Source organism: Glycine max, chromosome 14 (genome assembly GCF_000004515.6).
Source record: "Glycine max cultivar Williams 82 chromosome 14, Glycine_max_v4.0, whole genome shotgun sequence".
Taxonomy (NCBI): Eukaryota; Viridiplantae; Streptophyta; class Magnoliopsida; order Fabales; family Fabaceae; genus Glycine; species Glycine max.
The window spans coordinates 24863385-25007563 of NC_038250.2; the positions used below are offsets into that span (position 1 = coordinate 24863385).

Genomic DNA, 144179 nt, shown 5'->3' on the forward strand with positions numbered 1-144179 from the left:
CATCAGTAAAAAAGTGGTACACCCAAAAATACAGATCCGTAAGCATCTTCCGGATCAACTTGATCCGTATCATGCTTACGAATCAACTTGATCCGTAAGACTCACAACTTCATTTTAAAAATTGCCAAATATTTGATACATTGTGAGTTTTTTTTTTTTGAAATTAGGAATTTTGGTTATTAGGATCACCTCTGAATATATGCTAAATATTTGATAAATAGTGTCATTTTGGAGAATATCAATTGTTTCAATTTGATTTAATGCAAATATGTAATTGTCTTTTATGTAATTGCCACTTAGAACTGAATGTCGTATCAAAAAACTAATTCAAATGCCCAGACAACCTCAGCAAATTAAGTTCAAAAGTAACATGATTAGGACAAACATGTCTACATAAAACATTTTTAGTGAAATGTGGATAAATAGATATTTTATATATATATAAAAAAAAGCAAACAAAATATATATTATCATGGTACCATGGGTACCTAAAATCTATTACAAATCCCTATCCATGTGAAATGCATTCCTAGTTAGATTTATTCATACCTGAAAATAGTATAAAGAAGCTAATCAAAGCTATAGTCACATGTAAGTATCCCTTCGTATTAAAACATATAGGTTAAAATTAATTTTTATTAATTCTTATACATGGACGTAAAGGAATATAAAATAGAGTGAGTAGGTAAGAAGAAGGAAGTAGTAAAAATGATGATGGTGTGGGTAAGTTAATCAAGTGGGGGGAGTGTGCGTTTTGAGTGAGAAGGAGACAAAACTCTAATACGGTCGACATGCTTGAAAGAAATGTTTTTGTGCAACAAGAAACGGCACGTGGACTCAATCCAATCTATGACACATTAAAAAAAGTGCATAAGAAAGAAAGAGGACATTTGTCCTAACCATTCTCAACAGGTTTTCTTTCCTAGATCAAACTCTCAACCGCTTGGACTACTTGCCAACTTCACCTCCTTGTCTCATTTTCTCTGCTCTTCCTCTTTTGTTTCTCAATTCTTGAAAGTGAGAGATAATCATCATGGTAGAGTGATTCTTGGTCAGTTTGGAAGCTACAAAAAAGAAAGAACGAAAACATGGGTTCTGCTTCAAGAGTTGAAAGTAACAACTACGACTACTACTTTAAGGTTTTGTTGATTGGTGATTCTGGTGTTGGCAAGATGATGCAATCCTACACCCCAAGGGCATTGAATAGAAGACTCCAAGAAGATTGAACCAAAGATGCAAGAGAAGGCCCAAGGGTTCTCATGAACCTTAGGGTAGATTTCGGGCCCATGGGCTAAGTATGAGCCCACTTATCTTTGTACATATTAGATTAAGGTTTCACTAATTTTGGGCCTTGTATTTAGGGCTCCATAATGTAGGTAGGGTACCCTAGAAATGTAGGATTTCCCAGCCCCTGTATTTTAGGGCACCTAGATTAGTTTTGTATTAGGGGTAGTTTTGTAATTTCACATGCATTAAGTGAATATTTGATGTGTGTGTTGAGAAATAAATTTAATTGAATTGGGAGAAGCCCAATCCAATTAAATTTTAGAGGGGGAGGTGAGCATTTGCTTGCTACACCTCATTGCCACATCATATAGTTACACTTTGTGCATGTCCTTCATACTATACATGCCTCATGACACCTAAGCACACTTAGTGGAGAATCTTGGACCTGATCTTCGATTAGTGGGCTGAACCATATCTAAAATTCACTAATCATAATTAGTGAAATTTTGGCTCCACAAATTCAATTTCAATTTCAAGTGAAATTTGAATAGAAATTTAAATTTCCCTCCAATTTTGTGTGACACTTAGGCTATAAATAGGGGCTATGTGTATCCATTTTTCCAACTTTGATCATTTGAAAATTAAACTTCAGATTTCAGAGCTCTCTTAGAGCATAAAATTTCGTGCTCTTCTCTCCCTCTCCCTTCATTCATCTCCTTCTTCCTCCAAGCTCTTATCCATGGCCTCCTATGGTGGTGAGCTTCTTCTAGACTCCTCTTTTCCTTGAAGTGAAGTCTCCTCTCTCTCTTCCTTGTCCATTCCGCTGCCATTCATCTTCCAAGAAGCAAAGGAATCCATTGATGAAGAAGGTCCTAGGCCTACAAGCTCCAATGGAGCTTACATCATGTGGTATCAGAGCATCTTCATCTAGGTGATGTTCTTTTGCTTCCTCTATCTTTTTTTTCGATGAATTCTCTATCTTCATCTAGTTGTGGTGCTGAGTTGTGGCTGGATTTGTGAATCAAAATAAGTCTTAAGCTCTCTTGAATTGTGTTCTTCAAGATAATTGAGCATAAGCAAACACAAATTGTAACTATCCAAGCCTCAAGCAACATAAACACTACTCTTGATTTCTTGGTTGAAATCGCTGGTGCTGGCAGCTTGAACATACAAACTTGTATAAATTACTGGGAATTTCTCACTACGGTTTTTGAGCAGAAATTTTTACTGAATTTTCTAGTCATTTGGAAAAAAATTATAAAAAAAGAACCAAGCGATTTGGATAAAAGACAAAAATAAGAAAAATCACACAAATTGACAGAAAAATCAATGTCCAGCAAAAAAAAAAAGTGAAAGGGAAGTGTGCTTGTTGTTTTAGCTCAAAATTTGTTCTATAATTGGTGCCTATTTTATACCAATCCTAGTTCTGAAATTTCAATTTAAAATTATTGTGAAAATAAGTGTCAAAACTAGAGGTTTCTTGAGTCTTTTTTTTTTTTTTAGTTTTTCTAGTCTATTCTAGCCATTCTAGGTTTCTCTTTGAGTCCTAGCTTGCTTTTGTGTGCTTTTCATTGCTTTAATTGTTGAATAATCCTTGAAAATTTGTCTTGTTGAAAATCTATTGGTTTAGCTTTCATTTCATTTTTTTTGTCTTTGGTTATTGGTTGCCTCCTTGTTTCCTTGCTCGTGAGTTGCCATATAGGGAATTGGAAAGGAGGATTGGTGTCATACCTTGAAGAATTTGAGTCAAGAAGCAAGGGGCCAACCACCTTAAGAGCTATTGCACTAAGAAGCACTCCAAATTGAGTGAAACACCAAAGAGAGAATAGCCACCACAATTGAGGACTTTTTTTTGTAATTTTGTAATTGACAATTTGCTTTGCTTTCAAATTTTGTAACAAAAAGGCCTTTCATTGGAAGTAAGTTGGGAGCCTCCAATAGGTCACCCTACTTCCATTTGTGTGTAATAATTTTAGGCAATTTTCCCTTAGGACCCCTTTTATAAGATATTAGATGAGTTCAGATCCTTTAAGTTGTGGAAAGAAAAACAAGAGAGAAAAGAAAAAGGTAAAAAAAGAGTGGAAGAAATAAGTCAAGATGAAAGAGAGAAAATAAGAGAGGAAGAAAGAAGAAAAATAATGAAAGAAATGAAAAGGGAAAAACACGCCTCCTATAGTAGTCATGACTCTTGGAGGAGTTTAAGTGAAGAACTTAGCAACTATTATAGAGGGTGTCATAGTTCACATACTAAACATCACTCCCAAAGAAGAGAAAAGGAAAGAAGGCCTCAAGAGGCTAACATTAGCCTCCCATATTTCCATGGAAAAGATAATGTTGAGGCCTACTTAGATTGGGAAATGAAGGTTGAACAACTCTTTGCTTGCCATCATATTAGCGAAAAGAGAAAAGTTCCATTGGCTACCCTTAGCTTTCAAGGGTATGCCCTCTATTGGTGGACTTCCCTTGTTAGGGAACGAAGGATTCATGGGGATCCTCTAGTAGAGTAGTGGAATTATCTTAAGAGTGCCCTTAGGAAGAGGCAAAGTCCCTCCTACTATGAAAGGGAGCTTATGGAAAAGCTCCAAAGGCTTAGACAAGGGAGTATGAGTGTTGAAGAATATAGACAACAAATGGAACTACTCTTTTTAAGAGCTGGACATAGGGAGGAGGAAAGAAAAGGCATAGCTAGGTTCCTTAGTGGGCTTAATAGGGAAGTGAGGGACAAGGTTGAACTCCTTCCATATAGGGACCTAGATGAGCTAGTCCAACTTTGTATAAGTGTGGAGCAACAACTTAAAAGAATGCCTTCTTCAAAATCTTATGGCTCTCACTCTTATCCAAGGAAGGGCCAAGCCCATGGAATTTTAGGGGCTGCACCTTCAAAACCCAAGGAAGATAAGGGTAAGACCATAGAGAAATACACCCGTAAGACTAGTTCCCAAGAAAGGACTAACAACATTAAATGCTTCAAATGTCTTGAGAGAGGTCACATTGCCTCTCAATGCCCCACAAAGAAAACCATGATCATCAGGGGTCAAGACATTTATAGTAGTCAAGAGGAGACTACTTCTTGCCCTTCCTTTAGTGGAAGTGAAGATGATGTAAGGGGTGAAGAGTCTAGTGAGGAAGTCTACCCCCATGAAGAAGGTGACCTCTTAATGGTTAAAAGGCTCCTTGGAGGTCAATCTTGTGATCTATCTCAATCCCAAAGAGAAAACATCTTTCATACAAGATGAAAAATTTTAGATAAAACTTGTTCTCTCATTGTGCATAATGGATCTTGTTGCAATTGTTGTAGCACAAGATTAGTTTCCAAGTTGAATCTCACTATCATTCCCCACCCAAAAACTTATAAAATTCAATGGCTCAATGAGCATGGGGAAATGATAGTTAAACAACAAGTGAAGTTACCTTTCTCCATTAGGACATATAAGGATGAAGTTAATTGTGATATAGTTCCCATGGAGGTAGGACATATTCTTTTAGGAAGACCGTGGCAATTTGATAGGAAGATCATTTACAATGGCCTAACTAATGAGATTACCCTCACCCATCTTGGCACTAAATTTGTGTTGCATCCTCAAACACCTTCACAGGTGGCCAAAGATCAACTAACTATGAAAGATAAGAGGGATGAGGAAGAAAAACTAGAAAAACAAAAGAAAAAGAAGGATAGTAAGGCCTTGTCTTCAAAGTCCAAGGGGAAGGAAAAGGAGGAAAAGGATTCCTCCAAGAAGATTGTTAAGAAGGAAAATCATTTTGCAAGAAAAGGTGATATTAAAATAGCACTCCTTCTTAAACAATCTTTCTACCTTATCCTATCAAGGGAAACATCCCTTAGCACTGCCATACCTCTTAAGCTTGAGGTTATTCCTCAAGTAAAGGAGTTGTTGGATGAGGGTTTGGTTCGCAAGAGCTTAAATCCTTATGCTTTGTTTGTGCCAAAAATAGGTATTATTAGGCACCAAATCCCTATGATAGGTGGTATGATGAATGTGTTGAGTGGTGCAACACTCTTTTGTAAAATCACTCATGTACCCAACATCTTCATGATTTATGTACATAGGGACTCATTAGGAAGGTTTGTTCTTATTTTTTGTTTCAATGCAAACCTAGGTGCTCATGTGGGACACTTTAGGTTTGTTATAATTTTTTGTAGGAATAATCAACATGAAAATAAAGAAAAAGGTATGTTTTATTCCATTACTTTCCCTGACCTTTTAAATAGTGATCAAGGGCTTCCCATGGACCCTAAGAGAATAAAGGTCATTCCTGAGTGGCCTACTCCACCAAGTATAAGGGAAATTTGGGGCTTCAATATCTTAACAAACTGTTACAAAAGGTTTATCCCATATTTTTCTATACTTGTAACACCACTCATTGAGTTGGTGAGGAACTATATTCTCTCATGGGAAGATGGCCAGGAAAGAGGTTTACAATCCTTATCGTACTCTAACATACCCAACATCACTAATACATATGTTTTTTATTATTTTTACAGGTGTTGAGGAAAGAATCCATGAGTTTCAAGAACCTTTGGATTTGAGGTCAAATACTTTTCAAGGGGGAAGGAATGATGCAATCCTATCCCCCAAGGGCATTGGATATAAGACTCCAAGAAGATTGAGCCAAAGATGCAAGAGAAGGCCCTAGGGATCTCATGAGCTTTAAGGTAGATTTCGGGCCCATGGGCTAAGTATGAGCGCACATATCTCTGTACATATTAGATTAAGATTTCATTAATTTTGGGCCTTGTATTAAGGGCTCCATAATGTAGATAGGGTACCCTAGAAATGTAGGATTTTTCAACCCTTGTATTTTAAGGCACCTAGACTAGTTTTGTATTAGGGGTAGTTTTGTAATTTCACATGCATTAAGTGAATATTTGATGTGTGTGTTGAGAAATAAATTTAATTGAATTGGGAGAAGCCCAATCCAATTAAATTTTAGAGGGGGGGGTGAGCATTTGCTTGCTACACCCCATTGCCACATCATATATTCACACTTTGTGCATGTCCTTCATGCTTTACATGCCTCATGACACCTAAGCACACTTAGTGGAGAATCTTGGACTTGGTCTTGGATTAGTGGGCTGAACCATATTTGAAGTTCACTAATCATAATTAGTGAAATTTTGGCTCCACAAATTCAATTTCAAATTCAAGTGAAATTTGAATAGAAATTTAAATTTCCCTCCAATTTTGTGTGACACTTAGGCTATAAATAGGGGCTATGTGTGTGCATTTTTACAACTTTGATCATTTGAAAATTAAACTTCAAATTTCAGACCTCTCTTAGAGCACAAAATTTCGTGCTCTTCTCTCCCTCTCCCTTCATTCATCTCCTTCTTCCTCCAAGCTCTTATGCATGGCCTCCTATGTTGATGAGCTTCTTCTAGACTCATCTTCTCCTTGAAGTGGCATCTCCTCTCTCTCTTCCTTCTCCATTCCGCTGCCATTCATCTTTGAAGAAGCAAAGGAATCCATTGATGATGAAGATCCTAGGCCTACAAGCTCCAATGGAGCTTACATCACAAGAGTAATCTTCTTCTCAGCTTCATCTCCAACTCTAACTCCATTAATGACCTCTCCCCCACCATTGGTACTTTCTTTCTTTCTTGCTTAGGAAAATGGAACTAGGTGGCATAGGATCATATATACCACGTTCTTGAAAATTCAAGAACTGTTCTTCTCAAAGGAAACTCTAGGAACTGAGCCACTACCAATTGTACGAGGAATGGCATATATTCTGGTTGGTGAATATGGTGCATACCTCTAATACATGCAGTGTTATAAATGTACGAGGAATGGCATATATTCTGGTTGGTTTGATAGATTTTTAATTGTCTAAAATTTCTAAAAAATACACATTTAAACTCTACTTTTCAAATACATAAATGTAATGCTGACAACTTTGCAAATAAATAATTGACTGAATGACAGCCCTAAAGTCAATCAAATCCTTACAACATGCGTGACTTTGAGTCGATGAAATTTGCATTAGACCAATGAAATTTGAGTGAATGAAATCAGTGATGGAATTTGTGGTACTGATTTGTGTTAGGACCAGAGGATTAGGTCGTGTCGTAGGTCATGGTGTGGGCAGAGGAGATCGTTATGATTCCGATGATGCTCCACAATGTCGATGACCTATCGCATCCGCATGGAGGAAGCGATAAGCCAGTGCTCCCTACACCAGATGTAGAGGCTGATGTATTCTCAGATGACCCGATGGCACCAACTGATGTAGCGGACACTGGCGTAGACATTCCTGCAGACACAAGCACCCAGGCTGCTGAGGATGAGCATGAGGGATTTCTGGGGGGTCCGAGCGACCCATCCGTGCTGACCCAGTATGCGGATCACGTTGCTTGCAGCGTATGGACGGGAGAGGTATTTATAATATTTATTTTTAGTTACTTGTTAGTTATACTTTATGATTGAAATTAGTTTTCCTTTAAATGATGATTTTAACAAATTTTGCGTTCCTTTATACCTCAATTCAGGAGCGTCCCGAGTTGAAGTTATCCTCTCACGGGACGAAGGTCCATAGTTTAGGCAGGCCTGTCCCTGCCATTGAGGGACTAGTTGTTGGGACAGGACTAAGTCCTCTGATCGCGTGTTCGGTAGACACTAGCGATCGAGGACTTTTGTCCTCGTTTGTCGAGAGGTGACACAGGGAGATGTCTAGTTTCCATCTTGTCGCTTCTGCATCTGCTTGTGGTTGGTGACTTGCACGCCTTTCAGCCCTTGCACGTGGATGATGCGGTTTAGATGCTGGTGGACTTATTGATGGTCTCTGTAGAGGTTGCCAAGGCTGAGACAGGGCAGTTTCATGGACCATACGTACGCCTGCAATGGGAATGTGATATCTATGAGCATCGATGCCAGGCAGGTCATTGGATAGTTGCGGCTCGCGCATATCTTCTTCATCTTCTGGGTTGCACTCTGTTTGCTAACAAAAGTGCAACCAATGTTCATGTTGTGTATTTGGAGGCCCTTCGTGACCTTAGTCAGACCGGGAGGTATGCCTAGGGAGTAGCTGCGCTGATGCATATGTACAACCAGCTGAATGATGCTTCTATCAACAGCAGCCGACAGCTTGGCAATTGCATCACACTGCTATAGGTAACAAACATGTTTTTCATTCGTTGAGGTTCGATAATGTTTAACTTTAAATTTTGTTAGACTTATTAATGTTTATCATTTTGATGTTACCTCTATAGTGCTGGATATACGAGCATTTTCCCTCAGTCGTGGAGTCCACTGCTGATCAGGACTACGACGAGGATTCACTGCGTGCCTGTAGGTAGATTGCAACAAAGGAGATCGTGAAGAGCATACGTACACTGGAATACAGGGAGCGCCTAGACTGACTCCGGATTCCAGATGTCTGTTGGATCCCATATGGGGAGCATCGACCGATCTGGGACTTCCATTTGATTTCATGCTATTCCGGTCTCCTGCACTGGAGGCCCGTTGCTGTGTATTACCGACCAGAGAGGGTCACGCAGCAGTTTGGATACACATAGACCATTCCTGCTTCGCCTATCGATTCATGGGTGTCGTATGATGATATACACGACAGGTGGATGCACTACTCGGATCATATGGTTCCAGCAGGTGAGGTGTGCGTTGTGCCAGGTCAGTGTGTCAGCGACTACATGGACTGGTTCTTCCGCATCTTGCATCCTTTCATGATACCATCATGATACCAGGCCAGGCATCAGATCCTTTGCCAGATGGTAATGCTCCGCAGCCCCGGGTCGTCCCTCAGGCCCCACAGACAGATATCCCTCATGTGCCAGATCTAGGAGCACCGTCGACATCTGTAAGGCCCGCTGTGGAGGAGCCTAGACATGTAGTGGTAAGTAATACTAATAATTTACGTCATTTACGTCAATATTTTCATAATAATTTATGTGATCTATTTGTTTTCTATTTAACAGGAAGTTTTCCATGGGATTGTTGAGAGGTCGGAGCGCCATCTGAGCCTAGGGATGGTCACGCCAGGCTCATCGACACATGAGGTGATCGAAGAATGCCTCAGGATGGCCAAGAGTGTCACATAGGACCAGCTAGAATATGTTAGGTCTCGACGCAGGCGGCGCACGAATCAGGCGTAGTTTATCTACATATTTTATATTGATATTCGATGTATATACAGATATTGTACTTGAACCCATTTCATTAGTAATGTTGGTTTTATTTATTTCCTTTAGTAATGCTAGTTTTATTTATTTCCATTGATTGCGTATTCCCTTTGCCTAATCTAGCTTATAAAATTTTATAATTTTATTCTATCAAATTAAAAAAAATGTTTTTTTTAATTTCTCTCCTAAGATAAAAATCCGTATTTATATTTTATAATTTTATAATTTGGCGTAACATTTATATTTTATTTTAAGAGACTAAAAAACAAAACCTTCTAATTTGAGAGACTAAAAAATAAAAACTTCTCATTTGAAGCATTATACAACATATTAAATTGATGATTGACTCATATAATCTATTTATTTTCTTCATTTCCTTATTTTGCATCAAAGTTAAATGTACTTTGTTAAATATTTTTAATTAGTTCAACATTAAATTATTTTTAATTGATGACAAAATATATTTTAATTAAATTTTAATTTTGTAGTAGTTTCTATAAAAAAATGAACTACTCGACTATAAATAATTAATTGTTATTTTTCGTTGTTGTATTTGTTTTTTATATTTAAAATAAAATTGCAAGACTGACAAAAAAGTAAAAGTAGTAGAAATCAAATTTAACAGAGAACAACAAGTCATCTTCCATTTCCAGAAAAAAAAAATGATTATGCGATACATGAATTCAAACAGTACATTAACTTCAACATAGTCGAATGAAATTAAATTTGCATCAAATACTACAAACTCATGCTAATTTTGTGGCAAGGACAACTCGTCTTCCATTTTTGGTATAGGTTTACTAAAAACAGCTAAAATTTCTATTGGCCCAATCTTTTTTCAGTAGTTAGACTCAATCAACATCTTCATCACGTCATTGTTGGTTTTGAGTTCAATTATTTCGAATTTTATAACTTTTTCTGAATACTCATGGTGACTTGGTTTCCGAAAAAACAATCACCTTACCATTTGTGTTTCATCAATACCATAAGGGGGAATCCCAGGAGGCGCAACTTGCTTGATCAAATCCTTCAGTTCATCCATGGTACATCCGGTGGGAATGTCAATATTTTTGGGATTTTTTTCCTATGAACGAGTAACCAACAAACTCATTTTGGCATGACATGTTCCACCTCCCATTGTAATATAGCAGGGCATCATGAGTAGGGGTCATAGTAGCTTGAAGTAAGTTTAAAATACCATTTGGGGTTTTAGCAATGCTACATAATAACTCAATCGGACCAACAAATGAAAATTCATGATTACACATTAACATTGTGTTAACATCAGCATCATCTTTCAGTTGCATACATTGAAATCGAAATTGATTACCTGCATATGTGAAAGGCTGCCGGTAGTAAATTTCATCCAAAAATTGGTTGTCGGTTAGCTTTATGGTATTGTGTATTCTGGTTTTTAACGTTTCAAGATCACACCCATTAGGTACTCGAATCGGAAATGGACTGGAAGCTTGAAAGGAAATACCACTGTCGTTGTGAACAATGGATCCATTTGGAAAAATAAAACCTAATGTTGAGTTCACAACTGTCTGACTGCTTGTCTCTTCTAAGAATGCCATAGTTTTTTGTAAGAGTTAGGTTACTACTGAAACTTATGGTTTTTTACAGTGTTAGGTTGTGTCATATATATATATATATATATGAGTTTTAATATCAGTGCTGCATTTTTTAAAGATTTAAAATACGCATGCACATGCTTTCTGTATGTGTTGTCAACTACACCAATGACGTGACATGCTTTAGCTTGCATCAAATCTACATGTGTAGTAATGTTGTGCAAGGTCCTTTCACGAGCTTTATGTTAATGCAGACAACAATTTATCATACATGTTGTTTCACAATGTGTTGTCAACTCAGACAACGATATATCATACATGCTTTTTTAGAATTAAGTAATAATTTTGTTGTCGACGTAACAAATATACAAAGACACATAAATGTGAATATCCAATTCAAAACGATCAATCATTATAAATTACATGTTCAATCATCATTTATATCAACATAGTCTCTCTTGAACATCACGAAGCTCTTGTAATGCTGCATTCTGCTAATATATGGATTTGACCACGACTTCACCTGCGGATGACAATTGCTAGACCATAACAATGCTACAAGCGGTAAGGGACAACATTCTTTTAAATAAACCTGTTGTACATACGAAAAAAGTGTTAACTCAATCCTACAAAACTCATTGGATAAATATAAAAAAAACACTTCATATCTACAATGTACCTCAACAAAATGATTGCTATACACATGACCGATACAAATTATACGATGCAATGAAGAATTTTCCAACGGTTGACTTCTAAGAGGAAAAAATGTCGTGCTTTGTTATTTAGACAAGGATACAATGATTACGTTATACCTTGATGCAATGACATGTCCCATGTCCGTTATATCCATCCACTTATCTGTAGTCACCTGAATGAAACAAATATGCACGTCAAACTTAATTTCAAAGTTAAGTCTTAAAAATCAAATACATAAATTACATACCTTGGTTAACCCATCAACAAGTAGTGACATCCTTAATTCCTCAAATCTCTCCGTGCCACCAAAGAGGTTGATATAGTCTTCTGAGAATTTGGCAAGTTCTTTAAGCAGATGGTCGTGGACCACCGACCAAGAGTCTTGACCCATACCTAATAAACCGGCAACTAACCGATATCCACAGTTACCATCAGCTTTGACATCAACAATCTTATCAATGAAGTCGTGCATAAATGGCTAAAACTGGTCCAACATGGGTATCATCGTTCTTCGATTCGGTTGCTCAGAGGATGATGCAGTACGCCTAACTAACGAATTGCTATTTTTCATAGATTCAAAGGCATCTACATACTCCCAGTAAGATGGATCGTGCTTTGTTGACCTTAGGTTCCTGCTCATAGCTTTCTTCGGTGCCCCCTTTGTGTTAACCTTTGCTGGAGGAGGACACATCGAATTCTGATCAGGGTATGCAATTTCCCAAAGTTTAGTCTTCAGAGTAAACTTGCCACAAACATCAAGTTCTTTGAATCTTTTGGATATTGTTTCCATTAATTCCTTGATGCTCACCTCAGGCTCAGATAACCCTTGGTCTGAAAAACCGAGTCTCCTCCAGAACATATGGATTGAATCCAGTGGGATGCAACCACTAACATATTTGGATAACTCACAAGCACAAGGAAGACCAAGCGTGGTTCTCACCATGCAACCACAACTTGAGGGATTCTTGCCCGCATAGTCAACACGCTCTAATTCAACAGCAATCTGATTTAAAGCATACCTTGAAACCATTCCAAGAAGCCTCCTGCATAAGGTTTTTTTGAACACATGTCCAATGACATGTCTACTTGTTTCAAATGATGCTTTAATCTCCATGTGCTGCAACGTAATCATGTTGTTCATGGCATCCCATACATTTCATAAGTCTCCAATGCTTTTTTGTAACAGTCTTTTTAAAGACGAGTGAGCAAATTCAACCCTACATTTCAAATACACAAATAAAAATAAACATATACAATAATACAATTCCATCAACTCATCAACGTTAATAGAAATAGTTGAACAGTTTCATACCTATTTGTTGTTGTGTTTCCTAAGTGCATCACCTTATTAGTCCAAGCGGAAACAAATTTTTCCTTGTGTGGTATTATCCATATTTCCTTGACATAGTCAACAAACATTGGCCAAGGTGCGCAAGCCATTTCAAACTTCTTCAGGCATTCATCAAACTGCTATTTTGAAGGACAATCAGTCAGACATCCCTAGCAATCCATGACATAATCCCAAGCATTTTTTGTGCAATTAGTGATTTACATTTGGCCTTCACAATCTTGTTTATGTGAAAGCTACACAACAAATTTGTGCATTCAAGGAATACATCCTTCACTGCATTCGTCAATGCTTGGTCTCTGTCGGTGACAATAACTCCAGGGAGGGCATCACGCTTTAAAAAAAGGCCTTGAAAGCATTGTAAAGCCCAAACCAAATTATTAACGCGTTCACCCTCCACATATGCAAAATCGGTAGAAAATGTCATCCCAGTCGGTGTCACCCCAACAAAATCAAGCAGTGGGAGTCTGTACCGGTTTATTTTGTAGGTGTTGTCTATCAAAAATACCAAATTACATGCGTTGACTAACTTCACTGCATCAAGGTGACACCAAAAGATATCACGAACCACGTCTTCATCCTTTATTCTGTGCCAATGAATATACTGATCACGTTTAAGAAGTTTCATCAGATGTTGCATTTCAAGATCGCTTCCTCTTATGGAAGAACGGAATACACTTCTTGCATTGTATATCTTTTTAATGGTCGTACAACTATTGGCATTGTGTTCCTTCAGAGTTAGCAGAATGTTTCTTGGCTTCACTATGGACTTCGTCATATCAATAATAAGTTTTTTTTCAGCTTTAGTCAATCACCCCGCATATGGATGTCCAACTAATGACTTGGCCAATTCATGATTATGCACTCCACAAATCAACTTCACCATCTAGCCTTCTCCTCCAACCACTTGCTTGCAACGAAGCTTGAAGGGACACCCACATTTCCTAGTCTCTCTTTTGATAAATTCTTTTTTCCTACACCTATACTCGCCGCTCCTTTCACAGCCAGTTAACATAAACGTAGTCCTTCCTCTACTACCTGTGTTTGTGTCCAACCTTAAAATCACCGCCACAAATCCGTTTTCATGAGCAACGGATCAAGCCCACCGCAAAACATCCTCTCGGCACTCAAACACCTACAAAGCAATCCATATAATTTAAGTTTTCTACCAGTATTCATTTTATTAAATTTGTGACAAACATTAACATTATAACCTGAGAAGTAATGAACACATCGGAAAATCAACATGTGGTTCATTCGCACCACATGCTTCTTCATTTTCATAATCCATATTCGCTTGTTCAGACATTATTTCATACATTCACTCATCTTCGTCCATCTAACCAACTCAAACAAAAAAATGGCCATACAAACAAATTAATAATTTTAAAAAAATGGAAACTGAATTCAAAAAACATCACACTTTAAAAATAGTTACTCTTCTTATGGATCAACTTGATCTGTAAGTTACACACATTTACGGTACAAGTTGATCCGTAAGAGACTTACAAATCAAGTTGATCCATAAGACAAACGGATCAACTTGATCCGTAATTGTAACACACCAACTTACGGATCAAGTTGATCCATAAGTCTCTTACCCATCAACTTGATCCGTAACTAAGCTGTATGTTCGTGATACAGCCACCACCTTCTGCGTACCTCGTTTGCTGCCGCCGACCACCGCAACGCACCTTGACCTTCACTGCACCTAACCGTTCACAACGAACCCGAGACAATGTCGCACGAAAACCACAAAAATAGAGAAAATCAACAAACAAAAATGGCAGCTATGAAGCACAGGAAAAAAAAAAGCTTTTATAAGGAAAAAACAAGGCTAGGGGCATTTTTGCCATTTATAAATTTTGCTGGGTGCACCTAGCAACACTCTTTACTAGTCTGGTCTTTTTTAACTAGTTTGGGCTAAGTTTTATAATGTGAGCTTAGCTTAATTATTTCTGTAATATGATTGGATTTGTGAGATTTTGATATATTCAAAGGATTTATATACATGTGAGCAAAAATGTTTAAATTAAGTTTCTCTTATGTGACAATTAATAAAAACATACTAGGTTATCAAAATAATAAAATAAGATTGGACTCAAATAAATAAAAATAAAAAAAGCATATTTTATATTTTAAGATGTCATGATAAAAATTTTATAATTTAATAAAAAATTAATAATGATTCATAGTTATAAAAACTCACAAGACAGTACCTCCATTTCATTGAGTATTCTATCTTCTTCATCCACCACTTAGGCTTAATTTAAAACAGTTTTGTAGTGGTAGAATTAGGCTTCTGAGTTGGTGAAAGAGCTTTTCTAACTTGAATCCTCCACCTACACATGACCAAATGAAATTTGCTGCTGAAGACACCTTCCTCAAAGTTATTGTCACAAAGTAGTTAGCAACAACAAGTAACATATGTTTGGAAGACAAAACCACAATAAAAGGGTAAGCAATTAAGGGGGTGGGAATGGGGAACAATAAGTCTGCTATTTAGAGCAATAAATCAGCTCAAGCAGTTGAACTGCCAACTATTTTGCATTCTTAATGTTTTCAGTTTTTCAGGATACCTTACTAATCATTGTAATTAGTTTGTTATGCAATATTACTTATAATGAATATAGCAGATAAAAAATTAACATCATTTATTCCATTGCAAGAAGATAACCAGAATAATTTGAGAAAGTATGCAACAAAAAATCTAATACAAATTAAAAAGTCAAACCAAGTCTTTTAAAGAAGCACTAATTACCCATCAGGGTGCCTTTTTTGCTTAGTATCTCTAAGTACATCCACCACCTGCATCACCAATACACCAATCACCACCCAAGAAAACCAAACCAAATAAACCAAAAAACGAACAAAACCAAAAATGCCAACCCAGCATCCCCGAAAACAAACTGAATTATTACCTTAGGTTGTGGTTCCACAGATCCCTAAAAGAGATGCTTCACATCAAGAAGTCGTGGATCAATCTTAGCAGGGGCGTTACCCATGCCTTCAAGCCATCAGAAACAGCAATTACTGCTCAAAGCAGATGAACAAAGTTATTTTGAAGTTCTAATATTGTGAAAATTAGTTTCAACTACTTAATTTTCTCACATTAAAAGTTTCAAACAAGAACAAAGGTCAATAATAGGAATTTTTTATGGCAAATAGACAACTGAAAATAATCAAATAATGTAAGAAAATAATTGTATCACTATCATGTAAGCCTGTAGTTTCCAGACTACCAAGACTCTTAAAGCAAGTGGAAAGGAGCCATTAGATCCTTAGATTTTCATTGAACCCAGATCCCCATCACATAACCTGTAAGAAAATAGATAATTTCTTTAAAAAAGAAAATTTACTAAAACTATATAAAATAAACAAAAGGCCAATGTTTTGTGCACACAATTTTTCACTTCTTTCCCAATTTTTTTTCTTTTCAATATTAAATCCTTATAGGCTTTTAGACTACTGGAACCCTTTATAATATCAAAGATCATATATGTCAGTCCTTTCTCAAATTGGGACTCAGAAATCTTGGATTTACGAATAGCTTCTTTAGTTCCTACTTTTGTAGTAGAACTTGTGTGTGCATCTTTAAAAACAAAAAATTTACAAACTAGAAGGCTAAACGTCTCACTTACTTCAAACTATGCAGTAGCTTTTTCTTCTTTTGGTTGTTGGTTCTCGTCCCACCATAGAGATAATCTCTCAAAAGCACTCATGGACTTCGATCAGCTCTAAAATCAAACTCATAGCTCCCCATGTTAAACCACTTGCCCATGACCACCGTTGCCCAAAAGAGTTGTAAGCAGGACCAACCAAGGCAACATATTTCAGCCCAACTTCTCTTCAATTTGCTTCACTTTCCCAAAATCAACAAAACCACTCACAACAACAACAACCAAAGGGGCATTAGCAATTGAGGAAAAAGAGAAAAAAAAGGATTCGACAAAATAGAAAAAAGAAGGACGTTGAGGCCTACGGTGAGGACGCGGTGGTGGTGGTCACAGAGGACGGTGTTGTTGAAGGTGATGTCATAGAGGTTGTGCTTCTCGTAGGGGAGGTAGTGGTCCACCACACTGATCGGCGCTACCACCAGGGTGGTGGTGGAGGGTGGTGCAGTTGGGGATGAACTTAGTGGCACGCTGCTTTGGTCCTGCCATGAGGCAAAGTCGCTACAGAGTCAATGGCACGAGCGTAGTGAGGCGGCAGTGAGGCCATGATGCAAGATTGAGTGAGACTGAATCTATGGTTTTATCAAAAAATATATTAAAACTTAAAGACGGGTTTACCATAAACCTGTCTTAAATTAACTTTCATTTAATTTCAAAAATTCCACTAAAAAATGTGGGTTGTGCTTTCTAAGATGGTCTTAAACATAACCGTTGTCGTAGAGTTTGTTCCACACACTTATATTTATGATAATGCCATCACCTTATTAACTAAGACAGTTTTCTCGCGATTGTCGTAGAAGGAACGTCGTAAAAAATCTTATTTTTAGTAGTGCCTTCTCATAATTTCAATCTACTAACTGCTAATGAATTTAACCTTTGGTCTCAATATTATAGTAGTAATTATTATATGATATTTTGGCTATATATCTATGAAGTTACCCTAATTGGTTAATTTGTATAAATGTTTTGGGCATTTCAATTCATTTATTTTAGGTTAATTAAACTTTTAATTCCTTAACCTTTTTAGTACGTAAACTAACTTTCACGTTACCTAGTTATTGGCTTAGCAAAAATAGATATCCAAATTAGAGTATAGCATGCTCTTAAGTTGATATTTAACCATGTTGTTGATTTAAGCTAAGTGTTTTTTATTCATGTGTTGATAAACTTTGTTTTCTTTGCAGTCTAATAAAGGACATTTTTTTTGGGATTTTTATGTCTTGAGTAGTAGCTTTATAAAGGTTTGTTGTGGCTTTTTTTTTTTTTTGTTATAGCCAGGTCTTGTCCTATGATTTTAAAACTTTTTAATTTCTTTGTGTTCATGTGGTATCATATCCCTATCATTTGATGCATCCTTAGCTATAGGTCACAATTTATTTACTCCCTCAGACTTTTTATGGATCACAAGTAACTAATTATTTAATACATACAAGTTTACTCAACAGCTTCTATACTATATCATTTGAGTCCCTCAAGATGGAAACCTTACTAGGATTGTTGCATGTTACTAGAATGATTCCAAAACTTAACATAGACAAAAAGTGATGTGAAAGTAACTTCTATTTCACTTTGATTGAGAAGATACTGATAAAAATGTTTAAAATACCATTATTTTGATCTATCATGGAAGATTGTCTCAATTGAGGCCTAGAGATACAATGAATGTTAATGAAGATGAAATTATGCTTGACTTAACCGATCAACAAAAATTGGAGAAAGAAAAGAATGATCTTCAATTGTGCAATGTTGGGCTTGCAGAAAAGCTTGACATGTCACTTCAGGAAATCAGAAACCTTGAAGAATGACTTCAGTCATTGGCTTCACATTTGTCAAATTTAGACAAAGAAAGCCTGAATTTTTTGACCAAGTTTGATGAAACGAATTTCCTTTATGGTTCTTGTTTCTAGTTGGTTCAACAGGTCAAGAAACTTTCTCAAAGCAAGCTCAATACTAGTACAGTGAGCTTAATAATAAAATTGATGTCTTGAAACTAGAAAAGAATGCAACTCAAATGAAAAATCATGAGTTAAGCAAAACTATGGATGAACTTCAGAAAGTTCATGAATCTACTCTAGCCCAGCTAACAGAGGTATTAACTTTCAAATTAGTAGAGAAAGCTGAATTTCTATTAGAAAGTTCTACATGATCAGAGAACTAAGTTATATGACGGTTAATTTGCTTAACTTAATTTCCTATTGACATACATTGTCGTGTTTTCTATTGAGGTATCTTATGTTTTGCAGTGAGGAAGGTTTCAGCCTTAGAGACTCAAAGCAAAGAAAATACACAAAGACTGCACGCAGAAATATCGAAGAAATCAGAGGAAACAGATACTTTGCAAAACAAGAGAATCAAACTAGGGCAGCATCTGGATTCTCTTGATAAAGAAGTTATCCAGCTTTAGAATGCCTTGGAGAAAAAAGAAAAGTGTATTTTACATTATAAGGAACTGGAAAAGAATCTAAAAAATCAAATCCCACAGGTTTTGGAGCAAACATATAATGCAAAGTGCCTGTTGCTAACTTATTTTTGTCTATTATTTAATTGTTTTGGATGACACTACAGAATCTATCATTATTGACTGCTGCTGAAAGCAAACTTTCAAAGGCTAAAAAACAATATGATCAAATGGTACAAAATAAACAGTTACAACTATCAAGGCATTTGAAGGAAATATCCCAGAGAACTTAGAAAGGTGCCAATTTGACAAAAACTGGATGTGAGACTTTCACTAAATATTGTTGTTGCAAAGATCCATAATGCCTTAAGGGAGAAACATTTAGCTTGTACTGTATGGAATAGTTGTTTAGGGAGACATATATCAAATATTATTCTAGATTTTCCTTTAATAAAAAATATTTCAGCACAACACAAACAGTATTATAGTATAGAGAGAAGGGAGGTTGGCCTTACCAAATTGCCTACAGCATTATATGACAAGTATCATCTGCATGATCAAGATAGCAAATGCCATCCTCATCCTCTTTAATGAACCCTACATTCAACCCAAAAAAAAAACTGAACTATAAATTTCAATTTTTTGAGTGATATTATGCTAAGGTTTCTAATAATCCACGAAGATAGATCATTTTTGAACTTTTTGTTATTGTTGAAGATCAGTAAGGATGAAATACTATAACAAATACTCTTGACGTTAATGTTGGTCCCAAAGCAACATAAAAATGAAAGGCTGAGAAATGAACAAATTTGGTTCAATGCCATAAAAAAAAAAATTTATATAATTTCACACTAATTTTTTTAACATACACACTTTTGAGTTTTGTTAGCCATTGAAGCCTTCAACCTTGAATACATAGGTCATGATTATCATAACTAAAATGGCTTTATGGGTGGAGGATCTTACTTTGCACAACTAACTTGGGCTGATAGATTCTAACATGTGAACACAATAGGTTCTTTAATGTGAATATCTCCATGGTCGAGTAGGTCATTTAAGTCGTTTGTCCCTAACATTGATCCTTCTATTGTCTCCCTCGCCTACCACCAAACATTCAGGATCTATTTGTGTTTACCCAAAATTATCCTACAAGACCTCTTCAACATGCAAATGGAAAATTCCCAAATGTACAATGTCAAAAATAATAAAAATATAGACTATAGAGTCCTAAAGCAAAAGCATTCTATTTCACGAAAAACTTGGGTTTAGACCTTCAGCGTCGCAGCGTGGCATAACATGCCATCTATGGTTCATGACTTGCTCATTGACGGTGACACAACTTAGCAGCTAGCTAAATAGCCCACCAAAAATGAATTTTCAAATGAAATGAATGGGGAAATGAGATACTAACCTTCGACAATGATGATGGTATTTGAACGGCGGGCCGACGCAGTTCTGTGACTGACAGAGAGGGTGAACGACTAGAGTGAGAGCAGCGCGTAGGGGGTGAGGGGTGTATACAAATATTTCTGATCAGGTCACAAGGTTGTTCACGCGCATCATTCTATGATGGTGGCAATTATCACTGTCTTTGTTTTGAAATGTTGTAATTATGAAGGTGCCACTGCGTATTATACTACTACAGCAAACCACGACATTTAAAAAAAAAACATGGTCGATCTGGTCATATGCATCATTCTACGACGGTGCAAAACATCACCATCTTTGTAAGCTAACTTTGAAATTACGAAAGTGCCACCACCTATTATGCTACAACGGGTTAGAAGGAGCGATGTCATACAGGTGTTGTAAAAAGACCTTTTGTTAGTAGTGCATCGTAACTCAGTTACCTATAGATCCTTGGTCAAAGGAGTAGTATACATTCCACCGACCAAAATTGTAATGATAGGTGCATCAGGGGAAGCTTTTTCTAGTAATGGTACCATCAATTATGTCATGGTGTAAGTGCCTAATTTATAGGAAAGCTCAACTCAAACTTGGATTGTGACACTTTACATTAAAAGACACAAATCAACTCAAGTTGTAGGTAGACTTTGCAAATGTTCTATTTCCATATGAAACAAAAATGACTCACCCTTTTGATGTGGTAACTTGATTTTTCTCAAGTGTGCCAACATTGCTAACCTAAATGTAAGAATTATGTTCACATTAGATTTACTTGAGCATAAATTGGCTTACAAATATATTTATCATGTCAGTAGTTATATTTTTTTATTGAACAAGACATAATAGAAGTTGTATATTTTAATTTCTTGAAATGAAAAAGTATTCATCAACAATCCACACTTCACACGTACTCGTGAAGTTCACAAGATAAAATACAATTGATAATTTACTAACACATATGAACTAGTACATTCTTTTGGAAAACTTGGAAGCGAATGACTTGATCTCATTGACAGAAGCCAAAAGTAAGGTGAAAACTAAAAGTAAAGGTGTTTTTTAATGTTTATGGACCCAAATTAAATATATACATATATATATATATATACATATATATACATATATATATATATATGTTTGCTTCTTACAAAACAATAACAATAGATATATGAATTAGTGGGTTGTGCCATAACATAGAAACATATCAATTTGTGCTTACAGGTAATATTAGAGGAGTATTTCTTATAAACAAATACTACCAAATGCAATTTAGGGATTTGTTTGAAAGGTTTTACAAACTAGAGATTGGAGCTACCTTAGAAGATTTCTTAAGACTAGAGTGGTGAAAGTCGGGGATAAAGAGTAGTTAGAAGATGCTTAAACTGAAAAGTGAAGCAACCCCGAATTATGTGAAGTAAGGCTCAGGCTGTGACGACAATGCACTATTAGAAAATATGTTTTTTACATCGTTTATTAACCGATGTTGAAAGTATTATCATTAATATAAAAACTAATGTTCAAAGTATTATCATTAACATCGGTTTTGTAGAAAACTGATGTTAACCTTTTGGAAGTTAACATCGGTTTTCTAAAAAAACCAATGTTAATGTAAAATTTACAACATTGGTTATTTACATAACCAATGTTGTATAATAAGAATTACACCAAAAAAGTTATTAATGTTCATAATAGCGTTGGCAGTTTGTTAACTTCCAAACATTAACATCAGTTTTACTCAAAAACCAATGTTAACATATACCTTAACATCGGTTTTTGTAGAAAACCGATGTTAACATTTTTGAAAGTTAACATCGGTTTTTGTAGAAAATTGATGTTAACCTTTTGGAAGTTAACATCGATTTTTTTTAAAAAAACCGATGTTAATATAAACAAACAACCTTGGTTTATTCAAAAACCGATGTTGTATGTGTATATTAACATCGGTTTTTAAAAAACCGATGTTGTTATTAGGAATTTTTTTTAATACATTGTCTATTTTTTCAGTAAACCCAAAATTTAACCTGCAAATTTGAAATCAGACCACACAATACAACATATATAATTTCCATTCTGCTTTAAAATAGTTTTTAGCAAAAAGCTAGCTGGTAAACTATGAATTGTAAAAAATCAATTGATAACTATCAATAAATAATTTATTAATAACTATCAATAAATGATATTCAATGTTAAAAGAAAACATCAATTGTAAAAAATGTAAAGCAAGCTACTAAACTAAAATTACAAAGTTCCCTAACATCCTAAGTTTGATTTCTAACTTTGAGATAATACTTTCCACTGTATGTGAAGCGCCTTCAATCTCTCTGCTTCCAATGGTCGAGCATCATTAAAATAATGCATGATAAAATAAAACATAAGTTAATAATGTAATGCTATTAATCATAACAAAATCAAATTTGTTTGAAATAAACAATTACCATTTCCCAATTAATCCTGAAATTTGTTTGAAGGATAACATCAACTTCCAAGTCACTTTTTCTGTGATTGACTCCTCCAGTTGGTCCCTGATTTGTTGAGTCAGTGTTAGTTGATGAATACGACTAACTTTTATGTATGAAACCTGTGTAAATTGTATCAAACTCCTCCAATTTATGGTCTTTTTGTAGTGTTGTAATTACTTTTTGGTTAAATATTGGTAATAAATACTTAGTACTGCTATTTTGTGTAATTAATAATCATTCTCTTTCAATTTCAAGTTAATTAGGCAAGTTTGTGAAGCCTAATTTTCATATGCTCGCTAAGCCAATTTGCTGGCTTAGCGAGCCATCCGCTGAGCGCAGCACTCCTTTGGCTGAGCGCGAGGAAGAATCTGGAAGAAGGATGAGTTGTGCATGTTCACTGAGCGAGGTGTCATCCTGCTAAGTGCACCGCTTGAGTCCATCCGCTGAGCGAGAAGACGCGCACTAAGTCGAAATTCACTAATGCGCGCTAAGCGGTCCAGATTCGCGCTAAGCGTGCAAGCACCAACAAGGCCACCTATTTAAGTCTAAAATCAGAAATGGAAAGGGGAGTTTGGGCAATTCTCGAAGCTTTTGCATGTTTAGAGATTTCTAAAGAGACAAAGGTCCAAGTTCCAAAGAGTTTTGAGAGTTTTTTTGTGTGAAGACTGGCAGAGAACTGAGCTTGAAGAGGAAATCATCCTGAGAGCATGAGATGAGCCTGTGAGTGATTGTGAGCTCCATAGAAGTAGTCTAAGTATCCACACGGGAGTGACTAAGATGTACCAGGACCTTAGGCAGATGTTTTGGTGGCCGGGTATGAAGAGAGAAGTTGATGATTTTTTCCTTGCATGCCTAGTGTTTCAGAAAACTAAGATAGAACACCAGAAGCCTTTAAGGGAAGTTGCAACCTTTAGAGATACCTGAGTGGAAGTGGGATAGCATCTCCATGGATTTCATGGTGGGGTTACCTAGGACCCCCAAAGGTTTAGATTCCATTTGGGTTATTGTAGATAGGTTGACAAAATCTGCTCACTTCATCCCAATTAACATCAGATATTCCTTAGAGAGGTTGACTAGCTTGTACGTTAGTGAGATAGTTAGACTACACGGTGTTCCGTCTAGCATAGTCTCTGATAGAGATCCAAGATTTACCTCTAGATTTTGGGAGAGTCTTCATAAAGCCTTGGGGACCAAGCTTAGGTTGAGTTCTGCTTGCCACCCAAAGACTGACGGTCAAACCGATCACACCATTCAATCCTTAAAGGACCTCTTGAAAGCCTGTGTGTTAGAGCATAGGGGTAGCTAGGATAGTTTCTTACCCTTAATAGAATTTACATACAACAATAGTTTTCACTCTAGTATAGGTATGGCACCTTATGAGGCATTGTATGGTAGAAGATGTAGGACACCTCTATGTGGGTAGATTCCAGTGAGAGCATTGCCTTAGGACCTGAGGTAGTTTAGCAGACCACTAAAAAGGTTAAGTTTATCCAAGAAAGAATGAGAGCAACCTAATGTAGGCAGAAGAGCTACTATGATAGGAGAAGAAAGAAAGGACCTTGAATTTGCTGTAGGTGATCATGAATTCCTGAGAGTCACTCCGTGGACTGGGGTTGGTAGGGTGTTGAAGTCCCGTAAGCTCACACCTAGATTCATTGGTCCCTTTGAATCCTAAAGTGTGTCAGCCCAGTTGCGTATCAGGTGGCCTTGCCACCATCTCTCTCAAATCTCTATAGTGTCTTCCATGTCTCTCAACTCAGAAAATATGTTCATGATCCATTACACGTGATCGAGTTGGATAACATCCAAGTGAAAGAGAACTTGACATATGAAACATTACCACTGAGAATCGATGATCGTATGGTTAAGCAACTAAGGGGGAAGGAGATTCCCTTGGTCAAAGTAGTATGGGGAAGTGCTTCGGGTGAGGATGCTACCTAGAAACTACAAGGTCAGATGCGTGATGCATATCCTACCTTATTCAACATCGATAAGTTTCGGGGGCAAAACTTCTCTTAAGGGGGATGGAATTGTAACAGTCGTGCCTTTTAAGTTTTCCTATAAATAAATAAATAAAATTAATTAGGTCATAATTTCCTCCACTATATAAACTAACTTTTAGGCCAGAGCAACTTTTACAAAACACCTTCTGTTCCTTTTTCTTCTTCTGATGCATAAAACCCTAACAAAACAACCGAAGGAGGAGTTCTAGAGAGCACCAGAAAGGCCACAACTGCTAACAGAGAATGCTTGAGCGACTACATCGAGGTAAGGGATGAGTTACTCGCACTTGGAGATTAGAATGAACATGTATAGGGATCCCTAGAGGATCAATTCTGGGTTATTTTGGGTTGTTTCTTTTTTTAATTAAACTCTGTTTTTCCTAAACTTTTGTTTGTCATTGTAATTGAAATTCACTTGTGCAAAAATTGATTTATTTACATATGCAGCAAGTTTTAATTTCACGTGAATTGTTTGCCTATTTCAATGTTTGATTTCAATCTGAATTATATAATAATAATAATCATATGTATATAACTGGAAGTGGGATTCCAATTTGACTTGTGCGGAGTGAATTAATTATAACAATAAACCTATGGTTTGTTGATGTTATCTTTTATGTTTTTCATGAGCAAAAACAAAATATTCTATTGATGTTAATGGTTTCTCTAGGAGTGAATTTGTAAAAATGTTGATACTTAGATGCTTCCCTTGAAGGTTTAATAGTATATGTTTATATAATATGTTAATTATTGAAGATATTATATTTGTAAGTGCAGCACGAGCAATATTCATACACGTGGTTCTTACTTTTATTTGTATATATTTATACTAGATTCTAAAAGTTGATTCCCTGTACGTATATGCTTGTGAATTACAAAGAAAAAGTATCAATCCAATTTAATTGATTCACTGTACGTGCTTGTGGTCCACGTTCTTGTTTATATATATATATATATATATATATATATATATATATATAATAAATTAAATACTATTGTGAAATTATTATTTTATTGCTTTTCAGAAATAAATTAAATACTGTTGTGAAATTATTATTTTATTTCTTTTCAGTTATATATGTATAATAATAAATTAAATACTATTTTAAAATTATTACTTAATAATAATTATTTTTGTTACATCTCAAATTAATTGTTGTAGAGGTTCTTTTTAATTGAAAATAATATATTTGATTTAATTTACACGTATTTTATACCATGTAAATATTACTACTAATGATATGAGTATGATTCATGAGATATGATAAATTATTTTATTGGGATTATCAAATTGTGATTGAGATTGTGTGTAAGTGATAATCATTTACTATGTAATGAATTTTGAATTACATGGGTATATAGTTGTAGTATGTATTGAGTTGTGAGCTATGTATTATGTAATCACACAACTATAAGACCCTCTTAAGGCGACGAGTTAATGCGCGATGAGTTGTGATAGGTTTCATGGTGGGAACCTGACGAGTTTAATCACTTGAGGTGTGATGAGTTAAAATAATTTTGAAAAATAATTGAGATTTTCAAAATAATTAAGTAGTTGTGTGCATTGCATAATTCATAGGTAGAGTCTGTGTGTTAAAATATTTTTTGGGTTGGACCTGAATCAGGAAGGAGAGGCCCTGATAAACTCCTCGGAGTCTAGGCCTTGGGTGTAAATACACCTAGTTTGAGTGTTGCTTTAAGCATGTGCTGATCCCATATGGTTGGAGCATTCTTGCAAAACAGTGTGACCCTGACTGATCTCCCTATGATTTTACTTAGTGAGAGTGACCTAACTTACCCAATGTGAGGCATGTCCTGTCATGTACTCCTAAGTGCCCGATGAGGTTTTTCATTGAAAAATGGTACCACATTGCATGTAGGCTTGAGTATAGCGTATTTGTTGCATAACGCTTGTGTTTGACTTTCCTTGAGTTAACAATTGTGGTTTGATGTTATTTTCTTAAGTGTGTGAAATTGAATGGGTGTGAATAATGTGTGTGATTTTGTGAAGTGATGTTATTTATATAAATTCAACTTTAAGTATTATATGTTTCACATGCTCTAATGTTTGATTATATACAAATGTGATAACTCACTCCTGGTGTGTGTTTATGTTTGGGCTGATTGTCATTTTGTTTCAGGTGAGCCATCATATGATGAGTTCCATGCTAGAGGACTTAGTCTGTGATAAGGATATGCTCTGATAAGTGTGACATTGGGGCATAGGATTTTACTTCACAGGTTATAATTTCCGTGAATGATATAATTGCGTTATATTTTCTATTTTAGTTTTTTTATTTATTTATTCAGAATGGATAGTCTTGTTTAGAGTCGGGATAACTTTATCTTTTATTCGAACCATTTCTACTATGTTTTCACTAAGTGGATGTGAACCTTTTATCCTTTTGAATTGATTTAAAGTAAATGTGTTTTTTTTTATATAAAAAAAAAGTTCTGCATGATTTTCTTTCCTTTTATTATTATGGATTTAAAAACTTCTAAATAAATTATGTATTTTTTTATTTCCTTTTATTCGTTATTTGTGAGGGTAGAGAGTGTTACCGGACTCGAAACTTAATTTGTCATATTGTGAAGAACCAGCCCCTTATGTTAAATCCAATATTTTAAGCCATCATTTCAATAATTTAAAATAAATACATAAACAAACCTAGAACCAATTTATAATGGAAGGCACAACATTTTACCATCCAAACCTATGAAAAGGAAAAACAACAAAAGAGAATGACTTAATTCATGAGTTTACAGCATAGTTACCTTCTAGATCAAAATGACGTTGCAAATGACGAATTCTCCGACAAATCCTTCTTCTTCTCACTGGAATCTTCAGAGCTCCATCAGGCACCGCAATTCCCGGCGACCGGCACGGAGGTTCGATGAGATCAATGACAAAGGGGATGAATCCGGCAAGATCGAGATCAGGAAACGGAAGTGCGGCATCATAAAGTGTCTAGCATGCAAGCGAGTGAAACATGCGAGCTATTTTTCTAAGGTTTTATGATTCTTGATGAGTCGTTGAAGTGAGGCTCATGGTCCCATTGTTGGAGTTCAAACTTCTTTGAGTTCGGCGTGTACAACACATATGCCTACTCTTGGTTCTTTGAAATGGAAGATCTGAATGAGTTTTGTTTCATCTTGATGGATGCATAAAATGACAAACAAATGAGACTAAGTGGTGTTGTTAGCAGTTAAATGAAAAGAGAAGAGAAAGATAACCTAAATGTTGGTGGCTGAGAGGGTTTCCTTCGAGAATCGAGTCATCGACAAAGGAAACATCGATGATGCTGAGGCACAAACAGAGAGCGAGAGCGAGAGGCAATTTAGGGCTTTATTTTGCAAAACTAAGGGAGAAAGATTAAAATAAGGCTAGGGCTTATAGAGCCGATTCGCATTCCCTCTCGCATTCTACGTCGTTTCTACAAAAATTGATGTCATACTGCATTTTCAAAGATGGATTTATCAAAACCGTCTTTAAAATTTTCCGGTTATTTACAAAAAGGCCATTGTTTTACCTACGACATCGGTTTTGATGCAACCGTCGTAAACAATTGCATCGTAGAATACCATTTTGTGGTAGTGCATGTAATTTATAATCAGATCTAGGTGAACGTCTTTCAAAGACAAGAGAAAATTAGAAGATATTTTTAAATATAATATCTGTAAAGATATTTTTATAACAACTATAAAAGATTTTTTCAAATGAAAATTAACAAAAATTGGACAAAGAAACGTAAAAGTAGAGTATATTTTTTTATCTACCAAGAAAGCCAAATGTATATTTTAATTTAATGTGTTAGGCTAGTACTTACATATCTGATGAAGAAGATTAACTTGGTCCATTTCTTTTGGTTATAAGTTTTATTAACAATTAAAATATTATATTTTGTTTTATTTGTTGTTCTAAATGTTTATAAATATTTAGAAATAATTTATTATTTTCATTATTTCAAATTTAGAATGATTTCAAAACTAAGCCATAATTGATTTAGTTTTTTCAGTCATGTGTTGCTGATATCTTAGCTCATATCTTAGTGGATATATGCATTAATTATTTATAAATATGAAAAATTTAGTTTCATGCATATAAATTCATAAATACCATTTATATTCAAGTAAATTATAATGAGTTTAATTTTTATACACTAACAATATATGAAAGTCTTTTTATGATCTCAACTAATAAGAAATGATTTTTTAAACAATTTTTAAATTAATTATTATAAAAGTCTAAACATCTTACTATGAATAAAAATTAAAATTGCATAATAATATAAAAAAATGTTTATAGTTTTTATGCAATTTAATTAATTCAAATGTAATATGATGATACACCTCCTACTGAAGCTGATACATGCACCTAATATTCAACCACAATTTTCAATAATTTTTAAGACCTTTATTGTTTATCCTAATTTTTTTTTATAAAAAAAGAAATATTATTTCATTGTTTGAAAGAGAATATTTTATTCTAAATAGTCTCTAGTTTAAAAATATATTTTCTTTAATAAAAATTTAGTGTCAATTATGACTTTAGAATGTTAAACATATATGAAAATATCATTAGAGTTTATGTAATGCAACTTAAAAACTAAATCTCGTTTCTCCAACTGCAATTTTATAGTCTTGCATGTATACTTTGTATAATTTATATAAATTTGGTTTCTATGGTATGAGACAAATTATTATATATGAGTATTTCAGTAGTTGGCTAAATTTAATACATTAATTTTAAAATTACATTTTAATTGATATATTTGGTCACTAAAAAAATTATTTCCTTTGTCATTATAAGAAGAAAAGAAAACTAAAAACTAAAAGAATGATACCTTTTAATCACATACCTATTTTAATTTGAATGAAGAGATATAAAATAAAACAGTAATTTTATTGGGAACTTTTTAAATGATGAGTTTTTTTTTTGCAATTTATACCTTAATGAAAAGGTATTTTTGTTAGCTTCAATCTGAAAAAAGTACAACTCAATTTGGATTTGGGAAGAGGGAGAAAAATACAAATCTAGAATTAAATCTGTCTTAAATAGCTTTTAGAATTTTTTGGAATTTTGTAGATTTTTTCTAAACAATTGGGATACTATATTAGAAAACAGAGACAATAAGCTTTAATTCTAATTCTATGTAAAAAGTTTATGTGGAAAAATGGCTTATCAAAGTCAAGTAGAGCATGTTTCTGCCCTGTTTTCAAATAGTATATGATTTTGAGAATTATGCTTTCTTGATGTGATTAAATTGATGTTTTGCTAAGTGTGTGGCTTGCCTTCATTAATTAAAGAAGACATTGTGTGTTGTTGTTTTAACTTATTTGGAATATCTTGGAAATATGAATTTTGAGCAAATGTTAAGTATGTATGTGATGTATTTAACTTTAACTAGAGGGGGTATGAACCTCAGGCACTGAAAATTTGTATGTGCTTGTGATTGTTGTGTGATAAGGTTAATATTCAACAATGATGTTACACTTTTAGTATTATTTTCTGTTTGTGGTAGTTTCACATAAACTTGAATACGAGTACTTGTGATGACTAAAACTCTGTTATGGTAATGTAAGCATGATGTTGAGATATTGTGCAAAAAACTGAGTGCGTGATGAGATGAAGAAAGTGAAAGACAAATAAATTTGCACGGGGAATTCTAGATGTGGTAATGATGGAAATCATGAAAGCAAATGTCAAATGGCAACGCTCACCCAAGGTGGTGAAGTGGACATATGTCCTAAACCAACGATATGATTATGGAGATAGGAGTGGTGATGGAAGCTTGCTTGTGGGGCTTCTATGGAGGCTGGATCTTTGAGCTTCAATGAGGTCCTTTAATTGTGATTTTCCACCATGGAGATGCAGCGGAAGACAAAGGAGAAGAGGTGAGAGGAGGCGCCATCCACTAGGGAATAAGCCATGGAAGAAGGAGCTTCACCACCAAGATGAGCCTTGGATAAGAAGCTTGGAAGGATGCTTCAATGGAGGAAAAGAAAGAGGGATAGAAAGAGAGAGGGGGGGAGCACGAAATTGAAGGAATAAAAGAGGGAGAGAAGTGGAACTTTCTAGTATGTCTCACAAGACTCTCATTCATCAAAGTTACAACAAGTGTTACACATGCTTCTATTTATAGACTAGGTAGCTTCCTTGAGAAGCTTTCTTAAGAAAACTTCCTTGAGAAGCTTCTTTGAGAAAACTTCCTTGAGAAGCTAGAGATCAGTTACACACACCCCTCTCATAACTAGGCTCACCTCCTTGAGAAGCTTCCTTAAGAAGATTCCTAAAGAAGCTAGAGCTTAGCTACACATACCTCTCTAATAGCTAAGCTCACCTCCTTGAGATGAGAAGCTAGAACTTAGCTACACACCCCCTATAATAAGTAAGCTCACCCCCATGATAAAAAACATGAAAATACAAAAAAAAAGTCCTTACTACAAAGACTACTCAAAATGCCCCGAAATACAAGGCTAAAACCCTATACTACTAGAATGGCCAAAATACAAGGCCCAAACGAAGGAAAAACCTATTCTAATATTTACAAAGACAAGTGGGCTCATACATAGCCCATGGGCTCGAAATCTACCCTAAGGCTCATGGGAACCCTAGGGCCTTCCCTTGGATCTCTAGCCCAATCTACTCGGAGTCTTCTACCCAATGCCCTTGCGGGATAGGATTGCATCAAGTGGTGCCTCAAGCTGATGTGCTAGATTGGAGAAAGAAAGAATGCTCCTAGTGTTGGACCTTGTGGCCTCAATAATCTTAAGAGGGGTAGGCTTAGAATGCAGAAGAAGCAACAACAATCAATTTAACAATGTTCTTTAAACATGCAAGACACAATTGATTGCAACAAAATAAATAAGATAAGGGAAGAGAGAATGCAAACACAATTTTATACTGGTTTGGCCACTTCCCGTGCCTACGTCCAGTACTCAAGCAACCGACTTGAGATTTCCACTATCTTTGTAAATTCCTTTACAAAGTCTGAACCACACAGGGACAACCCATCCCTTGTGTTCTGATGCTTTACAACAAGAGACTTACAATCTCTTAACCAATCTCATTGAATAAGAAGAATGGAAGAAGAATTCTCTCTTCAAGAGAAGAATATTACAATGAAGATCATCTAAGAATTCTTATAGATTTTGCAAGTGTTTGGTCAATAATTTCTTTTGAGAGAGCATTTGACAACGAAGTTCTTTTGGAATCTCTCTCATTGTCTTTTGAGAGGATAAGAAATTTTTGCCAAGCAAAACTCTCTCTTCAATTTCGTCCCAAGTCACACATATATATAGGCCTTTGATGGCCATTCAAAATCCAAATGATAAGATGTGACTGTTGGCGATATTCCTTGAAAATCCTCTCTGGAAATCGATTACAGAATTAGTGTAATCGATTACACAGTTATTTTTCTTGAACAGTTATGACCCTTCATTTAAAATTTGAATTCCCAACATTCAGAGTCTCTAGTAGTCGATTACATATGATGTGTAATCGATTACACACTTTCAAACCATTGGTAATCGATTACATGTGCCTTGAATGACTTGAAACCTTTCATTGTGAGGCAAGACTTGATCTTGAAGAAATCTTGAATCAAGGCTTTGTTTGTTGAAACAATCTTGTATTAATCTTGAAGCAAAATGAGCCTTGTTTGATTCTTCTTTTGACATCATCAAAATACATTCACATTCTCCCCCTTTTTGATGATGACAAACATGTGATTTCTTCTCAACACCATCAAAGCTTGCATGATTTACATTCTCCCCCTTTCTCAAGCAAATTCTTAATTCTTCTTGACATCATCAAAATCTTCATGATTTACATTCTCCCCCTTTTTGATGAGGACAACCACCTGTAGGTTAGAAGCAACAACAAAGAAAAAATATTTATTTGCATATAGTTTACTCCTCCTTGGTTTTGCAATGATTGCTTATATGAGACAGTTGAAGATTTCATATTTTTCATATGTAAACAAATTGTCTCATAAACAATAGATAATTTTTCTTACTATTTTATCTTTTATCTTTCTCTCCCCCTTTGTCAACATCAAAAACAAATCATGAATAGAGAGGAGAAAGATGTTACCACTTTTTGCAATGTATGAGAATCAAGTGATACCAAAAGGCATTAAAACAATCATTCAATATTAATCAAGCAAAAACAAGTACAATAACACATCAATCAAACACAATCAAATACAATCAATCATCAAATATTTCAAATCAAATTAATTAAATTAACAATCAACTAACTATACACAATAATTTCTATTAAAGAAATTCAAATTTCAAATTTCAAATTTTAAATTTTAAATTTTAAATTCCAACTTCCAACTTCAACTTTTAGTAACTTCCCCTTCCAACTTCCAACCTACATTTTCAACTTTCAACTTCCAATAACTTTCATTTCCAACTTCCAACTTCCACTTCCAACTTCCAACTTCCATTTCTAACTTCCAACTTCCAATAACTTCTACTTCCAACTTCCAACTTCCAAATTTTAATTTCAAATTTTAATTTTCAATTTTCAAATTTAACTTTTCAAATTTCAATTTTCAATTTCAAATTTCAAATTTCAATTTCAAAATTTCCTTTTCTAAATTTGAAATAGTTTTCTTAAAACATGAAACCAATTTGAAAAGTTTAATAGATTCTTTAAAAACAATCAAAAACTCAATCAGGAACAAATATCAAAGACAATACAATCAAACACACAATCAAAAATACAATCAATCAATCATCAAACATAGTTAATCAAATTCAATCACAATCATCAAGAATAGTCTAAACTCAAGTAGAAAACAAGCATCAAAAGTAATCAATCAAAGACAAGTGACCTGTTGGTATCATTTGATATTACTTGTTGGGGTTGTTGATCAAGTGACCTTTGTTTGTTGTCTCCATATATCGCATATTCACTTTTCTTGGGGAGAAATGTGGCCTTCGCTTGCTGTCTTCATAAATCACATATTCATTTATCTTGGAGAGAAATATGAATAAACTTTGATGCATGCCATGTGTTTGGAGAAATTGCTATCAATGTATCGACTTTGCTCTTCTCCATTTTCATAGTCTTTCATCATGATACCCAGACTTATGATTTTCTTCTCTGAATCACTTGCATAATTTATGACATTATCTTCCCAAGTGATATATCCTTTCTTTTCTTTCTTCTCTTTGAAATTCATCTTGTCGGATTTTTCCATTCTTCTTTTAAACACAGGACAATTGAATCTCATGTGCCCAAGTTGATCACACTCAGCATTTTGGGGCTAAAGAGGAACTTTCTTCTTTCTTCTTCCATCATCATCTTCTTTCTTCTCTAGTTTTTTTTATGTAGTTGCATTCCTCTCTACCATTGTAGGAATAAATGAATCAAATTCAATGGCTTCCCATATCTTTAGATCTATGGCTTCTATAAAGATCTGCATTCGGGTTTTCCAATAATGATAACCCTCACCATTGAACATAAGAGCCTATTGATAGAATTTTCCTCAGAAAATGGAAATTTGGATGAGCCCATATCTATTCTTGAAGTTTTTAAACTTTATACAAGAATCCCACTCTAATACCACTTGTTGGAGCTTGTGGCCTCAATAATCTTAAGAGGGATAGGCTTAGAATGCAGAAGAAGCAACAACAACCAATTTAACAATGTTCTTTAAACATGCAAGACACAATTGATTGCAACAAAATAAATAAGATAAGGGAAGAGAGAATGCAAACATAATTTTATACTAGTTCTACCACTTCCCGTGCCTACGTCTAGTACTCAAGCAACCTACTTGAGATTTGCACTATCTTTGTAAATTCCTTTACAAAGTCTGAACCACACAGGGACAACCCATCCCTTGTGTTCAGATGCTTTACAACAAGAGACTTACAATCTCTTAACCAATCTCATTGAATAAGAAGAATGGAAGAAGAATTCTCTCTTCAAGAGAAGAATATTACAATGAAGATCATCTAAGAATCCTTATAGATTTTGCAAGTGTCTGGTCAAGGATTTCTTTTGAGAAAGCATTTGACAACGAAGTTCTTTTGGAATCTCTCTCATTGTCTTTTGAGAGGATAAGACATTTTTGTCAAGCAAAACTCTCTCTTCAATTTCGTCCCAAGTCACACATATATATAGGCCTTTGATGGCCATTCAAAATCCAAATGATAAGATGTGACTGTTGGCGATATTCCTTAAAAATCCTCTCTGGTAATCGATTACAAAATTAGTGTAATCGATTACATAGTTGTTTTTCTTGAACAGTTGTGACCCTTCATTTAAAATTTGAATTCCCAACGTTTAGAGTCTCTGGTAATTGATTACATATGATGTGTAATCGATTGCACACTTTCAAACCATTGGTAATCTATTACATGTGCCTTGAATGACTTGAAACCTTTCATTGTGAGGCAAGGCTTGATCTTGAAGAAATCTTGAATCAAGGCTTTGTTTGGTGAAACAATCTTGTATTAATCTTGAAGCAAAATGAACCTTGTTTGATTCTTCTTTTGACATCATCAAAATCATGTATACATACATTCACACCTAGTTTAGGGAATCATCGAGGAGTCAATCCTTTAAGTGGTTGGATGCTCGTGATTGGTATCTGGGAAATGATAGTTGGACATGAATTGTCCTCGGGGGTGAGGCGCTGAGTTGTGACTGATGTCACCAAGCCTGCTAGCTAGGTAAACCCGACTAACTATGAGCCATGATCAGTTTGGTGACAACTTATTATTGTACCATGCTAAAAGGTGTACGATCACAACCATTATCCAAAACTTGAAATGTTGTAAGACCACTGCATTATGCTAGTTTCACTGGAAGTTGACTAATGTTTTTTTAAAATAAAATAAAGATTTTATTAATAGAAAGATATATCTAGATCAATGTACTAGAGGTACAAAGGGAGGATCAACAACAAAAAAAACATAAGTAATGGAAATGATTAGGGTGTGAGTGAGACCTAGTAGGCAACCATATCGTTGTGGTTAGTAGAGTTGTTAAGTCCTTCTCTGTGTCATTTGACAAAGCTGGAAGATTCACCCTTATGTTTTATGTTTAAGATTTGGTGGCAACACTTGTGGAGATCATGAAGATATCTTCTTCTTCACCTTTGTTGTCCTCCTCATCATTACACTGAGTTGAGGTTCAATTGACATGTAGGATTAAGATTAGAGATGAGTTCTCTAAGTCTAGGAATCATTAATGCATTACTTATTTTGATATAAGTAGACCTAGGCTTAGAACTGTTGGCATATGAAAATCTAGTCATCTCACTTTATCACCATTGTATTTCTATTATAATTTTGGGGTTGTACCTATTATCCTATTCCAAGCAACATCTAAGTGTGATACTCTTTACTTCATGTATACAAGCATCAAAGAAGATAAAATTCAATAATATGAAAATTAGGATGTTACAAGCTTCAAAAGGAGTTTTGCTACAACAATGTTAATTAATTTTTAATCTATAAAAAGAAAATCATTTTTTATCCATAGGAATGGAAAAGATAAATACTCAAGACTCTACAACAATTGACTCATTGCTTGACTGACTGAGTTAGAATCTTTCTAAAAAATATTTTCTAAAAGAGAATAAGAAATAGGTAAAAAGTTGTAAAAAAAATACTTAAAACAACTTGAAATAATGAAATATTTACTTGAAACGAAAAATTCAACTTCCTTCTTTCATCCAAATCAACCATATTAGGATATTATTTTATATATTTTCCCATGCTTTGATAGAAATTTTTTTAAATTATCTTTAACTAATTAATGTAAAATAATAGTTTTATAACAATATAAAAACAAAATTTCTAGGAATATATATTTTTCATGAATAAATTAGGTGGAAAAGGAAATAGATTTCAAATAGAATAATAAAAAAAAGTAAGTTATATAATATTGCTATTTTGAAAAGAAAATTATTATAAAAGGAATTTTACTTTTAAATTTAATTATTTTACATTCTTATCAAAAGTTATCACTTGAATTTTATTATTTGCTTTTTATTCAAATGGTTTCAAAGCAAACTATTAATATGTTAAATAATTATTGTGAATGAAAAAAATATAAAAACTAAAAATTGATATATCTTTTCATGAAGAAATTAGGAGGGAAAGGAAAGGGTATAAGAAATAAGAGGAAAATTATCAAATGTTTTATTTGGTTAAATTAATCTTTAGGTCCCTATACTGTTATCATATTGTTAACTAGGTCTCTAAACTTTTGTTTATATTTTAATTGGATCCCTCATCTAAGAGTCCTATGAAAAATTAATGGCTTAGACCTAATTAGAGGTACAATTAAGAAACTAGTGTTCCTGGAGTGTGTTGTATCCACAACTAAGTTTACTATAAGTGATTCCTATAAAGTTTAACTCCTTTCAGGTTAATTTAATCAAGATATTCCTTTACAATTATTTGACGTAACAAATGGTTGAAACATTACAAAAACTCTCACCATTGAGTTGATTGTACTTACAACACTCTGAAAGCATCATTTTTATTAGTGACGATTAAATGAACGCACCGAATTGAAAAATAACTAAAAGTTTAGAGATCTTCTTAAAAAATACGACGAAAGTTATTGAATTTTTTTAAAAGTCTGAAATAATGGAATATTTAACTTAAATTTAAATTTATCATTTCTTTTTTTTATTCAAATCTATCACTAAGATTGTACTACTTACTTTTTACTTTTGTGCATTTATATATAACAAACCTTTTTACCTTTGTGCATTTATATATAACAAACCATTTTATAAATATAAATTGCGAGTCAGCATGATCCCAAACTCCCTAGGGTTTCCTTCCATTACATATCGATTTCACGGTTTCATCATGAAAATTATCCATAGATAACACCATTTTGATAAATTAGCTACGTACTCTGAACTTCCCATTTTTATTGCTTGCTTTTTCTTTTTAGTTTAAGCAGTCTATTTCTTCCAAGTGATCGTTTGCCTTTTGTTGTGGATCCTTTTTGTGTTGATTTGGTTTTGATTTTTTGGAGCCTTATTGTTTGTTTAGTATGTATATATGGATTCCTACAATGTGAGATTTTTGTTCTAGAAAGTAAAATTCTTTCAACTGATTCATTTTAGAATTGATGTCTAAACATTTTTCATTTATTCAAAGAAAATGTATTTAAGACATTCTGACTTTTTTAGGTTAGTTGATTTTACAAAGGTTCTACAATTGATAAAGAAAAACCCAAATAATTGTCGTAAGAAAAGGAGATTTGTGATAGTGTGACCCTCTCTCTCTCTCCCTATATATATAAAATCTAAGAGAATACTTACCGAGAGAGACTTTTAAGTGTTGGAAAATAAAATAAAAAATGAAGGAAAATAAATATGAAGAAGATGCACAGTCTTGAATTAAATAACAAAATAACAGTAGCAGATTAAATTTAATTGACAGCACATGAATAATGCATTATAACATACAATAAGCACAAGAGAAAAAAAAATTAAGGGAAGAAAGATATAGCCTGGGTTGAAGCGTGTAAACGGTATCCTTAGAGAGAAAACGCCCCCACTGCACGGGTAAGAAATTCTGATTGCGCTCTTCTCCCAAGATACGACAACCCGTTGGTTCCGATCGTGTGCAGCGAAAGGATCCCCGAACCTTATGAACACCAATGCTCTTGCTCTCACAAAAATTAAGTTTTGTATAGGAAAAGAAAGAGATAAATTTTTTGCAAAAAGAAACCAGAGCTCTCAGTCTGTCATTTCTGGAAAAGAGGAAAGAGATATATATAGGCATTTTGCAACAACAAAATATGACAGCTAGAAATATGACCGTTGGAAAACCAACCTACAGTTGTCACAACAAATATAACAAACTAGTTTGACTCATTAAAACAAATCTTAAGAGAATCTAAAATAAATATTATTTTATAAAATAGAATTAATATATATTTATAAATTTTAAATTAAAACACAAATATTTACCAACATTCCCCCACATAATTTAAAATTTTAAAATATATTTTCTAAAAGATAATTTGTATAAAAACATAAGAGTAAGAGCATGTGATATTGTATTTCGGTATAAGGAACCTTCCGGGTTTGAGCCTTATACCTAGTGTTTATGAACTTCCATCCGAGACAAATGTAGTGACTTGATTGTCTTGAACTACATATTCTTTAACCGGACTTTAGTACACAACCCCTACAATATTGGCGTTCAATTAGGTTCTAATCAGTGGTAGCGCGTTACACGGCCTTGCGCTTGTATCTTGTTTCATGAGTGTCCTTTAGAGATTAGCCCATATCTCATAGTGGCGGCCCCACCACCATACTCACTAGGTGAATCCTCAAAGAGTGAGTTGTGACCCCCACCCCTACAATAATTGTCATCGGATTCATTAAGAGGTATTTTTTTTTACCAAAAATACACATATATAAATACCTCAACCTTAATATTGCCACAATTTATAATACACCTCGTCATAGGAATGAGAAACGGAACAACTCCGCCAAATTTCATTTTGGTGTACTTTACTCAACAAACAATTTCGTTGTTACCCGTTGAACTCCATTCATGGGATCACCAATCACACGGAGACGGGTGTCCATTGTTGTAACTAAATAATGGGCTTTAATCTCATTCCCCTCGACGACTCAAATACTTGTTGACGCGTCAACCCTTTTGTAAGCGGATCCGCAATATTATTTTCTGACCTGACAAAGTCAAGAGAAATGATAACATGAGAAATCAAATTTCTTATAGACTTATGTCTCACTCTTAAGTGTCTTCTTTTTTCATTAAAATTTTGCTAGTCACTTTAGATATAGCAATTTGACTATCACAATGCATTGGAATTGGAGGTATAAGCTTATTCAACAATGGTAGATCACATAACAAATTTTTAAGAAACTCAGCCTCACTAGTAGCAGTATCTAAAGCAATAATTTATGCTTCCATAGTAGAACGTGAAATAATAGTTTGTTTAGCAGATTTCCATGATACTGCACCACCAGCTAAAGTAAAAACATAACCACTTGTTGATTTTGTTTCATCAGAATCAAAAATCCAATTTGCATCACTAAACCCCTCAATTACTGCAGGAAAACATGTATAATGAATGCCATAATTGATGGTTTCTTTTAAGTATCTAAAAAATCTTTCTAATGCAATCCAATGAGAATGATCAGGATTATTAGTATACCTTCCTAATCTACCAACTGCATATGCAATGTCAGGCCTAGAGAAGTTTGTCAAATGCAACAAAGAACCGATAATTTGAGAATATTTATGTGAAGAAATTCCTTTACCCAAATTTTTCTTTAGCTTGATGGATGAGTCATAAGGAGTAGAAACAGGTTTCACATCAAAATAATTAAACTTCTTCAATAGCTTTTCAACATAATAAGATTGGGTAAAAAATCATACCATCATTTTTCTCTATAAGCTTAATACCCAAAATCACATCTACACAACCAAAGTCTTTCATATCAAAATTTCTAGACAAGAAAAACTTCACATCATTTATGAATTGCATATTACTACCAAATATCAATATGTCATCCACATACAAACATAAAATGACACATCCATTATCATCAAATTGTTTCACATACACACATTTATCAGTATTATTGATTTGAAAACCATATGAAAGAACAACTTGATCAAATTTTTCGTGCCATTGCTTTGGAGCTTGTTTCAAACCATATAAAGATTTAACAAGTTTGCAAACTTTCTTTTCCTTCCCCTGTTCTACAAAGCCTTCAGGTTGGCTCATATAAATTTCTTCTTCTAATTCACCATTTAAAAAGGCAGTTTTTACATCCATTTGATGAATTTCTAAATTAAAAACACAAGCAAGTGCAATTAAGACCCTAATGGTAGTAACTTTAGAAACAGGAGAATATGTATCAAAAAAATCTACACCTTCTATTTTTTTACACCCAATCACAACAAGTCTTGCCTTAAATTTTTCTATAGATCCATCAGTTCTTAATTTCTTTCGAAAAACCCACTTACCACCAGGGGGAAGATCAGTAAGAAACCAAGTTTTATTATTTTTAAGAGAACCCATTTCATCATTAATAGCTTCTTTCCAAAAAGGTGCATCAATAGACCTCATGGCCTCACCATAAGTTTTAGGATCATCTTCAAGCAAAAAAGAGTAAAATTCAGAACCAAAATCCTTAACTTTTTTAGATCTTTTACTCCTCCTAGGTTCAAACACAATGTCCTTATTAGTATTACTACAAGTAGACAAATTAGAACAAGAAGTATCACAAACAGATTTAGATAATTTAATTTTCAAAGGAAAAATATTTTCAAAGAAAGTAGCATCTCTAGATTCCATAATAGTACCATTAGAAATTTCATACACTTCTGAATTAACTACCAAAAATCTATATGTAGTACTATGCATAGAGTATCCAACAAAAACACAATCAACAATTTTTGGTCCAATTTTCCTTTTCTTATTAATAAGGATGTTAACCTTTACTAGACTCCCCCACACTTTAAGATATTTCAGATTTGATTTTCTTTTTCTCCATATCTCATAAAATATATATATATATATATATATATATATATATATATATATATATATATATATATATATATATATATATAAGATACCATATCAAAAAGGTGACATACAAAATATAAAGTTTCACTCAAGTGTTCATTTTATTGCTTTGTGTGTTGTATTTTCACATGTTTATTATTATTATAGCAAGAAGCTACATATATAGAGACAACCAATTACTAACGTGTAACAACAAAATATTTACAATAATAACGTTAAGAAACAGAAAATAAAAATCGAACAAACTTCTTAACATTAAATATTTGTAACGTTCACAAAGGAAATTGACCAAGTAAAACATTGGTTCCTAACGTATAGGAATGAAAATTAGTGGGATGCTTTTAGTTTTTCACATAAACTAATTCTAAAAGCATTTTATCTTTAAAACCATCATTAATAAAGAAAATATACTTTAATAATAAATTTCAAATTATAAGAAAATATTTTTCAACATTCTCACACTAATTTATAAATTTTTTTTTAAAAATGAAATAATATAAAAAGGAATTTTTAATGGAGCATAAAGACTCAATGTATCCATTATACACATTTTGATAAAATAGGATGCTACCGCAGAAAAGACTATGCAAGAAGAAAGTATAAAGTTTTTCTCTCTAAGACTGTTAGAAAAATAAAATAAAAATGAAGGAAAATAATATACGAAGAAGATGCACAGTCTTGAATTAAATAACAAAATAGCAGTAGCAAATTAAATTTAATTGACAGCACATGAATAATGCATTATAACATACAATAAGCACAAGAGAAAAAAAATTAAGGGAAGAAAGATATAGCCTGGATTGAAGCGCGTAAACGTTATCCTTAGAGAGAAAACGCCCCCACTGCACGGGTAAGAAATTCTGATTGCGCTCCTCTCCCAAGATACGACAACATGTTGGTTCCGATCGTGTGCAGCGAAAGGATCCCCGAACCTTATTCATGTGCCAGAGCTCTCAGTCTGTCATTTCTGGAAAAGAGGAAAGAGATATATATAGGCATTTTGCAACAACAAAATATGACCGTTAGAAATATGACCGTTGGAAAGCCAACCTACAGTTGTCACAACAAATATAACAAACTAGTTTGACTCATTAAAACAAATCTTAAGAGAATCTAAAATAAATATTATTTTATAAAATAGAATTAATATATATTTATAAATTTTAAATTAAAACACAAATATTTACCAACATGTGATGACAAAAACACAAACATTTATTTAAAAACCTTCTCATAAAATGTTCAAGATTAAATTTTTTTCATTATCACTATATTTGTTAATTTTGATTCAATTATTTTAAGCAAGTATATGTTTCTTAGAACTTGATACATCTTTTTCTATATGGTGAATTACATGAGTACACAAAATCGAAAGAAACATGTCTTTTAGTGTTAGAATATATGATACATATATTCTATATTTATGTATATCTCCTATTTTGATTATATAATTAATCTTGTACATATTTTGTCCAGATTCTTAGCTAATTAGTGTCCTAGTTTCTAGGTTAATTATGCTCTTGTATATTGTATATATTCTCACGTTACTAATGAGAAAAGGCACGGATTAAAACTCCTTCATGGTATCAGTTTAGTTTTGATCCTAAAATCCATAACAACCACCTCTCCTCCACCCTTTTTTATTCTCCTTCCGCTGCAATTCTCCATGGCCGATCAACCCAAATTCCATCCTGCTTTGACTATCACCAATGTTAAGTCCCCCATTCCCATAACGTTGGATGTGGAGCATGGCATGTATCACTCTTGGGCGGCTTTATTCAAGGTCCTTGTTAGGGTTCATGATTTACATCACCACATCATCTCTCCTACGGAGGCACAAGAGGTAGCCGCCTATGCCGCATCCAAAGCCGCAGACACTGCTCTACGGAAGCGTCTCGATGCATTAGTACACAGAACTAAAGAAACATGTCACTAAAATGTATATGCATTTGTTAATACTAATTTGACACCGATTCTTTAGAGGTATAAAGAATGTAATTTGTATTTAAAATTAATGTGACTATTCTAATTTCATTGTATATTCTTTCAGTATGACACGAGGGAAAAAATTCGTTTTCTTACACTTGTTATACCGACTATGAAGTTATTACCTAATGTGAACAAGAAGATTCTCATGGCAAATGGGGTTGTCAGCATAAGTTTGGAGAAAATTTTCCTTCTTCAATAATTAATTAAAATGTTTAAAAGATCACCGAGGTGTTTAGTTTATGAAATGCCAAATGAATTATCCCCGGTTGTTTTGTTATAGTATCGAACTAATTGAATTATGAAGTTGACTTTTGTTGTGCATTAAGTTCTTTTTGGTAGGCCATATAACCTGCATAACTCAAATTTGTTATAACCAGACCCTAGTCATCTGAACAATTATATCCTACTTGTCCAGTCACCTTGTTAGCAGCTTTGGGTGAGACCAACTTGCTTAATATATTAGATAAAGTCAATTGTCAAAAACTTTGAAAGAAACAGCATTTGTTGCAAATGAAAGGGGTACATTTGCTACATTCTCTTCTTTAAACTTTGCATATACTTTATTACTTGACTCTTCATTCTATTTGTTGTGTTTTATATGTTTCTTTGTATATGCAAAATCAATTTATTTCAATAATACAAAGACTACTAAGAACTAATAAATATACAAGTTTGTTCTTATTTGTTTTAATATTCACTATTAATTCACATTAACAAATATGTGTTTGACTGCTTGAATTAAATCTCCTTATTTTATTTGACAGGAGCAAGTCTGTACCCTATCTTGACAGGAACAATCTCCTTACAAATCATGGAGGCAAATTGTTGTTTTATTCCTAGTTTCACATATGTGAGAATCATGATCTCGATTAATATAGGACATACCGCAAAGTCTCCTAGTACATCTATGGTTTTTATTGCTTCTCTTTGGTTGGATGTCTCACTTGATTGATTGTCAAACTTCCTTCGGAATGAGAATTCGAAAGCCAAGGCATGCTCAATAATTTTTTTTCATACAAAAAACAAGAATTATTACAATAATATGTAATTAAAGCATAAATTAATCTTTCTTTTTATATTGTCAAAGTATTCATGTAATAATAAAACTATTTGAATTACTCCATACTTAATACGATTTATAAAATAAATCAATTATGAAATAATAAATTAATAATTATAAAAACATGAAGGTAATATAAACTAAACTAATTTGTATCTCATTCTTCATTACTATATGAAGAATTAGATCAATGTACAAAGTAGTTTAGTATTCAGCTACACAAATATTCAATATAATTTTAAATATTAATCTATTCATTATAAAATATAACTATAAAAGTTTAATATTGTCATTAGTAAATACTGTGAGAAAACCTTTTTTATACAATGCAAATAGTTAAATTAATTAATAAATTTAAACACCAGAACATAAAACCATGACATTGAAGACATGAATGCATAAATGTAATATCATACACCATTATGAGGATTAGGATTATAGAAAAACTAGGTGTCTGCTCGTTATTCGCAATCCAAAACAACACTACCTTTTGAGTGTTTCTATCCTAGAGATCAGTGCAACTGCTTTGTATCACACAACAAATGAAGACCTAGTAATACACTATGTTTAAGAAGCCACTGAAATCAATAAGCCCTTAACACAATTTTTTTATATACAATCTACTTTATAAAAATCTCAGTAAAATTAACAAAAATGTATCCAGAGTTAAGCGCTATAAAAGTATAGCATAAAGAAAGTATGCACCTCTTTCTTGTAGACTCAAATGGATTGTTAGTTTTTCTTCAAGAGGAAACTTAGTTTTACAAATCTGATGCAAATGCATCAACTATTTTCAATTTGATGGAAACCTAGCTATCATAAAAGAAGGGTTGGATCTTGGTGCATCTGCAATGCAACCTCGTCCTTGCACTATTACAAAAAGATGATTTAACATTATCAAATCTACATCGGTTATTAAAAAACCGATGTAATAAATATCACGGTGGCATTTTTGAAATTTACATGAACTTTTTCACATGTCAACAACGGTTACTGTAAAACCGCCTTTGTTTCTAAGCAAACTACATCGGTTTTCTATATACCACCATCTTTGAATTGTTAATATTTTAAATGATTTTTTGATTTTCTTAAACTTACTACTACTCGCGCGTGTCTGAATAAACCCTAAAGTTCTAATGTGAACAGCGTCGTCTCGTTCACAGAGGGAGGTAGCTCAATCCCTCTCCCTTTCCCTCCCCGCCTGTAATGGATAACCCCTTTCCCTCCCCGCCTGTAATGCATAAACGCTATCCTTAGAGAGAAAACGCCCCCACTGCACGGGTAAGAAATTCTGATTGCGCTTCTCTCCCAAGATACGACAACCCGTTGATTCCAATCGTGTGCAGCGAAAGGATCCCCAAACCTTATGAACACCAATGCTCTTGCTCTCACAAAAATAAGTTTTTTTTATAAGAAAAAGAGATAATTTTTTGGGAGAAAGAAACCAGACGTTGTTGCTCTGTATTCTTTTTTGGAAAAGAGGAAAGAGATATATATAGGCATTTTGCAACAACAAAATATGACCGTTGGAAAACCAACCTATAGTTGTCACAACAAACATAACAAACTAGTTGACTCATTAAAACAAAATCTTAAGAAAATCTAAAATAAATATTTTATTTTATAAAATAGAATTAATATATATTTATAAATTTTAAATTAAAACACAAATATTTACCAACATGTGTTAGATTTGGTACTTGGCAGTTTGGATTATCAGATGCAATTATACAAAGATACTAATATTAATCTTACTTAGGGGGTTTACAAGTTTCAAAATTTTCCTAGTTGTACCTTATGGCAATTAATCTCACATGGCTATTAATTATTAATTGCCATCTTACATGGTTATATTTTCATGATTGGTGTTATGTATCTTGAACTATATGCTTATTATTTTCTGTTGATCCATGTATTTTTGGTTTCTTGAGGATTGATTGGTATGATTGTATACTTTTATTTGTTGGTTTCACATTCCTCATTCAGTCTCCTGCAATGGAATTTATTGGTAAGAAGATCTTGAAAAGTTCTACATATAAATCCTTCATCCAGCACAAAATCATTGTTCATGAACCTTGTTGAATTTATGTAGATGGTTTCCATAGTCATCTCTGCCTATTCAAATCATGGAAATGAATTTTGGTATAGTGGTTTTTAATGCATACTTTCTTCTTTCTGCCTTCTTTATTGGACATGTTCATTGATTTTTCTCCCAAAGCTTAAACTAATTCCTGCCTAAACCTTCCCAGCTCAGCAGTTAGTTACTAAGTGGGGTCTTGCTCATATTCTCTCTCCCCTGGGTCTGATCCTGTACATCACACCTATTCCTCTTCCTCATATGCATTTGTCTTTAGGCTTTGAAAGTTTCCATGTTGTCAAGGATCTTTGATTCCTTATTGGTATATTTTTTTTTGTATACTTTCTTTTTGATGCAGGGATGCTACAACAGTAAGCAAGGGTTCCCACATTTTCGTGAACGGGTGTGGGTAAAGAAGCTAGTTCATGACAGGAGGATTCGCTTTGGTACATGGAATATAGGCACACTTACTGGAAAATCTATGGAAATAGTGGATGTTATGGTGAGGAGGAAGATCAATTTTATGTGCCTACAAGAAACTAAGTGGACAGGTGAAAAAGCGAAAGAATTAGACAACTCGGGATTTAAGCTGTGGTATACGGGAAAAATCAGATCAAGAAATGGGGTAGGGATTATTGTGGACAAGGAGTGGAAGAAGGATGTCGTAGATGTAAGAAGAGTAGGAGATCGTATCATAACCTTAAAATTGGTAGTGGGACAGGACACCTTTAATGTTATTAGTGGGTACGCACCTCAGGTTGGGTTAGCAGAACACTTTAAGGTAAAATTTTGGGAGGATCTAGAAGGGGTACATCAGGATATACCCCAAGGAGAGAAAGTTTTCCTAGGAGGGGATCTCAATGGACATGTAGGTAGCGTGGCTAGAGGTTTTGAGGGGGTGCATGGGGGTTTTGGCCTAGGGGAGATGAATGGGGAGGGTAAATCCATCTTGGAGTTTTCGGAGGCTTTGGATCTTTCTATAGCCAATACATGGTTTAAGAAAAGAGAGGAACATCTTATCACTTACAAAAGTGGAGGGACATGTTCTCAGATAGATTTCTTCCTTATCAAGAAGTCTAATAGGAAGTATTGCTTGAACTGTAAAGTTATCCCGGGAGAGAGCTTGACTACCCAACATAGAGTTTTGGTTATGGATGTAAGAATTAGAGATAGGGCAAAGAGAAGAAGTCCTATGGTAGCACCAAGGATCAAATGGTGGCACTTGAAGGGTGAGAAATAAGGAATCTTCCAACAAAAGATATGGGAGGGATGGTGTGGACAATCACAAGGAAGTGCAAATGATATGTGGAACAAGATGTCCCAAGAGATTATTAAAGTGGCTAAAGAGACGTTGGGTGAATCTAGAGGTTTTGGACCTAGGGGTAAAGAATCGTGGTGGTGGAATGAAAATGTTCAGAGCAAAGTTAGAGTAAAAAAGGAGTGTTTCAAGGAGTGGTCTAGGTGTAGAAATTCTGAAACTTGGGATAAGTATAAGATAGCTAGAAATGAAACCAAAAAGGCGGTGAGTGAGGCAAGAGCCCAAGCTTTTGACGGACTATACCAAGCTCTAGGAACCAGGGACGGAGAAAGATCTATATATAGGCTTGCTAAGGGTAGAGAGAGGAAGACTAGAGATTTGGATCAAGTAAAGTGTGTTAAGAATGAAGAAGGCAAAGTCTTAGTGCATGAAAAAGATATCAAGGAAAGGTGGAAGGCGTATTTCCACAACTTATTTAATGATGGATATGGATATGACTCTAGCAGTCTAGACACAAGAGAAGAGGACCGGAACTATAAGTACTATCGTCGGATTCAGAAACAGGAAGTAAAGGAAGCGTTGAAAAGAATGAGTAACGGTAAGGCGGTGGGGCCAGACAACATACCTATTGAAGTGTGGAAAACTCTTGGAGATAGAGGTCTTGAGTGGCTCACCGAACTCTTTAATGAAATTATGAGGTCAAAACGCATGCCGGAGGAATGGAGGAGAAGCACGTTAGTGCCAATCTATAAGAACAAGGGGGATATACAAAATTGTGCAAATTATAGGGGAATCAAGCTCATGAGTCATACCATGAAATTATGGGAAAGAGTGATCGAACGGAGATTAAGAAAGGAGACTCAAGTTACTGAGAATCAATTTGGTTTCATGCCGGGAAGGTTGACCATGGAAGCGATTTATTTATTACGGCGGGTGATGGAGCAATATCGCATGGCCCAACAAGACTTGCACTTGATTTTTATTGACTTGGAGAAAGCGTATGATAGAGTGCCTAGAGAGATTTTGTGGAAAGCTCTAGAGAAGAAAGGGGTTAGGGTTGCATATATTCGAGCTATCCAAGATATGTATGATAGGGTATCGAGTAGTGTTAGGACACAGGGTGGAGAGTCAGACGATTTTCCCATCACAATTGGTTTGCATCAAGGGTCAACCCTTAGCCCCTACCTTTTTACCTTAATTCTGGATGTCCTCACGGAACAAATCCAAGAGATAGCGCCGAGATGCATGCTTTTTGCAGATGACATAGTCCTCCTTGGAGAGTCGAGGGAGGAGTTGAATGAGAGGTTGGAAACTTGGAGACGAGCTCTAGAAACACATGGCTTTCGCCTAAGCAGAAGCAAATCGGAGTATATGGAATGTAAGTTCAACAAAAGAAGGAGGGTTTCTAACTCAGAGGTGAAAATAGGAGACCATATTATCCCTCAAGTCACACGGTTTAAATATCTTGGGTCTGTAATACAGGATGATGGGGAAATTGAAGGGGATGTGAATCATCGCATTCAAGCAGGATGGATGAAATGGAGAAAAGCATCGGGGGTGTTATGTGATGCAAAGGTACCGATCAAGCTAAAGGGAAAGTTTTATCGGACTGCGGTAAGACCGGCGATTTTGTACGGAACAGAATGTTGGGCAGTCAAGAGCCAACATGAGAATAAAGTAGGTGTAGCGGAGATGAGGATGTTGCGGTGGATGTGTGGTAAGACTCGACAGGATAAAATTAGAAACGAAGCTATTAGAGAGAGGGTTGGAGTAGCGCCTATTGTAGAGAAGATGGTGGAAAATAGACTTAGTGGTTTGGGCATGTAGAGAGAAGACCGGTAGACTCTATAGTGAGGAGAGTAGACCAGATGGAGAGAAGACAAACAATTCAAGGCAGAGGAAGACCCAAAAAGACTATAAGACAGTAGTTTACTAGCCCAGGCGAACTTAATGATTTGGATAGAAGTATGGTACTTGATAGAACATTATGGCGGAAGTTGATCCATGTAGCCGACCCCACCTAGTGGGATAAGGCGTTGTTATTGTTGTTGTTGTTGTTGTTGATGCTACAACAGTGGGCCTGATAAAAGTGTGTGAATCTTATCCTTTTGGAGTGGATCCTGTATGACATGGCACACGAAGTGAACAACCATTCCTAAACTCATTGAAAATGAAAATGTCAATTCTTCTTGGAGTTGCTCAAATGAACCTTGGAATTGTGATGAGCTATTTCAATGCCATATTCTTTAGAAACAGCGTTAATGTGTGGCAAGTTAATCGGTAATATTTATGGTAAAATCTTAATCTTGAGGATAAAAAATAGAAAGAGAAGGGGGGATAGTTTTGTGTAGTTATTTGCATCTACAATCAACAATCAAATCACTGATTCTTTCTATCAGAATAAACTTCCATGCTAATTCAACATTAATGTACTTTATATGAAGGTGAGAAAAAAAGATTTAACAAATAAGTGTTGAAGTATGATTTGAGTATGATTAAAAGACAGCAGTTATGCACAGCTATGAGAATGACAGTCGTTATTAGTCACATTGATTCAGAGCTTTATACAATTTAACTTTTAGTCTTTTACTAGTTTGCTGATGAATTTATAGAGTTATTCCAACTTGAAGGTAACAGTTTGCCCAATTATTTTGTGAAATCAAAACTGATGAGGAGGTTTGTTTTATTCACTCTGTAATTATGTTCTTTTATTCACTAGTTTGCCAATGAGGAGGTTTGTTCAGTTAAAAGTTGTAGATTTTTCATATAACAGTTTGGTAGCATACCCAAAGTGTAAATTAATTACTAGAAGATAAGCGAGCAACCACTCTATAGATATGAGGTTTATGCTTGCTGCCTGCTTTTTTTAGCTTACATATTATGAATGTTCAATTCATAAATTAAACTATAACTATAAAATATGATAGTAGGATTAAAAAAATTAATGTTGGATCTATGTAATCTAGTGTTACTACTTGTTCCAATCCTTACTAGTTGCACTCTTCAAATATATTTCAAGGTTCTTGATGCATGTGCAGCACCAGGAAACAAAACTGTTCACCTTGCTGCCCTTATGAAGAGAAAGAGTAAGTTTATTGCATGTGAGCTACAAAAAGAAAGGATTATTAAACGTTTGAAAGACACTATAAAGCTATTTGGTGCTTCTAGTATCCTTTTTATTATGTTTGTAATATCAAAGATGCTTACTGATATAGCTTTTTCAATGTCACAATAATCAGTGACTTGGATTTTTTATTTACCATATCACTGTTAGTTGTCAAGATCCCTTTTAATGTCTCCACAGCTGAGGAGCATTAAATTCTGAGACTATTCTTTTCAGTTTGTGTTGCTAACTGTCAAACTTAACCCCAAGCTCAAACATATACAAGTCCTCAATGGCGATTTCTTGAACCTAAATCCCAAGGATCCTTCATACTCCAAGGTGAGGTATATTTCGTATCTCTAGTTTTATACTTTTATGTCTCATGGGGTTTATACTGGAGTGGCTAACAATAGACATATCAAATAAGAAAGGTGACATTTCATCATGATGTAACAAAAATAATATTAAATTAAAGTAAAAAATAACAATACCTTTCATTCCAGGCTTCCACCATTCCGCTCTCTACCTTCTATTTCCGAATTCAACCTTTATTTCACCTTCCCAAATTTGGGAACACATAGTGCTCCGAGCAAAGAAATCTGTCAAGTTTAGGATAAAACAAAATATATATATATATATATATATATATATATATAAAATAAATTTTTAAAGCAATTGATAAATAAATAAATAACTTCACTTATTTGCATATGATTATTCGGTCGTTACAGAAGTTAATCAAAATATATTGACACTGGCACTTTGGAGTATGATATTTTGGTTATTTAAAAAATAATATGGGAAGGGAAGGAAATAATTGCCTGTAATTTGCTTTGAATTTGACGAATATATCAAGCCCAGTAACTACTACCTTATACCTTGGCTGGTTTCACCAAAAAAAAAGAGAGGTAACTGGGTAAAAGGACACTGCTAGGCTTCGTTGAACACAACCACCCCAATAGTTTTTTTTGGGAGTTGCTATTGGTGTTTTCATGAATCACGAAAGGAAGATACAAGTTATCTAATGGTTATTTGCATGCTTTCATGATATAAGCATTCAAATATAAATTATTTTACTTGAAAATCAATTTTAATTAAAATTAAATTTATAAATAATTTTTTAAAATGAAAATAAAAACATGCATGTGAACTTGTCTGGCATGATATTATAAATTTAAATGATGTTATTTTTAATAAAAGTTTACATGATTTTTGTCTGTGCATAGCGTAGAACATTTTGTTTTATATAATTAAAATTTATAATTTATAAATAATAAATAAATATTTCTAAATATATAAATTATATTATAATTAAATTTGTAGTAACTAAGTTTTTAACATATGAATGATGAGCACAAAGGATTATGAGGAAGCTAATATGGTGAAGAACATTATTTAAATTTATGTTTATGTTATATGGTTCTAATAATGGATTTTAGAGATTATATATAGTTGATCGTTATTTATGGTTTTGTAGGAGAGTTTCTACTTGAAGAGGCAAGAAAAAAGGAATGTCCACGTCCACGAGTGCAGAAGCAAAATGAATCCATTTTTGGTATATGCACAAAATGTTACTTTTTTTAAAATAAAATAAAATAGTGCACTTATTAGCAAAAACTCTAGGCATATTCACTAGAGTAGAGATCACTTAACCTTTTTGTCCCTTTAGAAGCATTGAAGATCTAATATTATTATTATATAAACAATACATATAAAACATTTGTTTTGCATTATTTTTTAAAAGTTTATATACAGGTTAATAACTTTACTAATTAATTAAATGTAGGTGGATTTTGGACTAGAGTTCAGCATGCACTATAGTGGAGAGAGCTAACTTTGGAAAAGATTATTGGGCCGCTGTAGTGCCCCACCAAAGCTAGTTTCTTTGAGTAACATCGGATTTAGTGTTTAGGCTTTGAGCTCTGATCATTGTATTTCAATAGTTGAGTAGAGCACGGCACATACATGTCAATATGGTGTTGCATTGATTGTCATATATAATTGACGTAAAAAAAAGAAAATAATATATGTAATAGATATTTGATGTGATAAAAAAGAGGGTTAATTAACATATATAAAACTTCTTAATTGAATATCTAAAATATTTAAATGTTAGTTTAATTAATATAATATTATTTTAATAATGATTTGAAAATACTCTATTATATACAGGGTTAATCAAAGAATATTGAGGGTACTGATTAAAGTAATTAAAAATAAATAGATTTATTTGGATAATACCTGCGAAGTCCTAGTGTCATGTGAAGTCATGAGTTGTGTATGTTCAATTACTTACTATTTTGTTATATTTGTTTTCTCTTTAAATACTTAATAGGGCTGCATTGATGATCAATCGGGGTTTACTTTCCAATAGAAAGAATCAAAGAAACATAATAGCATGTATATATGTTCGTGTTTTCTAGGTTCCTGATATGTTTTTCACTTTCACATTTTGTATGTTTTTGGATATGAAGAACTTTAATTTGTAATGACTCATTAGAGTGTGGATGCAGATATATGGAAAGCTTAAAAACACCTTTGAAGGGTGTTATAAACGATCTTCGAGGAAGAGCTGTGTACTATAAAGATGATTGGACTTCTGGTCTCTATTCAGGAACCGAGTAAGTTTCTTATCAAATTATTGAGCCAACTTTTAAAAAAAAAAAATTAGTATTACTCTCTAAAAAAAATGCATATCGTACGTCATATTTAAAAAATTCCAGACATATCGTATCAATGTAAATTTCATATTTAGTACTAAAATTAAAAGCTGATTTAACTTAAATGAAACTTACGTGCATATTTTATTTATAAATTACCATACAATTCATACAAAGAGTCTGCTAATTATAATTAAGAATATAAGAGAATAAATAATAAATTTTTATTAATTTTACGTGCATAGCAGAGTGTATGCCAATTTTTATTAAATTTTTTTACTTAAAATCCCATTTACACTAATAACCCAAAACACATACTAATAATGTAATTAGTACTTTAATTAGCCTTTTTCCTCTCTTAATCAATTCAAACTATTATCTTTTCTTTTCATTACCTAGATACTTGATATTCGTAACTGTTTATCCCTTTCAATTTATAATCTTTTATCCCTATTTCTAAAATAAATTTTGATAGTTTTTAAAGAAAAATTTAATTAAAATAATCTTTTGTTTTATAAACTTGAAATACAATTCATATTTTAAAAAATATTTATGTTTATTATGAATTTTAATTATAATATAAGTTATATATTAAAAAAATATTTATTATAAATATAATTATATGAAGATAAACATTTATTTATATTATCTAATACACTAGTTATCATGCAAACAGAAAAAGACTGGCTTAATTGAAAGATAGTTGGGTTTCTTAAACTGTTTTTTTTTTCGCTATTGTTGAGTTTGATTCGCCACTATGAAAAAGCTTTTAAAGAGACAAAACAATATCCACAGTACTCAAAATTAAGAATTATTCTCTAACTTGAAAAAGTCCTTGGTGCAATCCAATATTTGTTGGATACGCTGGCATCCATCACATGTCTAATATTTTTTCATCCAAAAAAGTAGTGATGAATTTAACATTAAAATTTTAATTTATTTTATATATCTTGTTCGGCACGTTTATTTTTTAGTTTCACTCTATTTCTTATATTCTTTACTTTTTTCTCCTTTTTTTCTACATGTTTCTTCGCATTGAATTTTCTTCCTCTACCCAATCAGCCTTGTAAATGTATCCAGGTGATAATGCCTCAATTGGGCTTTTCTTTTAACGTGAATATGGGTAGGGAATCCTCTTATTTACGCTTGCATGATGGGATTTAAAAAACAGGTTACCAAAAACAAAACACGCAATTATGTCTTGTCAATTTTTTTTTATGGTTAGTCAATGAATTATAATTGTTACGTCATTAGTTAATGGTATTATTTGAATGAGCTAGACCCCTTGTTAGTTTCCTGTTAACTAGTGTTTGAAGACTATTGGTGATTTGGTAGTTTAATTTATTATGTGAAGATGCTGGATTTTTAGGTTAATAAATTTATTCATACAATAATTTGGTTTGAAAGTTAGATAACGTACGTGGCTATTATTTCCTAGTATAGAATTTTAATTTTTAAATTAGCACTGAGTTGAAATATTAGGAAGAATGCACAATATATAATTATATATATATATATATATAGTAGTTAAATACTAATACAATTTAAGATAGTAATTAGCTCTAGTAAGTTAAATTAGCACGTAGTTTGTGATTTTTCTAATATGTGTATTTTTACATTTAGTAAACCACAATCATGCACTTTAACATCACATCAATATTTGAAGGGGAAATTATAAATTTCGCAAAAATAATAATAAAAAAATTCATTATTCTACATCGGTTGAGTGATAAACGATGTAGAAACCCTTCAAATTCTACATCGGTTGACTTATAACTGATGTAGAAACCTTGTCATTCCTACCCATTCTACATCGGTTCAGTAATAAAAGATGTAGAAATCCTTCAAATTCTACATCGATTGACTTATAACCGATGTAGAAACCTTGCCATTATTACTCATTCTACATCGGTTGACTAATAACCAATGTAGAAACCCTACCATTTAACATCGGTTTCAACCTTAGAATCGATGTAGAAAGCTCACATTCTACATCGATTGAGTTACACAACCGATGTAGAAAGGTCGCCCTTCAAAGACGGTCCTCCAACTGATGTTGGTATTCAACGACACTGTGTTACCACCACGCGTCATAACCGATGTAGAAAGGTCATTAGAACCGATGTAGAAGGCCTTTTTTTAGTAGTGTTGCACAAAGACTTCCTCGAGTTCAACAGCTATTTTCTGTGAAATAATTTTGGGAATCTAGGAGTTCAACAGCTACTGTGCCCCATAATATTATTTCACAGAAAATAGCTGTTGAACTCCTAGATTCCCAAAATTATATGAACAAAAGGCCATCCAATAGGGCACATCAGAAGGCCTCAAGTGTAGAAGCATATATGATAAGAAGTTTTGATGATGCCAAAGATAAGTGCTTCTAAATTTTGATCCAAGTCAAAAACTCAGAAATTCAAGAAAAATGATAAACTTAGTTCCAAGAATCTTAGAAAGCATTCCTTAATTGATAATGCATAGGTTTGGCCAAAGGATATTTTACAAAAGTTTTTTGTGATTTCAAATATGTGATTTTTTCTCTCTGGTAATCGATTACCATTGTAATCGATTACCAGTGGCCATAAAGCTTTCTGAAAATGTTTTTAAAGTTATTTTCAAAGTTTTCAAAGCTATAGTCGATTACCAAAACTATGTAATTGATTACCATTAGTTTAAAACATTTAAAAACAGCTTTCAAGTGTTTTAAATTCAATTTTGAAAACATGTAATCGATTACCAATACATGTAATCAATTACTCATTCTTTAAAATGTTCAAAAATGATTTTGAAAGTTATATGTAATCGATTACCAGAGCTTCTAAACGTTAGAGATTTAAATTTTGAATAAAAATAACTTGTGTGTAATCAATTACCAGACATAAAAATTCAAATTTCAAATCTGAAGAGTCACAACTCTTTAGAAACTAATTGTGTAATCAATTACACCATTTATGTAATCGATTACGAGTAAGGAATTTTCGAAAATAACTCCCAAGAGTCACAACTATTCAACAAGTTTTTGAATGGTCATCAAAGGCCTATAAATAGGTGACTTGGGTTACAAAATTCCTTAGAGAGTTTTTCTGAACAACATTGTCTTATCCTCTCAAAAACAAATTGTCTTATAACTCTCAAAATATTCCTTGGCCCAAACACTTGCAAATTCAATAAGGAATAGATCTTCACATTGTAATATCCTTCTCTTAAAGACAAAACACTCTTCTTCTTCTTCTTCTTATTCAAAGATTCGTTTAAGAGACCGAGGGTCTCTTAAGTTGTAAGAATTTTTGAACGTAAGGGAATGGTTGTTCTTGTGTGGTTCAGACTTTGTAAAAGGCATTTTACAAGATAGTGGAAATCTCAAGCAGGTTGCTTGGGGACTGGACGTAGGCACAGGGCATGGCCAAACCAGTATAAAAATTAAGTTTGCATTCTATCTTCCCTTAAACTTTTTTTACTTATTAATATTTGTCTTTTGCTTTAAAGAAGTTTGCTTTGAATTGTCTTTTGAGTAATTCATATTAAGTGTAATTTATTAATTCTCGAAAAGAGAGTTAAAATTTAATTGGGGAATAGTTTTTGATATCTTAATCCAACCCCCCACCCTTCTTAAATATATCTGAGGCTACTTGTCTAACATCAAGGGCATGGAGTTCCTAATAGAAACCCTCTCCCACCATCCCTCTTAGTTAAACACCGAACTCACAAGCATTATCATTTCAAAGTTCAAGAAGGATGGTGGGAGTGAAATGAGTTTCTTGAACTTTGAAACTCTGTGTGATTGTTTAAGTCTAAGAGTGAAATGTATTTCTTGAACTTTGAAACAATAACGTCGGTGAGTTCAATGTTTAAGTAAGAAGGATGCTGGGAGAAGGTTCAGATCAGGTGCTCCATGCCCTTGAGGCTTTCAAATGTATCCTCTTGGATGGACTTTTGTTCATCCAATTTTGGGAACCACATGAGTTCCACGACTATTTTTTTGAGAAAAGTGGATCAGGCAAATATTAATGCAACATGGATCTAGATATCTATCTCTCCCTAGCATGTTTGAGGGTTTCCTTTAATCTCATCTTGATTTCACAACTTCCTCGAATAATTATTCATGGAGGTAACACTGTTTTCATAACTCAACTCCCATTGTTTATTCCAGATCTTGTTCTTTTTCGTTTAGCTAATGTATTGCTTCCAATGATTATTTGACTTATGTTGCATTTTAGCATTAGTGGATCCTTTTTGTGTTTATTTTATTGAGATTTTTCATATAGAGATACGAAGGAAAAGAAAAGAGCCATTAAATTTGTATTTATAAATAAAAAAATCATTTTTTCTACATGTGAATAAGGAATAAAGTGAAAGTATATAGTATATAATTTTTAAAAAAAATTTGAAAAAATGAATATTTTTTTATATTATTGTCATACCCTAATTTCTTCCGGGGACAATTGTTTGTCGACATGCGACCCTTGTTTGACCACTTCAAAATGTTTACCACCCCTCTCCATGAAATCCTTAAGGTTTCGAGAGGTTTCAGAAAGAAACCGGCCAAAAACACAAAAAAGGCAGGTGCATTTAGCAAATGGAGGGGTGTAAATAGACTGTCAAGCCCTAATTTTTGTCCAGAAATAATCGTTTGTAGGCATACGGAACTTAATCGATCGCTTTGGAAATCTTAACGCCCATCACCGCGAGTTCCATGACGTTTTAGAAAGGAAAGAACGAAAAACACAAAAAAGCGAAAAAGGGGGTGAACTTAGTAAAAGGGAGGTGCCTCAGGAAGCTTCCTAAGGAAGCCACCTGCTCGTCGGGGTGAGCTGGGTGGCAAGCACCTCCCCCAATTCTTGAAAAAAATGGTTCCAGGGCCTCTGTAATGCTTTCAAAAAATTTCTAAATCCTGAATAAGCATATTTCACTTAAAATTGGTGAAGGGGAAGAGAAAAAAAGAAGAAAATCAAGCCCAACATGCTTCCATAAAGCTTCCGTAACTTTTCTGTAAATTACAAAAATAGAGGGGTGCACTTAGTAAAAGGGGGTGCCTCAAGAAGCTTCCTGAGGAAGCCATCTGCTCGCCTCGGCGAGCAGAGCTCACCTGGGCGAGCTAGGCAGCAAGCACCTCCCATTTTTTCCTATAAATAAGGGAGGGGGCTGAATCAAAGGGGTTCCCGACCCCTATGCTCTATTTTTCAAGTGTTTGAAGTGAAAAAATTGTTTCTGTGAAGAAAATCAAAGTCAAGGTGCTTCCGTAACACTTCTGAGACGTTTTCGTAAGCAAATCCGTGAAGGTTTTCTACCGTTCTTCACCATTCTTCATCCGTTCTTCGATCATTTGATCGTTGTCAAAATAAAATCTAATCGATCGTCCACGTTGTAACCTCAGTTAAATAAAAAAAACAAAATAATAATAAAATAATCAAATTATCATTGAATAAAATAATCAAAAAAATTAATTGGACATTTTTCTTTGAAAGTTTCCTTGAATGAATTGATTAATAACCAAAGTGAAACTTGTGGAAGCAATGTCTTCCAAGATTATTTTGATGATGTCAAAAAATCAAGAGTTAAGCAAATTCCAAAGTTTCAAGATACAAGATTCAAGAATCAAGTTTCAAGAATCAAGATTCAAGATCAAGATTCAAGAATCAAGAGAAGAGTCAATCAAGATAAGTACTAAAAAAGTTTTTCAAAACATTGAATAATACAAGAAGTTTTCACAAAATCATTACCAAAGAGTTTTACTCTTTGGTAATCGATTACCAGAAGGTAGTAATCGATTATCAGTAGCCAGCATTGTTTTTAAAAACTGATTTACAAAGTTGTAATCGATTACCATAATCATGTAATCCATTACCAGTATTTTAAAATGTTAGATTTCAAATTTCAAGAGTCACAACTTGTGTTTAAACATTTTCAAATCATTTTAAACTTGTGTAATCGATTACACAATACTTGTAATCGATTACCAAAGCTTCTAAGCTTCTAAACGTTTTGATTTTCAAAATTTAAACTGAGGAGTCACATCTGTTGATGTGTAATCGATTACACCTTAATAGTAATCGATTAATAGTGACTCATTTCGAAAAATAAATTTCCAAAAGTCACAATTCTTAAAGTGACTTGTTTTTGAAGATTTTTTCAAAAGTCACAACTTTTTAAGTGATTAGTTTTCAAAAGAGTCACAATTTTTAAAACATGACTAGTTTTAAAGAAATTGCCAAGAGTCACAAACTTTAACTTGAGTCATCAAATGATTATAAATATGTGACCATGGCATGAATTTTAAATAACGTTTTTACAAAACTTTCTAATTCATTTCACTTCATCTTTGTAAGAGTTTTTTGTTCAATACTTTCTCTTTCAAGAAAAGATCATTGACCAAAAACTTGTGCTATTCTTCTTCTTCATTCACTTCTCCCTTTGCCAAAAGAATAGAAGGACTAACCGCCTAAATTATTTTGTGTCTCTCTTCTCTCTTCCAAGAGAATTCAAAGGACTAACCGTCTGAGAATTCTTTTGATTCTTTCCTTCCCCTTAAACAAAAAATTTCAAAGGACTAACCGCCTGAGATATCTTTTGTTTCCCTTTACAAAGATTCAAAGGACTAACCGCCTGAGAATTCTTTGTCTTAACACATTGGAGGGTACATCCTTTGTGGTACAAGTAGAGGGTACATCTACTTGGGTTGTTGTACTGAGAACAAGAGAGGGTACATCTCTTGTGGATCAGTTCAAGTAGAGGGTACATCCACTTGGTTGTTCAAAGAGAACAAGGAAGGGTACATCCCTTGTGGATCTTTGGCTTGTAAAGGATTTTATAAGATTGAAAGAAATCTCAAGAACCATTGGTTGCTTGGGGATTGGACGTAGGCACAGATTGTGGCCGAACCAGTATAAATCTTGTGTTTGTCTTCTTCTTCCCTACACTCTTTAATTTCTGTTGTGTACTTTTAATTCCCATTTTTACTTTTGGTTAAGTTTTTGTTTCTGTTCCTTACTTTCTTAACTTACTAATAAAAGCCTAATTTGTTGGATCAAGTGGCCTCAGAATAATTAAGAAGGGGGGTTGAATTAATTATTCCTAAACCTTTATTAATTAAAAATTACTCCTTCTTAGGCTTTTACTATGTTGTTAAGGAAATAAAGAATAAACAAGAAACTTAACCAAAAGTAAAAGAGGGAATTAAAGTGCACAACAGAAATTAAAAGAGTAGGGAAGAAGGAGACAAACACACAAGAGTTTTATACTGGTTCGACAACAACCCGTGCCTACATCCAGTCCCCAAGCGACCTGCGGTCCTTGAGATTTCTTTTCAACCTTGTAAAATTCCTTTACAAGCAAAGATCCACAAGGGATGTACCCTCCCTTGTTCTCTTTGAACAACCTAGTAGATGTACCCTCCACTAGAACTTATTCACAAGAGATGTACCCTCTCTTGTTCTCAGTCAACAACCCAAGTAGATGTACCCTCTACTTGTACCACAAAGGATGTACCCTCCAATGTGTTAAGACAAAGTTCTCAGGCGATTAAACCTTTGAAATTTTGTGAAGGGGGAAACAAAATAATTCTCAGGCGGTTAGTCCTTTGAAATCTTTTGTTTATGGGAAAGGAAAGAATCCAAAGAATTCTCAGACTGTTGTCTTATTGAATTCTTTGACAAGGGAGACACAAAAGAATTCAGGCGGTTAGTCCTTCGTTATTTTGGAAAAGGGAGAAGAGAGACACAAAAAGAATTCAAGCGGTTAGTCCTTGGCGAATTCTTTTTGGCAAAGGGAGAAGGGAATGAAAAAGGTGAATAGCACAGTTTTGTTTTCAAGGTTTGGAAAACCTGAAAACTTTTGGCAAAGGAAGAAGAAGAAGTTCAAAGACATTCAGAAATCAATTGGCAAAAGTTTGTTGTCTAAAGAATGAATTGAATGAATGTTGAAATGCAAATCAAAGTCTTGCTTTTATAGACTCTTCAAGTCTAGTCAAGAAAACCATTAGAAGAGTTATAACCTTTAGAAAAACTTAAAAACCATTTGGAAAATTTATAACTTTTAGAAAAACTTGAAAACTATTGGAAAAGTTACATCTTTTGATTTTGTTCAGAAACTATCACTGGTAATCGATTACCAAATCATTGTAATCAATTACACAAAACTTTTTTGTGAAAGGATGTGACTCTTCACAATTAAATTTGAATTTCAACGTTCAAACACACTAGTAATCGATTACCAAATAATTGTAATTGATTACAACATTTTGAAATTAATTGGAATGTTGTAAATTCAGTTGAAAGTTTTTTGAAAACCATTTTGCTACTGGTAATCGATTACAACAATCTGGTAATCGATTACCAGAGAGTAAAAACTCTTTGGTAAAAGATTTTGAGAAAAATTCATGTGCTACTCAGTTTTTTGAAAAACTTTTTAATACTTATCTTGATTGAGTCTTTTCTTGATTCTTGAATCTTGAGTCTTGATTCTAGGAACTTGAATCTTGAAACTTGATTCTTGATTCTTGAAATCAAATTTCCTCTTGATCCTTGAAGTGTACTTCATTATCTTGATTGAGTCTTTTCTTGATTCTTGAATCTTGAGATCATCATCTTTGTTATCATCAAAACTCTTTGAATCAATCTTGATTCATCATGAAGCTTTCTTCTACATAATTAAATCTAGTAACATTAAGAAGGATAGGTTTTTTAATTAGTCAAGGCAAATTAATAATTAATTCAACCCCCTTCCCTTCTTAATTATTCCGAGGCCACTTGATCCAAAAAAACTAAGGATAAACTCAACTCATAAATCAAGCTTTGTCCGCAAAAATCCTTTAAAACCGTTTTAAGTTTCAACGCCTTAAACCATTCTCTTTGTTTTTATCGATTAACATGGACTGTTCAAAAGCATAAAAACAACACGTAAATTTACCGCTTTTGCAAGAACTACGTAGGTCTGAGTTCCTCACCACAAATCGAGGATACGTAGGAGCAAAAGCCCCACTTTTGTCGACCACCCCTTTTTAAAAACCAAAAGATCATTAATGGTCCAACGCCTTAACATTTCTCTTCTTTCACAACCAAGAGATCGTTAATGGTCCAACACCTTAATGTTTCTCTCCTTTCAAAAACAAGAGATCGTTAATGGTCCAACGCCTTAACGTCTCTCTCCTTCCAAAATCAAAAGATCATTTAATGGTCCAACGCCTTAAATGACCTTTGTTCAATTAAAATCTATCTTGCGAAAAAAGATAAAAACAACTTAACCAATGTTTAGTTCTTAAAGAACTACATAGGTTTGATTTCCTCATCGCAATTGAGGATACGTAGGAGCGAGGGAAACACCATTGTCGACCACAAAAAGTAAAAAACATAAAAAGCATAAGAATACAAAAACATAAAAATGGAAAATAAAACAAATCGAAGTCATGATATTGCACATTTAATTAAAGGTTGTCGTCCCTTGTGATGGACACATGGGGTGCTAATACCTTCCCTGTACGTAAATACAACTCTCAAACCTTTCACACTTAAAGTTCGTAGAGCGCATTTTGATTTTTCCGACGTTTTCCTCAAATAAACGTTGGTGGCGACTCCACGCGTCTTCCTCCCTTGGAAGACGCTCCCATGAGCCTCGCATCGCCCTCCCACCGAAGGATGGGTTGCGAAAATTATAAAAGCTTTTATATTTATTTTTATTAATAGTCATTATTTAGTTTATTATTTATCGTATGTTTTGTTTTAAACAAAAGTGATTAAAAGTAGTTGGGCTCAAAAAGAGTCCCAAAATTAAAAAAAAAAATTGAAGATAAAGGTTATTAAATAGTATATAGTTGAAGGGTAAGAGTATAACTTTAGTAAAGGTGATATGAAGTGCTAATGATGAGGTGACGCTACATGGGAGCTTGAGGACAAGGTGAACAAGTTACATCCACATCTTGTCCAAGGTTAGTGAATTTCGGGGACAAAATTCCTAAAAAGGTCAGAGAGATGTAACATCCTAAATTTCTAACACTCAATTTCTTATTTTTGTGTGATCTATATAATGCCTCGAACAAATCACACCAAAATGAGATGGATCCAAAGGTTGGGCAAGTATGGGACTATACAATTGAGGATGTCTTAAATGAATTAATTGGTACTACCTATACCAATAAATGCATCTACTTTCAATAGTTTATTACTTAAGAACTCCACAATTTAAGCGTGTTTGACTTGGAGTAGTTATGAGATAGGTGACCTTTTGAGATGTTTCCCTGAAAGCAAGTGAATGAGGACAAAGCACACTGAAAAATCTCATGTTGGTTTGTGGGGATAGTCAATGATCTTAAGAGCAATAGCGATATCAGAACTGGTTGTTGAGGTAACGAAAAGGACTACCTATAGAGGGTTGTGATTATTGGAGGGTTTGGACCAACGTTGTAGTGTGAGAGTCGTCGAGAAGTCGACAATCAGGGGTGTTACAATCTATTTATGAATAATTGTATTTAATTCATATTGCTTGTGAAATTACTTGGATGACAAGAATTATATGTGGTTATAGTATTTAAAAATGAAATGAGATGTTTGACACATATGTTGCCTTATTTAATTTCTTAGGTGAAGTAATTACCTAAAATTAATTTGAGTATGGGGCATTAGTGGAAATAATTTGGCTAAGGGTAGATTAATTAATTTGGGAGATATGATGTTAGAAAAAAAAAATGAACTTTAGGTCATTAATTGGAAAAGGACTATTTTGCAATTTATGAAAAAAATGATTGAAAATGACCTAAACAGACATTTTTTACTTAGTCCCTAAAATCGCATGGCATAGTCATCCTAGGGGGTGTTATGCTTAATTGCAATGCTTGATAACATGATCCAACTTGACAACCCTTACACAAGATGTGAGTCATCATCAATTGTGAGAGTCTGCCACTATACCATGGTGTGGGTGTACTCCTAATAGTCATCCAACTTAAAAAGCGTAAGTGCACTAAGTTCTAGGAGTTCTAGTGGCAATGGGCCTTATGTAATGAGAATTGAGAGTTGACCCATGGCCAACAAGTGAGACCGTGTGTGTGTGTGTGTGTGTGTGTGTGTGTGTGTGTGTGTGTGTGTGTAGGCGACTTTGTTGGAATTCTCAAGGTATACATGACGAGGTTGAATGAGCCAGAAGTATCCCCCCAAACTTTTGATTTTCTACAATGGTGGACCTTGATAATGCCATCGTACTACCATAATTCTCTTTCTGTTGAGATTGTTGAGTTGTCATCAAACTCAAACGTTAAAGGAGGAGGATTACTCGAGAGAGAACCCTAATATGATGGAGGAGGAGTCAAAGAAGATGCCCCACGATGACTCTCCAAGGAATTAAGTTTAGGTCGACTATTGATATGAGCTAATGGGTGGAGGTACAATATTACATACATATAGGTTTTTTACCATACTTAAGACTGCTCTGTGTGCTAGATTTTTCCTTTTATGTGTTTATTTTGGATAGATCTAGGCTTGGCATTTTATATTTACTTAGCCCTTTTACTTTATCTTTTGATACCTTTCTTTGGTACTTTGGGTTGTAATTATGCTACTTATTTTGTACCTTAGACATCATTATTATGCACATTATATATTTTTTATTGTCAATTTATTTTTTTTAACTAAGAACGTGCTTAGCATAATGATATCAACCTTGATCCCAACTAGGTTGGCACTAAAGCAACTAACATTTAACTGTAAACATGCTAAATATTACTAAAATCTTTTAAAAAAAAGAGTAATACAAACAAACAAAAAATCAACAAAACCTATAACTAGGAAGACAACCTTTGTCATGAAAGAATACATTCCTAAGGAAAGTAGGAATAAGATCCCACCAGTTAATTCCAGCAACATTATGCCCATAGTCCACTAATTTATCTCAGCAGGCATTTCCTTCATGATACACATCAAATACAACAAAATTCATGATTTTGGTCATGTGGATGCAATTATGCCAACGGGTACTCAATTGCCAAGGAACAATATTTGTAATCTTAAACGAAGTGACAACCAAACTAGAGTCGCATTCCAACCGTAATCGACGTCGTCCATGTTTGTGAGAAATCTTAATAATATTCATAGCTTTAATAAGCTCGACACAAAAAGTTATGGTGACTCCAAGGTGCAAGGAGAAACACCACAAAATGTTGCCTCGAAAGTCCTTGAAGATGCACCCCCAAGCAACAAGACCAAGTGCTGCTATTGCAGCCTTGGTCCAGCCAAAGAGGGGAGAGCACCAAACAACAAGTTTAATAACATGGGCTCTTATGGTGAATAGAGACTTTACATTATTTTAGAATGGTAAACTCGGAGATAATCCTCATGCTTATTTATATATGTTTTTGGTGATCATGGAGGCTTACCTTGTTTCTACTTCTTTTGTGAAAGGTGTATGTTTTATTTTATATTTGAGGTTTATTTGTTTATGATGTATTTTATATTCGAAGCTTATTTGTTTATGATGTCTGAATGATTATATATTATAACTAGTTTTTCAATAATGTTTAATAATGAAGAAAGTTTTATTTAGCTCGAGATTTTAACAATAGTTTGAGTACCACTTTAGGCTCATTGGAATACTTAATGCTTAAACTCTGCCTAGGTTTTTATTTGTTGTGTAATACGTAGTTGAGCTATCTAGGGTACAAAAAATCATAGTAGTGTTTTTTAAGGTTTGGAATAAAGAGTAGGAATGTAGTGTTTATATAATCCTCGTTTTCATAGTGTCTCTTATACGGGACACATATTTTAGCTGCCTTATGATTTCAACTAAGATGAATAAAATCCATGTTTAAATCTGAAAAGGTTAAATATGTTTCTTGTCTCAACAAATATGACTATTTTTTATTTTAAACAATGTTTTTTGTTTTAATTTGTTTAAAAAATTAAATAATTTTTCATAACACGATAAATAATAACAAATTACATATCAAGGAAAAAAAATTATTGAAAATTTTACATTTTAGGTCAAATTTAATTTACTTGAAATTTAAAGAATTATACAACGAAAACGAATAAATCTTTTACCGTTTTTTCATTTTTTTTTTCTTTCCTCTATTTCACCCTTCATATCAAAGTAACACATGTTCATAATAAAAAGGCAAAGCAGGAAAACAAAAGGAGTACTTGAAAATACAAATCCTCCATCAAATCTTCCAGTTCATTTATACAACCTACTAACGACAACCATAATTCGTAATATTCGATATCATCACAGGTAGGACATCCCTTCTCCATAGTTTAGATGGCGTTTATGCTTAAAGAACCTTTTGACCATAACTACAACCATAAGGTAATGTTACACATGGTAAAATTGCAACAAACTACAATCCAACCCAATGATGGTTTAGCCCTTTCCCCCTACTTTTTAATGTTTTCTCTAGAACGAATGTACAAAATCAAATGCTAATTCCCAGACAAGCAAACAATATGTAACAAGAACCAAATATATATATATATATATATATATATATATATATATATATATATATATATATATATATAATATTATAAAACAAAAAAAAATATCAAGGAAAATCGGGCACAAAAATTAGCAATCGGATGAAATGTGCAAACCCGGTAATATAGTTTTTACATGCTACCAGCTCGGCCAGGAGTGGGTTTGGGCTTCACTTTTGCCATGTCAACAAGGTCTCCAAATAACTTATCCTCTGGCTTGGAAGGCTTCCCAGAGGGAACATAAGATGTGGTAGAAGCTTGGTAAGGGTTTCTCAAACTACTATCGTCTCTAACAGACATACCATACATTTGCCGTTCAATATATGGAACTCCTAGTTGCTGATAATGAACTCCTTGTTGCTGATCATAGCCGTATCCTATAAATTGGTTTCCGTACATTTGTTGAGAATACATCACAGGACCACCCTGCATTTGATGTGGAGCCAGACCCATGTAGGGTCCTGCAACACCTTGCACATGCTGAGGTTGCAAGCCCATTTGATTGCTCCCAACATGGTTATTCATTCCTGACGTATGGCTATTAGCATTTGACTGCATATACATACCAACACCCTGGTCATTGCCCATTGTTTGAGGCCCCATCGGATGTCCAGCATTCTGCATGTGTGGATACTGAGTTCCCGCTAATGGACCTCCATTATCGGCTGGTTGAGCTTCCCAGGGAGGAGGTGGCAATGATCCACTGCCTTGTGAACCTGTCAAACAAAAACAAAAAAAAAAATGTATTATGCACTTATGCGATGATGTCCAAAATATGGGGCACAAATCCTATATACATTTGCATTGTCAATCCATCCCGGAACCAACCCATGTACCCAACATATCACTGTCAGTCAGTGGATAAAGAAAATTGTTGCAACTTACACATTCCCCATGAACCAATTTAAAAACATTTTCTAGAAAGAGAATGTAATTGTGAAGGATTACGGCCAATTAGAAATACATTTAAATCCAACAAAGAAACATTAAATGCACCATAAACAGGAGAAGGTGGTTGTTGCTGTTGCTGTTGCTGTTGTGCAACCTGACCATTCCAGGCAGGACCTGTACTTTGTGTATACAGTGATTGCTCATACTGAGGTGAACCTGCATTTGGGGCATTTCCATTGGGGTAAAATCCACCTTGAGATGTGACGACTGTTTGCTGTTGTTGAAATTGAGGACCATATGGACTGGTTTGGCCAGCAACATTAGTTGGCTGGGGTGGCTGGGAGTTGACAGATGTAGGTGCATTATTTCCATTAGAAAACATATCAAAAAGAACAAGGTCATTCTGCTGAGAAACAGGACTGGCAGGTGGTTGTTCTCCTAGAGGAACAAGAACATTTGATGAATCTGCTTTTGGTGAGTTATAGTCATCGCCACTGAGCAGATCCCATTTGGGATCAACCTTGGCAGGAATTGTTGATCCATTAGAAGTTGGAGGTGCAGGAAGCAGTAACTGATTCAGTGTTTGGGACCCTGCTTCGACATTAGAAGAGGATCTGCGCATGTATGTAAGTAAATACATATAAGAGCCATATAGCCAAAGCCATCAGATGGGAAAGATCAACTTGAAAGTAGTTCATAAATCAATCTATTCCTACATGTTTATAATTAAAATAACAAATGTAGATCTGCAGCCAAAATCAAAGGTTATGACCTAGCTCATGAATGACAACTCAATCAATCAATTATCCTGAGTGAGCTAAACACAAATTGTGACTTTCGAATTTCGATGGTCTAATATAACGCGTCCCAAGTGCAATACCCTCCCTAGATCTTAAAACACTTCCATACTTATCTTGGTAAATCTTAATGACTATATTAAACTATTAAAAAACAAAAAAAAGAATAGAAAAGAACTTTCCATAGCATCAAACTCTAATGAAAGCAAACAATTTTGAACTCAATTTTAATTTATATATCTGATAAAATATTCCTAATATCAAAGATATTATTCCAATAGAAATAATATAACAAGTTGCTAGAGCACACATTTATTGGAATTATTATTTTTAATAGTACACTTATTTACATGAAGAATTAGCCATAAACAATAAATTGCATGGATTCTAATATGGTAAAACTAATAGTAACATGCTAAAATGAATGCAGATGATATACATGAGCAAAGCAATAATGAAAAGAAACAAAAGACTTAATTACCTCCCATCAGTTTGTTTGCTAGTATCTCCAGTATCAACCAAAGGAGCATCAATATCTACAAGAGCCCCAGCAGGTGCAGGTTTCGAATTCTGTGTGTGATTTTCATTTTTGGTAGAAGTTCCAGAAGAAATAGATTCGTGCTTAGCCAGTACACGCTGAAGATCATCATTCAGGGCTAGTCCTTGGCATAGCAGTGATTCATCCCTAGAATAGACAGAAAAGACCATAATAATAACTGTTATATTGTTTGGATAAAAAGAATACATTTTATTAAAAATACAATGAACATGAACCAAGCAGTTAAAAATATTGTACGCAGTCATCATTATATTATATCATGGAAAGGGATTCCAGGCCTTACAAAGTTGAGTTGACAAGGTGTACCACTCTCTGCTTGTAAGTTCGACACTGCTCCACCAAATCAACAATAACCTCCTGTCTAATCCCCTGAAAATAATAACAAAGGTCACCCATGAGATGTCAAGTAGGTGTTTGGATTAAATGTTTAAACAAAACATAATTAGACTTAGGCAACAGGTTTAGAAGGTCAAAATCAAGTCTACTACAGTGAGGCTATGTTTGGACTTGATGGCAAGGATGGAATGGAGAGGAATGAAATGAAAAAACATATTAGACTTGGGCAACAGATTTAGAAGGGCAAAAACAAATCTACTGCAACAGGAAGACTATGTTTTGATTTGATGGAAAGGGTGGAATGGAGGGGAATGAAATGGAATGACATTAGTTGCCATCTATAAAGTCCAGACACTCCAAAAATGGCAAAGTATTGGTATCGTATCCACATCCACATACTGATACATGTAAGATACTCTTAGATACATATACATGGAGTATCCTCCAATTTATTTATTTTTAACTTTTATTGACTAATACTGTAATACGTTTAGGATGTTCAGAATTCAGATACTTCGAATAGGACTAAAACTACATGGTGTGAGATCAAGGTTTAAAAATTTATTCCCGGGACTATGAACTTGGGAATGTAATGTACAGTGTAAAATGTTTGTCATAAGCCTTAAAAAATTACTCCCAAGTATTGTTCATACTTCATACCTAGGAATGTAGTAAAATACCTTGTTATACTTCATTTTTACTCTCATAGAAAGGGGTGAGAATGCTATATCCTAAGAGTTTATTTTCTAACTCAATTGGAACTTCCATTTTCAGTCTTACTTTTTATTCCAATTTTTTTTTTATCAACAAAGATAAAATATATATATTAATGAGTACCAGAGGTACTAGAAATACACTTTACAGATCAGATTGGTTTCCTGATAGACCTAATTCTGACCATAGATAGACTGTGAATACAGAAATAAGACACATATCATGGTATATTTAAAAATCCTGCACTAAGATTGGTAGACCAATGATTGCTAGCCACCACCATTTCCATCTATTAGCTCTCATTCCCCGTGTCACCTCATGAATGTGTTGGAGAAAATGTCGTCTAGGATGGTGTGGGAAAACTCCCACCAAGTTCACCCATGACAACGATTCCCACCAAACCTGGATTATCTTGCTGCATTGAAAAAACAGGTGACCCGCACTCTCCTCCACCAAACTACAGAATGGACAGCTGGATTCTACCATCTCTATTTGCCGCTTTCACAGATTTATTCTGGTTGGTAGCCTGTCTTTGAGTAGCCTCCATGCAAATGCAGCAATTTTTTATGGAACCTTGAGTTTCCATAGCTCCTCGAAAGCCCCATCCTGATTCTCCTGTGAGATGTCCTCCCTAAGCATTTGGTATGCAGTTTTGGCCGAATATTGACCACTTGGAGCTGCCTTCCACACCCATTGATCGCTAATCTGAGGCTGGATTCTGTGACACTCAACATCTTTTAGGAATGCTACCGCCATATCTATTTCACTATCGAACAATGGTCTCCTCCACCTGAAATCTCACTCCCAGCCTGTGTCTTTGAAAGCCCCCATATGCTGTATATTTTTGTCTTGTTGAGCAGAGATACTGTACATCCTAGGGTATTTCGCTAATAGCGAATCCTCTTCCCCTATCAACTTGTCCTCCCAAAATCTAAATTTATCCCCACACCCTACCTTCTATAATGTTGTGTTCTTCATTATGGCCTCATGTTGCAGATGTTGAGCCACCCTCTTTAGGTCCCTCCACCATATAGATCCGGTATTGTCTCTAGTTGCTTCATTTAGCGCCCTCCAGCCACCATACTTTGATTCAAGTACCCTAGCCCACAATTCCCCTTGCTGCTGGAATAAGTCCCACTTCCATGTGCCCAACAATGATAAATTAAACGAGTTGATATCTTTGACTCCCAAGCCGACATCTTCTTTTGGAAGGCATATTGTCTCCCATTTGATCCAGGCTATTTTCTTTTGTTCACAATCTCCACCCCATAGAAACCTTCTCTGTAGACTCACAAGTTTGTCCTCCACCTTCTTAGGAACCCTGAAAAAAGAGAAAAAATAGATAGGAATGGATGTTAGCACGGCCTTAATGAGAGTCACTCGCCCCCCAAATGATAAGTGTATTTGCTTCCATTTCTCTAATTTTCTCTCACACTTTCTAATAATAGGGTCTCATGTCTGATATCTTCTCGGATTTGCTCCGATAGGAACGCCGAGGTATACGAACGGGAAGGACAGTAAGCTACAATTGAGGTAATCTACTGCTTCAGTTTTCCACTGTTCCGACACCCCAAAAGCAACAAAACCACTTTTAGCAAAATTAATTTTGAGTCCCAATACCATCTCAAAAACTCTCAAGATTGCCTTGATTGCTCTTACATTCTCCATAGTTGCCTCACCAAAGAAGATTGTATCTTCTGCATACTGAAGGATGCTGACTTCCACCTTGTCTGAACCAATTAAGAATCCCCGGAATAGCCCCTTCACCGTAGCTTGCGACATAATGCCATTAAGTGCCTCAGCAACAATATTAAAAAGAAGAGGTGATAATGGATCCCCTTGCCTCAATCCCGTCCAAGGAATGAACTCATCTGTAGGACTACCGTTTACCAGAACCGATACAGATGCTGATCTTAGACAACCCTCTGTCCAATTGAATCCATTTAGAACAGAAACCCATCCTTCTAAGCATATAGATCAGAAAATCCCAGGATACAGAATCATATGCCTTTTCATAGTCAACCTTGAAGACAATACATGGTTTTTGACATCTTTTGGCTTCTTCAACCGCCTCATTTGCAAGCACCACACTTTGTAACATGTGTCTTCCTTCTATAAATGCGGATTGTGTTTCATGTGTATTCCAATTATTTTGAATTTTAAAAAATATTCTGATAGAATTGCTACAATACAAGAGTTACACACTTTGATGAATTTGAGGTCTCTTCACCCTCCTACAATCTCCAATTATCTGTCTACCCTCTAACTAACCCCTCCCAATGCTATTAATATAGCCTCTTAACTAACTAACAATTGATTATAACTAACAGTTAGTTACCCTGGCTGTACTAAAAACTGACAGCTCTCTAACTCTTCCAAGGATATTTTCTAACATACACCTTTCCCCATCTATACCCCCCCCCCCTTCAAGATGGACCTTGTCCTCAAGGACAAATTGAGGAAAAACAGTTTGCACTTCATCAGCAAGTTCCCAGCTATCTTCATGGTCAGGTAAATCTTGCCATTTGATAAGAACCTCCTTTCTACCATCTTCTGCCATCTTCTGAAATTATGTCCTGCATGACCTTCTTTGGTTGGACCGGCACTTCCCAATTCTCATTCAAGGTTGTTGCTAATGGTTGACGGGAACAAGTGGGCTTAACTGCTTTCTTGAGCAGGGATATATGAAACATCGGATGTATCTTGCTACCCTCTGGAAGTTCCAGTTTATAAGTGACCTCTCCAATTCGTTGTATCACCTTGTAGGGTCCATAAAATTGTGGACTCAGCTTCTCCTTCGGCTTTCTTGCTGGAGACTTCATTCTATAAGGTTGTAGTTTCAAAAAGAGTCAATCTCCTTCCTGCAGGACTAGCTCCCTCCTATACTTGTTTGCAGATCTTTTCATCTGATCCTGAGCCTTTAGCAGATTGTTCCAAAGTTCCTGTAATAATTCATCCCTGTCCTTACTCAACTAATTTACCCCTTCCAATTTGGAAGGGATGTCAACTCTTTTAACTAACAGCAGAGCTTCCTATCCATACAAAGCTTTAAAAGGAGAAATCTTGGCAGAGATATTGAAGTTGGTATTAAACCAGAATTCAGCCCAGGCCAAGTGGTTAGGCCACTGTTTTGGTTTGGTTCCAGTTAAACACCAAAAATAAGCCTCTAAGCATCGGTTAGTTACTTCAATCTGCCCATCCGTTTGAGGATGATAGGCAGTGCTCATCTTCAATTGGGTGCCTGCTTTCCTGAACAACTTTTTCCAAAAGAGGCTCATAAAAAGTTAGTCTCTGTAAGATACTATTGAGGCATGGAACTCATGCAGTCTCACCACTTTAATGAATAACTCAGCTACTTCCTTTGCTGTATAAGGATGACTTAATGCAAAAAAATGAGCATACTGGGTCAACCTATCCACTACCACTAAAATAGTGTCCTTCCCTTGAGCCTTTGGTAAACCTCCAATGAAATTCATTGAGATATCAGTCCATACAAGCAGGGGTTGCAGCAACCCTCCAGGAGCTAATACCTTAGTTGGAATAGGCAGGGGTTGCAGCAACCCTCCAAGAGCTAATGGCCTTATTTCTGACAGATTTCACATGCAGCAACATAGTCCCTTATAGTTTTCTTCATTCCTTGCCAAAACACCACATTAGCCACCCTCTTGAAGGTTCTAAAAAAACCCTGAATGTCCTCCCAAAGGGGAGTCATCCAATTCTTTCAAGAGTAGAGGGATTCTAGTGGAATTTTTTGACAGAACTAGTCTATCCATGAAGTATAGTTTACCTCCATGAATGGCATATTCAGGCTTCTCTTCTGTTTTAGTCAGAACCCCTTGATAAATTCCATATAATTGGGGGTCAGCTTGTATTTCTTCCTCCCAATCAGCCCATTCCTCCTCGTGCACCAATGAAATTGCTGAAAATGAAAACTGCTTGGATAGTGCATCAGCCACTATTTTTTTTTGCTCAGCAAAAATAAGTAATATATTATAAGTAACAGAGGTACTAAAGTACATAAAAGGATGGTTATACAACAGGTTCAGATCGCTATACAAGGAATACTAAGAACCTGATTGGACCCATAGTAGGAAATAAAATACCCTGCATGAGCTATAGGAATTCCTACATCTGTCGTCACTCCCTAATTACAAAAAAATGCTTTGAGTTGGGAGGACCAGTGACTAAAGTGCACTGTGAAGCCCTTCTCCATTGCCTTATGCCAAGACCATAGTAGGAACAGTGCATCGTCCATCACTTTGCTTCCGTCGAAGGATTTGTTTTCAAAAACTACCCCGTTTCGATGCTTCCAAATGGTCCATGTTAGCGCTACCCACCAGCACTTCCATCTTTTAGCTTTAATTCCAGCAGCACATCCATTTTCATGTTGCAGAAAGTGGTGTTTGGGATGTTGTGGGAATACACCCAATGAGTTCACCCATGACAAAGATTCCCACCATAGAGGTAGGGTTTTTTTGCACTGGAAGAACAAATGTGCTGCATCCTCCTCCGGGCTGTTACACAATGGGCACCGTGAGTCATTTATCTCCACATGTCTGCTCCTCAGGTTGGTCCTAGTTGGCAAACGGTCTCTAATGAGTCTCCATGTGAACACTGCTACTTTAAGAGGGATCTTAGCTTCCATAACTCCACAAAGGTCTGATCTTCAGCAGCCCCCGTTGCTTCCACCAGTAGCTGGTATGCAGATTTCGTTGAGTAGTTCCCACTTGGGTCAGCCTTCCATACCCATAAGTCTGTTCTGTGTTGATGAACTGTGACTTGTGCTAGCTCCTCTAAAAATTCAGCAGCCATATCAATTTCGTTTTCAAAAAGAGACCTCCTCCAGCTCAATTCCCATTCCCACCCTGCATCCTTTTGACTCCCCACACAGCTGATGAGTTTCTGTTTCTGATTAGAGATCTGATATAATCTGGGATATTTTAGCATTAATGGTCTGCCATCACCTGTCCAAGTATCCTCCCAAAGTCTGAATTTATCTCCGCATCCCACCTTCCATTGTATCTGCTTCTTAATTACATCTGCATTCAACTGCTGATTAATCTGCATAAGATCCTTCTACCATGGGGAGAGATATCTGCTCCTTCTTGCATCATCAAGGGATCTCCAGCCACCATACTTGGAAGTGAGTATTCTGATCCACATGTCCCCTTGTTTCTGAAACACTTCCCACCTCCACTTTCCTAGCAATGCCGTGTTAAATGCCCGGATATCTTTTATGCCAAGACCACCTCTGTCTTTTGGGAGACACGGTTTCCCAATTGACCCAAGCGATCTTTCTGTGTTCCAAGCCTCCACCCCATAGGAATCTACACTGTGTGTTGATCAACTTTTCAACAACTTTGTCCGGTATCCTGAAAAAAGAAAGAAAATATATAGGAAGCGCTGTGAGGACTGAATTGATCAAGGTGACTCTCCCTCCAAAGGAAACATGTTTTTGTTTCCATCTCGCTAGTCTTGCCTCACACTTCCTAATGATAGGATCCCAGGTCACACTATGTCTTTGGTTTGCCCCAATTGGTATACCGAGATATGAAAATGGCATGGACAACGTACTACAATTTAGAAAATCCGCAGCTACCCTCCTCCAATGGTCAGATTTGCAAATTGCCCCAAATTGGCTCTTTGCAAAATTGATTTTAAGCCCTGATGTCATCTCAAAGCATCTAAGGATGATTTTTATGACCTTCACGTTCTGCGTCATAGCCTCCCCAAAAAAGATGGTATCATCAGCATACTGTAGTATACTTACTGGCTCCTTATTCTTCCCCACTAGAAAGCTGTTGAAGAGCTTTTTGTCCACTGCTTCCCTCATCAAACCTGTTAATCCTTCTGCAGCTATGTTGAACAGCAAGGGGGCAAGGGGATCCCCTTGCCTAAGGCCTCTTTGGGGAGTGAATTCCTTAGTAGGGCTACCATTTACCAGGATGGAAACCGAAGCTGAGGTGAGGCAACCCATTATCCACTGTATCCATTTAGGACAGAATCCCAGCCGGCCCATCATGTAGGATAGAAACTTCCATGACACAAAGTCGTATGCTTTTTCATAATCAACTTTAAATACTAAGCATGATTTTTGGCTCCTTTTTGCCTCCTCCACTACCTCATTGGCTATCAGTACACTATGCAATACGTGTTTGCCCTTGATGAATGCAGATTGTCTCTCGCCTATGATGTCCGGCATGACCATCTTCAATCTGTTGACAAATGTCTTGGCCACAATCTTATATATACAACCAATTAATGAGATAGGTCTAAACTCATTAATTGATTGTGGGTCTTTCACTTTGGGTAATAGAGCAATAAACGAAGCATTACCGCCCTTTGGGAATGAGCCATTGACATGAAATTCATCCAGAAACCTTAGTATATCAGGTTTGAGTACCTCCCAAAAGTGTATGATAAACTTGAAGTTTAAGCCGTCCGGTCCTGGGCTTTTATCACAACCACATTCCCAAACAACTAGCTGTATTTCATCCTCCTGAAAAGCTCTCACCAATGAGTCATTTTGCTGCATGCTGATACCCCTGAATCTGATTCCTATCAACTCAGGTCTGATGGGGTCAGGTTCACTAAATCTGGCCAGAAATAGATTACGAATTTCTTCTTTCACTTTGATTGGGTCATCCACCCATAGTCCCTCAATAAACACACCATTGACTGCGTTACGCCTGTAATTTGAATTCATAAGTATATGAAAATATCTTGAGTTACAATCCCCCTCTCTAATCCATTTGCATCTTGCCTTTTGTCTCAACAAGGACTCATGTGCTTGTGCTGTTGTCCATAGATCCTCCTGCAACTTTTTGTGGGTTGCCAATTGAAGAGGAGTTAGTTGTCTGTCGTTGTTACCAATCTCCAGCTTATTAAGTTCAGACTCCAGCTGTTGTACCCTCTTGGAAGTGTTTCCAAATTGCTATTTGTTCCACTGCTTCATTCTCTCCCTAAGTCTCTTAATTTTTTCTTTCAGGGAGTAACCCCCCCACCCCCTGACATGTGTGTTAGTCCAAATGTCTTTAACTAGATTTTCGAATGTTTTATTTTTCAGCCAGCAGTCTAGGACCCTAAAGGGTTTGGGTCCCCAGTCGACATTTGTAGATCTAAGCATGATAGGGCAATGGTCTGAGAAGTTTCTGTTCAAGGTGAACTGAGTGCTTCCAGACCATTTAGATATCCATGAATCTGACACGAAGAATCTATCCAACTTGCTCTTTGTAGTCCCATTTGGTCTATACCATGTAAATCTTCTCCCCACACCCTGTACTTCTTCCACATCTATATCCATTATCCAGTTATTGAACTCGGTGATCGAATTACTATCTGCCTCCCTTTGAGTGACACCTACCCTTTCAAATGAGTCTCGAATGCAGTTAAAATCTCCAAGGATACACCAAGTTCCACCTGGATCGTGATTTTTGAGGTGCTTGATATCTTCCCAAAGAGTGTGCTTGCTGGGGGCGTCGCAAGGAGCATATACATTCACTATGTATACTCGCTGCATGTCTCGGGTCCAGACTCCCTGCAAGAATATGAAACCCCTTCCAGTTGCTCTCCTTTCAACCCTGAAAGCTTGGTCATTCCAAATACAAACCAGGCCACCTGCTGTATTTAACGCAGGTTGTGATTCCCAGCTCAAGTCAGAATCTCCCCAAAGCGCCTGACACATGGTTTTATCAATATGCTCCTTCTTGGTCTCCTGTAAACACAACAAATCAATATGGTGATGTTTTACTAGTTTTCTGATTGCAGACCACTTCACCCCGTCTTAACCCACGAATATTATAAGACAAAATATTCATGGGATATTGCTTCTATTTCCCATTTTTTCTGCTTCTTGTTTATCTCTAATCTCCATTTCTGCAATCTTGTCAATGATTCTTGTTTGGTCTTTCCTACAGGACATCCCCAATTGTTTTGCCATTTCCCATTGGGCTATGGCATCTGCATGCAGGTTTGTGGAAGCTTCCTCCTCAATTTGGATTGTCCTCCCCTGTTGAGGTTGTGTGTCGGGATCTTTTGAATCTTGCTCGATGGATCCACCTGTATGGGCTGCTGGAATGGTGATACCTGTTTCTGTCTCCGATGCCATCCATGTTTGCCCATGAGCTGCATTGCACTCCTCAATGCATGACTCATTCCTTGTAAGCAGGGCCCATTTCTTTGTGTACCCTTTTTTCCTTGAGTAAACTTGAAAGGCGCTAGTAGGCTTTTTTTTCTGGTCGTGTTGCTGGCCCTTTTGCTGGTCCTCAGGAGTTGTGGGACTAATAAGGTCCATAGTATTATTAGGCCCAAATAAGTTCACGTTAGTGTCACGTGAGTGTTTGAAATTATGTTTCAGTGGCCCGTTATTTTGCTTACTACAACTTTCCCCCTTTTGCCCTTGGTCAAGAATACATGTCCCCAATTGTTGAATATCATCCACGCTAGCCAATTCCATGCTGGGAGTAGCTTTCCTTTTTGGCGAAACCGTAGCTACTGCCCCTGCAGGATGACTTTCCACTTCACCGTAACATGCAGCTGCTATTATCGGATGGCATTCTTCGAGGTATGTTTCCTTTCCCTTCTTGGCTCCTGGTTGTTTCAGTACTGTGCTAGGGCAGCGTGCCCTTTCCCCGCGGTCTTTGCCCAGTGGATTGTCATTGACATTTTGACCGTTGGGTATATCCACGGTCCATCGGGGAGTGAGATCGTCCTTCCCTTTTGCAGTGGTAAGTCGCGGCAAGGTGACACTGAGCCTTGACTGGCGAGTGTCGGAAAGGATTTCTTCAGAGGATCCCCAAAAACTCTGACGGTGTCGTGCACATGACGGATCTACACTCCAGTTCTCTTCGACAATATGAACTTTGTGGATATCACCGTCGATATGGACCGTTACCGAGTGCTTTATCGTCGGTGTCCACGGTGTTCTGACAAGGACCCGTGCTCTATCAAGCCGTTGCATCTCTTCGAAGTCATCAACTTCCACCAAATCACCCACTGTTGCCACGATGTTGCGCATATGCTCGATGCTCCACGCGACTAATGGAATGCCCCAGCATTGCATCCAGACCAATTTGTTGCCTGGTTTGATCTCCAGGTTCCATTTCTCCATCGAGTAGAACGCGGATGTTCCGTGGCTGATTTCTTCCTTGATCAGTTCATGTGCTCTTGTGTCTGAAAGTCCGATAAGGAGGACCATGTCGTCTCCTAGATACTTGGGCGATACCTCTGAGCCTAGAATCCATGAAAGTTCATCGTTCACTCGTTCGAAAACTTGTTGTCTCTTCAGTCTCCCTACCCAAGTATTTGTGTAGCGTTTCTTCATCCCCTCCGGGATCTCGAGTGTGACAGATAAATGTGAAGCCCCGTACGGCACCAAGGTTGGAGGCGTGAATCATCGTCGTCCTATGTTCTCTGTGTGTGAGGCCACTGCCACGGCATATGACCTCTTCATATTTGGAGCTTCCTTCGCTCTGCCCTTTTGATTTTCATCCACCTTCTGCCTCCCTTGCTTGGTTGTTTTTGGTTCTTGTCTCTCCTTTCCTCTCCCATACTTTGGGATGTTCACATGCAACTTGAGGCCCCCTACGATAATATTATCTAACTTCCTTTCCATATATCTCACGTCAAAAACTCCTTTGAATCTCACAAACCCGTACCTCCTTCCTTCTTTATTTCTCAGTTTAGGGATGAAAATCTCCCTCACGTCCCCCATTTGTTTGAACTGCCACCATAGCTCCTTCTCTGTTGCATTGTCGGGGAACCTAGTAAAATAAAATGAGGTAATATTGGCTCGGTCTCGCCAGTTTGTGTGATGGTGATTACGCTGCGGTCCAGGCCTATCTCCGCCATAGTGTTCTCTGGGGTCCGCTGTCATACATGGGTCTACTCTCGCTCTCCTTCTCTTTCTGTTCCTCACAATGGTCCACTCTCTGTCTCTCTCTCTCTGGCTGTATCTCTCTCTCTCCCTCTCTCTCTAACGACCTGTGCATCAGCCACTATATTCTCCTTTCCTGGTCTATACTGAATATCAAAATCATAACCAATCAATTTAGTAGCCCACTTGAACTATTCTTCACCAGTGTTGTCAAATGACAGCCATGGCGGAAAGATGTGGCGGTTTTTTGAAAAAATGCCAACGAATAACTGTGGCGTGGTGGGTTGCGAATGGTGGCGCCATGGCGGTTAGGACAGCATGGCAGAAATAACAAGTTTTTTTGGTTTTATTTCCGCGATAGGAATTGGGCTGACCCAACCCAACCCTACCCGGTAATTTATTCAAAAGTGCAGCCCTCCCCTCCCACGCAGCTTGAATCAGAACGCAGCCCTCCCACTAAAAGCGCAACCCCTGCACCCAGCCATGACCCCCCGCACCCAGCCGCACGCAGAACGCAGCCAACAACGCCAACCCCAGCAGCAACGAGCATAGGGCACACGACCTCACGGCGGCGATGAGCACCGACACAAATGGCGGTGACGAGCACCTGCATGAACGACGGCAAACATCGCGGCTTTTGCGTTTTCCAGTGGTGCGCACTACCTTTTATTTTTTTGTTTAATTTTGTTTTTTCTGTTTGACACCCCTTTTTATGTCTGCAACTTTTTTTTCGTTTTGCTATTTGACACCCTCTTTTACTTTTGACAGTCCCATTTTTATTTTTATTTTCTATTTGACACCACATTTTTTTCTGTTCAATCCTCTTTTAAATGGTTGAACCATCGTCCGATGTTGCTACTGCAAGTGCAACAAGAAAAAATAAGACAAACCCAGGCTGGAAATATTGTCATCCACTGGTGGAAGGAGATACAAACACAATCGTTTGTAATTTCTGTGAAAAAATCACAAAGGGAGGAATAACCAGAGTCAAACAATACTTGATTAGGAAGTCGGGTAACATTGCAGCTTGAAAGAAAACTCCACCAAATGTAGTCGAAGAGTTGAAGGAATATATGACTATCAAAAAAAGTGGGACCACTTACAGTACTTCTGACAGTGGTAATATGACAAATATAAGAGATTTTGAATTTGGTGAACCAATTGGATGTGATGGAAGTGAAGATGATGAGTTTGCGGACTCTTGTAATGCTACTGCAAGTGCAAAGACAAAGTGTGGGACTAAAAAAGGACCAATGGAGAAATTTTGTAAGAATCCAGAAAATGCAATCAATCAGAGAAAAACGGACATGTTGAGGCAAATGAACATAAGAGAGTCAATGGATAAAAATGAAGTATTGAAGGTGCATCAACTTATTGCTCGATTTTGGTACCAAGCAAGTTTGTCATTCAACCTTATTAAATTGAAAAGCTTTGAGAATATGGTTGCAACCATTAGTCAATATGGGCCACATTTGCCCATTCCCAGCTATCATGACATCAGAGTTCCACTCCTGAAGAAGGAAGTTGAATATACTGAAAATTTGATGAAAGGCCATAGGGAGCAATGGGTCAAGTATGGTTGTACTATTATATCTGACGCATGAACTGATCGGAAACAAAGATGCATCATTAATTTTTTGATTAACTCTCAAGCTGGTACCATGTTTTTGAAGTCTGTTGATGACTCTGATTTTGTAAGGATAGGTGAAAAGCTTTTTGAGTTGCTTGATGCCATTGTGGAGGAAGTTGGAGAAGAGAATGTTGTTCAAGTTGTAACCGATAATGGGAGCAACTATGTTTTAGCGGGTAAGTTGTTGGAGGAGAAAAGGAAACATATTTATGGGACTCCTTGTGCCGCTCATTGTATTGATTTGATGCTTGAAGATATTGGGAAGCTTCCCTTGATAAGGAAGACATTTGGAAGGGCAATTAATCTAGTTGGGTTTATCTATGCCCATTCTAGTACCTTAAGTTTGTTGAGAAATTTTACAAACAAGAGGGAATAGGTGAGACATGCTATTACTAGATTTGTCACTTCTTATCTAACCTTGGAAAGGCTACACAAAGAGAAAGCCAATATTAGAAAGATGTTTACTTCTGATGAATTGACCTTAAACAAGCTATCTAAGGAGCCTAAGGGAAATGAAGCTACAAAGGTAGTGTTAAAGCCTTCTTTTGGAATAGTGTGGTTTACACTCTTAAAGTCATGGCTCCACTTGTGAAAGTGTTTCGTCTTGTGGATGGTGAAAGGAAACCAGCCATGGGCTATATTTATGAAGCAATGGACAAGACAAAAGAAACAATTATCAAGTCTTTCAACAACAATGAAAGCAAGTACAAAGATGTGTTTGCAATCATTGATAAAAGATGGAATTGTCAGCTTCATAGGCCATTGCATGCAGTTGCCCACTTCTTAAATCCAAAGTTCTTTTATGAAAACACTGATTTGGAGTTTGATTTTAAGGTCACCAATGGTTTGTTTGATTGCATTAAGAAGTTGATTCCACAATTTGATGTGCAACAGAAAATTCTAGCCAAGTTGCATCTTTACAAGATTAGTGTTGAACACTTTGGTTCTGACTTTGCAATGGCTCAAAGGAAAACTCATTCTCCTAGTAAGAAACTTTTACCATATGACAAATACAAATACTATACCATTTTTTTATGTATTAATGTTATAATTCAGAATTCTAAGTTATGCTCTTGGTTGGTAATTGGTATTGCAGCATATTGGTGGCGAATGTTTGGGTCACAAACTCTAAATTTGCAGAAGCTAGCTATTAAAATTTAGAGTTTGACTTGCAGTGCTTCAGGATGTGAAAGAAATTGGAGTGTGTTTGAGCAAGTAATTGTGACAAAACTCTAACTATACTTTTAATTTTATTTAATTTTGATGGTCAAGTTTTATTTGGAGTATATTTGAGATTGAAATCAACATTTATTTGTTATGTTGTAGATTCATTCCAAAAAAAGAAATAGGCTTGAGCACAAGAGGTTGCATGATTTGGTGTTTGTCAAATACAACCAACAATTGAAGCAAAGATATAATGCAAGAGATGAAATTGATCCAATTTCTCTTAATGATATTGATGTGTGCAATGAATGGCTCGTGGGAGAGATGGATGAAGATGATGATAATGATGCTGGAAATGATTTGGTATTTGAAGATGATGATGCTCTAAATTGGACAACTGTGTATCAGGCTTCGGGGGTTGGAGAGCCTCAACCTTCACTTAGCACTTTGCATTATGTTTTTATCCTTTTCTTATTTTGAACTCTTTAATGAGTTTATTTGGTGTTGATACTTGGTTATTGTATGAACTCATGAAACTTTTTTAACTTTTTTAGTTTATTTGAATGCAATCCATTGTTTTTTTTCAATTTCAATGAGTTTATTTGGTGTTGGTACTTGGTTATTTATAATTATATATATGTATATTTTTTTTTTGTCCGCCATGACATCCGTCATTTTCCGCTACACCATCCGCCATATTTTTATGGTGGATTTTTGGCTTTCCACCATGAACCGCCGTCCACCATTAACAACATTGTTCTTCACTCATAAGCCTCTGCTCATTTAAGAACTTCAAACTCCTTTGATCAGTCCTAATTAAAAATTTCTTACCTAGCAAATAATGCCTCCAATTTTTCATAGCTAACACCACTACCATCAATTCCCTCTCATATACTGACTTGAGTTGAGCCCTGTCTAATAGAGCCTTGCTCCAAAAAGATAAAAATTTCTCTTCTTGCAATAAAACTACCCCAAGTCCAGTTCCTGATGCATCAGTTTCCAAGATAAAACTTATAGAAAAATTTGGTAGTGCCAAAATAGGAAGCCTCCTCATTGCTGCCTTAAGCTCTTCAAAGGCATGAGTAGCTTCTTCCCTCCAATGAAATGCATCCTTCTTGAGCAGTGCATTCAAGGGTTGTGCAAATTTTCCATAATCCTTCACAAATCTCCTGTAATACCCTATTAACCCCAGGAATCCTCTTAATCCCTTAGCATCCTTAGGCCTAGGCCACTCAGCCATTATTGCCAATTTACTAGGGTCAGCTTCCACACCTTTTCCTAAAATGATATGCCCCAAATATTCCAATGAATTCTGACCAAAGTTGCATTTTTTCTTGTGCACTTTCAGTTCATGTTGCTGCAAAACTTGTAAGATTGCCTTCAAAAGCTTGCGGTAGTCCTCAAGGCTACTACTATATACAAGTATATCATCAAAAAATACTAATGCAAACTACCTTAATAAGGGTCGAAGCACCTCATTCATAAGTGCCTAAAAGGTGGATGGTAAATTAGTCAACCCAAAAGGCATGACCAAGAATTCATAATGAACCTCATGGGTTCTGAAAGTTGTTTTTTGGATATCTTCTTTCTTCATTCGAATCTGATGATATCCAGAACACAATTCTAGCTTGGAAAACCAATTAGCCCCCCCAATTTCATCCAATAATTCCTTTATAATTGGGATAGGGAACTTATCTGGCACAGTAATTTTGTTAAGTACTCTAGTCTAAACAGAATCTCCAACTCACATATTTTTTCTTAACTAAAATAATTGGACTAGCATATGGACTAGTACTAGTTCTAATAATTCCAACAGTTAGCATATCTCTTACCATCTTTTTAATTTCATCCTTTTAATAATGTGGGTATTTGTAGGACCTTAAGTTGGGAATCCTTGTTCCCTCCTGGATAGTGATAGCGTGATCTCTTTCCCAATGTGGTGGTAGCCCTTGAGGTTCCTAATGTCAACAGATGTACCACTAGGTCAGAAACTGCTTCCACACGCTTCTCTCCTTCCACCCTTTTTAATTCCATCATAAACCCTTGGTCAAACTCCAAAATGGTCCCCTTGATCATTTTCAAGCTAATGGAAGCTTTTATCAACTCTGGTTCAGCTCTCAATAAGACTTTTTTGTTCTGCACTGGCACTATTAATGTCAATTTCTCAAAATTGGCCTCAATCATTCCATTCCTAACACCAAATCCACACCACCCAATTCAAACAAGTAACAATTATGTGTGAACTTTAAATCTTGCAATTCAATAGGCAAGGATCTACACACTCCTTGACACCTAACCTTTTGTCCATCTCCTACTTCTACAAAATATGGGCTTGTAGGGGTTACCTCCAAGCTTAGCTCCTTAACTAACTTCAGCTATATGAAATTATGAGTGGCTCCACAATCAATTAGCACAATCACCCTTTTATTCCTAATTTTTCCCCACAATTTAAGAGATTTTCGGGTGGTAAAGCCTTCAATACTATGCATGGATAATTGGTGAAACTCCCCATCTCTTCTTCCTTATCCTCCCATTGTTGGCTCTTAGGATTTGCTTCATCCTCTTCTTCCATAATCATCAATTTAAACAGTCTATTTTTGCACACGTGTAGGATTATACTTCTCCTTGCATGTCAAACACTCTCATTTCCTCATCTTTTCATTTACCTCCACAGGAGACGAATTGTGGAACGTCCTTCAACCTTTCCAACCACTTGTCCCTATTTTTGCACCATTTTGAAGGTCGGTCACCTTATTGTTTGCAGGCTGCCAATCCCATTACCCACTTCTGCCCCAAAAGAACATTTTTCTGCAAATTACTCGCTCTACCATTATCCACGGGTAACTTCCCTGAAATTCTGTTCTTATCCTCCACTCTTTGAGTCTTAACCATGGCTTCCATCAAGTTCTTTGGTTCATGAAGCCTCACCTCAGTGCTAATCTCTTCCTTTAACCCCTTGAGGAACACTTCCACCAGAAATGGCTCCTCCAACCCTTTCACCATTCCAACGCACTTCTCAAATTGACCTATGAATCCCTGCACTGTCTCTTCTTGTTGCAGTGCCAGCAGCGCTTGAAAAGGATTTCCCAAGCTCGAAACGTGAAACCTTTGGATGACAGCAATCTTGAACCCATCCCAAGAATGATTTGGATTTCCAAGATTTTTACCATTGGAACCAACCCAAAGCTTCCCCATCCATCACGACCATTACCACCTCCAGCTTGTCCTCTTCCCTAACCATGCGTAACCGGAAATATTGCTTGATCTTTCTCAACCAGCCCATAGGATCCTCACTGTCGAATATGGGCAATTCCAAATTCCTCCACCGATTGCCATCGTGCACAACCGTAATATCATCTCCTCCGGTTGCGTCAATTACATGCACATTCGTCGCAGGAGATTTTTTCTCGCATGCCACCACCAACCTTTGGATCAGCCCTTTGATGAGCTCAATCGTGATTCTCCTCTATCGCTTTCTCCAAAGCTTCTATGCGCATCTCCATTCTTGCGTTCACCTTCGTCACCATTAATGATTCTTCGCTCCAAGATCGAAGCTCTAATACCAATTGATAGAACTGGACCAGAACATGGTAAAAAACCTTTTGTTCGAATTAAAATGCTACAATACAAGAGTTACACACTCCGATGAATTTGAGGTCTCATCACCCTCCTACAATCTCCAATTTTCTGTCTACCCTCTAACTAACCCCTCCCAATGCTATTTATAGCCTCTTAACTAACTAACAATTTTTTTTCAGCAAAAATAATGACTATATTAATTGAGTACCAGAGGTACTAGGAAATACAATATATAGCTCAGAATTGGTCCCGAGACAATGTTTTTTTTGGTCAGCGTCCCGAGACAATGTACATGATTCACTGAACCCATAGCTGACTAATAATTAGGATTACTACATATATTTTCACTAGTATGCTATCCTGCCCTGTTAGAGAACCCTTCTCTGATATTGGAAGACCACTGGTTGTAGTGGGTACTAAAATCCTTCTCCAAGTGTGTGAGCCACGTCCATAATAAGAAAACTGCATCGTCTAGTAGCTAGTTATCCATAATAACAATTGAGACAAATGTCACCATAGAAACTATCTTGTCCTATGTATCCTTATAGGTTAAAGCTACAGTATATAATCCACAACTATAGAGTCAAGACTTCTATTGATAGGGGCCGGGCTACTGCTTTTTGTGACATTCTAACATGGGTTGGGGGGAAATATGTATTTTTTGTAACATGTTCTTAGGGGAAGAAATATATTCTGATAGGTAATGAAAAGATATTTTGTAACTATGGCTTTTTGTTACAATCACAAACACTGCTCTTGCAAATTGTGATCACCATCCATTATCTTTACAAACATATTGGATTTAAAGTATATGGTTTTTTTAATCCATGTGATGTACCATGTTCAAAAATTTTAAAACTCATGTTCTTGTATCCATGTGATTTCAAGTATTTGTGCTTTATAGGTTGCCACTATTTATTAGACTGTTTATTCCAAATGGAGCCAAATGACATTTATTGCATCCAAAACCTGCATTTTTCTACCCTGTTCCCTCAATTACAGGTTATAGGATGTAGCTATTCTACTAGAGCGATAACATTTGATTCCATTTTCTTTCCAAACAATGAAATAGAAACATTAATCCATTTCATCATAAAATATCCAAACACAGGTATTATAATGTTATTCCATTGCATTCCACCAATCATTAGATATCCAAACATAGCCTAACAATTCAAAAGAAATCATCACAATGTTGTTTTACGTTTATTGTGCTTTCCATAAGCTACACCTATATCATGCTTTCGGGTTAAAGAAACAAGGAAACCTCCAACTAACTGTCAGTTAAAAATATATAATGTGCTGCAGTCTATTGTCTAAAAATGATGAAACAAAAGTAAATATTTTCAAGCAGATAATATGTCCAAAATATCATACAGGCCATTAGTTATACAATGCACCGAACATTGCCCAACTTTCAACTTTCATCCCCGTAGCTTCTATTCAATTTTAAGCTCTGTCCCCAAATTTTCATTCAGTCAACTTCAATCACTACTAGTTTACTGCCAATTTTTTTGTTTATTTTCATTCCTGTAATCGGTGGCATCACTAGAGAAAACCTATTTTTCCTAGTCCCATAAACAATTTCCTACACCAAATAAATAACTATCACCCATATCAGCAGTTAAAGCATAATGACAAAGAACAAAGAGGGAGCACAAAAACAGACAGTAAATTGAGTATCAAATTTATTCAATAAATCATTTAGAAACCTCAAGAAAAAACACAAAAATTTGAGAAACAAAAATTGAATTTGGTGAATGACATTCAATACAATACAACATTCAACCAGATCAACAGCACATTAGAATGTATTTTATTCAATATATCACACCCATAATCTTCACAATCATTACAATATAATGTATTTTTATACATTTATTTTATCATAATTTGAATGTCTGAATTGAGTAACTTACTTCTTTGTTACTAGGGTCTAAGGCATTGAGCATTTCTGCAAGAACATCCATGATGCCCCGTGCATTCTGAATTTCAGTCAAACTATAAAAGAAAGATCAATTAGATATTAGAACATAATACTGCATAACTATATATGGCAATCTGTACCAAAACTTAACTCTCATTATCATCGTCATAATACCAATACTAGTACATACTACATGTAGCGTGCTCATTCCACCATGCTCATTACACCAAGGGAACGAAATTTAAATCCATGGAAATTCATACAGCTTATTTAATAACAGTTAAAAAGGCACCGATGAATAAAGAAACAATCTAAGATCAAAACTTGATTCCTAATTTAAGCTATATCTTTCCTATTTCTTTTACTTTGCTTGATTCCATAAGGAGAAAGATTACATAACGGCCATTAAAATGTACATGGCTAGGCCAGTCACAAAAAAGAACATGGCTTCAAATGTGATAATCTGAACGGCAAAGAAACTCTCTCATTGTTATAGATATGGTAATGTACTTATGATACTTATGACTATGCACAACACTGTATAACATTATGTCACAAACATAATTAAACTTATGAATCAATAAGAATTATGTCAACCTCCTTTTATATAAAAAGAAAAGGCATTTGATCCATACTTAAGCGTTGGAAACTCGGACTCTGCAGAGGACTGAGCTGTGTCCTGGTGAGCATCTGAGTCGTGTATATTTTGAGGGTATGATGCCAATGGCTGTGTTTGTGGAGGTGTGAAAACAGGTGCAGATTGTTCAGACCTCTGAGGGAATACTGCCCCAGCACGCTGAAATAAACAAATACTTTATATAATAAACTATACAGTTCTAAAAGGTTTGTGTAAATATTTGAAGTGTAACAATTCACACTCAAATGCCAAAACCTATATAGCAATCAGATAAGAACATCGCATCCAAACAAAATGCTAGATTATGATTACTCTAATGAACAGCTTTCCTTCATTTTCACAATTGCAAGAGGAAAACTTGGCAACAAAATCTCTCTGTCTAAAAATTTATAGTTAACATTACCAACAGTTCCTGGTAAGCAGCATAATATTGTGGATATCTTGCCCTCGGGCCTCCAAAAGCTTCTTGCCAAGTATCTATAAGAATCAGTATCTTCTCTTTGACATGAAAATCAGGCTACAATTGGTATGACAAATGACATCAACATATATATATGAAGAAAACAGAGACATTAGAAAACTGAAAAAATATTCAAGAAACTATGTATACCTTTTTCTTTACTATTTTCACCATCTCATGAAGCACATCTCTTTCTGCAACATGCATGTGAACAATATCTCCGCAGTTCTTTATGATTGTCTCCAACAACTTTAATACAGCGGACCAATAGAAAACCAAATGAATTTTTCAAATCATCAAATGATCTGGACAAGTCAATTATACACTAGAAACAATGCATCCTAGCTGAACAAGCATCATTTGGAAAGGCACCCAAGGTACTCTCAAAAATTAGTTTGTATTTAATGCCAGCATAGTTAAAAGACTTTCAATTTGAACACAAAAAATGTAATGACAGACTTCTAATGATGCCCGTTACAATACAAAAAAAGGAATGGCTGACAATATGAAACTTTAAGACTGAATGGACAGATTAGAGAGGTAATATATGGAGTATTGGAGTAGTATAGTAAAGGGTTCAATCCATGGTTTGGGGTATTGGAATGGAACAGCATTGTTTAGGGGATTAGAATGGAACACTTCTCCCATCTTTATTTTTATATGATTATATACAATTTCAAGCCTGAACACTACAACCCTTCTTACAAACACCACAGAAAAAGAAATATGGAAAAAAAAAAAGCTTAATGTGATTTGATTACTGAAAGTGACTTTTAATTTCAACTCAAGGAACAAGTAGCAACATCCCCTCTATATATTATGCCAAGGTTTTGATTTGAACCCTATACAGTCTGTGTGGAGGTTGCTAAGAGCAGTAAGACACTAGTATGGTGATAGTCTCATGCTTGAAAAAATGAAAATTCAGAGAAACCCCCTCCAATTCTATGTTTTCAGCAAAACTAGAAATTAAACTCATATTTCCACTCTATTAATTAACATTGTAACTTTGAATCAATAGAGAGGAACCCCCTTCCAAAACTTCCAATAATGAGTTGTATACATAATCCTTTCTACTCCACAACATTCCACCACTCCATTAAGAGCCATTCAACTCCATCCTTTTCTTTATTGCAAACATAGTCTCAATTGCTTGCAAGTCAAATCAGACAAAATAATTCAACCATTTAGAGCCTATTAATTGTAATGGAAATTACTATTTCAAATGTTTCAGATAATGAAATCCACAAACACCAGATCACATCCTATTGTAAAATACTCCAATCAACCGCTCATTTAGAGGGAAAACACTAATTGGTAGAAAAGTAGTTTTCATAATTGCACGAAGTGGTATAGAACAGCAAGACACTTAAATCCAAAGAACCAGACAAACATTAAGTTTCCTTCTCGTATTTATCAATCAACCTTGAAAATTTAAATCCAAAGAACCAGACAAACATTAAATTTCCTTCTCATCTAACAAAATTTCTTTTATCTGATGAGATTTCGATGGAGTGGAATTCTCATATTTTCAAAGGCATCTATTTTACCTTAAGCTTGAGAAGGAACAGAATTATTTTTGTATCCACTCTCAGCTCTGTAGTTTAAACCAAATATCCATTCCAAACAAGCACAAAGAATAAAAAATCATTGTAATTATTAGGTCTGTTGTTTTTGAGGATATCCTCTCCCTAGTTGGATTGTCCTTTTCTATCTAACAAGCTTACTATTTTATCTGAAAATAAAAGCACTTCTTGGTATTTTACTATTTAGTATTTACTATATTATACAACGGAAAGAAAAGCATCTTAAAATTATTCATAAAACTTACTACAATAAACATCATCATCATTCAACAAAAACATTCAAAAATGAACGAGTCAACAATGTGAAGTTTGGGAGGCCAAAATGAAATTTGAAAAATGCAATTACAGCAAACATGCTTAAATCCAAAAGAATCTAGAACAATACTGACATCAGAGTTTAAAGAGAAAAAAGGTTGTATCGCAAGACTATTTTGCTTACAGTTAGTGCAAGAAGTTGGACTTTTGAATTTTTACTTCCAATCCGCTTCTTTATGCCTTTAACAACATCCTTTGCTTGCCTGATAATCATAACCAAACAGAGTTCTGAATATTTGGAAGTATAAACAAAGAGAAAAATTCAAACATTATACATCAAATACTCTAATTCCACTTAAACACTTATATGAAAAAGAACTATCCGGTGTAAAACTGTATAAACACAAGCTTGTAGAAATGCCAAAGATATATATGTTCAGACACTCCTCCCTGTTCTCCCCCAAACCAAACATTCAAATCACTCAGAATAAACTTCAAACATTCCAATTCCAATATACAAGGTCAAAGTTTTGAAATTTTAAAAAATACAAAATAAAAAAGAAGTGTAAATTTTGAAACAAAAAGAGTTAATAAAAAATCAGATTCCTGAAAGTGATAATTTATGTTGCTTTGATCCCTAAAAATGTACCGTTAGTCCCCAAAAGTGTCAACTTGTTAACAAGTTCAGACTACCATTTGTGAACTAGCAAACAATTTCATCCCTAGAATGACGACTAATAATTTGTATAAATGAAAGCTTTCATAAACCAAAGCAACACAAGATGCCACTTTCTGAACCAAATTTTGTAGTATCAACTAAAATCATAACAGAGCAGGCAAAAATATCACTGAAAGGCTTATAGTTTATATAACTCCACATAGAATATAACAAGCAAATTAGATGCCACCTAGCATATACGCACACGTCGGAATCACACACAATCTAGGAGAACCCACAGTAGCCATCAACCATCACTGATTGAACAATTCAAAAGGTTTCGGAAAAAAAAAAAAAAAAAAAACAAAAACTCTATACAACAAGAACACTATCACCCAAACCAATTTTTGAAACACGCACGTATCATAAGGTAAACGGTTACAATTACTACGCACATAAACCAAATCACTCAGAAAATTTCCTGTTCCATTCCAACCTACAACAGCTCATGCATCGATCGGAATCCATTCACACCACCAAAACATGCGCAATTTCAACCTTAAATTTTCGGTTGGCCAAAAGAGCAAAAAATGATCAAAAACAAACAAAAAAGATTATTCGCGTTTGGCGGATTAGAAAAAACGGTGCGTTTCGGAGGAAAGAGTGCGAGAAGGAAAACGCACCCAGGGTCGTGATTGAGCATGTCGCAGATCTCGATGTTCATGGCCCAATCGGGCCCTATGAGCATGTCGCTCGTAGCGCGTTCCACCATGGAATTCACCATTTCCTGTCACCGCTGCGATTCGAAACTTGGCGAGATCGGCGATTCTCCGATGACCATAAACCGACCAACGGTGCGATCGGAGAACGATTCTGACACCGCACGCTCTTGTTTCTCTATTCAAAGAAACGAAGATTGAAGCGAGTTTGATGGATTCTGTTGCAGACGGAAAGGTTTGGAATGGGGTTAGAATGGGAAGTTTGAAGTTTGAATAGAGGAAAGAGGAATATAAGCATTGGGCTTATGAGAAGGTGCCACGTGTCCATGAAGGTGCGATTGCCCCCTGATGCTATTTCTTTTGCGACCACTTTTGAATCAACATTCTGCACTAGCTGTTGCGAGGTGCACCCAACAATTCAATGAACTATCAAAAATGTCCTTCATTTAAAAAACAAAAGTTAATAAATTAAAAAAAAAAAACTTTTCTTCTTCTGCGCTTCTTCTTCGTCTGTGCACCCAGCATTCGTCTTCTCCCTCCCTTCGTGTTCTTCATTGGTGTTCTTCCTCCTCCGCGCAAGCTTTCTCCATTTTGGTTCCCTTGTTCTCCTCCACGGGCCCTTGTTCTCGCCGACACAAGCTTTCGTTCTCCATTTTGGTTCCCTCCCTTCGTCTTCTTCATTTCAATTCTGTGAGCGTTTCTTCCACCATCCAGGTTAGTGATCTAACCCCATTGGCTTTGGTTCTCTATTTGAATCGCGTAAATGGCCTTAGGATAGACGACGTTGTTGTTGTTTGGTGCTTGAGGTTGAAGACGAAGGTTCTTCCGCGAGAAGAACCTTCTTCCGCGTGTGTGAAAGTGGATGAAAATGTAGCCTGCGGAAGAAGGTGTTCTTCCGTAGGAGCCCGCGAAAGAACACCTTCTTCCGCAGGCTTTCAATCCTTCTCGCGGAAGAACCTGCCAAACTTCTTCCACAGGCTACATTTTGCTGTATATTGGTTTTTTTCTTGAAAATTATGTCTGAACCACCAATTTATTGATATTATTAGTTAGTTTTTTTATGTATTAGCTGTTACAAAGTGTATATGGTATTTAAGTTACACAAACTCCCTAATTTTGTGTTTTTTAGTTGCTATTAAAAATTGCATTTAGGATGTAAATTGAAAATATATTTGGTGTGATTGATATATGCATTGGGATGTCTAAATTGAATTGTTATTTGCTGTCATTTGGTTAGGATGTCTAAATGATTGTATACACTGCATAAATTATGTGAATTGTTATGTGGAACACAACATGAAAGAGCAAAATTAAATTGGTTATCCAATTCCTTTTCACAGGAAATATGACACTATGGTGAGGAACCTTAGCTACAATTTAAAAGAACATGTTGTGCTATGCCTGTTATTGGACAGAGATCGAGCATGAGACGAGTCTAGCTAGTAGCATCATGTGTTAGTAGAAGATAATATTGTAAAATACAACATAAATAGCTAGTTAACAAATTGAACACCAAATCTTGGAGCACCTTGATCCCTCTAATTTGATGTGTTGAGAATTTTGAATACAAAATGATGTGTTGAGAATTTTGAATACAAAATGATGCACTTGGTGATTACAAATCCAAGCACCCACATTTGTATTAGTTACACGTATTTGTATTAGTTACAAATCCAAGCCATTCCAAACACACGGTAAGATATGCACTCTAAATGGTATGAAAAAGTTTAGTAGGAATTTCTTTACAAAGCATATACCTTGACATAATTAGCTTAATTATAATTTAAAAAATAAAAATAAGGCTAGAAATTGGCAGGAATTATGGGTAATTAGTATTAGTAATACTCAATACAAACCAAATATCCTTATTTAATATGATTCATTCAAAAGAAAAAATCAAGAATATTCTACAACTTGGATGAAATGAATGAATATGTTATATGGTAAGCACAACGAGAGGTCTAAGAAATCATAATCAGAGCGAGCCATGATAGTAGCAAACTCAGTGAAGCTAATTACACCATCCCCATCCGTGTCAGCCTCTTTGATCATCTCCGTGAGACTCCACTTTGCCATTGTCGTTTGAGTCCATGTTGGCTATAAGAGGGCTTGGACTTGGTCACCCGAGGGCTTCTAGCTCTAGCATTGTCAAATCCATCGAAAATCTCCCTTAACTGATTAACTTGGTGAACTTGAAGCTTTGATGACATGTTAATATATAATCATTACAAAAATAATACCCTCAATGTATGAGCACAGTTAATGTGCCCCCCTACAATTACTATAGATACGTGTAACTGCAAATTAAAACTAATACAAAAATGATTTTGGTTATTATTTGGTGTGATTTATATATGTATTTGTTATATATGCATTTGTATGTCAATTATTTGGATAAATTATGTTGAACTAAATATATAATCTTTGGTGGATTAGTTAGGATTCCAAAGCTTTGTTACAAATTATTTGAATGTTTAATTTGACGAATAAAAGTAAATGTTCTTCATGATTTCAGATCATGGTTAGAACACGAGGTCTATGTCATGTGTTAGGCACGGGTAGAGGCAGAGACATTAGTCAGGATTTGCCTGAGGCTGATGTTCCTCGGCGTCGTAGGCCCACTGCCTTAGCACATAGGCAACGGGTTACCCAGAGAGTCGAGGATGTTCCTCAGTTGCCTGAAGATGTGCCTCATGTGTCTGATGGTAACCCAGAGATGACAAGCGCCGCCGATGGTGTTGAGACAGATCGAGTGGCTAGTGATGGGAGCTTGGGGGCACTTGCTGATGATGAGGAGTTCCCCGGTGGGCCACGCGATCCATCTGTTTTGATAGGATTTGCTGATCATGTGGCACACAACATATGGAGTGGACAGGTATGTACTTTTTTTATTCCAGCAATTAGAAAAAAATGTCTCGTAGTTTCTTTTATTTTGAAATACACAAATTTATAAACTGTTATTCAATTTAGGAGCGACCCGATCTCAAGTTGGTCTCCCATGGTAGGAAAGTAGATAAATTTGGGAGATCGGCTGCTGAAATCGAAGGTATGATTGCGGCCACCGGATTGGATCCATTGATCAGGTGTTCTGTAATCACCGCTGATCCTGGACTTATATCCGCCTTTGTTGAGAGGTGGCATAGGGAGACGAGCAGTTTCCACCTCCCAGTAGGGGAGGTGACGATCACTCTAGACGACGTTTCCTCACTCCTGCACATTCCGATTACTGGGGTGTTGCATTCATTCGAGCCGCTGGTTACATCTGACGCAGTGGCCCTGTTGACGGAGCTACTTGAGGTCACCCCAGACGAGGGTACAACTGAGACACGTCAGGCAGTTGGGCCTCATGTTCGGTTGTCCTGGCTTCGGGACATGTACCAGAGTAGGTGCTGGACCAGTCAGTGGGTTGCTGCAGCTTGGACGTACCTCTTTCATTTGGTTGGTTGCACTCTTTTCGCTAACAAGAGTGCAACTCATGTCCATGTTGTGCACCTGCAGGCATTCAGGGACCTGGGCCAGGCAGGGGCATTCTCTTGGGGAGCAGCCACTTTGGTCCACTTGTACGATCAACTTAACGAGGCGTCGCAGGCCCCTACACGGCAGATGGCCGACTACATTTCACTACTTCAGGTGAGTATCGCTGCTTGTAATTTAAATTAAAGTAAAATTCAATCCATGTTTGTTTGTTGATGTTGACTTTGTGTTTGTAGTGTTGGATCTATGAGCACTTTCCATCAGTCCATCGGTGTGTCGTTGATGATGGTTATGCTGAGGCTAGCCCACGTGCCTGTAGGTGGCTTACGGGTAAGGCCTATATGACCGGGATTAAGGGAGCCCCTTACAGAGCACGTATTGATGCCCTGACAGTGATCGACGTATGTTGGATGCCGTATGCTGAGCATCGGGGAGTTCAGGGCTATGACTTGATCTCCTCGTGCATGGGGCAAGTCAGATGGGGTCAGATCATTGTCTACATTCGACCGGAGAGGGTGGTTCGGCAGATGGGGTACATTCATACCGTTCCTCCGCCACGGGTTCGTGATTCGTTGACAGGTACTGATATAGACGACCGATGGGTACACTTTTCAGATCATTTGGTGTCTACAAGGGAGCTCAGTGTAGTTCCTGGGCAGGTGGCCCCAGACTACATGGAGTAGTTTTTTCAAATTTCGCACCCTTCTGTGACGCCGACGGAGGACACTACTGAGCCGAGACCTGCGCCTCCCCCTCCCACTCATGATGATGACTTCGTCGAGCCACCTGTCCCCGAGGTTCTAGTCGCGTTGGATCTCCCTACGCATTCTGTGGTAAGCATAACTTGTGTAGTTTTTGTTAACTTAATTATTTTTTATAAATTCATACTGGCTTGTTATTTTCACTGAGACAGGTTGATTGCATAACATGTGTAAGGATTGGAAGGATTGCTGAGCATTTGGAGTGCGTCATCAACTTCAGGATGGTGACTGAAGGGACTGACTTATATGATATCATGGATCTTTGTTTGAGGATAGCTAGAGATGACGATCCTGATGACAGCCTTAGGTCGCGACAGAGACCCCGCATAGATTAGGATTTATCTTTTTTATTGTATTTGTTTATGTATTTAAATTTTAGTATTTCTTTTTGTATTTGTTAAAACACATTGACTTAGATAATGTATCTATTTCTTTATGTATTTAAATTATCTTTTTACTTAAATTGTTAATTTTAGTATTTGTTTATGTATGTGATAAATATAAGTTAGAATTTAAAAAAAATAAGTTAGACATTTTAAAAAATAAGTTACAAATTTTAATTGCTTGAAACAAATAAGTTAGAAATTTTAATTAAATGTAATTGATTGGACAAAATAAGTTAGAAATTTTAATTTATACTAAAAATTATTATATAATTTAAACAACAATAAGTTAGAAATTTCAAAAAATAAGTTACAAATTTTAAAAAAATAAGTTAGAAATTTAAAAAAATAAGTTAGAAATTTCAAAAAATAAGTTACAAATTTTAATTGATTGAAACAAATAAGTTATAAATTTTAATTAAATGTAATTGATTGGACAAAATAAGTTAGAAATTTTAATTTATACTAAAAATTATTATATAATTTAAACAACAATAAGTTAAAAATTTCAAAAAATAAGTTACAAATTTTAAAAAAATAAGTTAGAAATTTTAAAAAATAAGTTAGAAATTTCAAAAAATAAGTTACAAATTTTTAAAAAATAAGTTACAAATTTTAATTGATTGAAACAAATAAGTTAGAAATTTTAATTAAATGTAATTGATTGGACAAAATAAGTTTGAAATTTTAATTTATACTAAAAATTATTATATAATTTAAACAACAATAAGTTTGAAATTTCAAAACATAAGTTACAAATTTTTTAATAAAATATGTTAGAAATTTAAAAAAATAAGTTACAAATTTCAAAAAATAAGTTACAAATTTTTAAAAAATAAGTTACAAATTTTAATTCATTGAAACAAATAAGTTAGAAATTTTAATTAAATGTAATTGATTGGACAAAATAAGATAGAAATTTTAATTTATACTAAAAATTATTATATAATTTAAACAACAATAAGTTAGAAATTTCAAAAAATAAGTTAGAAATTTCAAAACATAAGTTACAAATTTTAATTGATTGAAACAAATAAGTTAAAAATTTTAATTAAATGTAATTGATTGGACAAAATAAGTTAGAAATTTTAATTGCTTTTGGTTCTGTTATTCATTCTCAATTGCTTGTAATGCAGAGGATAAAAGTACTGTTTGCACCTTTTTTTCTCTTTGTAACTCCTTATAAAACTTTTTGATAAAATTTGATGATAAAACTTTTATTCTTTTTTGATACATACTACACATTACAAACGGGTCACAAACATAACAAATTGACACATTAAGACATATTACATTGACTAGAACATCATGGACACAAATTTAATTTGCACGAAACAGCCTAACATTTAACTAGCATTCAATCATGCAAGGACGTAACCACATCGTCCTCATTTTCCAAAACCACTTTACTAAAGAGAGCCAAAATTTCTATTGGCACAAATTTTTTCCAGTAATTGGACTCTACCAGCACCTTTAGCACGTCGTCCTCACATTTCAGCTCAATAATTTCAAATTCTAAAACTTTCTCAGAATACTCCAAATGACTAGGTTGTCGATAAAACAAACGCCTTACAACTTGGGATTCATGAATCCCATGAGGAGGATTCCCTTTAGGTGCTACTTGCTTGATCAAATCCTTCAGTTGATCTATGCTACATCCTTTTGGAATATCAAATTTTTTCGGATTTATTCCGGTGAACGCGTAACCCACAAAGTTGTTTTGGCGTGGCATGTTCCATCTTCCGTTGTAATACAGAACCGCATCATGTGTAGGGATGTTGGGGCGTTCAAGTAAGTTTAAAATTGCATCTGCTGTTCTACCAACGGTACATAACAACTCAATCGGTCCAACAAATGAAAATTGATCATTATACATTAACATGGTGTTCACATCCATGCCATTTTTCAATTGCATACTTTCAAAGTGAATGTTGTTACCTGTATCTTCCACTGGTCGCCGATAATGAATTTCATCCACAACTTGATTGTTGTTTAGCTGAAGGGTGTTGTGTATTCTGCTTTTGAGAGTTGAAAAATCGCATAGGTTTGGTACTCGCATGGGCACTAGACTAGAACTTTGAAAATAAACCCCACACTCGTGAATGACGGTTCCATTTGGAAAAATGAATGCCAACCTCGAGTTCACAATCATCTGGGATGAAGTCTCTCCTAAGAATGCCATTGTTTATCGAAAATTAATTTGTCAAACTCTGAATACCAGTTGCTGTTGAGTACCATGGACATCCCCATCTGTCATTTATATAGATGGCCCAGCCAGGCACATGGCTTCACTTTTACCAGACCCGTGACTATTTTACATTTGAAGCGTAAAACTAAAGCAACCTCCTGTCACGTCATTCACTGTCGGGTCACGTCAATCATTGTTGTCTGACGTCATTAACTATTGTGTAACATGAAACCCAGTTCACAGAACTGCTTATTTCATCAAACCTTGCGTGGAAGAGTCACAGAACTGCTTATTTTTTTGCTTTCGGGGCATGTAAACTTGCCTAAGTACCCCTGTTCGGGTTTTTTTTAAAATTATATGGGAAAGGTGTAAGACTCTCCAAAGGTGGCCTGTCTCATGTTTGCACGTCAACGAATCCAAAAAAATAACAAGAGAGATCGGTTCATTCGAACAGGACCTGCAACGGAAGACCCAAAACTCAAAAAAGTTGGTTTCGGGTCATGTAAACTTGCCTAAGTACCCCTGTTCGTTTTTTTTTAAAAATTATATGGGAAAGCCGTGAGAATCTCCAAAGGTGGCCTATGTCATGCTTACACGTCAACAAATCCAAAAAAAATAATAGGAGACACCGGTTCATTCGAAAAGGGCTTGCAACGGAAGGCCCAAAACTAAAAAAAGTTGGTTTCGGGTCATGTAAACTTGCCTAAGTACCCCTGCTCGGGGTTTTTTAAAAATTATCTGGGAAAGCCGTGAGACTCTTCAAAGGTGTCATGTCTCATGATTGGACGTCAACGAATCCAAAAAAAATAACAGCAGAGACCGGTTCATTTGAACAGGGCTTGCAACGGAAGACCCAAAACTCAAAAAAGTTAGTTTCAGCCCAACATTTCCTCTTTAGGGACAACACGTGGGTTGCTACTCTGGCCCTTATCTGGCATGTCCATCCTTCTTGGCGCGACATTTAATTCGTCGTCAGAAAAAACTGAAGGACACCTCTCTTGTTTCTCTTGCGGCCGCCACCGGTCTTGTCATCGTCGAAGGCGCCCTTGCACTTGCCGGCAGAACCTTTTCCGGCGACCTCCTTGCCTTTTCCTTTGGCCTTGTTCATCCTTTCTACAGAGAATGCAATGAGACCAACACCAATTGCATGGTCAGAGTTAGAGAAATGAAGAGAGGAAGAAGTGTGTGACTGGAGTGTGTGTAACTGTGAAGAACGAGGAGTCCAAAATTAATTTTACTGTAAAAAATTTGAGGAAAAATGTGACCGACACATATCATGCGGTGCGTAGAAGAATCGGCCATTGGTCAACTTCTGAGAGGAAAAAGTCATTTAACTAATACAAAATAATCTTAAAATTAACAAAATAGTTTAACTAATTAATCCACGAAAGAACCTTCTTCCGTGGAATCCAGCAGAAGAACCTTCATCCGTTGAGTCTCGCGGAAGAAGTTCTTTCGTGAGAGTCAACGGAAGAAGGTTCTTCCGCAGTTGATATTATAACTGCGGAAGAAGGTTCTTCTGTGGAGTCCCGCGGAAGAATTCTTCCGAGAGTGTCATCAGAATAAGTTTGACAAAAACGCTCAAGGGCATTTTTGGGATTTTGAAAATTTGCTGGGTGCACCAGCAATTCTGCTGGGTGCCCCTAGCAAATCCCTTCTGCACTTGAGGTTGCATAGGCCAGCCTAGCAGACCCACCTCCCTTACAAAAATTAATTAACCAGACAAAAAACTTAGAGTAAATCAGTATAATATATAAGATATGTGAAATGGTCAAAGTCTTAATTCTAGTGATAGTATTTTAAGGGGGTGTTTGGTTTGCCTGTTTTCTATTTTCATTTTTACTTAAAACAAAAAATGGTAAGATGTGTTTGGTTGGATTTTTTTAAAATATTTTAAGTGAAAATGAAATCAGGAAACAACCAAAAAATGAAAACAATAAAATCTCATTTTAAATATTTTCAGTTGAAAATAGGAACCTCATTTTGGGTAAAATGAAAATGTGATTGGAAGGAAAGTAATTTTAAGCAAATCTAAAAATACAAAAAAGACAAGAAGTCAATATATCATAAATTTTTAGTGTTTTTATTTCCTCAAAACAAAAAACAAGAAGTCAAACCAAACATATTTTCAGAATTCTAATCTTTTGAAAATGAAAACAGTTTTTAGAAAATGAAAATAGAAAATGAAAATGCAAACCAAACACATCCTAATACTTTCATTTCTTATACTATAATCTTCGTGAAAAAAAGAATATTTTAATGTTTTGAGACTCAAACTGACCCAATCAATCTGATCAGTCGAATCACAACTCGATGATTGGATCTTACATTCAATCGAGTATGTTTTCAATCCCGAGCGATTTAGTTGGGTTTATGATCAAACCGATCACTCATCAACCCAGACTGGGTCACTTATCCTTTTCTTTTTTTTATAGTCATTTTTTTAACTTGAGTTCTTTAGATTTTGTTTGTGTTTTTTAAGACGTGTGAATTTCAATGCATCACGAGAAAGATTGTTGAAACATGGGTGGCTATTTTTGTGACGATTGTAGGGTTTTATAAAAGGAGAAAATTAAATTTTTGTGCTTTTGTTGATTTTTATTATTTTGAACTAGTTAAGTGTTGTTTTGCTTAGTGAGAGGTAGTTTTGTTTGTGATTATAAGCTAAATTTTTTCATATAAGGGATTAGTCGATTTTTAGTTTGTTTAATTTGTTATGAGTAGAATAATTATTATTGTTGAGCTAGATATTGTATTAGAAAAAATGTAAGTTGATTGGAGAACATATCCCAATACCAAAATATTGGACAATAGTGAATACAATTAGATATTATATTAGATATTGAGCATTAGAAGTATATGTTAAACTTGAACTTATTTAGCTATTTATTTATGTTTGTGATCTTTGTTACATGTTTGTTTGAAATTGGACAATGATGTTTTTTTTAACATTTTGGTATCTAATAATCTTTGTTATGAAATGATATTAATTTGTGATATTATTTTTAAATATTTTAAGACAACTATAAAAAATTTATACTTTTTTATTACAAACCAGATCATGCGGGTCAACTAATGACCCACCGGTTCGACCAATGATCCAATGACCTAGGGTCTTGACCGGATCAATCACCAGGTCGGATTAAAAACTATGCTAAAACTAACTATTATTTTAATTTTTTAATATAATATTATTTTTTCACATATATTCTTTATTTTTATCTAATAGAAAAACATTTACTATATTTATATTCTTATAATATTAATATTAATGATATAGGCTACAAAAACTAAAATAAATTAATGATGATAAAGTTAATTTTGTAAAATTGTTTTTATTTTTCATTTATTTACAAACTTTTCTTAGTATGTGTAACTTAAGACAACAATTATAATGTGATGGAAGAAATATCTTTTTTCTAATATTATCCCTGACCAACAAAAATTTATTAAAAACCATCATTTTTACAAGTATCAAATCTAAATCGAGAAAGAGAATCATTAAATAAGAAATTATAAGTGTGACCCACCAAAGTAGATTTCCAATCAATTTTAACCAATCATCAATTATTACAGTAGTAGAATTATTTCCTCCGTTTCATAATAATCATAGTGTATGAAGATAAAATTTGTCTAAAAATCATCTCATTTTAGCTTTTTAATATATTAATGATAAGGTTAGTTTTATATAAAAAAATTATTCTCTTTCATCAATTTATTAAGGTTTTAAAGTGTGTGTAAAACAACTTAAGATAATAATTATAATAAGGTGAAGGGAGTAACATTCTTCTAATATTTTAAAATAATTAAAAAGTTAGTATAAAGAAAAGAAACTTTATGTAATTTAACCAAAATTTGGGAATGTTAGCGTAAGTATTAAAATTATTTACTTGATAACGTGATCAACGAGTAAATAGTTATTTTCATCCTTAAATGTATAGAGGATTGACAAATTCTCCTTGAAAGATGAAGATTCAAAATTTAGTCTTTAAAGTGTAAAAAGTGCTACAAAATCATCTTATCGTTAACTTTTGTCCATTAACGTTAGTGAAGTCTCTTACCTGGCACACAAAGACGAAAATGTCATGAAAAATTGCTCATATGACATTCATTGATTGGCATTGATGCAGTGACTCATAAGCATGAAAACGTCAACAAAATGTTAGTCTTTGTTACTACTTCAGTCAGACCCAAACATAAGGGTCATTTGTTACATATTTTCACTTTTCACCTTCCTTTTCTTGCCTTTTGAGGACTTCTGATAACCTCCTTAGCCACCCTTTAGGAACATTGTTCTTTCACCATCGAACACGAATCCGACCTTTCATGTTCTACGGTGTAGTGCAAGGTAAGAAAGTTACTAGCTTTTGTCCATAATTTCTCTTCTTTGTTAAAGTTTATGAAACATGTGGTTCTCTCTATTTCAATATCTAGGTCTCTCTTGTTTGGAAGTTAGTGTCTCTTGAATTGAACTCAATGTTTTAGGATTTACAATGATATGGAGTATAATCGTTTTGATCATTTCACTTGAATGAGAAGTAATGCTCTTTTTATTTTTAATTATTGATGGTGTGTATAATTATTATTTTTATCATTCTCAAATATACAGGGTTTGCGAAAATATTGATTTCATGCTTACAATATGTTATGTTTCCTTGTAGGATGTGTGATGAAATCAATCTTATTTTCCATCACAAGGGTAAACTAGAACGAAATGCGTATATGGCTTTGGAGTATGTTGATGGTGAATACTGTATCTGGGAAATGTTTATTCCAACCGAATTTCATGAGTTTTATTCCCACACATGGGTTGTCCTATCACCAGGATATGAAGAAGTGAAATATGGGATCTACTTATGTTTTTTGTTTTGTAGTTTGTGAACAATTATCATGATTTGGAGTCGATAGTATGGTTGTCATTTGGTCCCGACATGCTTTTTGTAAGGGTTTATGGTTGTCATTTGTTCACATGTTTTTTAGGAAATTTCTATCGTGGCAACATTAGGGGTGGCAATATGATTGTCATTTGGTGTTGAAATGCTTTTTATAAGGGTTTATGGTATTATCACAAAACAAATTTCAGAACTTTGTAGCCATTGTTATGCTTATTATGTTTGTTACTTATGCTTATTAGGCTTCCTTAGTCATGACTTTTGTTGAGTCCAAAACCCTTGGTTTTTTAATTATGGCAGACCTTTTGGACATAAATCATATGCCTTTTGAGTTTATGCCTATTGATGAGTTTTTTTAAGAATGTGTTTGGATAGGGTAATTTAACTAAGTAATATATATTTTATAGGGAATTAAATTCTTTTTTTTATTAAAAGTAACAGTTTGGATATTTTAGTAAAAAGAATTCAAAATTTTAGAATTTTAAAAAGGATTTTAGTTAGTTGAAAGAATAGAATTTCAAATTCTATCTTCAAGAGAGTGAATTTCAAATCCTCGAGAGCAAGTTCTTTTAGTACTTCAAAGACATGAACAAACTCGAGACAGTCTTCAACCACTTTGACGCCAACGGCGACGATAAGATCTCCGCTGATGAGCTCGACAGTGTGCTTCGGTCGCTCAGATCTGGCGTCTCTCTAGAGGATCTTCACCGCATCATAGAAGACCTTGACACTGACCGCGACGGCTTCATCAGCCTCACAAAGTTTGCCACCTTTTGTCGCTCTGACGCCTCTACCGACGGTGGATCTCAACGACCATAACAAAAATGGCCTTATCTCCGTCGCGGGGCTCCACCTCGCGCTCAACCACCTTGGCCTCAAGTGCTCTGTCGATGAATGCCGCGACATGATCAAGTCCATCGATGCCGACGGTGACGGATACATCAACTTCAAGGAGTTCAAGACGATGATGATGACCTCCAAGAATTGCAGCGGCGCCACTGTCATACCCTAATTTCATCCGGGGACCATTGTTTGGTGGCATGCAACCTTCGCTTGACCACCTCGAGATACTTAACTCCCATCGTTAGGTAATCCGTAAAGTTCCGCAACATTTCGGAAGTAAAAAAGAAACATTGTTGCGCAATCCGTAAAGTTCCGCAACATTCTGGAAGTCAAAAAGAGCATTGTTGCGTAATCCGTAAAGTTTCGCAACATTCTGGAAAAAAAAATGGATGTCGTTACATAATCCGTAAAGTTTCGTGAGATTTCGGAAAGAAAACAGTCAAAAACACAAAAATGGGGGGGGGTGAACTTATCAAGATAGGGGTGTAAATAGAAATTTGAGTCTAGGCCCTTCCGGAACATTTTGGAAGTTGGGTTGCTTAAGGAGGAAGCAACTGGGCGGCAAGCTCCTCCACGTTTTTGAAAAATGGTTTCCAGGACTTCCGTGGCTTCCGTAAAATTTCTGAAAACCTTGGGTAAGCATATTTCACTTAACATTGATGAAAGGGAAGAGAAAAAAAATATGAAAATCAAATCCGAAACACTTCCGTAAGGCTTTCGTAACTTTTCCGCAAAATATGAAAAGGGGGGTGAACTTAGTAATTCAGGTGCGCTTAGAAATCTTCTTTATTAAGTCTCTGGGAGGCAAACACCTCTCTTTTTCCCTATAAAGAGGGGAGGGGGGTTGTTTCAAAAAATACTCATCACCCCTTAGCTATGCATTTCGGCTATTTTGGGCAAATAACACGTTTTCGTGAAGAAAAATCGAGTCGAAGTGCTTCCGTAACGCTTCCGTAAGCGATTATGTGGAAATTCTTCATTGTTCTTCACCGTTCTTCGTTCTTCGGTCTTCAACCGGTAAATTCCCGAAATCGAATCTTTCAATTCATTCTATGCACCCTTAGTGGTCCCTACTTGTTTTATGTACTTTCACTTTAATTTCGCTTACTTTCAGTTTTCTTTTCTTCCATTTTTAACGTGCTTTAACCGTTTATTTAAGTTGTTTTCTCACCTAACAAATGATAAAATGAATTTCAACCGATCATTTGCGTTGTAATCTCGTTTAATCACTATTAAAACAAAATCTAACCGATCATTCACGCTGTAATCTCGGTTAAACCAAAAAAGTAAAATAATAATAAAATAATCAAAATATCTTGAAAAATAATAATAAAATAATCAAAATATCTTTGAATAAAATAATAAAAAAAAATCAATTGGACGTTTTTCTTTGGAAGTTTCCTTGGATCAATTGACTAATAACCAAAGTGAAACTAAGGCTAAAATCAACTCACAAATCAAGCTTTGTCCGCAAAAAATCACTAAAAAACGTATTAAGGTCCAACGCCTTAAACGATCCTCTTTGCTTTTATCGGTTAACATGGACCGTTCAAAAGCATAAAATAAACATGTAACTTTACTGCTTTTGCGAGAATTACGTAGGTCTGATTTCCTCTTCGATGGAGGATACGTAGGAGTAAAAGATCTGCTTTTGTCGACCTCGTGAGATGGTTAGAGGTCCAACGCCTTAGCTTTCTCACCAAGTAAAATGGATCATTTTAAGGTCCAACGCCTTAAATGACCCCCTTCCGAGTAAAAAGAATCACTTGATTCGCCCCTTTTGAAAGAACTACGTAGGTCTGATTTCCTTATCACAATTGAGGAATACGTAGGAGCAAGGGAAACACCCTTGTCGACCACAAAAAGATAAAAAAATACAAAACGCATAAAAAGACATAAAAAACGTAAAAGGGAAAATAAAACAAATTGAAGTCATATTTGCACACTTGATTAAAGGCTACCGTCCCTTGTGACGGACGCGTGGGGTGCTAATACCTTCCCCATGCGTAAATACAAATCCCGAACCTTTCACACTTAAAGTTCGTAGACCACACCTTTCCAATTTTTCCGATGTTTTCCTCGAATAAACGTTGGTGGCGACTCCGCGCATCTTCCTCCCATGGAAGACGCACCCGTGAGCCCTCGCGTCGCCCTCCCGTCGAAGGGTAGGTTGCGACAGCCACCAATGGCTTCATCCATTAGCTTTGCTGTTTTTGTTCTCACGTGCGGTGTTAGTCGGTGAATACGAGTAACTTTTGTGTATAAAACTTGTGTAAATTGTATCAAACTCCTCCAATTTATGGTTATTTTGTAGTGTTATAGGTTCTTTTAATTAAAGATAGGTAATAAATACTTAGTAATTCTATTTTGTGTGTTTAACAATCATTTTCTCTCAATTTCAGGTTAATTTGGCAAGTTTTGAAGTGCTGATTTTCACCTTCTCGCTAAGCCAATCTACTGGCTTAGCGAGCGTCTACTAAGTGCAACACTCATTGGCTAAGTGTGAAGAAGAATCTGGAAGAAGATAAGCTATACAGGTTCGCTGAGCGCACCGCTTCATCTCGCTAAACGTACCGGTTCGCTTTGCATGTCTAGCAATTCAAGAGAGAGAAAGGTCCAAGTTCCAAAGAGTTTTGAGAGATTTTGCTATGTGAAGATCTGTAGAGACCAGATCTTGAAGAGGAAGTTGTTTTGAGAGCTTGAGATGAGTTTGTGAGTGGTTGTGAGATCCTAGAGGTGAAGGAGACATCCTCACCACTTGTATTTTTTACAATCTTTCATCTTGTACTTCTCTTTGTTGTAAAGGAGGCTTCCTGGTTATGGAAAGCTAAAATCCTCTGTTGGATCTTCCCTGTAGGTACTTGACGTAAATATCTTTCTATCTATTTAATGATGTTTTGTGTGTTCTCTATGCTATCAGCTTTTCATTCTAGTATGCCTTTACCTTGATCACGTAGATGAATGCTTTGTTAGGGTCATTCAATAGTGGAAACTGGTCTGATTTTGATGACCTTGATAGGACAGGGCTAAGTTGTTGTACTATCACGAGGAATCGGGGTGCGATAATTTAGTTGTAGTATGTTTGTCTTAATGCGGTCCTGATTGAGTTTAGTCCAACAAGAGGAATCTGAGGATGATGCTTGATCAGGATTAGGCTAAACTATCATGAGGAATCGGGGTTTAGCATCTCAGGAGACACCATAGGAACACATGAGCATTGTTAGATAGAAAATATACTACTAGTGCGATCCGGTGCACTTGTCGGAAGCAAACAAGTTTTTGGCGCCATTGCCGGGGAACTTCTTTTTATTTGGGAAGTTAGATCGTTTTTAGGTGTCTATTCTTTATTCGTTATTCTTTGATTATATGTGAATATTTGTTCTTAATTCGTATTTGTCTTCTCTTGTTGGACTGGATAATCGCTTTTCTGTTAGTATTTTATATGCATATATCTCCCACAGACAATTTAGTTCCTCTGGACTTAGAAATTGAAGCTACATTGAGAAGGAATAGGGCCGAGAGGAGAAGGAAACTTCTACAAGACAAAACAGTTGCATTCATTCTTGAGGAAGAAACTCATTTTTCTGATTCATTATCACTTGATTCACCATCATCAAGGGAATCCGCTACTCAATTTCCTAAAACCGCTAACATGGCAGAGGAGCAGTACCAGAGAAGCACCCTTGAGGATTATTTAAGCAGCTCAGTATCACAATTCTTTACTAGCATTGCACGTCCTAAAGTGCAAGCTCACAACATCAACTACCCACATTCTTTAATTCATTTAATACATGGGAATTTATTCCAAGGATTACCTAATGAAGACCCCTATGCACATTTGGCAACGTTCATTGAAATATGCAACACTGTTAAGATTGCTTGTGTGCCAGATGAAGCCATTAGACTCAGCCTATTCTCATTTTTATTGGCAGGAGAGGCCAAAAGGTGGTTTACTCATTTAAGGGTAACAATTTGAAAACTTGGGATGAAGTTGTTGAAAAGTTCCTAAAGAAATACTTCCCAGAGTCCAAGAATGCGGAAGGGAAAGCTGCAATCTCTTCATTTCATCAGTTCCCTCATGAATATCTGAGTGAAGCATTGGAGGTTCAGAGGTTTATTGAGAAGAACTCCCACCCATGGGTTTTCCGAGCCAATTCAATTGAATATGTTTATAGATGGGTTGAGACCACAAACCAAGCAATTGCTAGATGCTTCTGCAGGGGGAAAGATAAAACTGAAGACCCCGGAAGAAGCAACTGAGCTAATTGAGAACATGTTAGCCAGTGATCATCTCATTCTATGAGACAGAACCCATCAACCCACGAAGAAAAGCTTGTTAGAGCTATCATCACATGACGCTTTATTGGCACAGAACAAGTTTCTTTCTAAGCCACTTGAGATTTTAACAGAAACACTCGGTAAGCTACCAACTAAGTTGTCTATTGGTCAACCTACGCACTCGTCTATTTTGCAGGTTACAGGTTGTACCATCTGTGGTGAGGCTCATGAAACAGGCCAATGTATTCCCACTGAAGAAAACACTCAAGAAATTCATTATATGGGAAATCAACAACAACAAGGGTATACTCAAGGAGGATTTTTAGGCTTCCAACAGGGTCCCTATAATCAACAAGGACAGTGGAGGACACCCTGGCAACCAGTTCAACAAAGACCAGAGTGGGCCTTCAAACAGGCCCATCCAACAAGGGCCTAACATATTCTAAAGGACTACTAAGCTGAAGGAGACCTTGACTCAGTTTATGCAGGTAACAATGTCAAATCATAAAAGCACTAAGTCAGCACTGAAGAACCTTGAGGTCCAAATGGGACAACTGGCCAAGCAGATAGCTGACAAGTCATCCAACAATTTTGTGGCAAATAAAGAACAGAATCCCAAGGAGGAATGCAAAGTTGTGATGACAAGAAGTAAGAGGTTTGTGGAAGTTGAGGATGAAGAAAGTGTAGTGCACAAGGAGAAAGCGGCTGAAAAGAAAGGTACTAAAGTTAAGAAAAATGATGTGAGAGGTCAAGGCAATCAGGAAAAAGGGAAACAAATAATGGTCCAAAATAAAGAATTGAAGGACCAAGAAAAAGAAAAAGAAATATAAAATGAAAAAAATGAAAAAGAAGAAAAAAATAAGAATGCAAAGAAGAGTAGAAGTAAAAAGTTGTGGATGAAGGTGTGGAAGTACCATATCCCGTGGTACCTTCCAAGAAAGAAAAAGATCGTCATCTGGTGAGATTTTTAGATATTTTCAGGAAACTGGAAATAACCATGCTCTTCGGAGAAGCTTTGTTGCAGATGCCACTCTACTCCAAATTCTTGAAGGATATGTTAACAAGGAAACATAAGTATATTCACCAGGAAAACATCGTAGTGGAAGGAAATTGTAGTGCAGTGATTCAAAAGATCCTTCTACCCAAGCATAAAGATCCTAGGAGTGTAACTATTCCTTATTCAATTGGAGAAGTCACTGTGGGAAAAACACTTATTGACCTGGGAGCCAACATTAATCTAATGCCACTCTCCATGTGCAGAAGATTGGGAGAATTGGAGATAATGCCAACTAGAATGACTTTACAACTAGCTGATCGCTCCATTACCAGGCCATATGGAGTAATTGAAGATGTGTTGGTCAGAGTGAAACATTTTATCTTCTCGACACATTTTGTGGTAATGGATATCTGTGAAGATACTGACATTCTTGTAATATTAGGAAGGCCATTCATGTTGATCGCAAGCTGCATAGTTGATATGGGTAGGAGGAAACCGGAGTTGGGTTTTGAAGATTAGAAAATTGATTTTGATTTATTTGTTGAAGACAAGCTTGCTCCAGAACAAAATGTTTGCTTACAGGTAATGGAAGGAGGTCAAGAGGTTCTGACGGTAAGAACCGAAACTTAAGATCACCCAGTGAGGTAAATGTGTCAAGCTAATGACGTTAAAGAAGCGCTTCCTGGGAGGCAACACAGTTTTAATTTTTGTTATCATAGTTTTTGCATGCATTTGATCATTTGGAACTTGCTGTATAATCTGTACATTGGAGTTTATCAGCTTATCCTTGAATGTTAGATATAAGGGTTTCAACTTGTTTAAGAAGGGACTAAAAAATGGATTAGAAAACATTTTTTGAAAAAAGACAGTCCTTTCGCTAAGCGCAAGCCTCGCGCTAAGTGCATCTTTGGTCATGCGCTAAGCCGAGAGTCGAAAGCGCTTAGCGCCCAACCCTTGCATCTAATGCTGATTTGATCCACTAAGCTGGCCAAGGCTGAGCTAAGCCAACTTCAATTCGATCTGAATTCGGCTAAGCTACAGTCTAATCGCTAAGCCCATCATACGCTTTGGCTAAGCACGAGTCATTGCCGCCAAGCTCATTTCTTTGCGGCCAGAACTGGGGTTCATGGAGCTGAGCGCCAATCATGGTGGCTAAGCTGACCTTCTTGCGGCCTAAACTCAATTTGATTGAGCTAAGCGCCATTCATGGTAGCTAAGCTCAAATGCTTGCAGCAGTCATAGCGCTGAGTGATTCTATTGTCTGCTCAGCGCCACTCGTCTGCACTCAAAATGCATGATTTTAGCTAAGCAGTCCCAGAACCCGACTTAGTGAGAGTTGCAGGCTTTCTATTCTACAGATCTTGCTAAGCGATCCGATCCACGCGCTAAGCCTAACTCTAAAAATGAAAAGAAGCTTAGCGCAAGGGTTCGCTAAGCGACAGGCCTTGAGAAACCAAACGTCTCTCGAGTTCGCTTAGCGCAACATTTCGCTAAGTGAGAGAGTAAAAAATAGCTGAGTGAAGTGTAACATCAGTACACTCACACGTGCCTAAGCATTTTCACATAAACATTCCCTTTTCTCTCTCTCATTCAAAATCTCTCAATCTTACATCTGCATGCCCCAAGCATTTTCTTACTGCATTATCTCAGTCCAACCAAAGCTTCAATGATACAAGTAAGTTCACTGCTACCTTTTTTCTACTATTTTGCTGAAATTTAGGTTAGACAACCTTAAATCTAGCTTTAAGAATTATAGGATATTAATCTTTTTAGAAGTAGTTAGAGTTTAGGACTCTGTGTAGGTTGTCTTGTGTAAAATATGTTGAGAACTTTGCATCTGTGATATGCCTATTAAAGGCCTCAATATTGGAAAAAAAATGCATTGCGCTTTCTGTGTTTTTTCTGGAAAACGCGATGAACTCGCTCAGCGCGCTTGCTGCGCTAAGCGAGTTCATCAATATTCATTGAATATTTGCGTTTTTCGAAAGAACTCGTTGAGCGAGCTTATCGCGCTAAGAGAGTTTATCTTTTGAGGATGAATATTCATCCTCTTGATAAAGAACCTGTGGCTAAGCGAGGATGATTCGCTAAGACCAGGTAACTTAGTCAAATTTTGTGTTGATAACCGCGCGCTAAGCCGAGCTTCCATAGGCCAAGTGCAATTCATTGCGGAATTTTTTGAGCTGAACGACCCTGTTCGCTAAGCTCCAATACTTAGTGGAATTTTTATTATGTTTATCGCCGCTAAGTGTAGCTTATGAGGAGCTAAGCACATATCCTTGCGCTAAGCGGTAGTATATTTTGTGAAGGTTCGCTAAGTGAATCCTATCTCGATAAGCAGCCGTTATCTTTCTTTCAACTTGACTTTTGCAGTTGTTTGGATCCCTTTCTTGCAGATGGCATCAAGAAAAAGGGCAAGAACCGATGACATCCCTTCATCATCCAACCCAGCTCCTCTGACAGCAGCCATGGAACCATATGTCCAACACTCACATACTGTAATCCCTATGCTGCAAAGTTTATTTAGGGGGCAGTTGATGATCATGTATAACCAGTAGGAGTTGTCTCACAATAGGCCAATCATATCTATGGAGCATTTTCTTGAAAAAGTGGCCAGGCCTAAAGCTCAGCTTCCATTGGAGAGATCCCATGAGGTTGTTCCTCTTGAGCTTGCACCAGCAAGGACTGAGCCGATACCAGTTGAGCACAACCTCCAGTAGTGGATCCACCTCCTTCTCCCGAGCTTGAAATATTGTCTCCTCCACCAGCTCTAGCTCCATCTCTGATAATCATCTGATGAAGATGCTGCCCCTCCTGATTCACCATCTTGCAATATAGATGATGGTTTTGACTTTTTTGATTGGATGAATTGCTGACTAATTCTCCAATTTGGACACTGATTTCCTTTTCGGATTATTATTATTATTATAATTATGGTTTTAGTACAGTTTTTCCTTTATGTCTACATACACTGCTAGTTTTATTTATGATTAGTTGATTTGCTCATCCTAAAGCATTTTGAACAGTTTAACTTGGTTTTTAATGATATGGTAGTGAAGCACTTTTATTGATTTGTGAAAATGGTTGTGTGCTTTTATTTTGAATTGAATGCATGATTTTGATGGAGTTTGTGTTCCTTTTCATGAGTTTGAACAAGTGTGTATGTTAAACAAAGAAAGAGCAAGAATGTGAACTTGCATTTAGAATTGTTAGTCAGTAGACAGATTGATTGAGAAAGAAAAGTTTGAACCAAAATCGGTGAGAGTGTGATCTTACACTGTGAGTGAACGACTAGCTGTGAGTAATAATCCTTGCATGAATCTCTGAATTTTGGAATGAAATGTATAAATGAGGACATGATGAAGGCCATGATTGTGCATATACAAGCCTTTTGACAAAAAAGCTTACCTTGAATGATAATTATACCCATTGCACCCTTTATGAGTTGAATGATTTTGTCAATAATTGAACCCTGAACCTGAATGATTATCTCCAGATATCCTGTTTAGATTCTAGGAGAGCATATGGTTCAAGGCAAATTTACCACAAATTTGGGGGAGTGGAACTAATTGGGGTGCAAAGAAAAAGATAAAGCATCAGGACACATAACACATAAGTTGTGTGATAAAAAAAAAGCAATCAAAGGAAATGTGTGCTGATGTAATAAGGTCAAAAGCAAATGAAAGTGAAAAGCTAGTGAGCAAGCCAATTGTATTAAAAAGACCATTGGGATAAGTCTAGGATTTTTGCTCTCTTAGAATCTAAGCCTTTGAATCCTAGAAAAACCAATGAATTTTTGTAGCCAAGCCTCACTACAAGCCTAGGAAAGTCCTTCTGATTCTGTTTATACATTTGACTTTATGGCATGAGATGAAGTGCAAAGATTGGATCTCTTGTTAGTTGTTATAAATGAATAGCTTAAACACTTGTGCTTGAGTGAAACAGTAGCCATGAAATTGTGATTTAAGCTACTTTCCTTGATATCTGTCTTATGCCTAACTTCATCTAATTGTTCAGGTTACATTTTATTCTTCTCTTTGGATAACTACCTGCCTTGGGAAAGGCAAGTGATGAGGGCATTTTACTTCATTCTCTTATCATGCAATCAGTAACTTTTGTTGCATACACCTTTGTACATAGTCACTGCATGTTATTGTCACTTAGGGACCATTGAACTGTTCTTTATTTGCTTAAGGACAAGCCAAACTGTAAATTTGGGGGAGTTGTTAGTCGGTGAATATGACTAACTTTTGTGTATAAAACTTGTGTAAATTGTATCAAACTCCTCTAATTTATGGTTATTTTGTAGTGTTATAGGTTCTTTTAATTAAAGGTAGGTAATAAATACTTAGTAATTCTGTTTTGTGTGTTTAATAATCATTTTCTCTTAATTTCAGGTTAATTTGGCAAGTTTTGGAGTGTTGATTTTCACCTTCTCGCTAAGCCAATCTACTGGATTAGCGAGCGTCCGCTAAGGGCAACACTCATTGGCTAAGCGTGAGGAAGAATCTGGAAGAAGATGAGCTATACAGGTTCACTGAGTGCACTGCTTTATCTCGCTAAGCCCACCGCTTCAGTCCATTCACTGAGCGAGAAAAGCACGCGCTAAGCTGAAATTCACTAATGTGCGCTAAGCGTTTCAGAATTGCGCTAAGCGCACGAGCACGAACAAAGCCACCTATTTAAGCCTGAAATCAGATTTAGAGAAGGAAGTTTGGGCTGAGAGCTGAAGCTTTGCATGTCTAGTGATTCTAGAGAGAGAAAGGTCCAAGTTCCAGAGAGTTTTAAGAGATTTTGCTGTGTGAAGATCTGTAGAGACCAGAACTTGAAGAGGAAGCTGTTCTAAGAGCTTGAGATGAGTTTGTGAGTGGTTGTGAGATCCTAGAGGTGAAGGAGACATCCTCACCACTTGTATTTTTGCAATCTTTCATCTTGTTCTTCTCTTTGTTGTAAAGGAGGCTTCCTGGTTATGGAAAGCTAAAATCCTCTGTTGGATCTTCCCTGTAGGTACTTGATGTAAATATCTTTCTATCTATTTAATGATGTTTTGTGTGTTCTCTGTGCTATCAACTTTTCATTCTAGTATGCCTTTACCTTGATCACGTAGATGCATGCTTTGTTAGGGTCATTCAACAGTGGAAACTGGTCTGATTTTGATGACCTTGATAGGAGAGGGCTAAGTTGTTGTACTATCACGAGGAATCGGGGTGCGATAATTTAGTTGTAGTATGTTTGTCTTAATGCAATCCTGGTTGAGTTTAGTCCAACAAGAGGAATTTGAGGATGATGCTTGATCAGGATTAGGCTAAACTATCATGAGGAATCGGGGTTTAGCATCTCAGGAGACACCATAGGAACACATGAGCATTGTTAGATAGAAAATATCCTTTTAGCATTAGGAACCTATTAGGAAGACCAACGCGTTTTCTACTTGTTTTTACACATCATTTCTCTCGCGTGATTTTCCTTTTTGCATAGATAGTTTACATACCTGTTCATATTCACACTTAGATTTTCACACCAGACACCTATTTACTGAAATAGCTTACCAAGTAACACAAGTTCCCCGAGAGTTCGATACTCGGTTCTTACCGTTTTATACTACTTGTGCGATCCGGTGCACTTGCCGGAAGCGAACGTGTGGATGCATTGGAAACATATAGCTTCGACTTTTAATAAAGGAATCCAAACACAAAATTTTAAAAATAAAGAAATTTAAATTGGAGCATTTGAAATTCTCAGAATTTAAAATTCTTTAGAATTTTAAATTGTCTCATCTAAACACACTCTAAGTGTGTTATGAAAATAAGTTTTGTAAAGAACAACAATTAAAGTAAACTCAAGGTTTTCGTGAGTCACTCAAAAAAGATGATAAGCTTGAAAGTTCAAAAGAACACTCAAAGTGTCATTGGTTGTGTACTGCAATGAAGAAGTCAACATGTTCACTGGATGAAGAGAAAAACTTCAATTCGTGTGAAGTAGTCAACAACTAATGGACAATTTTTTTTTATCATAATTGTTCTTCATTATGCAATTCTGATATACCTTCAAAAGTTTATCATAATTGTTCTTCGGAATGCAAAATTTTAGAACAAACTTAGACCTATCATGTCAAGTATAGTTGGCACACTTTCAACTTCTTCCAAAAGTTGTTGTAGAGCTAAGGGCCCTACTTTCAACTACTATTTTCTTGGGGCATTTCAAACTTGAAGCAAGCTTTTGAAGAGAGAGAAGAAGATACCATGTTATCATAATGGCTAGTTTGACTTTTGTGTCTATAAAATTGTTAGAGGTCATCTGCAGAAGAGGCGAGAAAAGGTAGGAGACCACCTATGGAGTGAAAAAATGAAAATTACATCCTCTCCACCCTCCATAATCCTTCAATGTGCTGAAAGGAAGAAAATGAGGTGAAGTAAAACCAAATCACCAATGAAGATCCAAACCATGAGAGTTGTTTTGTTGTAAAATACCCTCAAACATATTCTCTTAGTTTGTAATCTATATGTATCCCAAATCATCGATGATCACTATGAATGACAAATTCTTTGGAAACAAGGTAATGTTCCCAAGTTTGGAGGGCTCTTATTAAGGCATAAAGCTCTTTATCATAGGTGGGGTAGTTGAGGATGGCACTATGAAGTTTTTCACTAAAATAAGCAATAGGGTGCCCACCTTGTAACAATACAACTCCAACTCCTACTTCAGAGACATCACATTCTAGCTCAAAATTTTTAGAAAAGTCAGGAAGAGCTAGAACAAGTGCCTTAGTAAGCTTTTCTTTGAGAAAAACAAAGGCTTGCTCTTGTTTTTCACCCCAGGTAAATGCCACATTCTTCTTCACCAACTCATTGAGAGGTGATGCAATTGTAGAGAAATTAGAAACAAACCTTCTATAGAAGCTTGCTAACCCATGTAAACTCCTAATATCTCCCACACTTTTTGGGATGGGCCATTCTTGGATGGCCTTGATTTTCTCAGGGTCCACTTGGACCCCATTTCTACCAACTACAAACCCTAAGAAAACTATATTATCTACACAAAAGGTACACTTCTCTATATTTTCATAGAGGGTGTTTTTCCTAAGGACTTAAAGAACTTGCCTAAGATGTCCTAATTGATCATCTAGGCTCCTACTGCACACTAAAATATCATCAAAATAAACAACTACAAATCGACCTATGAAATCCCTTATGACATGATGCATAAGTCTCATAAATGTGCTTGGTGCATTAGTGAGCCCAAAAGGCATCACTAGCCATTCATACAAACCAAACTTGGTCTTGAAAGCGGTTTTCCACTCATCACCCTTTTTCATCCTAATTTGGTGATAACCACTTTTAAGATCAATTTTTGAAAAGATATTGGCACCATGCAACTCATCAAGCAAATCATCAAGTCTAGGAATGGGGTGCCTATACTTTACAGTAATGTTGTTGATGGCCCTGCAATCTATACACATTCTCCACGTACCATCCTTTTTGGGCACCAACAACACTGGCACAACACATGGGCTTAGGCTCTCTTGGACCCAGCCCTTCTCCAACAATTCTTTAACTTGAGACTCTATCTCCTTAGTCTCCTAAAGGTTAGTCCTATAGGTTGGCCTATTAGGAAGGCTTGCTCTTGGTATGGAAGCAATGCCTTCCAAGGTTATTTTGATGATGCCAAAGAATCAAGAGTCAAGCAAAATCCAAAGATTCAAGAATCAAGCTTCAAGTTTCAAGATTCAAGACTCAAGAATCAAGATTCAAAGAATAATCAAGATCAAGATTCAAGACTCAAGATTCAAGAATCAAGAGAAGACTCAATCAAGATAAGTACTAAAAAAGTTTTCCAAAACATTGAGTAGCACAAGATGTTTTCACAAAATCATTACCAAAGAGTTTTACTCTTTGGTAATCGATTACCAGAAGGTAGTAATCGATTACCAGTTGATGTCATCATTTTATCCTGTTTCTTAACCCTTTTTGTCACCATTTTAATTATTGATTAGCCTTAATTGTCAAATTAATTATGCAGTTTTATCATTTGGGCCTACTGGATTAATTGTGTTTTTAATTTAATTTCAGGAGAATTATAAGCAATTGGGCTTGAATCCGAAATTGGGCTTGAACTTGAAGAGAGCAGACAATTTTATCCTACCAAATCTTATCTTATCTAGATTTTATCTCATCTAGATATTATTTCATCTAGATTTTATCTTATCTTATCTAGATTTTATTCCATCTAGATTTTATTTTATCAAATCTTATCTTATCTTGTCCAGATTTTATTTTATTAATGGGCTTGGACTTAAAACAGATTTGTAAGCTTTGGGGCTGAGAACCTATATAACAGCACCAAGGTTTTAGTTTTTAGAGTCCTTTTTGTTTTGGAGAGGAGAATAATTCTAGTATTCTCCACTTTCTACTACAATTTCATTTTCTACTGATTAATGGAAGGCTAAGTCTCCAACATTGTTTTCTCTTGAGGATCAAGCACAACTCTCTTTGAGGTTTTATTATTACTATTGAATTCTAATCATTTTTTCCTCTTCACCAATTACTCTGTATTTGTTGCTATTAATCCATGCATGCTTAGTGCTTGATTAATTGTCTCTATGCTTAATTTACGTTCATGCTTAATAATCAGTTTCGTTCATGATTAATTGGTGCATTTGTTGCTTAATCACATAATGACTACCTTATGTTAAATTTCGCTTAGTAATTTATTTTAGGGTTGGATTAAGTGGTTGAACTGATAAAGGATAAATTCTCGTAACCTAGGATAAGAGACTTGCTTGTGAATCAAGGGGAAACAACATATTTTAATTATGATATTTTCTAATTAAAATTTGCTCGTTGTTTAATTTACAAAAACAAACAACCCCCCAATTCGTTACTGTTTTATTACTATCTGTTATGAACGTTTGGTTGACCATTGCTCGTTGGGAGACGACCTAGGATCACTTCCTAGATACTGCATTTTTAATGTTTATTTGATTCAGGTACGACCTCCATCAAATTTGGCACTGTTACCGAGGAGCAGTGGGCCAAAGGTTCATAATAGTGTTTAGTTATCTTATTTTGTGTAGCGTTCTGTTTTGCATTTCAGTTGCATCTCCTTTTTAGTGACTGATTCAGCTTTGTGTTTTGCCGTGAACAATGCTGAACAGTGATTAGCGACTGGAAATTAGCGACTAATTTTGCAATTTAATTAGCGATTTTTGTTTTGATAGTTAGAGTTGTTATTTTTGGCAGATTTTTTGTGTGGTAACTTCTTTTGATCCATATTTTGTGTGAAAAATACCAGGAGCACTTGGTGTGGCAGTATTTGAGAGAGACAAAAATTTTGGGAACTTGTTTTTAGCAAAACTTAAAACGACCATAACTTTTGCTCCGGGTATCAGAATAACTATTATTATATATGCATTTGGGGTAGAAAAAAATTTCCCATTCTATGACAACACGCCGAAGCTAGTTGGGTTCTCCCAAACTCCAAAAATCAGCCGTTTACTAAGTTTTTTTTATTTTTCAAGTATTATTGTCCTATTTTTCTAAACTTTGCTTAGGTAGTTTTCATAGTTAGACTTTGAATTTTTGTTTGAAAATTTTTGTGCTATCTTTTCATGATTTTAGGGTGTTCCTCACAAAATTTCAGCTCATTTTGATATCATTTACCCCCTTGTTAGGTGCTTGTTGAGAAACACATTATTTGCTGCATATAGTGCATGACTAGGGGCAATCTAGGTGATTTACAACCCTTTGATCCTGAAATAGATAGAACCTTTCATAGATTAGTTAAGCATAGTGTGCATCTTGGTCATTCTATGCATTTTGAGCATTTTGAGCATTCTGTTGAGGGTGATTCTGAATATTCTGATTTTGAGCATTCCACTACTAATTTTCATACTGAGAACATGGCTCAACCTCCACCTCATGAGAGGACTCTTAGGGAGATGGCTGCACCTGATTTCACTTATGAAAACTTGTGCATTCAATATCCTGATGAAGGTGTTCAATATGTTCTCAAGACTGGACTAATACATTTGCTGCCCAAGTTTCATGGTCTTGCAGGTGAAGATCCTTATAAGCATCTTAAGGAGTTCCATATTGTTTGTTCCACCATAAAGCCCCCTGATGCCCAAGAAGATCATATCTTTTTAAAGGCTTTTCCTCATTCTCTGGAGGGAGTGGCAAAAGATTAGCTATACTACCTTGCTCCCAGGTCTATTTTCAGTTGGGATGACCTTAAGAGGGTGTTCTTGGAGAAATTCTTTCCTGCATCTAGGACCACTGCCATTAGAAAAGACATTTCAGGCATCAAGCAACTTAGTGGAGAAAGCTTGTATGAGTACTGGGAAAGATTCAATAAATTGTGTGCAAGCTGCCCTCACCACCAGATTTTTGAGCAACTCCTTCTTCAATATTTCTATGAGGGACTTAGCAACATAGAGAGGAGTATGATTGATGCTGCCAGTGGTGGAGGTCTTGGTGATATGACCCCTGCTGAGGCTAGGAATTTGATTGAGAAGATGGCTTCCAACTCCCAACAATTAGTGCAAGAAATGATGCTATTGTCCTTAGAGGAGTCCATGAGGTGGCCACAGATTCATCTTCATCTACTGAAAATAAAAAGCTAGAAGGAAAACTTGATGCCTCGGTCAACCTGGTTACTCACCTTGCCATGAATAAGAAATCTACACCTGTTGCAAGAGTCTGTGGTCTATGTTCTTCTGCAGATCACCATACAGATCTCTGTCCTTCTTTGCAGCAATCTGGAGTCAATGAGCAACCTGAAGCTTATGCTACAAACATTTATAATAGACCTCCTCAGCAAAAAAACCAACAACAACAAAATAATTATGACCTTTTGAGCAATAGATACAATCCAGGTTGGAGGAATCATCCAAATCTGAGATGGAAAAGTCCTCCACAACAACAACAGCTTGTCCCTCATTTCCAGAATGCTGCTGGTCCAAGCAAGCCATATGTTCCTCATCCAATACAGCAACAGCAATAGCAGCAGTCACAACAAAGACAATAAGCAACTGAGGCTCCTCCTCAACCTTCCTTAGAAGAGTTAGTGCGGCAAATGGCCATCCAGAATATGCAATTTCAGCAAGAGACAAGAACCTTCATTCAGAGTCTGACAAATCAGATGGGGCAGATAGCTATTCATATGAACCAAGCTCAGTTCCAAAATTTTGACAAATTGCCTTCACAAACTGTGCAGAATCCGAAAAATGTGAGTGCCATCACCTTGAGGTATGGCAACCAAATTCAAGTGCCTCCACCAGTAGCAGCACCTGCACCTGAACTTGTCAAGCTTCATTCTACACCTGAAAAAGAGGATGAGATAGTTGCACAAAAGAAAAAGCTTCCTAACAAAAATTTTCATGCAGGTGGACCTTCTTCTAGTAATTCTGACTTACAGCAGGCTCCTATCCCTCTTCCATTCCCACCTAAAGCAATTCCAAACAAAAAAATGGAAGAAGCGGAAAAGGAGATCTTGGAGACTTTCAGGAAACTAGGGGTGAACATACCTCTGCTAGATGCCATCAAGCAAATTCCAAGATATGCCAAGTTTCTAAAGGAGATGTGCACACAATAAAGGAAGCTTAAAGGCAATGAAAGGATTAGCATGGGTAGAAATGTGTCAGCATTGATAGGTAAATTTGTTCCTCACATTCTTGAGAAATGTAAGGACCCAGGTACTTTCTGTATACCTTGCATTATTGGGAACAATAAATTTAAGAATGCCATGCTAGATCTAGGAGCATCAGTTAGTGTCATGCCTCTGTCCATTTTCAATTCTTTATCTCTTGGACCTTTGCAATCTACATATGTGGTGATTCATTTGGCAAATAGAAGTGTTGCTTACCTCGCAAGTTTCATAGAGGATGTGCTAGTTCGGGTTGGTGAACTTATTTTTCCTGTTGATTTTTATGTTCTTAATATGGAAGCGGGATTTTCCCGTGGTTCAGTTCCAATTATTTTAGGCAGGCCATTTATGAAAACAGCCTGAACAAGATTGATGTTTATGTTGGCACATTGTCTATGGAATTTGGTGATATTGTTGTTCATTTAAAAATTCTTGATGCCATGAAACATCCATCTGAGGATCATTCTGTTTTTCGTGCTGAGATAATTGATAAGATTATTGATGATTATATGTTTGATTTTGACAATGTTCTTCATGGTAGGAAACATCCATTTTTATCTGATTTGTATACTTATCATTCCTTATGCATTGAATCTGAATCTGAGTTTGAATTTGATCATGTGTCTGATTTTTATGCTGAGAATGAATCTGAATTTGAGTCTGGTTCTGATTTTCTGGGTGTTGTACCTCTTGATCTTGATTTTTTAGAGTCAGAATGCACTAACCATGTTGCAGGAAGTACATATACTTCTGACTTGCTTTATGAGGTACAGGCTGAGGAACCTTCTTCTTCTCCTACCATGGTTCCTCCCACTGTTCAGCCACCACCCACACCAGACTTGAAGCCCTTACTAGCAACCCTCAAATATGCTTACATGAAGGACAAGGAAAAATTTCCAGTGATCATCTCTGCCTCCCTTGCTGTTGAGCAAGAGGAGAAGTTGTTGCTAGTTCTCAAGAAGCACAAGAAAGCCATTGGATGGACTTTAGCAGACATTCCTGGTATTAGCCCATCTACATGCATGCATAGGATACTTTTAGAGGATGAGACTAAGTTAGTGAGGCAGCCACAACGACGACTTAACCCCGTCATTCTAGATGTGGTGAAAAAGGAAGTGACCAAGCTCTTGTAAGCTGGAATCATCTACCCCATTTCTGAAAGCCAGTGGGTGAGTCCAATCCAAGTGGTTCCTAAGAAGACAGGCCTCACAATGATCAAGAATGAAAATGATGAGCTTATCCCCATAAAAGTGCAAAACAACTGGCGAGTCTGCATTGATTATAGGAGGCTGAATCTGGTAACCAGAAAAGATCATTTTCCCCTGCCTTTCATTGATCAAATGCTTGAGCTCTTGGCAGGTAAGTCTCATTACTGTTTTCTTGATGATTTTTTTGGTTATTTACATATTCATATTGCTCCTAAGGATCAAGAAAAAACCACATTCACCTGTCCCTTTGGCACTTTTGCCTATAGGAGGATGCCCTTTGGCCTATGCAATGCCCCTGGCACCTTCCAGCGGAGTATGCTTAGCATTTTCAGTGACTTTTTAGAGAGTTGCATAGAGGTGTTTATGGATGATTTTACTGTTTAGGGATCCTCTTTTGATACATGTTTGGATAGTCTGGATAGAGTTCTTAGTAGATGCATTGAAACTAACCTTGTGCTGAATTTTGAAAAATGTCACTTCATGGTAGAACAATGTATAGTTTTAGGGCATATCATTTCCAGTAGAGGCATAGAGGTAGACCCTGCAAAAATAGATGTTATTTCACAATTGCCTTACCCCTCTTGCATGTGAGAGGTTCGTTCTTTTCTTGGTCATGCAGGGTTTTATAGGCGCTTTATCAAGGATTTTATCAAAGTGACCCTTCCACTATCCAATCTCCTGCAAAAGGAGGTGGAGTTTGATTTTGATGACCGATGTAAAGAGGCTTTTGATTGCCTCAAGCGTGCGGTGACTACCACCCCTATCATTCAGGCACCTGATTGGACAGCCCCATTTGAGCTAATATGAGATGCATCCAATTACGCATTGAGGGCTATCCTTGCTCAAAAGATTGATAAGCTGCCTCAGGTGATCTACTACGCTTCCAGAACTTTGGATGCTGCTCAAGAAAATTACACTACCACAGAGAATGAGCTATTAGTGATAGTTTTTGCTCTTGAAGAATTTCGTTCATATTTGCTTGGTACTCGTGTTATTGTTTATATTGACCATGCAGCTCTGAAGTACCTATTGAAGAAGGTTGAATCAAAGCCTAGATTGATCAGGCGGATGCTTTGGCTCCAAGAGTTTGATTTGGAGATCCATGATCGGAGTGGTGCACAGAACCTCGTGGTTGACCATCTGAGTAGGATTGAGCGTGTATCTACGGACTCACCCATTCAGGATGAATTTCCGGATGACCATTTGTACATTCTGTATAGTATTTCTGAGTCTTTCCCCACTCCTTGGTTTGCTAATATTTTGAATTATTTGGTTGCTTCTGTTTTTCCTCCCTTAGCATCTAAAGCTCAAAATGATAAAATTAAGAGCGATGCTAAGCATTATATTTGGGATGACCCCTATTTGTGGAAGTTATGCAGTGACCAGGTTATTAGGAGATGCATTCCAGACCATGAGATTGACTCAGTCTTGTAATTCTTGCATTCTTCCGCACCAGGTGGCCATCTTGGCATACAGAGGACAACTCGCAAGGTGCTTGACTGCGGTTTCTCTTGGCCCACCATCTTCAAGGATGCGTGGAGAATCTGGAGCACTTGTGAGCCTTATCAGAGAGCAGGCGGCTCACCTTTATGAAGACAACAAATGCCTCAACAACCCATGTTATTCTGTGAGGTGTTTAATGTCTGGGGTATAGATTTTATAGGGCCTTTCCCTGTCTCTTTTGGTTTTGTTTATATTCTCCTTGCTGTTGATTATGTTTCAAAATGGGTGGAAGCCAAACCCACCAGAACTAACGATGCTAAGGTCGTTGTGGATTTTGTTAGATCTAATTTGTTTTGCTGGTTTGGAATCCATAGAGTCATCGTTAGTGATCAAGGCACCCATTTTTGTAACAGATCCATGTATGCCTTGCTAAAAAAGTATAGGGTCGTGCACATAATTTCCACACCATACCACCCCCAAACTAATGGGCAGGCTGAGAATTCAAATAGGGAGATAAAAAGGATCTTGGAGAAGATTGTGCAGCCGAACAGAAAGGATTGGAGCACCAGGCTAGATGATGCTCTTTGGGCGCATAGGACTGCCTACAAAGCACCCATAGGAATGTCTCCTTATCAGGTTGTCTTTGACAAGGCATGTCATCTTCCTGTAGAGATAGAGCACAAAGCCTACTAGGCTGTAAAGACCTGCAACTTCTTTATTGATCAGGCTGGAGAGGAAAGGAAGTCGCAACTAAGTGATCTAGATGAGATTCATTTAGAAGCCTATGAGAATTCCAAATTCTACAAGGAGAAGACCAAGAAGTTCCATGACAGCTTGATAGCTAAGAAGGACTTCGTGGTTGGACAGAAAGTTTTATTGTAAAACTCTAGGTTCAGACTCATGAGTGGTAAGTTGAGGTCAAAGTGGATTGGTCCTTTTGTGGTGACTAATGTTTTTCCTTATGGTACAGTTGAGATCAAAAGTGAGTCCACAGATAAGAGCTTCAAGGTCAATGGACACCAGCGGGAACCATTCCTCACAAATCCCTCCTTAGGGGATGTAGGGGGGGAAGAGACCTCATTACTTCCCCCTATTTTTCTTCCCCCATGACTTAGGGAGTTTTCTTTTTCTATCCCCTTCTTTACTTTTATTGCACTTGTCCAAATTTATTGATTGTTTTTATTGTTCTTGATCTTATGATTGTGCCACATTGAGGCCAATGTGTTGTTTAAGTGTGGGGGGGGGGGGGGGGGGGAGATTGTTCTTTAATTTTGTTGGGTATTCTAGTTTAATTTTATTAGTTTTTTTGTTTTAGGTTAATTTTGTTATTTTTGTTTTATTTTTGTGTACAACATTGCATGTTCCTCTTTGAATTTTGGGTTATGTACAGGTAATGGGTTATTGTTTTTGAAATAGGAGTTTCTTGGCATTTTGTGAATTGAAACCCTTGTTTTTCTCTACATGTCAAGTTAGTTTTGAAAGTTTGAATTCAAGTTGATAGATTTACCATTGGTGAGAATTTGAGCCATCATCATCTATTTTATTCGGTGTGTTTTGCCCCATTGATTGCTTGCACAATAGCCTTGGCTTGACTCTTGTTGATACTTCTTGCTTCACATGCATGTTGGGAGATGATTTAGGCATTTTATTCTTATAAGCCTCTAGCCAAATGAGCTTACCTTGAATTAATTCCTTTGATAGCCCCTTTGAGCCTATGTTCCCCTTTCTTTGTTTTGAAGCTCATTACAAGCCTTAAGTGAAAAACCATGATTTCACCCACCCTTAAGGAATTTTGGAGCTTTGGAATTGTTTTGGGAATAAGTGTGAGGGGGGGGGGGGGGGGTATGTGTCATTGGATGATATGTTTTCATTGGCCATGCTTGATGATGTATACATATATTGCCTAATTGTTGTTTTATTTTTCAAATGCTTTCAATTGCTACTGTCCACATTAAAAAAAAATCAAATAAAAACAAAAATGAAGTTGAATAAATGAGGTCTTGGTTTGAAGACTTGGATTGGTTGAAGACTTGGTTGATTTTGTTTTTGGTTTACTTTTTAATGCTTAATTTATAATTTTGGTTTTGGGGTTTACTACTTTTTCTTACTTCCCACTTATTCCCCATTGCTCCTCTATTCCTTTGGGTTTTAGCTACTATCTCATACTTTCATCTACCTTGTCCTTGGCCCCATTACAACCTTAAAAGACCTTTTGATCCTCATGTGCATGTGCTTGTGATGTGGTTGTCAATTTTAGAGTCTTGTCAAGTCTATGTGGTGTTTGTTTTCATGGGTGCTCTGAGAGTAAATAGTAGCCTCTAACACTTGAGAGACAGAGTGCATATCTTGTGAGGCTTTATCACTTTTCATTCTTGGGCTGATTGACTATCTTGCCATGTTTGAGATGCTTGGATGATTTTCATGACGACCTTGACTCTTTAACTCTTTATGTGTTGGATGTTACCCATTCTTTTCATTCCTTGAGATTCATTGAGAAATATGTAATTATTGTTGTGTCTGTCTGTTTCTCTTTAATGTCTTTGGATTTGTACCTTGCTTTGTTTTTTTTTTTTTTTGCCTAGGAGTGCAAAAGGCTAACTGTGAGGGGATTTGATGTGTCATCATTTTCTCCTATTTCTTAACCCTTTTTGTCACCATTTTAATTACTGATTAGCCTTAATTGTCAAATTAATTATGCAGTTTTATCATTTGGGCCTACTGGATTAATTTTATATTTTTAATTTAATTTCAGGAGAATTATAAGCAATTGGGCTTGAATCCGGAATTGGGCTTGGACTTGAAGAGAGCAGACAATTTTATCCTACCAAATCTTATCTTATCCAGATTTTATCTCATCTAGATATTATTTCATCTAGATTTTATCTTATCTTATCTTATCTAGATTTTATTTTATCAAATCTTATCTTATCTTGTCCAGATTTTATTTTATTAATGGGCTTGGACTTAAAACAAATTTGTAAGCTTTGGGGCTGAGAACCTATATAACAACACCAAGGTTTTAGTTTTAAGAGTCCTTTTCGTTTTGGAGAGGAGAATAATCCTAGTTTTCTTCGTTTTCTACTACAATTTCATTTTCTACTGATTAATGGAAGGCTAAGTCTCCAGCGTTGTTTTCTCTTGAGGATCAAGCACAACTCTCTTTGAGGTTTTTTTTTATTACTATTGAATTCTGATCAGTTTTTCCTCTTCACCAATTACTTTGTATTTGTTGCTATTAATCCATGCATGCTTAGTGCTTGATTAATTGTCTCTGCGCTTAATTTACGTTCATGCTTATTGATCAGTTTCGTTCATGATTAATTGGTGCATTTGTTGCTTAATCACATAATGACTACCTTATGTTAAATTTCGCTTAGTAATTTAATTTAGGATTGGATTAAGTGGTTGAACTGTTAAATGATAAATTCTCGTAACCTAGGATAAGAGACTTGCTTGTGAATCAAGGGGAAACAACATGTTTTAATTATGATATTTTCTAATTAAAATTTGCTTGCTGTTTAATTTACAAAAACAAACAACCTCCCCCAATTCGTTACTATTTTATTACTATCTGTTATGAACGTTTGGTTGACCATTGCTCGTTGGGAGACGACCTAGGATCACTTCCTAGATACTGCATTTTTAATGTTTATTTGATTCGGGTACGACCTCGATCACCAGTGCTTTAAAACGTTAAGATTTCAAATATCAAGAGTTACAATTTGTGTTTAAACATTTTTATAATTGTGTAATCAATTACACAATACTTGTAATCAATTACCAGTGTTACTAAACGTTTTAATTTTCAAAATTCAAAATGAAGAGTCACATTTGTTGATGTGTAACCGATTACACCTTAATGATAATCGATTACCAGTGACTGATTTAAAAATACATTTCCAAAAGTCACAATTCTTCAAGTGAATTATTTCTGAAGATTCTTTCAAAAGTCACAACTTTTTAAGTGACTAGTTTTTAAAGAAATTACCAAGAGTCACAAGCTTTGACTTGAGTTATGAAGAGATTATAAATGTGGCCATGGCATGAATTTCAAATGATTAACAATCAAGAAATTTATCTTTCAATCTTCTCTCAACATCATTCAATATCTTTCAACTCTTTCTACAGAATTTTCTGATTCATTTATCTTCATCTTTCTAAAAGTTTTTGTTTAATACTTTCTCTTTTAAGAAAATTTTTTTGATAAAAAAATCATGCTATTTATCTTTTTCATTCTCTTCTTCCTTTGCCAAAAGAATGAAGGACTAATCGCCTGAATTCTTTTGTGTCTCTCTTTTCCCTTTCCAAGAGAATTCAAAGGACCCCGCTTGAGAATTCTTTTGATTCTTCCCTTCCCCTTAAGCAAAAGATTTCAAAGGTCTAACCGCCTGAGATATATTTTATTTCCCCTTTACAAAGATTCAAACGACTAACCGCCTGAGAATTCTTTGTCCCAACACATTGGAGGGTACATCCTTTGTGGTACAAGTAGAGGGTACATCTACTTGGAGATTGTTATACTGAGAACAAGAGAGGGTACATCTCTTGTGGATCAGTTCAAGTGGAGGGTACATCCACTTGGGTTTTCAAAGAGAACAAGGGAGGGTACATCCCTTGTGGATCTTGGGCTTGTAAAGGATTTTACAAGGTTAAAAGAAATCTCAAGAACCGCAGGTTGCTTGGGGACTAGATGTAGGCACGGGTTGTTGCCGAACCAGTATAAAATTCTTGTGTTTATCTTCTTCTTCCCTACACTCTTTAATTTCCGCTGTGTACTTTTATTTATCGCTTTTACTTTTGGTTAAGTTTCTATTTCTGTTCTTTACTTTTTTAACTTAGTAGTAAAAGCCTAATTGAATCTAGTAACATTAAGAAGGATAGGTTTTTTAATTAGTCAAGATATGTTCATAATTAATTCAACCCCCCTTCCTAATTATTCTGAGGCCACTTGATCTAACACTTGGGACTAAATCTATTTGGTGTTCTATTCCCCTTAAAGGAGGTAGCCCAGGGGGTATCTCTTTGGGAAATATATCATCAAATTCATGTAAGAGTTCTTGGACCTTTGGGGGCAAGGTCTCAAATGTAGGAATTGTGGCAGTGCTAAGGGATGAGTGCTAAGGGATGTTTCCCTTGATAGGAGAAGGTAGAAAGATTGTTTAAGAAGGAGTTCTCTTTTAATATCACCTTTTGTTGCAAAATGATTTTCCTTCTTAACAATCTTCTTGGAGGAATCCTTTTCCTCTTTTTCCTCCCCCTTGGCCTTTGAAGACAAGGCCTTACTATCCTTCTTTTTCTTTTGTTTTTCTAGTTTTTCTTCCTCAGCCCTCTTATCTTTCATAGTTAGTTGATCTTTGGCCACCTGTGAAGGTGTTTGAGGATGCAACACAAATTTAGTGCCAAGATGGGTGAGGGTAATCTCATTAGTTAGGCCATTGTAAATGATCTTCCTATCAAATTACCACGGCCTTCCTAAAAGAATATGTCCTGCCTCCATAGGAACTATATCACAATTAACTTCATCCTTATATGTCCCAATGGAGAAAGGTACATTTATTTATTGATTAACTATCATTTCCACTTGCCCATTGAGCCATTGAAGTTTATAAGGTTTTAGGTGGGGGATGATAGTGAGGTTCAACTTGGAAACTAATCTTGTCTACAACAATTGCAACAAGATCCAGTATCCACAATGAGAGAACAAGTTTTATCTAAAATTTTGCATCGTGTATGAAAGATGTTCTCTCTTTGGGATTGAGATAGATTACAAGATTGACCTCCAAGGAGCCTTCTAACCATTAAGAGGTCACCTTCTTCATGGGGGTAGAATTCCTCACTAGACTCTTCATCCCTTACTTCATCTTCACATCCACTAGAGGAAGGGCAAGAAGTAGTCTCCTCTTGACTACTATAAATGTCTTGACCCCTCATGATCGTGGTTTTCTTTGTGGGGCATTGAGAGGCAATGTGACCTCTCCCTTGACATTTGAAGCATTTAATGTTGCTAGTCCTTTCTTGGGAACTAGTCTTAGGGGTGTATTTCTCTATGGTCTTACCCTTATCTTCCTTGGGTTTTGAAGGTGCAGCCCCCAAAATTCCTTGGGCTTGGTCCTTCCTTGGATAAGAGTGAGAGCCATAAGATTTTGAAGAAGGCTTTCTTTTAAGTTGTTGCTTCACTCTTATATAAAGTTGGACTAGCTCATCTAGGTCCCTATATGGAAGGAGTTCAACCTTGTCCCTCACTTCCATATTAAGCCCACTAAGGAACCTAGCTATGTTTGTTCTTTCCTCCTCCCTAAGTCCAGCTCTTAAAAAGAGTAGTTCCATTTGTTGTCTATATTCTTCAACACTCATACTCCCTTGTCTAAGCCTTTGGAGCTTGTCCATAAGCTCCCTTTCATAGTAGGAAGGAATATGCCTCTTCCTAAGGGCACTCTTAAGATCATTCCAATACTCTACTGGAGGATCCCCATGAATCTTTCGTTCCCTAACAAGGGAAGTCCACCAATAGAGGGCATACCCTTGAAAGCTAAGGGTAGCCAATGGAACTTTTCTCTCTTTGCTAATATGATGGCAAACAAAAAGTTGTTCAACCTTCATTTCCTAATCTATGTAGGCCTCAACATTATCTTTTCCATGGAAATATGGGAGACTAATGTTAACATCTTGAGGCCTTCTATCCCTTCCTCTTCTTTGGGAGTGATGTTTAGTGTGTGAACTATGGCGCCCTCTATAATAGTCGCTAAGTTCTTCACTTAAACTCTTGCAAGAGTAATGACTACTATAGGAGGCATGTTTCTCTCTTTTCATTTCTTTCATTATTTTTCTTCTTTCTCCCTCTCTTATTTTCTCTCTTTCATCTTGACTTATTTCTTCCACTCTTTTTTTTTTCCTTTTTCTTTTCTCTCTTGTTTTTCTTTCCACAACTTAAGGGATCTCAAATAATCTAATATCTTATACAAGGGGTCCATAGGAGTAGAACCCTCACCATTAGCACTAGATGAAGAATGAAGACGCATGTTGGTTCCTAAGTTATGGTTCTTTCTTGTTGGGGGGTTTGAAAACAAAAGGTAAAAGAAACTATGGTTGAAACTACCCAAAATAAACACTAAAAAAAGGTGTAAAAGATAAGGTAAAAACTAACTGGTTTGTACGTTTAACATCACCCCTAAACATGGAACATGTAACAAACAACCAATATGCAAAAGAAAGTAAAAAAAAAACATAATTTTAATAATCTTCAACTCTTTGTGCACTTGATCAATCTTCATCTTCAACTCTTCAATCCACTTGCCTTTAATGGGAACAACCCAATCAAAATAATCACAATTTCCACGACCCTGGACATAAAATTTGGTTACTAAGTCATTATTAACCAACAACAAAAATTAAAAAAAATAGAGCATGAGAGCAAATTGAAACAAACTTTGGCAATGTGCAAGTATAGAAAAACCTCCTTGGATTGTTTCTAGTATTGGATGTTCAAATCACACACTTCTTTCCATAATGACATTATTCAACATTTCAGTGAGTCCAACCTCCCCTTGAGCTCAAAGACTGAGATTCACCATACTCATTCATTTTGCGTTCATCTCCACCTTCAATAGCCACAAAGCTAAGATAATAAAAAATCAAGAAACACCCAAGGAGGGGGAAGAACAAAAAGTTGATTCATTCATTCATGCAAAACAATATATAAGAAGGAGGAAGAACAAGTAGTTGTTGCAAGTCTAACGGTCAATTGGAGAAAGGATAAAATAAAATCGTTACTGAAAAATTAGTCCCTATGTCAATGCGAGTAAATTTTTCGTGACATTTTCATTCCTACGTGCCGCATAGGCGGCTTCACTACCATTAATCGATGAAAGTTAACAATGAGGACAAATTTTTTGCACTTTTTACACTTTTGAGAGCTACATTTTGAATTTTCATATTTCAAAAATGAATTTTTCTTTGCTTCACACTTTTAGGAGTGAAAATGATTATTTATAATGTGGTCAAACAAAAACATTTTGCTGGTAATAATGTTGGTTAAATTATTTTACGTACTATTTATGGAAAAATGTTTAGTTATTGTTATTATAAAGAATTTTAATTACTGAAAAATGACTGAATGTATAGTCACAAGTTTCACTTTTCAATGTCAATAAATAATTTTTATTTCTATTTGATGAAAGAGCAATGATAATGTTGACTTTCTTTGATATTCAATCCTTAATTTATATATCTTTTCAAAAGTTTTGAATTACTAATTATTTTTTAATTGTTGTGTTATGGGTTAAGATGTTTATATTGAAACTAGATTGTAACCCGTGCGCATCCGCACGGGTTGTCTGGTTATTTATTTAGTAAGCATCAGATCTTTTTTTGCAAGATAGGAATAAAAAAATGCATTTTTTGTTTTTTACTTCTAAGTTATAAAAATTGTAAATTTGCACTTATTTAAGCACAAGATAGTTATGTTACAGACCAAATTAAAGATATTAAGCATAACAAACATTTTTGTTCTTTAAGAAAATATAAATTATTTTTGTTTTTTTTATTTAGAATTTTCATTTTTATTGTATTATATATATAATACAATAAAAATGAAAAGAAATTAATATTAATTTATGAATAAAACTAAAAAAAATGAATAAAATAAGATAAAACCCTCAAAAATTCCTTCTTTGATTTGAACTTATCTAGTTCAAAATATTTTTTTATTCAGGGAAAAAAATTGAATAAATCACATCTTAATAGAATTGTACGTAATGATCAATAAATTTTAATTTTTTAAAAGGAAGCAAACATGCATGACTACATCAGCATAATAATAATAATAATAATAATAATAATAATAATAATAATAATAATAATAACCATATATAATTTATCTATGAAGGGGAAAATGATGCACATATATAATTAAATTCAGATTTTGCATATACGTCCAGTCCAACAATTAGTAGTAAGGCTTACATTTTGCAAGGTAATTTACATAAGAGATAATAAACCTTTTCTTATGTTTTTTTTCATGTAAATTTTAAAATTGTTCCCTTGCTGGTTGTCATTATAAATCTTGGATGAAACATTAAACTCCTTTTGTCAATAGTCAGTATGAATTTAACAAATTTATCATAATCCTTTTGTGGACTGTCTACTTCTTTATCTATGAATAGAAAATGATGCACATATATAATTAAATTCAGATCTTGCATCCACATAAGATGTTACATTAAATAAAAGCTGAACAACACACATGTTGTATGTAAATACTTCTGCTTTCACACAAACCTAAAGAGTAGCTCTCTTCTGCTAATATCTTTGTCAAGTGTTAAGTAAAAGCATGAATGTGAGCATGCTCACCTATTTCAGGTATCTTCAATATCCCCTGTTGTTCTCCAACTATTTCCCAGAGTTTTGGCCCAAGTTGCTGGGTCTTGCCATCCCCTATGTTTGAGTAGCATTGCAGCATAAAATATTTAAGTCAATTCTTAGGATATACAAATTGCATAAATAATAAGAAAGATACTTAGTGTAAAAAGAAGAAATATAGTGAAATGCACAATCAAAATCTTTAGATACAATTTCAGAGGAAGATGCCGTTTTTTATGCTTCTTTTCCCCTTCATACAAATGTCCATGGAATTAATAATGAAAATGAGATGCTCCCTATCAAACTTGGTAGAGAAGAATACTTATTCACATATAATAATCCCCCTTATTGTTGGATCAAGTGACCTCGAAATAATTAAGAAATGGGGATTGAATTAATTATTAATGTGTCTTTACTAATTAAAAAATTTATCCTTCTTAATGTTACTAGATTCAACTAGGCTTTTACTACTAAGTTAAGAAAGTAAAGAACAGAAACAATAACTTAACCAAAAGTAAAAGCAACAATGATTTTCTCTGAAACCTATATGCTAAATGTCCTTGTCATGCTCATGCTTGATAACACATTTTTCATAATCAAAGGATACTTTATATCCTTTATCACATAATTGACTAACACTTAATAGACTATGCTTTAAACCTTCTACAAGTAACACATTTTCAATGGGAGTAGAGGAACTCGTACCTATTTTGCCGACTCCAATGATTTTGCCTTTGTTGTTGTCATCGTATGTAACATGTCCACTTTTCTTGGGGGAAATGGTTGTAAATTTGGATAAATTTCCCGTCATATGCTTGGAACATCCACTGTCGATGTACCACTTCTTCCTTACAGATTCTTCTCGTTGTTCTCATGAGATTTTGTCATGAGACATAAGTTGGCTTGATCTTCATCATGATCTTGAAATGATTTCAGATTTGACCTATACCTGAAATTTCTTTTGACAAACATGGAATTTAAAGAGGCCATTAATCTTGAAGTTGTGAAACTTTTCTCAAGAAACCTGGCTCTGATACCACTTGTTGGATTAAGTGGCCTCAGAATAATTAAGAAGAGGGGTTGAATTAATTATTAATGTGTCTTGACTAATTAAAAAATTATCCTTCTTAATGTTACTAGATTCAACTAGGCTTTTACTACTAAGTTAAGAAAGTCAAGAACAAAAACAATAACTTAACCAAAAGTAAAAGTGGCAATTAAAAGTACACAGCAAAAATTAAAGAGTGTAAGGAAGAAGAAGACAACACAAGATTTATACTGGATCGGCCACAACCCGTGCCTACATCCAGTCCCCAAGCAACCAACGATTATTGAGATTTCTTTCAACCTTGTAAAATCCTTTACAAGCCAAAGATCCATAAGGGATGTACCCTCCCTTGTTCTCTTTGAACAACCACGTGAATGTACCCTCCACTTGAACTGATCCACAAGAGATGTACCCTCTCTTGTTCTCAGTATAACAACCCAAGTAGATGTACCCTCTACTTGTACCACAAAGGATGTACCCTCCAATGTATTAGGACAAAGAATTCTTAGGCGATTAGTCCCTTGAATTCTTTGTGAGGGGGATACAAAAGATATCTCAGGCGGTTAGTCCTTTGAAATCTTTTGTAAGAAACAGAAGATATCTCAGGCGGTTAGTCTTTTGAAATCTTTTGTCAAGAGGGAGAAGGGAGAATCAAAAGAATTCTCAGGTGGTTAGTCCTTTGAATCTTTTGGCAAGAGAAAGAAGTGAATAAAGAATAATAATACCACAAGTTTTCGGTCAATGAACTTTTCTTGAAAGAAAAAGTATTGAACAAAAACTTTTTAGAAAGATGAAGAAAATCTATTATGCATGAAAAGAATCAGTAAGTTCTGTAAAAGCAGTTATGAAAATTCATGTCATGGTCACATATTTATAATCATTTGATGACTCAAGTTAAAGTTTGTGACTCTTGGAAATTTCTTTAAAACTAGTCACCTTTTAAAAGTCGTGACTCTTTTTGAAAACTAGCCACTTAAAAAGTTGTAACTCTTTTGAAAAACTCTTCAGAAACAAGTTACTTTAAGAATTATGAATTTTGGTAAATTTTTTTTCGAAACCAGTCACTGGCAATGGATTACCATCATAGTGTAATCGATTATACATCAACAGATGTGACTCTTCATGTTTAAATTTGAAAATCAAAATGTTTAGAAACACTGATAATCGATTACAAGTATTGTGTAATCGATTACACAAGTTTAAAATGATTTGAAATTTTTTTATAACTAGTTGTGACTCTTGAAATTTGAAACCTAACATTTTAAAACATTGGTAATCGATTACATGCTCAAGGTAATCGATTACCGCTTTGTAAATCAGTTTTGAAAACAATGTTGGCTATTGGTAATCGATTACTACCTTCTGTTAATCGATTACAAGAGAGTAAAACTCTTTGGTAAAAGATTTTGTGAAAAATTCTTGTGCTACTCAATGTTTTGAAAAACTTTTTTAGTACTTATCTTGATTGAGTCTTCTCTTGATTCTTGAATCTTGAGTCTTGAATCTTGATTTTGATTGTTCTTGAATCTTGATTCTTGAAACTTGATTGTTCTTGAATCTTGATTCTTTGAAACTTGATTCTTGAAGCTTTTTGACTCCTGATTCTTTGGAACTTGCTTAACTCTTGGTTCTTTGGCATCATCAAAATAATCTTAGAAGTCATTGCTTCCACACTTATCATTTCATTCAAATTAGTTTATACATAAGCTAATTTGAAGAAGATCAGAGGTCTTTCATTTAGCTTCTCCAAAAGCTTATTTTAACTTGTTCATAAGCTAATTTTGACTTATGAGAGAAGCTTACTTCAATTTACCTTCTTATTTTCTTCTTCTATAAGTGCTTATTGAGAAGTTTTTCCAAACAGAGCCTTATTCATTTTCAACATGTGACAATCAGCACCTTGATTCTTCTATCAATTGAAAATGAGTAAAAACACATTAAACTAAACAAATTATGAAAATCATAAACTACTATGGAGTATCTAGTAAGTAAGAAATATCCACACATTGTATTAAAAAAAGGCCGATTCACCAAGTAAAAAAAATAAAATCAGACAACCTTCTTCCTGAAGCAAATTTGTTTCATCTGCCTCATGTAGTTCTCTACAACTATACTCAGCAACCAACTTTTCACGGGCAAAGTCATCTTCCAAGCCATGCATGAAAAAATGATGTTCAATCAGAAATTGAAAATGAAAACAAAACTCATAAATTAAAGAATTTAATACGCATGCATTGTCAGCATAATCAGTTAATCAGAAATCATGGTAAGATAGTTATTATTATAAAAGTAAAAGAAATAACTGAAATTAAAAAAATTTTACATTGCCAACGTACATATCATCTATGACAATTATATAAAGGGGATATCATGTTATTTTGTACACATTTTTAAGACATTTTTACCCTTCAACTGATTTTTTTTTCTCCACTTACTTATCCTTTAACTAAGTAATTTCTGCAAACTACTATCAATATTTCGGGTGCTTCCCGAGTTCCTAGTACCACTGTGGCGTCCCTAAATTAATGACTGGTTTAATAGTAATAATTTAAATAACAAAAACCATGGTAGTTTTTTTTTTCTTTTTCTTTTTCATTTCTTTCTCTTTTCACCATAACTAGGTTTAAAAGGAAAATCCTAACTATAGAGTCCTGAATGGCCAGTTCACAACTCTATTCGGAGTCATTTCTTTCTTACCGCTCATAATCTCTAAACTAATTTGTTGTTTCAAAAGGAAAAATGTACTAGCCATTACTTTAGGTCGTCATGTGAAAATAAAAGAATAAAATACGGTCGATAAACTCTTTTACAAATAAAGTTGCAAATGCTTTCTTTTCGAGTAACAAGATTGATCCTAAATACATTCATCATTTAAAGCTGATCAAAATATGGGAGTTTTACAAAATACAGTGTCATCCAGAGCAAAGGTGTCCATAGTGGTGGCTTCAGCCACATGCATACAATCATCAAATTCCTATACATCAGGTCTACCCATACAAAAAAAAAAGAGTAAACCTAACAGTCAGTCCTAGATACACCCACCCTCAAAAGTATATAAAACTAGTCCGAAGAGCTGTCCACTATGATGAAGAGCCTCCGCTGATCGCCATCTCCCCTGGGCCACTATCCTCCGTAGAGTCTGCCTCAGATGCCGACATGGCTTCCTCGGGAGAATCCACCTCAAGAAGTGGATCCTCATCACCCTCTAGAAAGTCAAGGGCATCCACAGCAGGCTCAGGAGGTAGCTCTTCCAGATCCTCCCCAGGGTCTTCCTCGGATGACGTTACCTCGATCACTTGGACGGGCTCCACTAGACGATATGGTGTAGGCGTGGGTAGTATCCACTCCACCGTGCGCTGAAGCGTCCGTGCAGGTTCATCTGGATGCACCAAAGAAGTAGCCGTGAATCGAATGGTGCCCCGAAATCGGTACCTCGTGTTGCCTTCGAGGGTCTCCCAAGCTCCCTCTAGGCACTCCATCTCTACTCGATCACGGATTAGCTGCGCCGCCATCACGATCTACAAGAAAGAAAAGAAAGGGGTAGACTCTTTCACAAGAATCTAACTATGCCGCCGCACAATGCGTCTCATAACCACTACATGCAATTAAAAGGGATATCTTAAGGCTTTTCATCTCTGGTAATCGATTACACAGCCTTGGTAATCGATTACCAGAGGCTAAACTTGAATTACACAGCCTCAGGACATGAAATATGCAAAAATGCATTGTGTAATCGATTACACATGCCTGGTAATCGATTACCAGTGACCCATCCCTCTGTGTAATCGATTACACAGGCTTGTAATCGATTACCAGAGGCCTCCACAATGTTCCAGTCCCCTTTCTAAGCTTGGTAATCGATTACACCCCCTTGGTAATCGATTACCAGAAGCCCTCATGGCTTCCTGACCTCGTTTTCAAGCCTGGTAATCGATTACACCCCGTGGTAATCGATTACCAGAGACCATCTTAGCCTCCTGTCTTCACTTTTAAGCCTTGTAATCGATTACCCACCCTTGGTAATCGATTACCAGAGGCCATAATCCACATATCACACAAAATTCACAGCTGGCCAGCCACCACAAGCCTCCTTGCTTTGTGGTCTTTGTTCCTTTTAGCTGTTGACTGCCAGGAGCTCGCCTGTTTAGGTACATCACAGGTTCTCACTGACCGACTATGCCCGGGTTGGGTCGGGATTGGTCAAGCTTGGTTTTGGGCAATAGCACCCCACCTGACGTCCCCAAGGTCTCCTGACCCCCGCGACATATCTCCAGGTACCACTCTGTGGTCAACGAATAAAAGCAGGAAGTTCACCCTTCTACACTTCCTCATCTCAAGCTTGTAGGATTATGGGGTACCCATCACATGTGGTACTAGGTGGCGGTCGGGCAATGGTGCACAACAAGTTTTCCACATCCACAATGCGCGCATAAACCCACCATCCCCTGTTGCCCACCTCCAACTGAGCTCACGTACTCCCACGTAGCCCATATCCTCGTTTCTCTCAACACCGGGTCCCCATCAATCCTCCCAAGCTTCCACAACATCCAAGCAAAACAACATTCAAATAGCACAAGCTATCACAGCCAAGCAAAATAGAGCAAAGGCAGAAAACTCTGCCAAAACACCAACCAAATCACAGCTTTTCTCACTTAAAGACCCCAGTAACAATTCCTTCGTTCCGGTTCATTAACCGTTGGATCGACTCGAAAAGTTTACTGGAAGTCTTTAGTACATAAGCCTACATTTTGACCGTTGGGATCTACTAGAAAACATCCAGAACTCATTCTGCACTACTCTTTCCACAGCCAATCACACACCAACATTTTTCTGCACAAGCCAAAATCCTGCTGCACCTATTTTGACAGCAAAATTCTGCATAAGTGCAGATTTCGAAAATCACACTTCCCCTCATCCAATCTTGCCTAAATCAAATCCTACAAGTCCCAAATCATGTATCAATCATGTCTAAACCAAAGCCAAGCTTCAAAACACAGCAACACATAATCTAGGTGTCCAACACCCCTCCATTCAATGGGTTTTCTAGGTTTGAAAAGTGAAATTGAGAATGAGGTAAATTTGAAGCAAACTCTCACCTCACACAAGTCTATAACATCAATCTAAACTTGCTCAAACTGGATTTACACCTAAAATCTCACCGAATCAAAATTTGACTCTTCAACACCCAATTTTGCCCTAGAAATGGCTCTTTGGTCACTTTGATCATTCGTTCTTCTCTCTAGCACAGTCCAAGCTTTCTCCCAAGTCCTAAATGACATTTCAAGCTAGTATTAACTCACTTTAACCTCCATTTACCACAGAATTCAGACTTAACCTTCCAACTCTCAAAGCCTCACTCTTTTTCCACTCATAACATCACATTCTCACTTTCTAACCCTAGGTTAATTCTACCCTTCATCTCTAACAGTTTTCCATGAGCAATTTCAGCACATGAACATCACAAGCATCATCATAAAAAACCCTAAAACAGAATGGGTATGTCTAACTCATCCAAACATGGCAATTTCAACAAGCTTTCAACAAGAGTCTTCACAAATAACCATCATGAAGTAGAAAACTAACAAAACTACCCATCATATCTCCCAAAACCCCATACCCACGAAAATCAAAGGAGAAAGAAGTCCACCCAAACCTGAATTTTCGAAGTCCCACTCGTAGCCACGCATTTCACGACCCCGAAAATGCTCTCCTTTCACGATTTGGGGCAGAAATGATGGCCAAAGGTTGAAGCTTTGCTTGGAGCTTCAATGGAGAATGAAGAAGAAGAGAATGGCAACGTGAGGGAGAGAGAGAGCTGTCTGAAAAGTGTGGGGGCTGAGTGAAGAGAGAGAAAAGCTTTTTGGTTTTAAATAAAGGGTTTTCTCTTTTTCTATTATTTTATTTAAGCAATGCCACATGTCTCTATTTGAGTGGAGCCAAAAGGGCCCACTTTCCCTTTTGATTGTGACCCATACTCAGCCACAAAAGTGAGAAAAACCTGACCTTTGAAACGCTAAAATCCTTCCTCGGTTTGCGTACCATTTCTCTGGTTCCAGTTCCTCGCGTTTCTCTGCGTCCGTCGGGGCCAGTTTTCGAAAGTACGCAATATATATATCAAAACGCTCAGAATAAAACCCCGAGCGTGGTTCAGAGGTTGGTTTCGTTAAATTCCAAGTCGCATGCAAAATGATGATTTTTAACTAATTAATTAGGAATTAACCCATAACCTCCCAGTTATGGATTTCTCTTCCTTAATTAGTCTAACCCGCATATCTTGCCCCCACTACTCCTATTTCTACCAAGAACATATATGCATATACACTGAATAATATATATATATATATATATATATATATATATATATATATATATAATCATTCAAAATACATCGTTTCCAAAAATTCCAGGTAGAAATTTCCAGGATGTTACAACCACCACATATACGTTCAACAACAAGCTTTGCCATTTTCTAATTGAGCCAAGACTTGCACGTTGCACATATGGCTCACATAGAAAATAAACATGCTCGTGAAAAAAAAATTCCAAAATGCACTTTCATATTAGGAACATGAAATCCACCATCAATTGAGCAAAAACACTTCCCCTCATATGCGGAATAAGGATGTACAGAAGTAGTAGAAATTTTGTCTGATGATTAATGCATTTTCACATCAGAAGCAGCTAGCTAATATATCTATATCCGCCTAGGTAAAGACTGCAAGTCAAATGCTTAGTAGCCGAATGGTTGAAATGCTTAGTTTTATAAAAATAAATGTCACAAAAACAGAACTTGGGAAGGCATAAGTTAATTACATGGAAGTGTAACAAAGAGAATGACTTCATTTTCCACTTCACTGTCCATTGCTTATGAAACCAGTGTCCTTTCAGTATCTACACTTTGTTTAGGCTTCATAGGTGGCGGCAATTTTTCCAACACCCACTTTGATGAAGAATCAAGCCACAACCCTTTACTGGTTTCTTTGTGCTTGAAATCGGGAGCTTTTGCATTCCTCTGATAATCAAAATGAACTACTAACTCAATACAAAAAATTCTAATAAAGTAATATAAACTTGTAAAGATTTAAGAACACAAGGAAAAAACAGAAAATTGGATTACCTTATTTAATCTATTATCCCACCAGTTAGCATAGTTTTGCACCAAATCATGTTGGATCAAGTGGCCTTAGAATAATTAAGAAGGGGGTGGGGGTTGAATTAATTATTAATGTGTCTTGACTAATTAAAAAATTATCCTTCTTAACGTTACTAGATTCAACAAGGCTTTTACTACTAAGTTAAGAAAGTAAAGAACAAAAACAATAACTTAACCAAAAGTAAAACCTGCAATTAAAAGTACACAACGGAAATTAAAAAGTGTAGGGAAGAAGAAGACAAACACAAGATTTATACTGGTTCGGCCACAACCCGTGCCTACATCCAGTCCCCAAGCAACCAACGGTTCTTGAGATTTCTTTCAACCTTGTAAAATCCTTTACAAGCCAAAGATCCACATGGGATGTACCCTCCCTTGTTCTCTTTGAACAACCAAGTGGATCTACCCTCCACTTGAACTGATCCACAAGAGATGTACCCTCTCTTGTTCTCAGTATAACAACCCAAGTAGATGTGCCCTCTACTTGTACCACAAAGGATGTACCCTCCAATGTATTAGGACAAAGAATTCTTAGGCAGTTAGTCCCTTGAATTCTCTATGAGGGGGATACAAAAGATATCTCAGGCGGTTAGTCCTTTGAAATTTTTTGTATAAAGAGAAAGGGAAAAAGATATATCAGGCGATTAGTCCTTTGAAATCTTTTGTAAGAAACAGAAGATATCTCAGGCGGTTAGTCCTTTGAAATCTTTTGTCAAGAGGGAGAAGGGAGAATCAAAAGAATTCTCAGGCAGTTAGTCCTTTGAATCTTTGGGCAAGAGAAAGAAGTGAATGAAGAAGAAGAATAACACAAGTTTTCGGTCAATGAACTTTTCTTGAAAGAGAAAGTATTGAACAAAAACTTTTTAGAAAGATGAAGATCTGTTATGCATGAAAGGAATCAATAAGTTCTATAAAAGCAGTTATGAAAATTCATGCCATGTTCACATATTTATAATCATTTGATGACTCAAGTTAAAGTTTGTGACTCTTGGCAATTTCTTTCAAATTAGTCACCTTTTAAAAGTTGTGACTCTTTTTGAAAACTTGTCACTTGAAAAGTTGTGACTCTTTTGAAAAACTCTTCAGAAACAAGTTACTTTAAGAATTATGACTTTTCGTAATTTATTTTTCGAAATCAGTCACATGGTAATTGATTACCATCATAGTGTAATCGATTACACATCAACAGATGTGACTCTTCATGTTTAAATTTGAAAACATTTAGAAACATTAGTAATCGATTACAAGTATTGTGTAATCGATTACACAAGTTTAAAATGATTTGAAAATGTTTTATCACTAGTTGTGACTCTTGAAATTTGAAACCTAATGTTTTAAAACATTGGTAATCGATTACATGCTCAAGGTAATCAATTACAACTTTTTAAATCAGTTTTGAAAACAATGTTGGTGATGCAATCCTATCCCGCAAGGGCATTGGGTAGAAGACTCCAAGTAGATTGGGCTAGAGATCCAAGGGAAGGCCCTAAGGTTCTCATGAGCCTTAGGGTAGATTTCGAGCCCATGGGCTAAGCATGACCCGCTTATCTTTGTAAATATTAGAATAGGTTTTTTCTTCGTTTGGGCCTTGTATTTTGGCCATTCTAATAGTATAGGGTTTT

At 35.8% G+C, this 144179-nt stretch overlaps 2 protein-coding genes, 1 non-coding gene and 1 pseudogene across 3 annotated transcripts; 2 read left to right on the forward strand and 2 right to left on the reverse strand.

Annotated features, from left to right (window-relative positions):
* Positions 1 to 66897: 66897 nt before the first annotated feature.
* LOC100809022 (TOM1-like protein 9) lies at positions 66898 to 93217 on the reverse strand. The gene is made up of 10 exons (XM_003544623.5): positions 92854 to 93217; positions 91697 to 91775; positions 89825 to 89923; positions 89618 to 89731; positions 89213 to 89373; positions 88570 to 88651; positions 69637 to 69722; positions 69276 to 69479; positions 68103 to 68611; positions 66898 to 67822 (listed from the first exon to the last, which is right to left on the reverse strand). The coding sequence occupies exons 1-10, from the start codon at positions 92952 to 92954 to the stop codon at positions 67239 to 67241; spliced, it is 2019 nt and encodes a 672-aa protein (XP_003544671.1). The 5' UTR covers positions 92955 to 93217; the 3' UTR covers positions 66898 to 67238.
* A 2190-nt stretch (positions 93218 to 95407) lies between these two features.
* LOC102662242 (protein MAIN-LIKE 1-like) lies at positions 95408 to 97459 on the forward strand. The gene is made up of 5 exons (XM_006596687.1): positions 95408 to 95764; positions 95860 to 96519; positions 96600 to 96965; positions 97047 to 97196; positions 97277 to 97459. Exons 1-5 carry the CDS (start codon positions 95408 to 95410, stop codon positions 97457 to 97459), a joined length of 1716 nt encoding a protein of 571 aa, XP_006596750.1.
* A 6958-nt stretch (positions 97460 to 104417) lies between these two features.
* LOC106795863 (probable calcium-binding protein CML27) lies at positions 104418 to 105599 on the forward strand (annotated as a pseudogene).
* A 15382-nt stretch (positions 105600 to 120981) lies between these two features.
* On the reverse strand, positions 120982 to 121088 carry LOC112999409 (small nucleolar RNA R71). Its single transcript, XR_003264596.1, has one exon. It is a non-coding gene; the product is annotated as a small nucleolar RNA R71 (small nucleolar RNA).
* Positions 121089 to 144179: the final 23091 nt, after the last annotated feature.

Bases quoted from the DNA above. Each gene is read 5' to 3' on its own strand.
- LOC100809022 (XM_003544623.5), bottom strand. From the start codon at position 92,954: ATGGTGAATTCCATGGTGGAACGCGCTACGAGCGACATGCTCATAGGG. The intron at 88,652-89,212 runs GTATGGATCAAA...TTTCTTTTATAG, and splicing joins TCCGAGTTTCCAACGCTTAA to TTTGACTGAAATTCAGAATG. The intron at 69,723-88,569 runs GTAAGTTACTCA...TATTATTTTCAG, and splicing joins TAGACCCTAGTAACAAAGAA to GGGATTAGACAGGAGGTTAT.
- LOC102662242 (XM_006596687.1), top strand. From the start codon at position 95,408: ATGGTTAGAACACGAGGTCTATGTCATGTGTTAGGCACGGGTAGAGGC. The intron at 95,765-95,859 runs GTATGTACTTTT...TATTCAATTTAG, and splicing joins ACAACATATGGAGTGGACAG to GAGCGACCCGATCTCAAGTT. The intron at 96,520-96,599 runs GTGAGTATCGCT...TTGTGTTTGTAG, and splicing joins ACTACATTTCACTACTTCAG to TGTTGGATCTATGAGCACTT.